Source organism: Cupressus sempervirens, chromosome 8 (genome assembly GCF_028749045.1).
Source record: "Cupressus sempervirens isolate cs-2001-9-10 chromosome 8, ASM2874904v1, whole genome shotgun sequence".
In the NCBI taxonomy this organism is placed as follows: Eukaryota; Viridiplantae; Streptophyta; class Pinopsida; order Cupressales; family Cupressaceae; genus Cupressus; species Cupressus sempervirens.
In genome coordinates, this window is record NC_143125.1 from 438,784,687 (window position 1) to 438,928,865 (window position 144,179).

Below are 144,179 nucleotides of genomic sequence, written 5' to 3' on the forward strand. Positions count from 1 at the left end.
ACTTAATAGTTTGAGTAAGATCCCTATGAATATGGAGTAGTTAAAGAAAAATCTTGAAGAAGCTCTTGAACAAATTGGCCTTCTTATAGAAGAAAGAGATAACTTAAAAGATAGGTATGAAGATGCAAAAGTTTACATTGGAAGACTAAAAGACAAGTTGATGATCTAAAATATAGAAAGGAATCAATTGTGTAGACTAGTGACAATGATGAAGTAGGAAATCTCAAGAAGGAAAATTAGATCTTGAAACATGAACTGAAAATTGTTAAACTTAAGTTGAGCCTTAAGAAAGATAGTAGAAAGAAAGAACCTAATTTGAAATCTGAGAATGTAGACCTTAGATCCTAGTTGAGTCAAGTAACATCTGAATTAGATTTTGTTAAGATGGATCATGTAGAATTAGAAAAGTACAATATCATTGTGAAAGGAGAGTTGACACAAGATAAGAAATAGTTAGAGAAACTTTATTCTAGTAGTGAGAAGATTGATGAACAAATATTTCACCAAAGACCTTCTTATGGTAAGATAGGACTTGGATATCTTATTGGTGAGAAATCAGCCAAGAAAGTTGAAACCAGAAGAGAACTAGATCTAGTTGTTGATTCCCCTAAAGAATGTGATCTGAGTCAAGTTGAATCAAGCACAACTACTGAAGTATCTAAAGAGATTGAATTGGTCAATTTTTTAGAAAAATATGAACAACCTAAGAAAATAGAGCAAGTTGATAAACCTAAGCAAGATGAACCACCTAAAGAAGTAAGACATGAGTTTAGAGGTAGATGTTTCATATGCAACAAAGTTGGTCATGTGAAAATAGATTGCACGGGTAAATCTTTTAACCCTATTACTAATTTCTATTGTTATAATTGTCATTGTTATGGACATAAAGAAGTAGATTGTAAGAAACCTAAGTTTTATCTTAATAATGCAATAGTATAATGTTTAGGAATACTAACCCTCTAGGTAATGAAAGAGGGAGATTACAGAGAAGATCTAATGATAGAGAAAGATCTGATGGATAAAAGAAATAGTTTGTATGTTACAAGTGTAACAATCCTAGACACATTGCAAGAAATTCTAGAGAACTTGAAAGTTGGAATGGAACCAATCAAAAAAGGAATACACCTATATGTCAGTTATTTAATAAATTTGGACACATAGTGAAACATTGAAAAATGGACAAAAGAAACTGTTGGTGTTTTATTTTGATGTTAACAGTGCTAAAACTACTAGACGACAAAAGGCTTAGTACCTAGATATCAGTACATACACAATCTAAAGAATAGCCAATTATCATTATCACTTGCATATGCAAAGTACTAGGGCCCAACTCCAACAAAACCTTAGACGGTTTTCTACTCTTTTGGCTCTGTGAAAACCAGGGCGGGTGCACCCGGGGATGGTTCAAAGATGGAACAATTGTATGAGAATTATTCTTAGTTTCATTTTGATTCTCATCTCTAAATCCTCAAACATATACATAAATCTTATCGAATTGATAAACACGTCCCTTGAACAGATATGGCCAAGAAATCTTCTATAGCTCTGCAGATGTTTCCAACAGCAATGGCTAAATGAAGCTAAAACAATCCATGCAGGCAAGTGCTGGCCAACTTTGAAAATCTTACAGGAAATATAAGTAAAAATTGATTTTATGATGTATTTTGAAAAAGCTAGTCATAATATACTTCTCTTTTGGCTGAAATACTTTCGATCAGTGCCTAATCCATTGGGAATTCAGAGTCAAGTAAATTCTTAGATCTAATTTGTTGCTTTGCAACAAATTTTCATCAGCAATTCTTACCGGAATTTATCATTCAAAATCCTTATTAACACCCAAGCAACCTCATCACATTCATCAGAGCCTTTATTTAATCCATTGAATTAACAGCAATAACAAATGGATGTACAGTCTTACTATATTGCAATTAATTGCACAAGCTTTTACTCACACAACATCAAGGTAGCTAAGTATTTAAAAGGAGACAAAATTCAGAGAAGAACAGATATGGGGATAGTTCATAATTTGTATTCATTTCCTTTGAAAATGGTATATCCTTTACAATAGGCCCAGAAAGACCTTTAGAGAAGAAGCACAATTCTTTCTACATTCATCTATCTCAGAAATTTTGACAGAAAAGTATACTATAAATTTCCTTCCCAAAATGTTTGGACCAAAAACAGAACTAAGAACAATACTTAGTAAAAACCAAATTCGGACCCATCTTTAGCCTTGGGATCTCACTTAAATAATGTGAGATGCAACAAGCTTCAGGCTACAGAAGGTGACAGGTGTCCTTCTTTTGAAAAAACAAAAACAAGAATAATAGAAAGGTTGATTACAACAGCAATTCTTGGCGGGTCCCTTTCTATTATGCTTCTTGGTTGTTTTGATCTGATCTCACAATCATTCCTCATCTTCAGAGTACATACCCATAAGGTTTGTAAGTGATGTATCATCTTCTGTTACATGCAAACTCACTTTAACCTAGGGATTTTCTATATCATCATTGCTGACTACAAAAGTAACTATTACTCTTACATCTTCTTCGTCATCGTCTCCTGACATCTGCTCACTAAACTGATTTTTCCATCTGTTAAAAGTATCATCATCTGGCCAATCAAAACTTAGGGTTTCTCTTTGTATCTTTATTAAAGAATTGGCACTTTCCTCTAAATCATCGAATTCTTTTCTCATATCAGCATAATATAATTGTATTTTTACCAGCTCTTCATTTGTCTTTGCCCAAAACCAATGGCCAGTCTCACTAATGATGTTTGTTATTCTGTTATCGAATAATTCATCCATTTCCTTTTTCCATTTGTCTTTTTCCTTTACTGTATCAACAGATTCTAAAGCACAAGGAAATAGGGTGAATTTTTTAGCAAGATATTTTGAAAAACAGAGTATCAATTTTCTCTGTAAAGAATCTCTTTTATTCTCAAAATTATCTAATTGATTTAATAAATCAAAAATCCTTTCAACCTGATGATAAGGCATTTGGACTGTAGATATACAAATAATTGTAACATCATTGTTTCTCTGTCTCCATTTCTGTGCAAGAGAATCTAGTCCATCCTTTTCTTTATTTAACTCATCCATGAGGGTTACAATCCTTGTCAACTGATCATAAAAATTTGACCATTGTATTTTATCCCTCAAATATGTCACACCCTGCCTCCATTTCTCTTCCTGCTGGTTTCTAAATTCTATCTGCCACTCATGTAATTTGGTTTTTTCTGCTTCAAATTCCTCTACAGTATAGAATTGGGGTCTTTCAGGGGTGTCAGGTATCTCAATAATAGGGGTTAATCCCACAGATGACTGTGGGGGATATGCAATTCTCAATGTACTGGATTCTCCCACTTTTCTCTTTCCAAGTACCTTTTCTAATTGAGATACCCTGTTTTCTAACTCAATTCTCCTTTTTACCTCTTGGTTATAGGCTTCCACCACTATTTCATATTTATTATGCATATCAATCATTTCCCTCTCTCTTCTTTCCGCAGTAGCCAAGGCAAATTTAGAATAATCCACATTCATGTGGGCTGCCTGTACATTTGAAGTGTCAGCAACTCTTCTTACAATGATACTCCCTGTTAATCCTGAATCATCAGGCTGTGATGAAGTAATTCTAGATCCTCTTCTCAGGGACCACATAACAAGGGCAGCTTGATCATTGCTGAACGTTGTACCCAAGAATTCCTCTTTATTTGGATCCTGGAGTCCTAAATTATTTGAAACAGAATTAAAAACTAATGCGTCAGCAATGTCCCTATTGGGCAATAATAAAACATTAGCATTTTTTACCATCTGTCTTCCCTCATCAGGGGTTATATTTTGGAACTCTTGCACCATTTGTTCCTTTATTAGATTTTGAATGGAGGTCTCATCCATTTCTGGATGTTCTGCTTTCATATTATTACACCTTTGCTCAAAAATGTGCATGTTTACTCTCCACGCAAACTAATGGAAAGCCCTAGATCTTACAAAATTGTTATCAGATAAAAAATGCTGACTGGCTTGTTCCAAAACAGGGTCCAATTCCCTTCCTCTGAAATCTGCTGTAGTTAATTCAAAACTTGGTACAGGGGGTTCTTGAGGGTTCCCTTCATCAATTTCTGCTTGTGTAACAAAAATTTCTCCTTGTGACCCCATTTGTTCGAATTGCTCACTGGTGAGCTATTCTTCCTCAATTCTTATTGGGGTTTGAGAAGGTGAGTAACTTTCATCAGGGGATTCTTCCTCCCTTATTATTCTTCTTCTTTTGGGAGAAGGTTCTAGGGGTCTTTCTTCTAGGACAGTGCTGGTGGATTCAACTATCTATTTTTCTTTATGTACAACGGGCACCTGCTGTTGAACAATAGTATATCCTATTTTCTTCCGTACCACCAGTGGACCTATTCCAATGTTGGGGGTGAAACCCAATTTTCTCATAATTTCTCTGGCTTTATCTGGAAAAGAATTAATAAAATGTTGTTTCTTCTCATTCATTACTTCCATTATCTCAGAGAAAGTACTCATGAGCTTATGTATTTTATCTGCATTGTTTGTAGCATTACTAAGAGGACTGAAATCTTTGTCAAAACAATTAATGAATTCCAAAACTTTTGAATAGACTCTCCATTTTTCTTTCTTTATTTCTTGCTCATGGAGAGAGTATTCATTTCTTATTATATCTTCAGGAAAATACAATTCATGTTGAACTGGACGAAGCTTGATTCTCAATCTAAGGGCAGAGTTAAAGAAACCTTCTATATCAAAAAAAATGAGAGTGAGACACTGCCATCTTATATTGATCCAAAATTTTCTGGACAAAGACCCACCCTTCTTTAGTTATCACAAACTGGTGGGCTATAGTACAAGTAGGAAAAATTGATCCTGTCCCCCTTTTGTGCAAAAAGGCCTCCTCCACTCCTCCCAACTGCCACAAAAATTCAGCTATCCCTACCTTTAAAGGTACCTGATAGGGTAGCACATGGGGTGTTCCTTTGAATCCATAAACCCTGATGACAGTTGAGAATGAATATGGTATAATATCTCCCCAATTATGTGAAACTTTTAGATTATGGGTTTTTTCCATAGGCCTAACAAGGTGCATTAATGCCTTAGGGATTCTGGGATTATCACTCAATATGAGGCACCTTAGTTTGGAGGCAAAGTGTCTATCAAATCTAACGAAGCTAGCATTTTCTACTTCCCAGGTCATGTTTGCACTCCATAATTGGACTGGCAGTGCTTCACCTTCTTGTTCTCTATTTAAAACCATTTCTTTACCAAAATAAGTGGCCCCTTTAAAAAGAAACATATGCATCAATAAGGAATACTGACCCCAAACCTTTTCCACCTTACCCTGTGCAATCCCCACCAATCCATGATGAATCTCATTTGCCAAGTAAGATGCAAAATCAAAAATTATTTCCACACCAAAAGAAGAGATTTGGGTGATCATATACATGAAGCTCACCGGAATAAAATCTTCTTCGCCCTCTCCGAAGACTCTGCACAGGGTCCTATATATCTCCACTGCCCTCGCATTAAAGCATGATTTCTTGAATGGTTCTTTAGAAGATGATGTTATGGTTGGGAGGCCTCCAATCCGGCCTATGTGGGCTTTCAATCCACCCTGTCTAACTACATCCCTCTTGGATATATATTCTTTTTCTAAATATATCAAATTAATGGGCACATGATACATGGTGAGGGGTCCCAAACTGAAAACCTTCCTAATCTCCTCGGGACTGATGATAACTAAAGCCTCACCATCCATTCTTCTCACTACCTTAGTGGCTTGGTCATAGTTTTTTTCTATAGCTTCAAGCAGGTCGAAATCCATAAACACGCTGGGGACAACAAGCTTCCCAAGATCAAAATTCCATATATTGGCATGAGGGGCATATAACTTCCTTTCCGCAAACCATTTTTTGAATAAACTCAAACCAGTTTGAGAAGTTTGAGCATACCGGACCCAATTACCCTTATCATACAATCCATCAGCTACCCTTAGCCTAGGGTTGAGTGAGGTTAACCTCTTAACTTGCACCGTTTCTACAGTAGATTCAGGAAGTAACTCAAGCAAATCATCATGCACATTTCTATCCAGGCAGTTTATTGCACCTGTAAATCCCTTCTTAGGAGGCATCTTGGGCTATCTTTTTAAAACTTAAAAGCTCACGAAGATGATGGTAGTTTTACTTACTTGAATTCTGTCTCAATTCTCCTCTGTATTCCTGCAAATTTTTCGCGAACAGACAACTTGACAATTTTTATTTTTTCAAACCTTGGCACGCTTTTCTTTCAGTAATGGCTTCTGCACAAGAATGGCTTCAAATCTTTTCTCGCGTGAAATGAAACTGATGAAATCTCTCTGTATTATACTCTATTTTTCCTCACGGACGAAGCTTTCTTGTCTAATTAATACAGAGAGTGGCACTACATTTTTCATTTAAAACTGCGCCGTTGATCTTCAAAGATCCTATGATCATGCGGTACAAAGAGAACAACTAAGAGTTATATTTGCCATGTAAGTTATTTTACCCAATGAGAACTTGCCACGTACAGAATTATTTCTTTTGATGGTGCTTATATTTAGACCCACTGACGAGGGAGAACACGTGTCAGCATGTCGCTACTTTGTTATGCATAAAGAACAAGCACCTTACCATGGCGAGGCAGCGACAACCGTTGATCGGATCAAGAAATGATCAAAAGATACGCTACAGGACTTCTTAAGAAAGAAGGCGGCAGGCCCAAGTCACTATGTCACTGTAATTATCTTCCTTGCAACTCTTCATAGCGAGGTAGCGAGCTCCATTGATCTACTTCAAGCTGACGTTCAAGATTTCTTGTACATTCAGTCAGATAGGTATTAATGAGAATCGGATCTCTGCATAGCTGGAACATGTCAAAATTTATCATAGTCATCTATCATTACACGTCATCAAAGATCTTGCTGATCTTTTGCCATTTTATGGGGCCTCGCTAACTCGCTAACGGTGAAGCACCTGAATTTTCCGATAGCGAGGTAGCGAGGTCCGGCACTTAAAAGGATTCCGTGCCAGAAAATGCAAGGGTTACCCAGTAATTACTTTTGTTAATTAAAACTGATTCTGACAACGGTATTTATGACTGGTCATCCCACATGGTGTAATTATGATACAAGCAAGATGCAATGTCATCATTTTTAGATTTTCACGTGGCCTCGCTACTTCACTAACGGTGAAGTGCCTGAATTTTCCGATAGCGAGGTGGCAGGACTTCCGGAAAAATCAACATTTCGGCTCTAATGTCAGATATTCTAGTGGGTCCCTCTCCTTTTTTTGGATGGAAAATTGCAAAGTGTACCTACACAATAAAACATTTAATAAGCAAATCTCTGATCGCCGCATCTTCACTTTATGGTCCCACCGCTTAAAAAACTCAATACTCGCTATCTTGCTATACTTAATGAGCATGCAACTCTCAATAGTGAGGTAACGCCAGCGGTAGATCTAATCAGATCCGACGGTTGGGACAAATAGGAAGAAAGGTAACCCGAGAGAAAGGAAAAGGAATATGACAGCATATTCACCTCTTTTGAAATTTTGAAATATCGCGCTCGACAATTTATGAATAGGGATGAATATAGGGTTTATATGGCAATTATTTCTAATAGATGGTTTATCCAAAACCCTATGTTTCACTTGGGCATAGAACATTTGACTTTTCTATGATTTAACTGAAAGTTTTTACTACAGAAAAGTCAGACCAACAATGGCTCTGTCTGGGGATGATAGACTACTTGAGTCTATGCAAGGATTCAGAATCTATGGGAGAGCAAACCACACAGCCGGTAAAGTGACAACTTCTTCAGAGAGCACAGAGCAACACACAAAAACAAAAACTCAAACTGTACAAGGATTTACAGAAAACAGGACGACAGGAAAACCTAAAACTATTGTTCATGGAAGAAAATAAGTATTTTTTCAAGAAAAATACCTCTTCAAGAACTGTCCATGAACTGGCAATTCAAGAATATTATCAAACATATCTTTGATTATGTAAGAATCTTTACCCCAAGCATTCTCAATGAGATATGGGCCTAACCAAATGGGATCAAATTTGCCATGTTTTCCTTTATCTTCAATTCTGGCGTTCCACATTAAGACTAGGTCTCCATTTTCAAATTTCTTGTTTACAGTTCTTTTATCATAGAGTGTTTTGACTTGTAACTGCAATTTTTGATTTCTCAGAGATGCTTCTCTTCTGGCTTCGGTCAATCCTACCAATTCATTCATTCTTTCTTTCATTTCATCAGTAGTACCTTCATCATATAACTAGATGTAATTGTATAATCCCATCAAATTGTTCTGGGGCATTCTAGCTTGATATCCATACACTAAATCAAATGGAGCCACCCCAATTGCCTTCTTTACAGTTACTCTGTCAGCCCATATTGCCAACTGTAACTTGGAATCCCATGCCCTTTTATTATCGTCCAAGGTTCTCTTAATGATTTTCAACAGGCTTTTATTTGTGGACTCAGCTTGCCCATTCCCTTGTGAATGATATGGAGCAGATGATGTTCTTGTCATTCCATATTTATCACAAAACTTGATGAATTCCTCAGACCTAAAACACATAGCATTATCTGTAACAACTTTCTGTGGACATCCAAATCTGGAAATGATATTATTCAATAGGAAATTATTTACAACTTTACTCGTTGCATTTCTGGTAGGGATAGCCTCTACCCATTTTGTAAAGTAGTCAGTAGCAACCAAAATCCAAGAATAGCCAGTACTGGACTTGGGAAAAATTTCTCCTATAAAGTCCAGACCCCATTGTTGAAAAGGTGCTTTAGTTTCAACTAGCTTCAGTGGAGTATTTCCTGAGAATTTCAGCTTTCCAGCAAATCTCTGACAAGGATCACATTTCTTAACCATAACTTGAGCATCTTTGAACAAAGTAGGCCACCAGAAACCAGCCCTTATTATCTTATGCGCAGTAGTTTTGGCCATGTAATGTCCTCCACATACTCCAGCATGCATTTCTTTCAAAATCTCTTTTGCCCTTTCTTTGTCAACACATTTCAACAGAACTCCTTCAAAGTTTCTCCACCATAAGTTATTTTGAACAATTACATACCTGATGGCTTGCAATTTAATATTCCTTTTTTCATTATCAGGCAGATGGGGAGGAACTTCCATATGTTGCAAGTAATGTATAACACTGATGTACCAATCACACTGGGCCATGTCGCAGAAATCAGTTCTGAAATCATCATTTACTAGGTTTATCTGATTAGCTTCAAGGTTAGTTTCGGCCATAAGTTTGGCCAAACCTTGACCTCTTACTAACTTAGTTATCTGCATATCAATGTTGAATTCTTGGATTCTATTGATCCATCTACATCTCCTTCCTGACACTTCCTGCTGAGAGAAAATATCTTTAACTGCAGCACTAGGTACAAAGGCAATAATAGTAGCACCTACCAAATAACTTCTGAATGGTTTTATAGCCTTTACCAAAGCATATGCTTGTTTTTCATTTATTTCATACTTTAGTTCAGCATGCTGCAGGGATTTGCTAAAAAAGGCAATAGGCTACTCATACCCTTCTTGGTTTTTCTGTAATAAGACTGCAGCTACAGTATGGAATGATGCAAAAGAAAAAATATGCATGGGTTTAGTATAATCTGGGGTCCTCAACACTGGAGCATTTTTTATCGCAGTTTTTATATCCTAGAATGCCTATGAAGTTTCACCATTCCAATCTATAACAGCTCCTTTCTTGAGCATTTTTGAAATGGGTCTACTAATTTCAGCGAAATTGGTAACAAACCTCCTCAGAAAATTAACCTGGCCAAAAAAGGACTGTATACCTTTCACGTTTTTAGGTTTAGGGACTTTATCAATAGCTATTACCCTTTCTGGGTCTATTTTTACCCCATCCTTGGACACTATGTGTCCTAATAACTTTCCTTCTGTGACCCCAAACAAGCATTTCTTTGGGTTTAGAGATACCCCATATTCCAAGGCTTTTATAAAAAAAATTTCCAAATGTTTGCAGTGATCTTCAGCCTTGTTAGAATACGCTGTAAGATCATCCTGGTACACAACCATAAATTTGTCAATATATTCATGAAATGCTACATCCATGGCTCTTTGGAAAGTAGCTCCTGCATTAATCAAGCCAAAAGGCATCCTCACATACACATATGTTCCCCAAGGGGTTGTGAAAGCTGTTTTGAACTATTCACTTTCTTTTACCAGAACTTGATTATATCCAGAAAAACCATCCATCATTGACATCAATTTAGAGCCGGTCACTTGTTGCAACATGGCTTCCATATTAGGTAAGCCATAATTATCTTTTAGAGATGCAATGTTTAGATTTCTAAAATCCACACAAAGCCTAATATCTCCATTCTTTTTTCTTACAGGAACAAAGTTTGAAACCCAAGTGGAATGCCTAATTGGTTTGATTATTCCACCATCTCTCAGTTTTGTCAGTTCTTCCTGCATTTTTGGGGCAAGGGTAGGATTGATTGGCCTCTTTTTTTGCCTAAAAGGTTTTACATTTTCTTTCAACGATATGACATGCTGGAAAAGGTCCCCCCTATAAGCTTTAAGGTCATCATATGACCAAGCAAAAACATGCCTGTACTTTCTAAGTAGGTCAATCAATTCTTTTCTGATTTGAACCGGCAGATCTTGGCTGATGTAAACCCTTTTAGGGAATTCATCCGTTCCCAAATTCATTTCTTCTAGCTCCTGCGGTTTGGGGTCCTTTATTCTCAATTTTACTCTGTCTTGGTTATCAAAAATATTCTCCAAGACTACCAACCCCTTAGGCATCTTATTTGTTTTTAATTGCATGATTTCTTGACCAAAAATGGTTTCTTTCCCATTTATGGTTTCAATCAGTCCATTGCAGTCCATCTCCTGACCATGGTATTTGTCTTCATTTAGCAAAAAATTTGTGATATCTTTTTCATCTTCAAACACCTGCTAATTTTCAATGTTGTCAGGAATAGAAGGTATGTTTTGGGCCTCAATCTGGGAGATTCCTACAAATGATATTTCTTTTGGTTTGATAGCTACATTGGCCAGAAGATCAGCCATTTTATTCTGGGTCCTATCTCTCCATGAGATCCCAAATGCATCAAAGAATTCTATTTGATCCCAGACTGCATTTCTATATTGTTTTAACCTCCTATTTTTTGAGGAGTAGGTTCCTTTAATCTGAGAGATGATCAATTCAGAATCCCCTATGACACACAATTTCTTAATTTTGTGGTGTGTGGCCACTTTGAGTCCTAGCAGCAATGCTTCATATTTAGTGATGTTATTAGTGCAAGCAAACTTCAAGGTGAATGAATACCTGAAGGTGTTATTTTCAGGGGACACAAAGACTACACCTGCCCCTGCACCCTCTTTAGAACTAGCCCCATCAAAGAACATTGTCCACAATTTTGGTGAATTCATGCAACATTCAACCTCATTTTCAATGATATCAGGCAAGTTTTCCACTTCCTGAATAATTAATTCAGCCCTGAAAGCATTAATCCCAGTGTCTAGGAAACAGGTGGTATCTTTGTCAATTTCTTCACCTAAGATGTGGTTAACCCTTGGTTCCCTATTTACCCTGACAGCTTTGTCCCCTATATGGAAGGTGGCATAAGTAAGGTCACATTGTAGGCTTCCCCCCATGGCGGCACTCCATTTTCTGGAAAGTAGCATCCCGTAGTGTGGGGGTATATCCACCACAAGGACAGACATGGTTAATTCTACCTCAGGAAATGTAGCCAGTTTGAATGGTAAGGCATTTATAGTACCTATTACTAGAACCTCTCTAGCATCCATCCCTCGGCATCTACCTTGCTTAGTATCCACCTTCAATCCTAGGGCTTCCATTACTTTAAAAGGCATTATAGTGTTGGAAGCTCCAGAATCTATCATACAATTTTTCAAGGTTTTCCCTTTTATGATTAGACTAAGGAAAAAAGGATCAATATCTTGTATGAACGCAACTGATGAATCATCTAAGAACATCTGAGGAATCTGGGATATAATACCATTGTCCTCTATTATTAATGGGGTCTGTTGGGCTACAGCTTGATCATCAATGCTATTGTTGTTTGCTATTCCACCCAACCATGACAAAGCCTTATTCTTATGCTCTTCAATTCTAAAAAGCTCAGACAAGGGTACTTTCATAGTAATTTGAGATAACATGGCAATCATATCAACAGGTTCAACCACAGTAGGTTTTACAATAGTACCTAGAATCGGAGTCTTTTGAGTAGTGGGTACCACTTTTTTCTTGACAACATCTGGTTCTGATTTCTCTGGTTGCACTACGGTCTTTGTTGCTTCACCTTTCTGAAATTGAACCTTCCTTTTTGGTTCCCATTTCTGAACCTTGTTCTCCTTGATCTTAGGCACATCTATACTGACTTTCTTGTGTTGATCATCTGTCTTATGAGTGGTGTCTTTGATGAACATACTAGATGGTCTTCCTGCCTCATTATTTATTGCTCTATTTCTCAAATTGTGATTACTATGGACTTGTGAAATCATCTCGGCTGTAATTCTATTAATTTCCTCCTTGGAGGGGATTCTTAGGTTTGTGAAACCTACTTCAGAAAATGTATTGCATACCTTATCTGTATCATTCTTTTCATCATCTGAAAATATTTGTTGATGATGTAACTAGTAAGCAATTCTCTGGCTGGTAACATCATTCTCAGGTTCTTCTGAATCAGAATCTATCAAATCATCAGATGTGTTCGCCATATTGCAGCTTATATCATCATGGTTTTTTTCTTCTGTTTCTTCTTCTGCTTGCACTCCTTGAGCTTGGGCGAATGACTGGGCAACATCACAATAATTAGCAGAATGAGGTGATTGGCATATAATGCACCAAGGTACATCATCATTCATATTTACAGTGTTCCTTTGCAAGGGGTCTGTGGTACCCTTATCTTTCATGTTTTGGGTCTGGTTGGGAACTGGTTTACCATCTTTCCACTGGGTGGTGTAAGGGTAATTTTGCATTCCTAGGCTGTCTATTGAAATTGTTGTTATTCACAGGGGTTCTCTCAGTAACATTTGTCTTATTGAAAATAGTGGGATTCATCTTCTTGAGCATTTCTAAAACATGGCCTATAGTAGGTTCTTCAGGCCTTTTTCCTATGGGAGTTTTTTCACCTTCCCTTTTATTATTATTCTTAGGGTTGAAAAGCTTAGGATCATCCCTCCTCCCTAATTTGCCAGAGGCCTTTCTATTATTTTCTATATTCACTGCAACTCTATAGGCATCTCTTAAAGTTTTAGGATCCTTATCTCTCAGTTGGTAGGCCATTTTGCTATCAAAGGCATTGAAATAGGTTGTAAGACAGACGTCTTCATTTAACCGCATAAACTAAAATAGTTTGTACATCCCTTTCTGAAATCTCACATTGAAATCAAATGTAGATTTATTTGGATTCTTCTTGATATTGTTGAACTCATTCAACATGAATCTTGCATTAGTATTGTCCCCATATTTTTCTTTGAACAATTTCTCCAAATCACTCCATGAAGTAATACTATCATCAGGCAACCTCCTGAACCAATCCCTTGCATCCTCTGTGAGTGAATGCACAAATAATTTCATCACCATGTCCTCATGTTCAACTTCATAATCATTGAGCATGTCAATGAAAATTCTCAAATGTTCTTCACCAGTAACAGCATTATTTCCAGAAAACTTAACCACTTTATCCCTTAAATCAAAAGATATGGGATGGGGGGCACCAGGAATACCGGCAAATGATATTTGTCTATATTTTTCGAGGTATATAGGTTTCTTCTGGAAACCAAGAGCGTTAGAGGTACTAGCTGCATTAGCTTGACTTAGGAGAGCAGGTTGGGACAGCTGTGGTGGGACAAATGGGACTTGAGTGCCAATATTGGAAGATGAGGTAGGAGCAGATTGGGGTGCTTTCTGAGTCAGGATTATGGGAGCATTAACTGGTGCAGGATTCATAGGTGGGATAGACAAACTAGGCCATGAATTCAATGCAGAATTAGACTTTATGAATTGGATTTTCCTTCTGGTTTCTGCGGCCTGAGCTTCATTTTCAACCTTCTCAAGTTCTTTTGCAAGGTCTTCCCTCTCCTTTCGAGCCTTCTCTAGTTCTAGATCTAATTTTGATATGGAGGGTTTTATAGGTTTGCTTGGTATGGCTTGAGGCTCATTTATTTGGATTCCTATAGCCTTGCCTTTCCCTTTATCTGGAATTGTTCCAGTGGGCTCTATTGGATCAACTTGAATGGGTTTATAAGCTTGAACTTGAGCAATAATTGGTTCTTGCCTTTGATTTAGGATTTTCTCCTGTTGTTGAACTTTAGCTCTTAGATTATCAACATCTCCAAAGATGTCCTAACGGAGAGTGGGGGTATTCTCTTCTAATTTTTTATTTTGCTCTTTCAAAGTAGCCATCCTTCTTAGCAGAGTATCTCTTTCTATTATTGCATCCAAAGTGGCTCGCTCCCTTTCCTTTTCAAGAGGGATGCGTTTACCTTCTTCCTCAACAATCCATTTCTTCAAAAATCCTATTTCAGATTGCACTTCTTTAGAATCAGCAGAGGTTGCCTCGAAATCAGCAGGGTCATCTAGATCTATAAGGTTTGGTTCCATATATGGGGCTACTCTGGGATTAAAAGGGGTATCAGATGAACTCCTAAATCCTAGCCTACAATTTATATCTGCTACAGGCCTTGGTCTTGGTGAAGCAATTCCCATAGTAGATACGTCTTTATCTTGAAAAACTCTCTGATCTGGTAATGGGGTACTGAAAATACCTCCTAAAAGTCTTGTATTTTCAGATACAAAACTAAGCGAAGATGACTCTCTTGCTATTATCAGTTGATAATGGGAATTTATGGAGGCATTACCTCTAGGCTTCCAAGTAGGATTTGGATCTATTCTTTTCTTATTTTGGTTCTTCCTACCACTTTGGGGTAAATCAGTATACATTGATACATCGGGATTGGCTCTCATGTAAGCCCTTGTGTTTTTTCTCTTGTCAGCCATATTCTTCTTTTGTTACAATAAGCACTAGCTTCAAAACCTTGACTGAGTCGCCACCCTTTTTTAGGAAAATATAATAGCACTCTTACTGACAGAAAGAAAACAATACACAAGTGGGAACAAAAAATACGACACAAAGAGACCAATCACTGATGTTGTAAGACTGCAACTCTTGCTTGTTAGATAAGAAACTCGGATAAGCTGGATGCGTCAGTGTGTAGCAATGGTACTTGGGTTATATCTTCTTTAAATCCTCAAGTTTTGACACTAAAGATTCCCCTATAGCTACGGGAAAAATAAAGATCACACGACACATACTTACTTAGTAAGACTAAAGACAACTGCAGTACTTTTTACAGATGTGTTAGACATTCCCTAGCAGAGTCGCCATTTTGTTGGTGTTTTATTTTGATGTTAACAGTGCTAAAACTACTAGGCGACAAAAGGCTTAGTACCTAGATATCAATACATACACAACCTAAAGAATAGCTAATTCTCATTATCACTTGCATATGCAAAGTACTAGGGCCCAACTCCAACAAAACCTTAGACGGTTTTCTACTCTTTTGGCTCTGTAAAAACTAGGGCGGGTGCACCCGGGGATGGTTCAAAGATGGAACAATTGTATGAGAATTATTCTTAGTTTTATTTTGATTCTCATCTCTAAATCCTCAAACATATACGTAAATCTTACCGAATTGATAAACACATCCCTTGAATAGATATGGCCAAGAAATCTTCTATAGCTCTGCAGATGTTTCCAACAGCAATGGCTAAATGAAGCTAAAACAATCCATGCAAGCAAGTGCTGGCCAACTTTGAAAATCTTACAGGAAATATAAGTAAAAATTGATTTTATGATGTATTTTGAAAAAGCTAGTCATAATATACTTCTCTTTTGGCTGAAATACTTTCGATCAGTGCCTAATCCATTGGGAATTCAAAGTCAAGTAAATTCTTAGATCTAATTTGTTGCTTTGCAACAAATTTTCATCAGCAATTCTTATCGGAATTTATCATTCAAAATCCTTATTAACATCCAAGCAACCTCATCACATTCATCAGAGCCTTTATTTAATCCATTGAATTAACAGCAATAACAAATGGATGTATAGTCTTACTGTTGGTGTTTTATTTTGATGTTAACAGTACTAAAACTACTAGGCGACAAAAGGCTTAGTACCTAGATATCAGTACATACACAACCTAAAGAATAGCCAATTCTCATTATCACTTGCATATGCAAAGTACTAGGGCCCAACTTCAACAAAACCTTAGACGGTTTTCTACTCTTTTGGCTCTGTAAAACCAGGGCGGGTGCACCCGGGGATGGTTCAAAGATGGAATAATTGTATGAGAATTATCCTTAGTTTCATTTTGATTCTCATCTCTAAATCCTCAAACATATAAGTAAATAATTGATAAACACATCCCTTGAACAGATATGGCCAAGAAATCTTCTATAGCTCTGCAGATGTTTCCAACAACAATGGCTAAATGAAGCTAAAACAATCCAGGCAGGCAAGTGCTGGCCAACTTTGAAAATCTTACAGGAAAGATAAATGAAAATTGATTTTATGATGTATTTTGAAAAAAGCTAGTTATAATATACTTCTCTTTTGGGCTGAAATACTTTCGATCGGTGCCTAATCCATTGGGAATTCAGAGTCAAGTAAATTCTTAGATCTAATTTGTTGCCTTGCAACGAATTTTCATCAGCAATTCTTACCAGAATTTATCATTCAAAAATCCTTATTAACACCCAAGCAACCTCATCACATTCATCAAAGCCTTTACTTAATCCATTGAATTAACAGCAATAACAAATGGATGTACAGTCTTACTAAATTGCAATCAATTGCATAAGCTTTTACTCACACAACATCAAGGTAGTTCAGTATTAAAAAGGAGAAAAAAATCAGAGAAGAACAGATATGGGGACAATTCATAACTTGTATTCATTTCCTTTGAAAATGATATATCCTTTACAAAAGACCCAGAAAACCTTCCTAGAAGAAGCACAGTTCTTTCTACATTCATCCATATATCAGAAATTTTGACAGGAAAAAGTATACTATAAATTTCTTTCCCAAAATGTTTGGACCAAAAAGAACTAAGCACAATACTTAGTGAAAACCAAATTCGGACCCATCTTTAGCCTTGGGATCTCACTTAAATAATGTGAGATGCAACAAGCTTCAGGCTACAGTAGGTGACAGGTGTCCTTCTTTTGAAAAACAAAAAACAAGAATAACAGAAAGGTTGATTACAACAGCACTTCTTGGCGGGTCCCTTTCTGTTATGCTTCTTGGTTGTTATGATCTGCTCACGCAATCATTCCTCATCTTCAGAGTACATACCCATAAGGTCTGCAAGTGATGTATCATCTTCTGTTACATGCAAAATCACTTTAACCTAGGGATTTTCTATGTCATCATTGCTGACTACAAGAGTAAATATTACTCTTACATCTTCCTCGTCATCTTCTCCTGACATCTGTTCACTAAACTGATCTTTCCATCTGTTGAAAGTATCATCATCTGGCCAATCAAAACTTAGGGTTTCTCTTTGTATCTTTATTAAAGAATTGGCATTTTCTTCTAAATCATCGAATTCTTTTCTTATATCAGCATAATACAATTGTATTTTTACCAGCTCTTCATTTGTCTTTGCCCAAAACCAATAGCCAGTCTCACTGATGATGTTTGTTATTCTGTTATCGAATAATTCATCCATTTCCTTTTTCCATTTGTCCTTTTCCTTTACTGTATCAATAGATTCTAAGGCACAAGGAAATAGGGTGAATTTTTTAGCAAGATATCTTGAAAAACAGAGTGTCAATTTCCTCTGTAAAGAATCTCTTTTATTTTCAAAATTATCTAATTGATTCAATAAATCAAAAATCCTCTCAACCTGATGGTAAGGCATTTGAACTGTAGATATACAAATAATTGTAACATCATTATTCCTCTGTCTCCACTTCTGTGCAAGAGAATCTAGTCCATTCTTTTCTTTATTTAACTCATCTATGAGGGTTACAATCCTTGTCAACTGGTCATAAAAATTTGACCATTGTATTTTATCCCTCAAGTATGTCACACCCTGCCTCCATTTCTCTTCCTGCTGATTTCTAAATTCTATCTGCCACTCATGTAATTTGGTTTTTTCTGCTTCAAATTCCTCTGCAGTATAGAATTGGGGTCTTTCAGGGGTGTCAGGTATCTCAATAATAGGGGTTAATCCCACAGATGACTGTGGGGGATATGCAATTCTTAATGTACTGGATTCTCCCACTTTTCTCTTTCCAAGTACCTTTTCTAATTGAGATACCCTATTTTCTAACTCAATTCTCCTTTTTACCTCTTGATTATAGGCTTCCACCACTACTTCATATTTATTATGCATATCCATCATTTCCCTCTCTTCTCTTTCCACAGTAGCCAGGGCAAATTTAGAATAATCCACATTCATGTGGGCTGCCTGTACATTTGAAGTGTCAGCAACTCTTCTTACAATGATACTCCCTGTCAATCCTGAATCATCAGGCTGTGATGAAGTAACTCTGGATCCTCTTCTCAGGGACCACATAACAAGGGCAGCTTGATCATTGCTGAATGTTGTACCCAAGAATTCCTCTTTATTTGGATCCTGGAGTCCTAAATTATTTGAAACAGAATTAAAAACTAATGCGTCAGCAATGTCCCAATTGGGCAATAATAAAACATTAGCACTTTTTACCATCTTTCTTCCCTCATCAGGGATTATATTCTGGAACTCTTGAACCATTTGTTCCTTTATTAGATTTTGAATGGAGGTCGCATCCATTTCTAGATGTTCTGCTCTCATATTATTGCACCTTTGCTCAAAAATGTGCATGTTTACTCTCCACGCAAACTGATGGAAAGCCCTAGATCTTACAAAATTGTTATCAGACAAAAAATGCTGACTGGCTTGTTCCAAAATAGGGTCCAATTCCCTTCCTCTGAAATCTGCTGTAGTTAATTTAAAACTTGGTACAGGGGGTTCCTAAGGGTTCCCTTCATCAATCTCTGCTTGTGTAACAAAAATTTCTCCTTGTGACCCCATTTGTTCAAATTGCTCATTGGTGAGCTGTTCTTCCTCAACTCTTATTGGGGTTTGAGAAGGTGAGCCACTTTCATCAGGGGATTCTTCCTCCCTTATTATTCTCCTTCTTTTGGGGGAAGGTTCAGGGGGTCTTTCTTCTAGGACAGTGCTGGAGGATCCAACAATCTATTTTTCTTTATGCACAACGGGCACCTGCTGTCGGACAATAGTATATCCTGTTTTCTTCCGTACCACCAGTGGACCTATTCCAATGTTGGGAGTGAAACCCAATTTTCTCATAATTTCTCTGGCTTTATCTGGAAAAGAATTAATAAAATGTTGTTTCTTCTCATTCATTACCTCCATTATCTCAGAGAAATTACTCATGAGCTTATGTATTTTATCTGCATTGTTTGCAGCATTACTAAGACGACTGAAATTTTTATCAAAACAATTAATGAATTCCAAAACTTTTGAATAGACTCTCCATTTTTCTTTCTTTATTTGTTGCTCATGGAGAGAATATTCATTTCTTATTACATCTTCTGGAAAATAGAATTCATGCTGAACTGGACGAAGCTTGATTCTCAATCTAAGAGCAGAGTTAAAGAAACCTTCTGTATCACAAAAATGAGAGTGAGAAACTGCCATTTTGTATTGATCCAAAAATTTATGGAGAAAGACCCACCCTTCTTTAGTTATCACAAACTGGTGGGCTATAGTACAAGTAGGAAAAATTGATCCTGTCCCCCTTTTGTGCAAAAAGGCCTCCTCCACTCCTCCCAACTGCCACAAAAATTCAGCTATCCCTACCTTCAAAGGTACCTGATAGGGTAACACATGGGGTGTTCTTTTGAAACCATAGACCCTGATGATCGTTGAGACTGAATATGGGATAATATCTCCCCAATTATGTGAAACTTTTAGATTGTGGGTTTTGTCCATAGGCCTGATAAGGTGCATTAATGCCTTAGGGATTCTAGGATTGTCACTCAATAAGAGGCACCTTAGTTTGGAGGCAAAGTGCCTATCAAATCTAACGAAGCTAGCATTTTCTGCTTCCCAGGTCATGTCTGCACTCCATAATTGGACTGGTAGTGCTTCCCCTTCTTGTTCTCTATTTAAAACCATTTCTTTACCAAAATAAGTGGCCCCTTTAAAAAGAAACATATGCATCAGTAAGGAATATTGACCCCAAACCTTTTCCACCTTGCCCTGTGCAATCCCCACCAATCCATGATGGATCTCATTTGCCAAGTAAGATGCAAAATCAAAAATTATTTCCACACCAAAAGAAGAGATTTGGGTGATCATATACATGAAGCTCACCGGAATAAAATCTTCTTCGCCCTCTCCGAAGACTCTGCACAGGGTCCTATATATCTCCACTGCCCTGGCATTAAAACATGATTTCTTGAAGGGCTCTTTAGAAGATGATGTTATGGTTGGGAGGCCTCCAATTCGGCCTATGTGGGCTTTCAATGCACCCTGTCTAACTACATCCCTCTTGGATATATATTCTTTTTCTAAATCTATCAGATTAATGGGCACATGATACATGGTGAGGGGTCCGAGACTGAAAACCTTCCTAATCTTCTTAGGACTGATGGTAACTAAAGCCTCACCATCTATTCTCCTCACTACCTTAGTGGCTTGGTCATAGTTTTTTGCTATGGCTTCAAGCAGGTCAAAATCCATAAACACACTGGGGACAACAAGCTTCCCAAGATCAAAATTCCAAATGTTGGCATGAGGGGCATATAACTTTCTCTCTACAAACCATTTCTTGAATAAACTCAAACTAGTTTGAGCAGTTTGAGCATCCCGGACCCAATTACCCTTATCATACAATCCATCAGCTACCCTAAGCCGAGGATTGAGTGAGGTTAACCTCTTAACTTGCACCATTTCTATAGTGGACTCAGGAAGTAACTCAAGCAAATCATCATGCACATTTCTATCCAGGTATTTTACTGCTCCTGTAAATCCCTTCTTAGGAGGCATCTTGGGCTATCCTTTTTAAAACTTAAAAGCTCACAAAGATGATGGCAATTTTACTTACTTGAATTCTGTCTCAATTCTCCTCTGTATTCCTGCAAAATTTCAGTGAACAGATAACTTGACAATTTTTTATCAACCTCGGCACGCTTTTCTTTTAGTAATAGCTTCTGCACAAGAATGGCTTCAAATCTTTTCTCGCGTGAAATGAAATTGATGCAATCTCTCTGTATTATACTCTATTTTTTCTCATGGACAAAGCTTTCTTGTCTAATTAATACAGAGAGTGGCGTTACGTTTTTTATTTAAAACTGCGCCGTTGATCTTCAAAGATCCTACGATCATGCGGTACAAAGAGAACAACTAGGAGTTATATTTGCCATGTCAGTTATTTTACCCAATGAGAGCTTGCCACGTACATAATTCTTTCTTTTGATGGCGCTTACCTTTAGACCCACTGACGAGGGAGAACACGTGTCAGCATGTCGCTACTTCGTTATGCATAAAGAACAAGCACCTTTCCATAACGAGGCGGCGACAACCGTTGATCGGATCAAGAAATGATCGAAAGATACGCTACAAGACTTCTTAAGAAAGAAGGCGGTGGGCCCATCTCACTATGTCGCTGTAATTATCTTCCTTGCAACTCTTCATAGCGAGGTAGCGAGCTCCGTTGATTCACTTCAAGCTGACGTTCCAGATTTCTTGTACATTTAGTTAGGTAGGTATTAATGAGAATCGGATCTCTGCATAGCTGGCACATGTCAAAATTTATCACAGTCATCTATCATTACACATCATCATAGATCTTGCCGATCTTTTACCATTTTATGGGGCCTCGCTAACTCGCTAACGGTGAAGCACCTCAATTTTTCGATAGCGAGGTAGCGAGCTTCGGCACTTTAAAGGATTTCGTGCCGAAAAAAGCAAGGGGGTACCCAGTAATTACTTCTGTTAATTAAAACTGATTCTGACAACGGTATTTATGACTGGTCATGCCACCTGGTGTAATTATGATATAAGCAAGATGCAATGTCATCATTTTAAGATTTTCACATGGCCTCGCTACTTCGCTAACGGTGAAGTGCCTGAATTTTCCGATAGCGAGGTGGCGGAGCTTCCAAAAAAATCAACATTCTGGCTGATGTCAGATATTCTAGTGGGTCCTTCTCCCCCTTTTTATGGTGAATTGCAAAGTGTACCTGCACAATAAAGCAATTAATAAGCAAATCTTCGATCACCGCACCTTCACTTCATGGTCCCACCGCTTACAAACTCAATACTCGCTATCTCGCTATACTTAATGAGCATGCAACTTTCAATAGCGAGGTAACGCCAGCGGTAGATCTAATCGGATCTGACGGTTGGGACAAATAGGAAGAAAGGTAACCCGAGAGAAAGGAAAAGGAATACGAAAGCATATTCGCTTCTTTTGAAATTTGAAAATTTCGCGCCCGACCATTTACGAATAGGGATGAAAATAGGGCTTATATGGCGAATATTTCTTATAGATGGTTTATCCAAAACCCTATGCTTCACTTAGACATAGAACATCTGACTTTTCTATGGTGTAACTGAAAAAAAAATTTACTGCAGAAAAAGTCAGACCAACACTTACTATATTGCAATCAATTGCACAAGCTTTTACTCACACAATATCAAGGTAGCTAAGTATTTAAAAGGAGACAAAATTCAGAGAAGAACAGATATGGGGACAGTTCATAATTTGTATTCATTTCCTTTGAAAATGGTATATCCTTTACAATAGGCCCAGAAAGACCTTCAGAGAAGAAGCACAATTCTTTCTACATTCATCTATCTCAGAAATTTTGACAGAAAAGTATACTATAAATTTCCTTCCCAAAATGTTTGGACCAAAAACAGAACTAAGCACAATACTTAGTAAAAACCAAATTCGGACCCATCTTTAGCCTTGGGATCTCACTTAAATAATGTGAGATGCAACAAGCTTCAGGCTACAGAAGGTGACAGGTGTCCTTCTTTTGAAAAAACAAAAACAAGAATAACAGAAAGGTTGATTACAACAGCAATTCTTGGCGGGTCCCTTTCTGTTATGCTTCTTGGTTGTTATGATCTAATCTCACAATCATTCCTCATCTTCAGAGTACATACCCATAAGGTCTGTAAGTGATGCATCATCTTCTGTTACATGCAAACTCACTTTAACCTGGGGATTTTCTATATCATCATTGCTGACTACAAAAGTAACTATTACTCTTACATCTTCTTCGTCATCGTCTCCTGACATCTGCTCACTAAACTGATTTTTCCATCTGTTAAAAGTATCATCATCTGGCCAATCAAAACTTAGGGTTTCTCTTTGTATCTTTATTAAAGAATTGGCACTTTCCTCTAAATCATCAAATTCTTTTCTCATATTAGAATAATATAATTGTATTTTTACCAGCTCTTCATTTGTCTTTGCCCAAAACCAATGGCCAATCTCACTGATGATGTTTGTTATTCTGTTATCGAATAATTCATCCATTTCCTTTTTCCATTTGTCTTTTTCCTTTACTGTATCAACAGATTCTAAAGCACAAGGAAATAGGGTGAATTTTTTAGCAAGATATTTTGAAAAACAGAGTATCAATTTTCTCTGTAAAGAATCTCTTTTATTCTCAAAATTACCTAATTGATTTAATAAATCAAAAATCCTTTCAACCTGATGATAAGGCATTTGGACTGTAGATATACAAATAATTGTAACATCATTGTTTCTCTGTCTCCATTTCTGTGCAAGAGAATCTAGTCCATCCTTTTCTTTATTTAACTCATCCATGAGGGTTACAATCCTTGTCAACTGATCATAAAAATTTGACCATTGTATTTTATCCCTCAAATATGTCACACCCTGCCTCCATTTCTCTTCCTGTTGATTTCTAAATTCTATCTGCCACTCATGTAATTTGGTTTTTTCTGCTTCAAATTCCTCTACAGTATAGAATTGGGGTCTTTCAGGGGTGTCAGGTATCTCAATAATAGGGGTTAATCCCACAGATGACTGTGGGTGATATGCAATTCTCAGTGTACTGGATTCTCCCACTTTTCTCTTTCCAAGTACCTTTTCTAATTGAGATACCCTTTTTTCTAACTCAATTCTCCTTTTTACCTCTTGGTTATAGGCTTCCACCACTATTTCATATTTATTATGCATATCAATCATTTCCCTCTCTCCTCTTTCCGCAGTAGCCAAGGCAAATTTAGAATAATCCACATTCATGTGGGCTGCCTGTACATTTGAAGTGTCAGCAACTCTTCTTACAATGATACTCCCTGTTAATCCTGAATCATCAGGCTGTGATGAAGTAATTCTAGATCCTCTTCTCAGGGACCACATAACAAGGGCAGCTTGATCATTGTTGAACGTTGTACCCAAGAATTCCTCTTTATCTGGATCTTGGAGTCCTAAATTATTTGAAATAGAATTAAAAACTAATGCGTCAGCAATGTCCCAATTGGGCAATAATAAAACATTAGCAATTTTTACCATCTGTCTTCCCTCATCAGGGGTTATATTTTGGAACTCTTGCACCATTTGTTCCTTTATTAGATTTTGAATGGAGGTCTCATCCATTTTTGGATGTTCTGCTTTCATATTATTACACCTTTGCTCAAAAATGTGCATGTTTACTCTCCACGCAAACTGATGGAAAGCCCTAGATCTTACAAAATTGTTATCAGATAAAAAATGCTGACTGGCTTGTTCCAAAATAGGGTCCAATTCCCTTCCTCTGAAATCTTCTATAGTTAATTCAAAACTTGGTACAGGGGGTTCCTGAGGGTTCCCTTCATCAATTTCTACTTGTGTAACAAAAATTTCTCCTTGTGACCCCATTTGTTCGAATTGCTCACTGGTGAGCTGTTCTTCCTCAATTCTTATTAGGGTTTGAGAAGGTGAGTAACTTTCATCAGGGGATTCTTCCTCCCTTATTATTCTTCTTCTTTTGGGAGAAGGTTCTGGGGGTCTTTCTTCTAGGACAGTGCTGGTGGATTCAACTATCTATTTTTCTTTATGTACAACGGGCACCTGCTGTCGAACAATAGTATATCCTGTTTTCTTCTGTACCACCAGTGGACCTATTCCAATGTTGGGGGTGAAACCCAATTTTCACATAATTTCTCTGGCTTTATCTAGATAAGAATTAAATAAATGTTGTTTCTTCTCATTCATTACTTCCATTATCTTAGAGAAAGAACTCATGAGCTTATGTATTTTATCTGCATTGTTTGCAGCATTACTAAGAGGACTGAAATATTTGTCAAAACAATTAATGAATTCCAAAACTTTTGTATAGACTCTCCATTTTTCTTTCTTTATTTCTTGCTCATGGAGAGAGTATTCATTTCTTATTATATCTTTAGGAAAATACAATTCATGCTGAACTAGATGAAGCTTTATTCTCAATCTAAGGGCAAAGTTAAAGAAACCTTCTGTATCACAAACATGAGAGTGAGACACTGCCATCTTATATTGATCCAAAATTTTATGGAGAAAGACCCACCCTTCTTTAGTTATCACAAACTGGTGGGCTATAGTACAAGTAGGAAAAATTGATCATGTCTCCTTTTTGTGCAAAAAGGCCTCCTCCACTCCTCCCAACTGCCACAAAAATTCAGCTATCCCTACCTTTAAAGGTACCTGATAGGGTAGCACATGGGGTATTCCTTTGAATCCATAAACCCTGATGACAGTTGAGACTGAATATGGGATAATATCTCTCCAATTATGTGAAACTTTTAGATTATGGGTTTTGTCCATAGGCCTAACAAGGTGCATTAATGCCTTAGGGATTCTAGGATTATCACTCATATGAGGCACCTTAGTTTGGAGGCAAAGTGTCTATCAAATCTAACGAAGCTAGCATTTTCTACTTCCCAGGTCATGTCTGCACTCCATAATTGGACTGGCGGTGCTTCACCTTCTTGTTCTCTATTTAAAACCATTTCTTTACCAAAATAAGTGGCCCCTTTAAAAAGAAACATATGCATCAATAAGGAATACTGACCCCAAACCTTTTCCACCTTGCCCTGTGCAATCCCCACCAATCCATGATGAATCTCATTTGCCAAGTAAGATGCAAAATCAAAAATTATTTCCACACCAAAAGAAGAGATTTGGGTGATCATATACATGAAGCTCACCGGAATAAAATCTTCTTCGCCCTCTCCGAAGACTCTGCACAGGGTCCTATATATCTCCACTGCCCTGGCATTAAAGCATGATTTCTTGAATGGTTCTTTAGAAGATGATGTTATGGTTGGGAGGCCTCCAATCCGGCCTATGTGGGCTTTCAGTGCATCCTATCTAACTACATCCCTCTTGGATATATATTCTTTTTCTAAATCTATCAAATTAATGGGCACATGATACATGGTGAGGGGTCCCAAACTGAAAACCTTCCTAATCTCCTCAGGACTGATGGTAACTAAAGCCTCACCATCCATTCTTCTCACTACCTTAGTGGCTTGGTCATAGTTTTTTGCTATAGCTTCAAGCAGGTCGAAATCCATAAACACGCTGGGGACAACAAGCTTCCCAAGATCAAAATTCCATATATTGGCATGAGGGGCATATAACTTCCTTTCCACAAACCATTTTTTGAATAAACTCAAACCAGTTTGAGAAGTTTGAGCATCCCGGACCCAATTACCCTTATCATACAATCCATCAGCTACCCTTAGCCTAGGGTTGAGTGAGGTTAACCTCTTAACTTGCACCATTTCTACAGTAGATTCAGGAAGTAACTCAAGCAAATCATCATGCACATTTCTATCCAGGTAGTTTATTGCACCTGTAAATCCCTTCTTAGGAGGCATCTTGGGCTATCTTTTTAAAACTTAAAAGCTCACGAAGATGATGGTAGTTTTACTTACTTGAATTCTGTCTCAATTCTCCTCTGTATTCCTGCAAATTTTTCGCGAACAGACAACTTGACAAAAAAAATTTTTTCAAACCTTGGCACGCTTTTCTTTCAGTAATGGCTTCTGCACAAGAATGGCTTCAAATCTTTTCTCGCGTGAAATGAAACTGATGAAATCTCTCTGTATTATACTCTATTTTTCCTCATGGATGAAGCTTTCTTGTCTAATTAATACAAAGAGTGGCACTACATTTTTCATTTAAAACTGCGCCGTTGATCTTCAAAGATCCTACGATCATGTGGTACAAAGAGAACAACTAGGAGTTATATTTGCCATGTCAGTTATTTTACCCAATGAGAACTTGCCACGTATAGAATTCTTTCTTTTGATGGCACTTATATTTAGACCCACTGACGAGGGAGAACACGTGTCAGCATGTCGCTACTTCGTTATGCATAAAGAACAAGCACCTTGCCATGGCGAGGCAGCGACAACCGTTGATCGGATCAAGAAATGATCGAAAGATACGCTACAGGACTTCTTAAGAAAGAAGGCGGCGGGCCCAACTCACTATGTTGCTGTAATTATCTTCCTTGCAACTCTTCATAGCGAGGTAGCGAGCTTCGTTTATCTACTTCAAGCTGACGTTCAAGATTTCTTGTACATTCAGTCAGATAGGTATTAATGAGAATCGGATCTCTGCATAGCTGGCACATGTCAAAATTTATCACAGTCATCTGTCATTACACGTCATCAAAGATCTTGCCGATCTTTTGCCATTTTACAGGGCCTCGCTAACTCGCTAATGGTGAAGCACCTGAATTTTCCAATAGCGAGGTAGCGAGGTCCGGCACTTAAAAGGATTTCGTGCCGAAAAATGCAAGGGTTACCTAGTAATTACTTTTGTTAATTAAAACTAATTCTGACAATGGTATTTATGACTGGTCATGCCACCTGGTGTAATTATGATACAAGCAAGATGCAATGTCATCATTTTTAGATTTTCACGTGGCCTCGCTACTTCGCTAACGGTGAAGTGCCTGAATTTTCTGATAGCGAGGTGGCGGAACTTCCAGAAAAATCAACATTCTAGCTCTAATGTTAGATATTCTAGTGGGTCCCTCTCCTTTTTTTGGATGGCGAATTGCAAAGTGTACCTGCACAATAAAACATTTAATAAGCAAATCTCTGATCGCCGCATCTTCACTTTATGGTCCCACCGCTTAAAAAACTCAATACTCGCTATCTCGCTATACTTAATGAGCATGCAACTCTCAATAGTGAGGTAACGCCAGCGGTAGATCTAATCGGATCCGATGGTTGGGACAAATAGGAAGAAAGGTAACCCGGGAGAAAGGAAAAGGAATATGACAGCATATTCGCCTCTTTTGAAATTTCAAAATTTTGCGCCCGACAATTTATGAATAAGGATGAATATAGGGTTTATATGGCGATTATTTCTAATAGATGGTTTATCCAAAACCCTATGTTTCACTTGGGCATAGAACATTTGACTTTTCTATGATTTAACTGAAATTTTTTACTACAGAAAAGTCAGACCAACAGAAACTTCAATAGAAATCCTAACTATAGAAGGAACAACAATAGAAATGATAGAAGAAATGGAAATGGTAGTGAGAACAATCAAAAGGAAGCAATCAAAGAACATGTTGATGAATTCAAAAAAGAATTTTTGAAAGATAAGGATCCAATAAGATCTTATACAATATTGGAGGAACAATATTTTGATGCACCTAATGAGACTTGGTTGGCAATTTTTGTGACTCATCCTACCTGAATTAAGCAATTTCAGGAGAGAAAGAGCATTAGATGGTTAGAACTAATGGTAGAGAGCAAGTTGGAAGTTGCAAATTTAATAGGAGGTAAACAACATAGAAAGGAAGCTATGGTTGAGTGCACAAGAAAAGATATATTGTCAAGAAGATTTGAGTTACTAGTAAACAAACATAGTTTGTAAATATGTGGTAGATACACATTTAATGCATAGTGCAATTTGAAATGATTTAAGGATCATGAAAAAGATTATGAGTACAATTTGTTCATGTGAAGTGTCTTGAGTGAATTGAAGAGTGATTTGATAGAAATTTGAAGTGTGAAAAGAACTTCTTGAAGTGCAAATTTGCAAAACCCCTAAAATGCAATTTTTAAGGTATTTTATGGAGTTTGAATTCATTTTTTATTACGTAAAATTATAGTTAAAATGGCTAGTTAGACTATTTATGATGTGACTGAAAGGCCGAGATATGTATTCAAGAAATATTCTTTTTTTTTTCTTATGGATGACTTATTAGGTGCATTTTTGCAAGTTCTAGAGAATGTGCTTCATGTTAAAGATATCAAAAGCTACATTCATTGCAAGATAGAGAATATAGGTGATGAAGATATACACAAGGACTTAGGAGTCATGTGTAATAATGACCTAACTTTGAATTTTGAGTATGTACACCTAGATGGTTTGAATCTTTTGAAGTATATGTTGTATACTAAATTTGACAACCATGAATAGGGCCAAATCATTCTGAGTCCATGATGATATGCTCTGGTTAGGTGATATGTAGGTAGAAATTGGCAATGACCTAATTCATAAGGTCGCAAGTTTAAATAATGAGGGACATAATCATATTAATGTCAAGAATGTGAGGGAAATTGTTGAGACCAACCTGTTCACAAAATTTGATGGAACGGACATGAAAGTAGACATAATTTAGGACAAAGGAGTAAAAATTTTGAGCAAGATATTAGGGTACAAGTTTAACCATGGCTCAAGGTTTAACTCAGTACGAGTTGGTTTCTTGCATGTTGCATATGTAATGGTTGGTCAAGGAAGAAAAGTGAATCTATGTGAAATTATCAAGTTACAATTGTTAGACAATATTTCCAAATTGAAGAAAACCAAGAGCACAATCTTTAGATTTGACTCCCTACTAGCTCATTTATTTTTCTATGCAACAAGGAAGTTCCTAGCTATGACTTATTGGGAGAGCAATGAGTGTGAAATGAAGTTGGTAACTCAATGCTACAAGTCAAGACTGGAGAGTGTCAAAGACAATGACATTAATAGAATGATGAAGGACTTCTAGACTGAGTTAAAATAGAGGTACAAAATACCTCCCTCCATGGTAGAGAAATATAAGGATGATATATGCTTCATGGTGGAAACTAATAACACTTGCATGGAAGTTTTGGAACCAAGGGTAAAGTTCATAGAAACTCTAGAATATAAGATGAGTGTAGAACTTATTGAAGGATATGCACAGATCATACTTCATTCTAAGAAGGACACTGAGTGCCATAGACAAGAAACCTATAAGGAGAAAATGAGAATAGTTCATTCTCAACTACATAGAAAGGAGAGAAGGAATAAAGTAGAAAAGGTAATTGATTCCATCCTTAAGGAATAAGGTATGACCTACGAAGAAGTCAATGAGTTAAAAGAAATTGCACTAGAGTTGAAGGCAAGTGGGCAATCTAAAGTGATAACAATAACCCCAATTGTTGTTGTAAGACCTTCAAAAGATGTAACCAATGCACAACCATGTTTAGAAACCCCTATTGTTCCATTTGTAGTAGTTGTACAAGTGTAACCTACAAGGACATGAAGTGATCAGCCTAGGAGGTAGCCAGAGGTCGAAAAACCTACTGTGCAAAGGAAGTCAGAGAGACTATTGAAGATTAAGCAAGAACTAGCACCATCCACCATAAAAAGGATCAAGCAAACCAATAGTGGACCTAGAAAGAGAAGGAAATCAATGTAAGTTAATGATTCTGAAGAATCTAAGGATGAAACTAAAGATAGACTAGTGGAGCAATTCATTCAATAAGTGGGGACACTCATAGGAAAGAAAGCATGGAAGCCTAAGGTAGAAAACCTTAATATGAAAATCATTAATGATGACAATTTTGTACTATTGAATAAGGGTTATAGTTTATACAATAACATGGATGGAGAGCAGTTAGAGAACTCCATAGTAAGGAACACAATACTATGGAATAAAAGATGTGATAGTATACAAAATAAGATTCCAAAAGACCTATTTAATAGGTTGTTGAACAGAAATAAAAGAGTGTTAGAAGAAGACACCAATTTGAGAATAAAAATGATCAACAAGATGTGTGTTACTAACTCCAAGGAGGACTCAGGTAGAATTTTGAAGGGTATTGAGCCCTTGTTAAGGAACAAAAGAAGAGAAATTCTTCTCATGGGTGGAAATTATGAAAATTTAAGGAAGGAAATAGAATGGGCCATTGTGAAATACATGACCTCAATGCCTATAGTAGAGGTAAGGTGTGTAGTTCAATTTTGAGAGCCCAATCTATGTACAAGCCAGTACACCTTCTAGTGGTGAGGAAGAAGTAGAAGAGACACAAAAAACACTCACACCACCGCATATTGTTATAAGTATTGAATCCATGCAAGTAAAAAGTACACATATAACTGTGGATGTAAAGGAGAATCCCTTTACATCTTTTGGCCAATCCATTGTTGGCAATATCACAACTTATTCAAGCTTTAAAGATGATGAAGGAAAAGAAATGAAAAAAGAAACATAGAAGCCAAAGGAAGAAAACAAGATAAAAGAGGAAAAGAAAATGAAAGAAGAAGAATAAAGAAATAAGAAAAAGGAAGATGAAAGAAAGGAGGAAGAAGAAAGAAGATGAAGAGTAAAGGAAGAAAGTAGTAGAAGTAGCTAACAAAATGGAAGAAGAAAAGAAGAAGATTTTAGTTACACCATTCCAATTGTAACTTTAATAGTAGCAACAACAGTAGCAGTAGCATCATATGATGATGATGATCAAAAGGGTCTAATGAGTTCTTTGAGCAAGTTTCTCCAAAAGAACAAATCTATAAATTCTTTGGAGAAGACTCTAACTGAAGTCTTGGATAGAATGTAGAAGACACTTAATTCAACTATAGCTAATCCAAACTTGCAATCAAAAGCAAAATAATTGGTGAAGACCTTTGATGAGGAATTCACAACCTTAGCCGAGGTAGCTTTAGCACAAGCACAAGTCAAGCATGATGCATCATTATTTGATATAGTATGCACAAATGTTAGAAATGATCTTAAAGCTTTAGATGTGTGCATCAAAGAATTGAGGAATAACACAAATTAAGGTAAGAATTTTTATGGATGGTGTATAATGTCATATAGTTACCTGTTAGATTTTGATAATAAGATCAAAGGCCAAATGAGTGAGCTTCATATACTCACTACATAATTGTAGCAACTAAGGGCTAGAATTGAAGATTTTGAAACTAAGATGTAGAAGATCCACAATGCTATAAGAAGCATTAAGTTTGACAAGGAAAAGGTGTTAGGGAGATTCTCTATTCTTAGATAATACTTATCACCCAAAGTTGTCATTTTGTAGAGGCAATAAGAGGAGTATCTTGTAGCTAAGACATCGTATGAAAAATTTTCCTATACTGACTTGAGTATGGTAGAAGTGGCATCTTACGCACTTTGCACACTATTCTATATATCTAATTCAGTAAAGGAGAATTGGAAGAAGGAAGTGGAATGACTGAAACTTGTATATGTAGATTGTTTCTCCAAGATATCAAGTTGATCAACAGTAGGCCACAAGTTTTTTTATATAGTTTTTTTTTTTTGACACCTTTGCCATTGATGTTAAAGGGGAAGTAATATGTAAAGGGAAATTGTATGATTGTAAGTATTGAGGAGGAGAAGTAATATAAGTAAGGAAATTATATATGTATATTTAAGGGGGGCTACACTTATGTATCAATGTAAGGAGTGATAAGGAATGTAATGATCCATCAAAGCATGAATAAAATAGTTATGTTTTGAAGGCAATTTTGTGTAGAAACTTTTATTTGTTTTTGTTATGCATGACATGATTTTGGGACTTAGCCAATTTTCCCAAATGTTGCCATCAATGCTAAAGGGGGAGATTTTTGGAAATATGGTCAAATAGATCTCTTGAGAATTGTCATTTATGGCAACATATATTCAGCATTTCTTTCATTTATGCATTTAGAGTTAGAAAATTGTCTAAGTGTTAGACAATTTGGAATAGCATATAGATAGATGAGATGTGCACAGATGACACACTTTGAGTTAGCTTATGCATGGTTGAGGAAAGATTTATGAAAATTTCATGATGATGTGGTGAAGTTTCTAGATGTGTACAAACAATACAATGCAAGTTATAATTCAAATACTAGTATGGGTATTTGATAGAGCATAATAAAGCATAGTAGAGAATTGAGTTGTATGACTAAGGAATTATTTGATAACAAAATAATTACTAAGTCTTGACGAGCCAAAGTTTTGGACATTATTCCATAAGTTAATTTATATTATATCAAGCATATGAACACATGAAGGCCAACTAAGTAGAGATTTACTATTTTGCAAAGTATAAGTAAAGATCTTATCTTGTACATATAAGTGTGTGACATATGTGCTAGATGTGGAAATTGTACGATATGAAAACTATTGTATGGATAGATTGAAATATTATATGAGCCTTATGTGATGCAAGATCTGATGTATGATTAGAGAAAGTGTGAATTACAATAGTAAAAATGTATTGTATGTATATCTATTCTTGTGAAGAACTTTATTGTATAAATGCATGTTAGGGTAGTGGGCTCTTCTTGCATACATTGTATTTGTTTTATCAACTCCTAATAGGGTTGAGGCTTCTAGCAAGGATGTGAGATATTATATGTACTTCATAGACTCCTAATAGGGTCAGTATCCTTAATATGATCCTTTTGTTTAATGAATCATCTCATGCATATCATCCCCACCAGGGTTTTCCCTTCGCCAGGGTTTCCTAGTTAACACATAATGGTGTTATGAGTTCTCTGCGTATGGTTATATTTACTATTCAGAATTGTTAGTTTACATTCATATGCAAGTTATAATGTAATTAACAATATTCAGTTGTGGGAAAAACTTTGTAGAATACTGATTCACCACCCGCCACCCCCTCCCCCACCAACCACAGTATTATCTATTTCTAATAGGTTAATCCCTAACATCTAACAAGGTCTAGAATCTTTTAGCAGACAAGGATAAAAACTTTAATTGACTTCCAAGATGTTGTAGATTAAAAATGAATAAAAATGAATAATCAAAATCAAGATTGTGGTATTATAAATTGGTGTAACTCTTGGACCTATGGGGTACTACCTAATGGCAATTGGATAGGAAGATTCAAACCTTTACTCTGTCTTCTAATTAAATTATTTACTAACTAAAAACTATATCATTTTGTATTAATGGAAGTAAGGTTAATCCCTAACAAGTAACAAGGTCTAAACTCTTGTAGCAGATGACGATGAAAAGTTTAATTGAGTTCCAAGAAGTTTGAGACTAAAAGTGAATAAAAATAAATAATAAAAATCAAGATTGTGGTATTAGAAATTGTTGTGACTCTTGAACTTGTGGGGTATAAGTGTTAGTGTAATTTAATCCAAATTATACCATCTCATGTCAAGTAATCAAGAACATTGATTTCATATGGCTAACACCTAAGAGATAATCATTTTTTGTAAAGGAAAGAGCATCCTCATATGCTAAAGGTATGTTCCTAATAGCCATATATCCATTTCAAGGGATAAATTATTACTTTTTCTTAGAGTTTCTTTTGTTGCAAAGATTCCTATAGAACTTTCATCATGAGGATGCTTATTCGTAATGTCTTCTAAAAAGATGTAAGTTTTCATAAAATGGATGCACTTCTGTTATTATTATTTTCTTTTAAAGAGATCATTTCCCTTGATTGGTTATCTAGTTCAAATATTGATATAGATAATGATGCATCTCCATTAAGCCAATACTCACATCCATTTCAACTATATTCCAAGATAGCTCTTGTTTCTCAAGTTATTTTCCCTAGCTATACACTTCAAAATAATAGGATTACATTCATAATTATTGTGTTATCATCACAATCCAATAATTCTTGATGCTCCAATATTTTAGTTTTAATGTTCCTAAAAACATTCATACATTATCTACCCTGACATGAAGAACATCATGAATTTATAGACATCTAAAAAAAAAAATTAAGCAATATATTTGTTGGATACAATTGTTCAAATTGTGTGTTGTCTTTGATGTCACACAAATGACCTATCAGTCATCAAATAGTGTCTACTGAGCTCAAAAGCTCAGCAAGGCAAAGGACAGTGTCTACCAAGCTCAGAAGGTCAACAAGGCAAAGGAAAGTGTCTACCAAGCTCAGAAGGTTAGCAAGGCAAAGGACAATGTCTACCGAGCTTAGAAGGTTAGCAAGGCAAAGGATAGTGTCTATTGAGCTTAGAAGGTCAGCAAGGCAAAGGATAGTATTTACCGAGCTCAGATGGTCAGCAAGGCAAAAGGATAGAACCTACAGAGCTCACTCTGTCATCAAAGGAAATGTGGTAGAAACAGTTCTTACCAAGCTCGCTCAGTTATCAAAGGGAATGTGGCAGAAGTAGTTCTTACCGAGCTCTCATGAAGGAATCCAGTTCTTACCAAGTAAACTCGGTAGCCAAAGGATTTTATAGATATTGCAATATTAACTGAGTCAAGAAGGTTAACTCAAGAAATTTTTGGAAGCAGTATTTACCGAGCAAGGTTGGCCAGTAAAGGATTTCATTATTTTATGAAATAACATTTATTTGTTTAGAGTAATATCTGTAGCCGACTCATGTATGGTTTATTGGTAAATGTAACATGTACATGGGCCAACTTGACAATCTGAATGGTATAAGTAAGAGGTCAAGTTGCGAATTCTAAGTGTGTGGAAGTGTGTGGAATTAATGTGATCTTAAGACTAATTATTGTGGAAGTGAATTTGAAGGATGATCAAAGATCATTAAGGAGCAAAAGAGCCATATTTGATCAAGGAGGATCTAATGATGTTGAATAGAGACTTGTAGCCAAAAAATTTAGTTGCATCTTGTTTAGGTCAATTCATTGTTTCTTTCTAACCATTGTAGCAATGATTTCAAATCTCTTAACAGAGTTGGTTTAACAGCCATTTTATAAATCCTCTAACAAGGTAACGGTTCAGTTGAATTCTTCTAAAGACCTCTAGCAAGGCCACTCCTAACGAGGTGATTAAATCCTCTAATAGGGCTACACCTAACAGTGTGTATTGTAAACTTTAATAGGGTTGGCTCCTAATAGGGCTCACTTCAGAAGAGTGAAAAATCGGTGACTAGTTACTTGGTGGTTTTTCCCATATTGGGTTTCCACATTAAAACTAGTGTCTCTTGTGTTCATTCTATTTTCAATTGCATGCATGAATGCTTGAAGATAAGTAATAGTTTAATTTACTGAGTTACAGCATTTTTTTACTGAGTATTAGTAGTAACTAGATATTTAAGACATCTAAGGGATCTATGGATTAATTTTTGTGAGTAACTGATTCACCCCCCCTCTCAGTTACTCTACCTTTAATTACCACAATGTTTCCTATACAACATTAGATGCTCAAGTCTAAATTACTTGTTAGAATATTCATAACAATGAAAATTCATGTATCATATTGCAAATAATTGCAAAACATTGGTAGAGGATAAAGAAAGGTCATAGAAATCAATTTTAGATCACACCATCACCTTCCACAATTGGACCTATCATATAAGCTTTTGTCTCTCCCTCTAAAAGAATAGTCAGTGTAGTTTCTTGGATTACCACAAGGACCCTAACAATACCCATACTTCAAACTTGCAACATTTTAAAATCCTCAATACCTCTCATCTTTCAAATCCATTAGAAATTTGTAGGCACTTCCCAAGTGTTTGTTGTCAAAATCACTCCAAGTCCTTTTGGAAAGATACAAGGAATGCTCTTAATCATGCCACCTCCAATTATATGGGTGATACCTTCTACTCCTCCTCTATCCACCAATTATAGAACCTCCTTTGCATTTATTATAGTTGGATCCATCAATGCTTTTCCCAATGTAACTTGTAGATTTCCACTTACAAGGATTGGATCATTCAAAGATATAACCTTTTTCATAAAACCTTTTGGACAAGTTCAAATCCATTTAGAATGGATTACACTTGATAGAATCCCAATAAGAACATCACCAACTTCTATTTTCTTACAATCTATTATAACATCCTTCTTAAAGCACCAAAAACCTTAAACAAATAAGATCATATTCATCTTCTACATAAAATCATAGCATCTCTACAATCTAACCATCTAAAAGAGCATAAGCTAATTGTTGGAAACCATCCATAATTCTTTTACTAACCTTTTTAGCCAGGTCAACATAAAGATGACTAGTTGTAAAAGGGATTAAAAGAAGAATAAAATGGCCTTGTTCCAGATGTTACAATATCATTTGCACTCATAGATACCAGATCAACCTCATTTGTATCATGTATGCCAGTTTCAAATGCTAGCTTCAATTTGGTGCCAACTCCATTAATACAATGCTTGACACAAAAAAATCACCTTATCATATGTGGATAATGATATCTTATTGGTTCCTTCTTCACAACAAACCATTATCATTGACCCAAGACATACTCTAACTCTCTAAGGTGAAACATCAATGGTCTATCCATAGTATATGCTTACACCATCTAACCAAATGAAGTCTTAATAAATACATAAAATAATGAAATTTTTATCTTGATAAACATATATAATATATAATAGGTTATAGAATAGAAACTTTATAAAAGACAATTCATGGATTCCAAAAAAATTTGAAATAAGGGCCCCATCCGGTCACATGTACTTTAACAAGTAACTTACCATACTATATACATAAAATGCAAATCTGGGACTTTAGTCACTAAAATTTTAGCTTATTTTTCATCATGAGCATTTTATGGATAACTAATGTAAATACAACACTCACTAGGTAGACAACCATGAGGATATGAGTATGAAATTTGTCTCCTTTTTTGGTTTTGTTTAATTTGATTAATATTGGAAGTAGACATAAGAATCAAGAAATAAGTGGCTAGGATGACCAAAATATATTTTCCTTTTGATTTAGAAAGTGAACATAAACATTAAGTTATAAAGACCAGGATCACCAAAAAAAATCTTTCATACAAGAACATCAAACATGCTAGAGATTATTCTCATGATATGTAGTTTTGATTTTTGTGTCCATAATGATCCTTTATCATTCATGACCTAAGATGGGATATAGTTTTATCTACCCACTGTCACTTATACATTCACATCCTAGGTTATTTATTTGGATTAAAATAGAAATGAGAAATCACTAAAATAAACAAGGTACACATGTTCATCCAACACATGATGGAGGATCTCATAGTGGACACCCAATTTATTTGGACCCTTGGATCATTGGAACAAAATCAACAAGAAGAAACAAAGAAAAGATCATGCCCCATATCATCACTCCTCTAGTCAAGATAGACATTTTTAAATTTCTTGAAGGGGAATAGCAAGTGAAAAACAATACAAAAAAAATTCTAGTATAACTCAAGCATTGTCCAATTTTTGTTTTATGTTCATAAGTTTGATTCCTTGTTGTGTTTGATGTCCAATGTGTCAGTGTTCAAAACCCTTTAGTGGTTGGGAGATAGGTAATTGACTCAAATGGGATGACTAGTAACTAACATAAAGGATGACTTGACTTAGATGGTACAAGTTGATTGCCCCATGACTATAACATTGATCAGTTTCAATCCATGATGATTCTAGCATTATCATGAAAGTGATTCAAATCTATGTACAAGCTAAATTAGTAGATGAAGGCTATAAATGCATGAAAGCAAAGCACTTGAAAGTGGGAAAAATCATAAGCAAAGGAAAGTAGTAAATAGCCAAGAGACGCATTGATAGATGGAGCTTTGAAATGAGAGGCACTTGTTTACTAGGTTTTCACCTTCTTGGTAGAGATTCTAATTTTTCTACTAGTTTTTATGTTTGTTTGGTTTTCATAAAGGTACTTTTCTTCCTTTTTTCATTTTTTTTTTTTTGTTTTATTTTTTTAAAAAAAAATTTTGTATTCTTGATCTTTTGACATTTTTGATATTACCAAGGTGCCTATTGCTAGGTTCTCACTAGGATGATGATTTCTTTAGTACCTTTTTCCAAATTTTTATCATTCTTTTAAAACCTTTTCTTAATATACAAAAAGTTTCTCAAAATTCCAATTGTAGAATTTCTTTGGATGAAGGATACTAATAAGTTCCCAAAGTTGTTATCCTTCAATTGTTGATAACTAATATGAGCCAAACCTAAAGACTATAGTAACGATAAAATGACCAAGTGTTATGATACTGGTGGGTGGCCTTCGCTAGCACCTCAGAGTTTTAGTGCAATGGTTTATGCTATGTGGTATCAAAGACTCCACCTAGATTCAATTCTCAGAGTAGGTGGTAACACTAGCATTGTAGAGTTTGTTCAGGGCTCATATGGCCAAGCGAGGGTCCACTGTATGGGCACACATCTATCCTTGAGTCTTGATTGTAGAGTGTGGTGGGATGTTATGATCCTGGTGTGTGGCCTTTACTATCACCCCAAGGTTTTGGTGTAATGGTTTGTACCACCAAGCCAATTTTTTCTAAACCTACCCTTTTTTCATCTATCCTTTTAATTCTATGGATTTTCTATTGGAATGAGATCACCTACTTGAAATTCTCTAGGTTATACCTTCTTTTGTATCTTATAAACATTCTTTTTTGATATGATCTTAGGTGATAAAAATCCATTTGAAATGTTTAGTCTAGTAGTTCAAGCTCTTGTAACCTAGATATTCTATGATCATCATTAGTAATAAGACATCTTAAAGAAACCTACAGAGTGATAATATTGACCTTAATAGGTAGTACAACTTCTTCTCCATACACAAAAGCAAAGGGAATTACCCTAGTAGGTGTTCTAATAATTTTTTGATAAGCCCATAGAGTTAGATTCAGTTTAAGGTGTTAGTCCCTTCTAGATTTGTTAACTGTGTGATGTAGGATCTTCAATAGGGTCTTGTTTGATACCTTTTCTTGTCCATCTCCCTAAGGATAGTAAGTAGAAGACCAATGTTGTGCTATCTTGAACTTAGCATAGAGTTTCTTGAGATTATTATATTTAAACTATCCTCTATTATCCATGATAATTGAAGAGGGAATACCATACCTAAAAATGATATAGTTCAAGATAAACATTGCTACTTTTCTATGGCTTTAGTGAGAGGTACTTCCTTTACCCACTTTTTCAAGTAATTAGTTGATGTGATGGTGAACTTGTGTCCATTTAATGAAACACAAAAGTCTATCCTATAAGATCAAAGGCCCATTATTTAAATGGCCAAAGCATGATAAAATGTCTAAGCTCTATAGATGGAGCCCGGATCAGATTATCATGAAGTTAGCATTGCTTGTAAGATTTAGCCAATTTGATAGATTATTTTACTATTGTGGGCCAATAGTAACCCACTCTAAGTAATTTATGAGCTATTGTCAAGTAATTTAATTGGGATCCATAAATGTTATCAAGTACATTAACTACTATGTGTTTAGACTCATTGTGTTCTAGACACCTAAGTAGGGTTCCATCCATCCCTTGTCTATATAAGTCATTCTCTATGACTACATATAGTAAAGCATTTTAGATAAGGTTCTATTTCTCATTTTTAATAAGATTTTCAAAGATTATTTGTTCATGGAGATAGGAATAGATATGATAATAGTGAGATGAGTCATGTCCCATAATAGAATAGACCATCTAGGATTCAGGGGAATCATAGGTAGGATAGAATTATGTTTCCACAAAGAACTCATAACATAAATCATTCTTCAATATTTTTAACATTTATGCAGGAGTCTACATAGCATCAATTTCTTTGTGTTCAACTCTTGGAATCTATTGAAAATTAACATAGGGAATGTATTTATTTAGATCATCGACTATTCTCTTGTAAAGTAACAATTTTTCATCTTTTGTCTAGTAGATGTCATTCACTTGATTTATCACTAGTTGTGAATCCCCATAGATATACTATTAATTTAGTTTATATTCAATTTATATTATCATATGATTGATTAAGGCTTCATATTTTTCAATGTTATTAGTATCTTTTACACTTTGGGTAGAGAATACTATTCAGGCATGATAAACAGTGCTCCAACACTAGATCCTTGTTTCATAAAAGATAACTCAGAGAACATCTTCCATGTCTATTATGTAAGAAGCATGATAGACTCATTTGGGACTCAATACTCATGGTTCAATCATTGTGCAATGGTTCTTTTTTAGATGATTAGTAATTACTTTCCCTTTAATAAATTTTTGGTCAATGTATTCAATGTAAAACTTGCTAAGGATCATAACCTATTTAGCCAACATTCTTGTTAGCATTACTTTATTCAACAAATACTATAATGAATCAATCTTTATGGTTAGCCTGATAGAATGAGATAACATGTCGTTTCTTAATTTTTGATCTAAGTAAAGACTAAAACCAAGAAAAAATAATTTGGTGATAGTATACTTCATCTAATATGAGACCAGAGTTCTACTAATATAATTAATTTATCTCTCTTTCTTATTTTCATCTTCATATGCTAGAAGTGCCACCAGTGATGTAGAAGTTATATATATGTACAAGATTAGTTGGTTCTCCTGAATGATAGGTAATGTCAAAATTGGTGGATTTGAACTATATTATTTCTCCTAATTTAAGGTCTTTTTATAGTCCTCATTCCATTTACAGGTGACTCCATGCAATGTTTTGGTGAATGGTTGTGCCTTGTCTTCCAGCTATGATATGAAGTTTTTCATAAATTTTATCCTTCCTTGTAGCCCTCTCATTGACTAAAGTTTCAAGGTGGTTGTATGTCCATTATTACTTTTACTTTTTAAGGATCTACTTAAATTCCTTTAGATGATACAATGTAGCCCAATCATTTTATGGATGTGACTTCAAATGCACAATTCATTGGATTGAGTCTTAGACCAAATTATTCTATTTAGTCTAAGCTTGGACATAATCTTCTAGATGTGTCTTTCTTTCTATAGACTTAGCTAGAGTGTCATCTACGTAGTTATTGAGCAATCATTTTGCATGATGACAGTGGAAAAAATTCTTACATATTTCTCTCTTAAAAAATTGATCAATTAATTAACTCCAAGGTTCTGAATGGCTATTTTGAACAACTGGCTGGGTAGCTTAATTGAGGATAAATGTTTATGTTCACAAGGAGGCCTTTATTGGTATTTGTGAAGTTTGTAGTACTTGGAAAAAATGTGACCACAAACAAATGTATTTTGTATTTTCACATTTTATGATGAATGCAAATTTTCTAACCATACATCTATATGCATTCCTATTCTAACCAATTATTTGAAAGGAAAATTACTGAGATAGGGTAACAAGTAATTAAAGTAAATTTCTACAAATTAAATTCCTAAAAGGACATAAGTCATTGTAATAATGCATCTATGAATTAAATTTTCAAGAGGATTGAGTAGAAAATGAATGAAATTACGACAAGCACATCATAAACTCCACTGATACAATCTTCGAAGGAACTAATGAAAATTGGATGACATTTCATGATTCATAAAATTGTGCAACCAAAAAAAGTGCATGCACATGAGACATATCACTATGCAAAACTAGAAAGTGATCCTTTCTCTGATTCATTACAACATAGGAATCATGCTACCAAATATGACAAACACCAGAAACTAAATAATCACATGAGCATTAAAACCCAATAAGTCCATTGGCTCTATTTCTATTCATGAACATAAAATTCATAAAGGAAACACAAATTCCAACAAGAAATCATACACACAAAATGAGAGCACCAATAGCATAATGAATTTCAAAATATCGGCCTTTAATACATATTACAATATTGAACTTATAAGAAACCCTCTCCTTCATGTAATTTTTGGAGATAGGGATTTTCCTTGCAAAATGCATGCTAAAAACACTAATTTTAAGGAAACTATGTACAAACATACTCCTAACATGGTGTTAAGTAGGATGCACTATTATTTCTATTAATTAAAAGGTGCATGAGCCTTTATAATGACTTAAAACTGAACTACAAGAAGAAGATAAGAAGGAAAAGAACTTTAGATGGAACGCAAGCTTCTAGAAATTCTAAAAATAAGACCTAAGCCTTCTCCATATTTTTTTATCAATTAAACTACTATCAAACTCGCAAAAACATATTTTTGGTGCATCAAAATGCCCAAAAACTTAAACTGGCAATTAACTATTGGCACAACTACATGTCATCAAAAATCATCACACCTGCAAAGTTACACACCTGCACACCTTTGGGAAAAAAATTATTCCTCAACCAAATCTTCAAAATACAAATTTTTGGAGTTACACACCTATGCACCTCTAGGGTTCTCATGATCAAAATTAGCAAAAAAATTCTAAGCCCAAAATTCCAATTACCAACATTTGGATCTTATTGATTTTCAACCAAAATGATGTCTAGATGAGATGCCTTGAAATTTTGTATGGAAAAAGTGATTTATTGTGGATCTAGAAAATATAAATCTTGATATTTTTCCCTCAATTCCTCATGAAAATCATAACCTATTGTTGCATTGCAAAAAAGTCATCCATTTTGGAATCCAACTCCTTTATTGTCTCCTCGACCTTGAATATGCATCAAAATTCATCCTCGAAGGACACTACTTCAAAAGATGCTTGAATACTATACAACTATTTCCATCAATCATAAGTGTTTTCTAGATTCATCATCAAAAATCTCCATGCTAGCTATAGTATAGTATCTATCCACTTCTAACAACCAAGTGTGTGTTCTTCCCTGCATATCCTAGATATCTTCATACAAAGATAACATGACCTTGTTCCCAACCTATATCTTCTCAATCCAATCATTGATATTATATAATTCTTCTCTTGTATAAACAAATAATGCAATGTTATGTATCTTTGTCCCTTTATTTTCTTTAATACATCTAGATCATTAGTCTAGCTGGACACTTCATCCACTAACCCACAATCATAGTTGATCATAGTTGCTAACTTATTTGCATTATTTTGTATGCTATGTAACAAGTACATATTATCCTCTATAATTTTTAGTCCCTTTTATTTAGAACTAAGATACAATCTATTACAAGCATCAAAAAATGAGTCATTTGGTATAGAGGTCAAAGCTCATTTCTTAAGGGAACTCACTAGAGCAATCTCAAAGTGAGCTAGCTCAATGGGAATCACTACCTCTTTCACAAACTTCCATAGAATCTCATTATATTTCCTCAAAGCCTAGATCTTCTAATCACCTTGATCTAGCCGTGGAATACTTCTTGGAGATCTGCAGTCATTAAAAATTTGGTAGTGTCCTTAGTGAGATTCCCTAATACAATTTCTTGCATTAGGTAATCTCGTATGGTTACAACTTTTGGATCTCCATCAGGCACAAGAATGGATGTGTTCATAACTAAGTCCTTATGTTTGTTCTTCATTATGGAATCCATTTTATGTAAACCCTTCAAAGGGGTCACTATTCATTGCATAGCTTGTGTCAAAATCAATAGTCCTTCCTCAGGAGTCTTCATATACCTCCTCTTACAGGTTTCTACTACCTATTCTAGCTATGTCAAATTGGTTCCCATCATATACATGTATTGAATAGATTGTGTAGTCATCATTGATGCTGGTCCTTTTCCCTTATCTCTCCTCTCTGGGGTCATTTCCACTCTTTCTTATTCCACCGCAAGTGATGCAAAGAGCAAGAGAAAACTTAAGGAATAAGCCTACTAACAACCCTTCTTAGAGTTACACATGGAAGAAAAATATAAACAATGTTCACAAGGCATGATTCCAGACTTTTACATCTATGTAGTTAAGAAGCAACACATTTGAACATAAAGCTTGACAATTTGGCAATCACACTGATGTAATAATTAAAAGAAGTCCTTCAACATGCATGGTTGTAAGGTCTTCCAAGTTTCATTCATATACAATAAAATTACAATGTTAAGAATCTACATTCACATTTATCCTACTTCTCAACATCTCATATCATCTTATGCCCTTCTATCTTCTACCTCTTTTTCCCCTAACTATCTCTAACTAAGCTTATTATATAGCCAACTAAGCCACGAGTTGATTAATCAAGAATTTAATTACATTATGGGTCCAACCTAGGAAGAGTAAACCAAAATCAATGCCAAATGAAACATAAGATGATGTGAACTCAAAGGTAGATCCACACATGTCCTAGGAGTCATCTCCTAACTTCACAACATGTCACATTAACATAAGAAACCATGCCAAGAAAAATGACACACCTTGCTAGAAGGAAACATGCCAAAACAAAGACCACAAAGAATGGTTCACAAGTTGAGACATACAAATGATCAAGGTTTGTGCTCTTAAGAGGAAGATCAAGGATAGGTCCTCATCAACAAGTTAATTGCACATAACACGATACAAATAGTAGAAATAGCTACTTCATGATCAATAGACTAGTACACAAAACATGATATATTTTTTTTGATGCATGAATTCTCAAAGACCCACATCAAACACTTAGGGTTGATAAAGAACAGATGTCCACATCAAGCATTGCTTGTACTCTAACATAAAACATAAAGACCCAACTCAGCATGTGTAATCCATGAACTATCTTCAACTGGTTTATCTTTCCACTAAACTAGGTATTTCATGTAATCCTTTCCTCTGGTACTCTTGCTTACTCTGTTATTCAAAATATTTTCAATGTCTGCTTTCTACTTTCTAGGATAATCCAAGCTATTTTCATTCTCCTCTTCTAATTCATGGTACTTAAAGATATATATAATGTTTAATATAGGTGATATATCCATGCCCTCTAGTAAGTCTACTTCATAAGCATTTTCATTGTCAAACTTCTTCAAAAATTTACAAGGTCCAAACTTCTTCATTTTTAACTTAGTGTAGGTACCAACTAGAAACATATTCTTCTTCAAATAAATCATAATATCATCACCAACTTCAAAATATTTGTGTTTCTTCCTTTTATTAACTCTTTGTTTATACTTCTGATTATTGTCTTCCAAATTTCTTTTAACTTCCTCATGAAAAGTCTTCATGAAAACTATAAAGTCCTCAACTTCAGTAGTCCTTCTTGTCTTAGTAGGAAATTCTTTCAACTTTATGTTTCCTTTAGGATGAAATCTAGTAACAATTTCAAATGGTTTCCTCTTCGTACTTCTATTCATAGAATTATTGTATGAAAACTCTTCTTGTGCAAAAACTAAATCTCAATTAGCAGGCTTATCTCTGACCAAACATCTTAGTAAATTACCCAAACTTATGTTCACCGGTTCAGTTTATCCATATGTCTGAGGATGAAATGTAGAATTAAAGGTCAACTCTATAGTCATCTTCTTCCAAAGTGTTCTCCAAATACAACCAGTAAATTTAGTGTCTCTATCTCAAACAATAATCTTAGGCAAACCATGCAATCTTACTACTTCCTTGAAAAATAACTCAACTAAATCCAATGCATCAAAGGTCTTCTTGCAAGGTATAAAATGTTCCATCTTTTAAAATCTATCAACCACTACAAAAATCAAATCATTACCTCTCTGAGTTCTAGGCAATCCAAGAACAAAGTCCATGCTCACATCTTCCTAATGTCTATTAAGTATAAGTAAAGGTGAATACAATCCCACATTTTGACTAGTTCCTTTTGCTACTTGAAAAATTCTACAACTTCTAACCATTTTTTGTACATCCATGTATATCTATGGCCAAAAGTATCTTTCAAAAACTAGTTTAATACTCTTATCAATCCCAAAATGTCCAGCAAGTCCACCACTATGTTTTTCTTTTATTATGTTCTCTCTCATAGATCCTCTAGGTATGCATAACTAAATTCCTTTGAATAACATATCTTCTTGAATGAAATAATCAATCCATGTATCACTCACTATCTATTCCTTACAAACTTTCCAAGGTTCTCCAAAATCCAAATCCATCTCATACAAACACTTCAAGCCATCAAAGCCAAGTACTTTCAACTCTCATCTTTGTCAACAAATTCCTTTTTTTGCTCAATGGATCAGCAACTTTTTTTAATTATCCACTCTTGTGTTTCAATGAAAAGGATAGATTATGCAAGAACTAAACCCACTTCATATGTCTTTGATTCAACTTATTCTAACTTTCCAAATATTGTAAAGCTTTATGGTTAGTGTACAATACAAAATCTTTGGGCATCAGATAATGTCTCCATTTCTTCAAAGCTTTAAAAATAGCATAGAATTATTGATCATAAACTAAATATTTTCTCTTGGCATCATTCAATTTCTCACTAAAGAAAGAAAAAAGTCTTCCCTCTTGAAAAACTTGAAAAACTTTGACAAGTAGGAGATAATTTCCATAGCAAGCCAAATTCTAATATTGCTATCAAGATTTAATTGTGTTGATTTTGAGTCAAACTCATTGACCCATGTTTCATGAGTAGTGATTTAACATGAATCCATCTCTCATGAGAATAAATGGAACACATATCACTCATTAGATCTAGGTGATGTCATAGAGGTGAAGCACTAGGACTTCCTCGAAGGTCACCCATCCTAGTACTACTCCAGCTTGAGCATACTTAACTATGAAGTTCCCTCCATGGTTAAACCCATTCTACTTGTGACATAATTTGAAAAAACTTCACCAAGTGTTGTGCCTTATGAACCATTCATTAGAAAGCCCCTTAAGCTCATCAATTGACAAGTAGGAGATAATTTCCACAGTAAGTCAAATTGTGATATTGCTATCAGGATTTAACTATGTTAATTTTGAGTCAAACTCATTGACCCATGTTTCAGGAGTAGTGATTCAACATGAATCCATATCTCATGAGAATAAATTGAGCACTTAGGACTCATTGGATCTAGGTGATGCTAACAGATGTGAAGCATCAAGACTTCTCGAGAGGTCACCCATACTAGTGTTACTCTAGGTTGAGCATGCTTAACTATGGAGTTCCCTCCATGGTTAAACCCACTCTATTTTCAACATCACTTGAAAAACCTTCACCAAGTGTTGTGCCTTGTGAACCATTCATTAGAAATCCCCTTAAGCTCATCAATTGATAAGTAGGATATGATTTCCATAACAAGTCAAATTGTGATATTCTTATCAGGATCAACTTTGTTGATTTTGAGTCAAACTTATTGAACCATGTTTCATGACTAGTGATTCAACATAAATGCATCTCTCATGAGAATAAATGGATCACTTAGCACTCATTGGATCTAGGCGATGCTCATAGAGGTGAAGCACCGGGACTTCCTAGGAGGTCACCCATCCCAGCACTACTCTAGCTTGAGTGTGCTTAACTACGAAGTTCCCTCCATGGTTAAACCAACTTGGCTTTCAACCTCATTCTCTTAAGCTCATAAATTGATAAGTAGGAGATAATTTCCACAATAAGTCAAATTGTGATATTTCTATCAAGATTTAACTATGTTGATTTTGAGTCAAACTCATTGACAAATGTTTTATGAGTAGTGATTCAACATGAATCTATCTCTCATGAGAATAAATAGAGCACTTAGAACTCATTAGATCTAGGTTATGCTCACAAAGGTGAAGCATAGGGACTTCCCAAGATGTCACCCATTCTAGTACTACTCTATCTTGAGTGCACTTAACTACAGAGTTCACTCCATGGTTGAATCCACTATGCTTGCCTAGAAAGTTCTAGTGCTTCACCACTATGAGCATCACCTAGATCCAATGAGTGCTAAGTGCTCCATTTATTCTCATGACAGATGGATTTGTGTTGAATCACTACTCATAAAACATGGGTCAATGAGTTTGACTCAAAATCAACACAGTTAAATCCTAATAGCAATATCACAATTTGAAAAACTTTACTAAAATTAGGCAAATCAAGGGTAGTTAATTATGCAATCTTTTGTCTCAATGTTTCAAAACTCTTTTGTGCACCATGTGTCCATTTTAAATCCCTTTTGTCTCCTCTCATAGTCTCATTCATAGCATTACAAATAGAGCTAAAATTCAAGATAAACTTCTTATTAAAATTTTCCAATCCATGAAATGACCTTACCTCTCCAACATTCTCTGGTGTAGGCCAATCCATAATTACTCTCACCTTTTCAGGGTCCATCTTCAATCCATCAATTGAAATTGCAAAACTGCAAAACTGAGATATACAATCTCTTCTTTTATAAATGAACATTTGTTCAGATTAATTAACAACTTTTCCTCTTTCAATCTCTACAATATGTGTTTGATATGTTCAAGGTGATCTTTCTTACTTTTACTAAATATTAAAATTTCATCAAGGTATACAATCACAAACTCACCCACGAAACTTTTCAAAACTTCATTTTTCAGCCTCATGAAAGGACTAGGTGCATTAGTTATACCAAAAGGCATAACCAATCATTCATACAAACCTTCAGTAGCCTTAAAAGTAGTTGTCCATTCATCTCCTTCTCTGATTCTAATCTGATGATATCCACTTTTCAAATCAATCTTTGTAAAATATTTTGCTCCCCTCAAACTATCCATTATGTCATCCATCCTAGGAAAAGGAAATATGTATTTTACTATTGTCTTGTTTATAGCTCTAGAATTAGTGCATATTCTCAATTCCCCATTCTCCTTGGGTGCTTATATTGCACTTACATAACATGGACTCAAACTTTCTCTAATTAATCCTTTCTCCAGTAATTCTTGCACTTGTTTATTCATCTCAATCTTTTGAACAAGTGTTAACCTATGTGGTGCTTTATTAGGTAAACTAGCTCCAAATATCAAATCCATACAATGACTTATACTTCTCATAGGAGGCAAACCATTAGGTACATTATTAGAAATGATGTCATAAAATTTTATCAAAAAATGTTTAATCTCAAGTGCATGTTCTAATTCATCTTGTTTCTTCATTTTTCTTGGAATCAAAGCATGGAAAATATTATGTTCTTTCATTTCTCTTACAAACTTATTATCCTTAACTAAACATACTCTGACTATATTACAATGATTTTCACCCAAATTTTCTACCGTAGGCAACAATATTTGTTTCTTTTCATCCACCCAAATAGTATATCAATTCAATCTACCATCATGCAAATCTTTTCTATCATACTACCAAGGTCTACCCAAAAGAATATGACAATAATCCATAGGCATAATATCACAAAAGACTTCATCAAGATAATTCCTAATTTTAAATTTGACAAGGCATTGTTCACTTACAAGTAATTTATGGTCCTTCTGGATCCAATAAACATGGTAAGGCTTAGGATGTCTCAATCTCTGAAATTGAAATTTGATAACCAGCTCTTTTTATGAAAAATATTCATAAATTTCACTATTAATGATTACCTTGCAGCATTTTCCATCTATCTTACATTTGATCTTAAATAAACTTCATCTTAAAATAAGTTTGTCATCAATTTCCCCATTCCACAAGACTCTTATTATCATCAAGTTCTCTCCTTTCTTAGGTTCATTAGATGTTTTGTCAACTTCTTCACAAGACAAAGTGTTTCGACTATTACCTCCATCTTTATTTTTAGAATTAGTACATTCAAAAGCTCTATGCCCTTCCTCTCCATATTTGTAACAAGTACCCTTAAACCAAAATCTTTCTTCCCTTTTTCCATTTTTTTTACTCCTAGAGTAACCAGTATAATTTCCTCTAAAGTAATTACCTCTTTTTCTAGCAAGTTCATCCTTCCATCCTTTATCTTGTATTGTATTGTCAAAACTACTACTCTCTCCATAAGTTTTGCCTCTAGTTCTCTAAAATCTACCACATCTTCCTCTATGTCTTTGATCATGTTTCTTTTTCAGTATTTCTTCAACCTTCAAAGTAAATTAATATGTTTCCTCCACACTATCCATTTTAACATAGTTGATCTCATCTTGAATTGATATTCTCAAGCCATTTAGGTATCTAACTACCTTTTCCACTTCATCATCCACATGTCCAAATTTAATAACTAGTTTATAAAATTCCTCAGTATATTCCTTCACACTCATGTCTGTTTGTCTTAAATTTTTCATCTTTCTCAACAAAATAACCTAGTAATTTGTTGGGAGAAACTTCTTCTTCATTTTTCCAAGCATTTCAATCCATGTCTTGATCTTTTCATTTCATATTTTCTATCTATTAGTTTTCAAACTAATGAAGGGTGCTCCCCTTAATACCATAAACACATAACAAAAATAAAGAAACAATAGCAAATGCAAGAGAAAAATATAGACTTCATATTATCACCACAAATGTGGAATTATAGAAGTCACAAGTACAATATACTAACCCACAAGGGCATCTTCATTACATTAATCTACAAGACTGAGCTACAAACTACACCCAGATTTGTTCTAGACAATGTATGGGCCTTTCTTAAATATGCAATTTTATGTTGCCCAAGAAGGTTCTAGACATTGAAACTTAATACTTAGGGCTGACAAACACTACAATACATATAGAGTTGGCCAAATACATCTTTGACAATTATTTTAGAAATTTTAGGTAGCCCAACTTTGGAAGGCCATAACTCTCAAACCATTACTCTAATTGGCTATTATAACCACTTTTCAAAAATGCCAACTCCTAGTCTATAGTAACCACAATGTCTAAGCTAGTCCTTATTAAAATAGAAAAGATTGAAAATAAAATTTTTTTGGGTGATGCAAGATTGCTCTTACACCCAGGATGCTCCTACATCAGACACTCGAAGTAATTTAAGAAGTGACTACGTCACATCTTAGGTGTTCAGAGGAAAACCAACACTATTAACCTCCTCTCTTGATATCCATGATGAATCATCTACTATCCTCCCTTTCCATTTGACTAGGTATTCCTCATAAGTTTTTTTCCTTATACTTTTTCCAACAGGATTGTCCAATATCTCCTCAATCTTCTTTGTAGCCAAACTAGCTGTTGGAATACTCCATTGGGGTTCTACAACTTCATCTCTATCACCTCCTTCATAATACTCTATTAAATTTGAATATTAAATATTGGTGAAATATTAAATTTAGTGGGAAACTCTACTTCATAAGCATTTCCAAAATCATGCCTTTTCACTATGATGCACAATCCAAACTCCTTCACCTTCAACTTATTATATGTACCCACTAAAAAATGCTCCTTTCTGAAATGAACCATGACTTCATCTCCAATCTAAAATTCCATATGACTCCTTTTCATGTCTTCCTTGGCCTTATACTATGTATTCATCTTTATAATGTGCTTCCTCACCTCCTTGTGGATTTTCCTCAAATATTCAACAAATTCTTTTGCTTTAGCACTACTTATCTCTCCCTTATCCAACTGTTGCAATTCAGAAGCATTTCTGGGACTACTCCCATATACAATATGGAATGATGATTTACAAGTATTCTTGTTGACATAATTATTATGTACAAATTATGTCTGTGGTAAAATCAAATCCCATCCTTTCATCTTGTCTCCAACTAAACATTTAAGCAAATTTCCCAAACTCCTATTCATCACTTTTGTTCATCCATTAGTCTGTGGATCATGTGATGAACTAAAAATAAAATCTTTCTTCAACTTCTTCCATAATGTATGCCATAAATATACCAAAAAAATGGTATCTATATTTGAAACTATACTCTTTGACGGACCATGTAGTCTCACCACTTCTCTGAAAAACAACTCTACTACATGAACAGCATCACTAGTTTTCTTGCAAGGAATAAAATGTGCCATCTTTGAAAACCTGTCAACCACTACAAAAATAGAATCATGCCCTCATTGATTACATGGTAATCCAAGAAAAAAATCCATAGTGACATCCTCCCATGGCTTCTTTGGTATAGGTAATGGTTGATACAACCTTGTATTCTGTTTCCCTCCTTTAATCATCTAACATACTTTGCAACTTTGTATAAACTTCTTGACATCTTGCTGCAACTGTGGCTAGTAATAATTCTCAGCAACCAAAGCTATGGTTTTATCTCTACCAAATGTCTATCCAATCCTCCACTATGCTTCTCCTTGATGTGATTCTCTCTCATTGAACTTTTGGGAATGCACAACTAGCTTCCTTTGAATAGCATACTATCCTAGATCTTCAAATCCAACCACTTTTTCATGTTAAGTGTAACAGGTTCCGTACAAGGCTTCCACACTTCACCAAAATTAGGATCATTTGGATACAAATTAATGAGTTCCTTGAACCCAACCGTCTCAGTTTACTTTTTTGTCAACAAAAGTTATCTTTTTCTAAGAGCATCTACAACTCTATTAGATATCCTAGCCTTATGTTTCAAAAAAAAATGTATAACTCTACAAAAACTCAACCCACTTCAAATTCCTTTGGTTCATTTTTTCTTGAATATTTAAATATTGCAAAGCTTGATGATCAGTATACAAAACAAACTCCTTAGGAAGAAGATAGTATCTCCACTTCTTCAATGCTTGAACTATAGTGTAAAATTCTTAATCATAAATAGAATTTTTTCTTTTTGCATCATTCAACTTCTCACTAAAATATGCAATAGGTCTATCTTCTTGTCTCCAAACAGCTCCTATTGTAGTACCACTAGCATCACAATCTACTTGAAACACCTTGTTAAAATTTGGAAGTGCTAAAATAGGTTGCTCGGTAACTTTCTATTTTAACATATTAAAACTCTTATCTACTCCTACAGTCCACTTAAATTCTTTCCTAACCCCTCTCATTGTTTTAGTCAAGGGTCTACAAATACTGCTAAAACCTCTTATGAACTTTCTATAAAAACTAGATAGTTTATGAAAATATCTTACCTCTGTCGCACTCTTTGGAGTAGGTCATTCAAGGATAGCCTTCACTTTCTCTGGGTCCATTTTGAGACTCCAAATCTTAGGTACACCAACTCCTAGTTACAAGACTACACTTATTTAGGTTTATCAGCAACTTTTCTTCCCTCAGCTTAACAAACACCTTGCAAATATAAATCAAATGCTCCTTTAATGTCTTACTAAATATCAAAATATCATCTAGGTAAACAACAACAAACTTACCTAGAAACTCCTCTAGTACCTCATTCATAAGTTGCATGAAAGTGCTCAGTGTATTGGTTAGCCCAAAAGGCATGACTAACCACTTGTATAGTTATTCTTTTTTCTTGAAAGAATTCTTCCACTCATCACCTTCTAATATAAGGGTACCCACTCTTCAAATATATCTTTGTGAAATACTCAACTCTACTCAAATAGTCCATAACATTATCCATCCTTGGCAATAAAAATCTATACTTGATTGTGATCTTGTTGATAGCACAAGAATCTGTGCACATCCTCCATTCCCCATTCTTTTTTGGTGCTAATATGGATGGTATGTCAGATGGACTCAAACTTTCTTTAATTAACCCCTTTTGCAACAACTGATGAACTTGTCTATTCAATTCTTCAATTTTTGATGGTGTCATTTTGTGTGCTACCTTGTTTGGAAAAATGGCTCCTAAAACCAAATCCATCTAGTGACTAATCTTCCACATTAGGGGTAATCCATCAAGTACATTATCTACTACAACATCAAAAAACTCTCCCAACATATCTACAACTTTTGTAAGTACCTCCTCTACTTCTTCTTTACTATGTTTTGTAATTATAGAAAAACACATATTCCCATGCTTCATACCTTTGAGAAACTCTTTTCCATCAAAAAAATATATTTTGGTAGCACTACATAACTTTTCTTCTTTATCCTTCAATGGCTTCAACTTATGCTTCACTCCATCCTTCGTCAAAGTGTAGGTATTTTCTCACCCATCATGTACAACATGCATATCAAACTACCATGACCTACCTAGAATAATATGACATATGTCCATAGGTATGATATCACAAAGTACCTCATCCTAGTAGCCTTCAATATTGAACTTCATTGAGCACTGCTCATTGACCATGACCTTGTGGTCATCTTGCACTCAAGAAATATAGTATGGATGTAGGTGTTTCTATCTCTTTAACTTCAACTTTGTGACCATCATTTCTAACACCAAATTTTTAGTACTTCCACCATTAATGATCACATCACAATACTGATCTTCACATTTGAACCTTGCGCAAAACAAGCTCCTTCTTTGATTAGGTTCATTGTCACCACTCAACAAGACTCTTATGTTAACTAGTGTGGAGCCATCCTTTTGCATTATGCTTAATGGTAGGAATCCTTTCGAACTCCTCTCTTGAAAAGCTAATTTGGGATCAACTCCAAGGTTTCGAGTGATCTTGCAACCTATTGGAATCCACTCAGTAGAAGATAAATGTGAGTATTCATGAGGAGGCCTTTGTTGGTTTGACCAATTTTGGATGAGATGTTGAACCTGCTTGCTATCTCAAAAGAGTAAAAATACAAAAAGAAATATATTTTTGTATTTTTTTTGTTTACAATGAATGCAATTTTAACTATGCAACTATATGAATTCCTAAATTAACCAAGTGTTTGTAAAGAGAATAACAAAGATAGAGTAATAAGAAGTTTAAGCAAATTACTTAAAAAGTAAATCCCTAATAGATATAATCCATGGAAACAACACGTTTTCAAGTTTAGCCTTTGAAATGATTGGTAAGTAACCAATGAAAATAGGAATAGTGCTTCCTTAATTCTAAAGATGCAATCGTCGATGGGAATTTAGTAACTGTAAGATGTTTAACTTTTCATCAGATCACAAGGCCATAGAAAGTGCACTCATGTGAGACAAAAAGCTATGTAGGAACAATAGGTGATCTCTTCTCCAACTAAGTATGTTAGTAGAATTTGTAAACACGTGGTAAATAATAGAATTAAAAGATTGCACAATCAAATCAGTACAAAAAAAACCATTAACTCCATTACACTCCATGAATATACATCCACAAAATATACCACACTCTAGAAAGAATCACTACACTCAAAATGAAAGCACCAACAACATATATTATTGCATCAAAATAATGGCCTAGAATACATATTTAATTCCTTAATTTATAGGAAATCTTCTCCTCAATCTGTGTTGAGAGTGAGAGATCTCTTCATGCAAATATATGCTTCTAAACTAATAAAGCAAATCTATTTATGTTCAAATTGACTCTCTAAATGGTGCTAAGTAGGACTCTACCCTTGTTTATATCATTTAATGGGTGCATGAGCCTTTACATTTCTTAGAATAAAGAAAGCATGAGAAAATAAGAAGAAGAAAGCCATTAGATGATGTAGGAGTCTCTAGAGATGCCAAAAATAGAAGCTTAACCTTCTCTAGATGTTTTTAGGAGTTGAACTACTACCAGAATGCATTTTTGGTGCATGGAAAGCTCTAAATTTAGAACTAAATTTGGAACTAATAGTTAACTATTAGTGCACCTTGGGCTTCTTCAAAAAAAAATGGTGCACCTTTGGAGAAGCACACCTTGCACACCTTTGGAGGGGTTCACCTTAGTGATAGGACTCAAGAAATGCAAAATTTTCCCAAGTGTCAAAACTAAAATTCTAGCTTTTAGGTTTTGTTCCCCTTTATACCAAAGCTATGTTTAGATGTTTTCTCTTGAATTTCTCTATTATCTCCATTGCTTGGGTTACATTTGGAAAGTATAAAGCGTTATACTTATCTTTTGCTACTTTTTGATAGTTGCCCACTTCTATGCAAGTCTCCACAAATTCTTCAAGCTTTACATACAATTCTAGTAATGCCTCATATGTCTTAAATTCTTTTCTAATGTCTTCATCAGTCAAAGATTCTTCAAAGATATTTTCAAACTATTTGATGACTATTTGTACTAGCAGGAGTTTATTTCTTGACTCGTCTTTAAAAATATCAAGGCACACATCACTATAATACTTCTTTACTTCCAAAATTTACTCTTGGGTTTCATCCTTGAGCTTATGAATATTTTCATGTAATGTCTCCATTTATTTATTACCATCTACAATCTTTTCAATCCAATCATCTATTTTATCAAACTTATCCCCCATATATACATCCATCAACATATGATAGCTCTAACCTTTTATTGACTACAACACTTGAAGGTCATTTCCCTAGGTATATACCTTGTCCATCAATCCAAAATCTTGGTTCAAAATAGCAACCAATTTCTCTACATTATTTTACATTTGGTTTGATAACTTAAGGTTCCCCTATATTATCTGCACACCCTTTTCCTGAAAAAATTCTTTCCATAACTGACAAGCCTTCAAAAATGGATCCACCTGTATCACTCCCCTCTCTTTATATCTCTTCTCTAAAGCTTCTCCAAGGGTGAACTCTAGATTATCTAGGGTAGTAGGACCAATCACTTCATGCAAATAGCCTCTTAGAAGCACATTCTATTTTTGGAGCCTCAACTATTCAGACTCATCTTTTTCCAAGTGGTTAAAAACTTCTTTTATTCCTGTTGTGACCATCAATTTAGCTTTGTCCACAGTTGGCTTTCCTAGCAAGACCTCTTTAATCTAATAATATTTTCTAGTTAGATCTTTAGTATTTTCATGTAGAGGAGGGATGGAAATGTGAGCAAACAAGTCCTAATTTTGATTCCTCATAATAAAGGCCAATGTTTGTGCATCACTCATAGGTAACTTAGGTTTCTTCAAGGCTTCAACTAATTCTTTTGTTCCCTCCTCATCACTACAATATGGTTGCCTTTTATTTGTAATCATCACCTCTTTATTCAACCATCTTGGAGTAGTTTCTATTGGGGACTTATACTTAGATGAAGAGGGGGTATGTTCTACAAGACCCTTTCCCTTATCACTCCTCTCCAAAGTCCTTTCTTTCTATGAAGGATCTACATCAAGAATATTTGCATCTATTGAGTCCACATTCCTTGTCTCTATATCTTGGGACATTTACTTAGATTCTTCAGATATATATATATATATATATATATATATATCTATATATATATATATATATATATGTATATATATATATATATATGTATATATATGTATATATATATATATATGTATATGTATATATATATATATATGTATATATATATACATATATATACATATATATATATATATACATATATATATATATATATATATATCCCTATTTTGATACTTCATCAGCAGGTCTTTGTTGCGGCTCTTCTTCCTACACTAGTTGCACTTGTTCTTCATTGACTAGAGGGGGAGGAGCGGTTGAACCTTTATCCAAGAAAAATTAATCTTGACTTGGTGAATGTAGGGAACCTTGAAGTCCTTGTGTTTGAGGTGGTGATTGACTCCAATCCCCTTCTAAAGGTTTATTTGTTGGTGTGTCACTTATCTTATCACCAACAAGTTTAGTGCCCATAGGCATGAAGTCAAAATGTGACATACTAAATTCATTATTTCCTTGATTCTCTTGCTCTTCAATACATTATTGTAGCTCATCCTTCAAGTAGTAACTTGAACAAGTTGTGTAGGAATGGATGGTGGTGTTACAGTGGAGCTCGTTCTCAACTCTTCCTCTATGGCCCTAGCAAGATGAGTCCTTTGACTCAAGGGAAGGCCATCCTCTTCATCTTCTTCATCCTCTTCGGGGATGGTTTCTAGAACTAAGGGAATAGGAATAACCCTTCTTATCACCTTTTGTCTCTTAGTTCTTCTTACTAGAGTCTTTTTATTCTTAGCTTTCTTAGCTACTGATGGGGAAGCCTCTTGACTAGGCAAAGACACTTCTTGTGCTCTTTCTTCTTATCCTTGCACTTGTTCTGACAGTGGTCCTTGTGGATTATCCTCAACTTGAGTAGCTTCTACATTTCCTAGCTCTTTATTCTCAAGGGCTTGAGTTGCCTCCTAGGCTTGAGTTCCTTTAGCTTTGGGCTTAGCTTGTTGAGGAGAATCCCTCTTCCTCTTATTCTTTTCTTTATGTGCCTTAAAGTATCCAACTTCCCTATCATATTGATACAACATTTTTGGCCTAATTGGAGATTGGATTGTGAATCTTGGTACTATAACTTTTACCCCTCTTCCCTTTACTGGGTAGGTTGTGACCTATAAGATAATTGTTTATGGAACTAGGTTCAACTTGACAAGCTTCTTGATTCAATATTTGGTTAATTAGATAATATGTCTTGCCCTATAGTTGATATCTACATTCTCCTCCCTAACAATCTTTGCATTCACGATCGGTAAATCAAATATCTTATCTTAATTGTACAAAGGATCTAAGACCTCTTCTGTGTCTTGTTGAACCAATTTCAATGGGACCTTAACCTTAAAGACCTTCTCCACTAGATAAAGAGTCATCATACAATAATCCTAGATTTAGATATTATAGCCATCTACTATATTCATCTAGTGATCCTCTATGGAATCCTCATGCTCAAATTTTTTTTCCACCAAATTTGGACTCTATCAATATTGTCAAAACACGGACAAGGGGAGTTATAATCCTCCAAGGGATATTGATCCCATTCTGAATCAAAAGTCATTATATCCTACTTTTTCTTAACCCTGAAAGGACCTATGGTGATGGGCCATACCTTGGTCTTCTTATTTTGTTTCCTCACTCTTCCATATGTAGATGTGAGTTGCTTTGCTATCTTGAGAAAAATGAGTCTATTAGATGGATACCAAGGGAGCTTCTTAGGATTTACCATTGTGCTTGCTACCCTTAGGTAAGTGAATGTCTTGAATTTGATGTAGTAGGTTCCTATTTCTACAATTCTTGTTGCTACCTCTACTAACATCCTTTTTTCATAATTACCTTCAATAAATTTGATTATCGTAAAAATGACAGCATCAGTCACAATCTGATACTCTTTACTTTGATCTGACAATTTCTTCTTCATCAGCTGGGGGTATACAACATATGGCCAAGCATTAGCATCTTTCATGCTTCCCCTCTTAAAAAACCCTGGGTAATTAGTAGCCCTTTCTACTAACAGATGTACCAAGTATGAGGTCATGTAGATTCTTGGATCGGTTTTGACGGTCACTAGTTGTTCATTCAAATTCTCTCTAAGCATTGTAGCCTAGTTAATTAGCATCTTCATCATTCTGATGGTTTTAATGAAGTGTATCATCTATATGTTTTAGTTTCTTGCTACTAGTAATCCCATGATCCTACTCAGGAGAACTATAGAATGTCTCATATCATCCTTCATGTAACCTCTTGTCATGTCTACTTTTCCAACTTCTCTTCATAGGTGTCCTATCAATCAAATATGATGAGTGAATAATTTCTATATCTTCTTGTTCATGATCCCTATACCACCATTTTGCATGATGATAAATTAATCTAATGTACTAATCTACCCTTGGAAGATGGAATACTTTCTTGATGTTCTTAGGTCTTAGATCAAGAATGATCTCTCCTATTATGCTTTTGACCACCCTCTCTTCTAAAACATAATTCTCAACCAAAGCCATGATCAACTTAGAAGATTGTACGAAAATAGGGTGTGAAGTTTTGTTTACTAATCTTGATCTTATGAATACAAAAATTATTGGGGACCTCTCATTTGGTTTGTTGTAGAGAACTAGGAATGATTCTAGTCAATATGACCCATTTATGTATCTCAAATCTTTGAATGTGCATCCTGGAAATGGGATTTGGATTGGACACCTTGAAACTTAAAGACCACCAGTTTAAGAACAACCTTTGTTGTGAGGGAGGATGAAGAAGAAGCCATTTTATCTACACAAAATAGAAATACATTAGTTTGAAAGGTGGGAAAATTAATTTTAAACAAACAATAATTGCTAAAAAAAATTAGCCTAGAACCCTAAAACATCAAAAAACACCTTAAAAACCCTATTTTAGCTCTAAAAGATAGTTTTCGTGCACATTGTGCACTATTGGCTAGATTTTCCTTCCTATCAAAATCACCATATTTAAATTCAAATGATAAATGGTCACTTCCTTTTTTAAATATTTGAATGCCATGGAAATATGAAATAAATTAAGTAAGGAACCTTATCATATTTCCATATTCTCTTAAGTTTTCTTTTGGCCTCCCACAACTTTTCAGACCGTTAGATCTTGCATAGATCTACGGCGAGTGCTTTCCCGCTCTCTCAAAATGGACTTTTAAATAAAGTGAGCACCTAGCTACCATTTGGCATATGAGTCCTATTTCTTATGGGACATAGATGATGTAAGGTATCATGTTGACATGTTGATGTGAGTTGGAATATGGCTAAGATTCTATTGGTAGTCACTACCCCGCATTTTGTCTTTTGTCAGACTTTCCAACAATGCAGGGAAGCAATGTTGTGACATGTGGACATGTAGTTCCATCTTCTTTGTGAGCTTTAATGTGGCAAGGTGATGAATGGGATTGAGCTAGAATATAGGAGACACTTCATTGGCTAGATTCTAACAATGTGTGCAGAGGGTGGTCCATGTTTCATCCATCGTTAGATCAATTATAGTCTACGGTGTGTACTTTCATGCAATATGCAGGTGAACAAATTTTAATAGATGTAGGAAAGTGTCTTGAGGACACATGTCCTTGCAGGCCTAATTTAAAGGGAAACATAGGCACAATTGGGAATTGACATCACAATTAAAGATAAAACTCTTGTAAGCCATCGTGGTTAAGTTAATAAGGTGGTGTGGTGAGTTAGTTGATGGGGTAATCAACTAATTAAGACCTTGCATGATGTAGAGTGCAATAATGGAAGGTTTGATCCAAGTGCAAATATTTTCTAATCACCAAGAATGTATTACTTACTCTAAAGTTCTTCAATCACCCTTTTCTAATTGCAACACACCTTTATCTTCCTCAAAGGATAACAATCTAGTCCTCAAACACACTTTTCCAACTTCAATGCAAGGTTTACCAACATATTCCCATATAGGGCTACAAGGGCTAAAATTGAGAAGTTGTTACATCTGACATAGACACACATCCAATACCTAATCTAAGGATGGAAATGAGAAGTGTTTTAAAAACCTAACAACATCCCACAACACTAAATTCAATCTATTCCAAAACCCCACTAATCTGCCTATGTACACAGGCCTAAATGGACCCCTTTAGGCTTGGTTTTCAAAGGAAGACCAATGAAATGGGTACATAGAAAATAAATAAGTCTTCAAGACACTAAGGGTTAATTAGAAAACTATTAATCCACTTTTTATTTGACTACCTTCCTTCACCTATCACTCCAACAATCAAATTTCTTTAAATTTAGACCAAATACATACAAATAATTGGCCTAGGGCTTACACGTAAAAATAATTCCCTTTGGCTTTTCAACTCCTACTTCTAGAATATAAAATTACATTCCTAGGGCTTCCATTTTCATTTGGTTTTGTTCCATTTGAACCATACAGTCATGATCTATAGGCCCATTTGCACAAAACGCTACTAAACCTAGGGTTTTTGGGCAGTTTAGAAAGAAAATGCTATAACTTTTGATAGAGGTCACCAAATAAGATCAAACCAAGTTCATTGGATAAGGAACTCCAACATGTTACTCCTTAGACTAATAAACTAGCCTTCCCAATCCATATAGCACGTGGGAAAATGAAAATGTTGCAGATTTGAGCCAAAAAACTAGTAAACTTTATTGATATCAACAAATTTTCGTACATCAACCAACCTATTTTGATGGGAAGGTTGGATCACACATTTATAGACATGTTTGACTAATGAACTACCTATGGAATAGTTTTAGTTGGTTTAAACTCCCTTAAGTTGCATAGAAACTTTTGAAAGTTGGATAGCAACTTTTTGTTGCATTTGCAATTTTTATTGAAAATAACTACCTAGAGCCTCTAGACTATTCTAGGACCCCTATTAACTTCATCTAAGGTGTTTCCACCTATTTCCTAACTACTAAATGCCTTATAGGCCTTGAGGACTAATGGTTTATAGAATTACCAAATGAGCCTCAAGCCTTTACAAATGGGCTTATAACATCATAAAACTATTCCTATCTTCCTAAAACCTTATTATCTTGCTCATGAATCCTTTAGGAAGGTGTTCTAGTGCAGGATCCTTGAAGTGCCTTGTGGAATGCCTTGTGATGACCTTGAGTGCCCTACACCATGTTACCCTCCTCAAAAGAACTCAAGTCCCTTGAGTTGGGATTAGATCAAGTTGATAACCTGCTCTTTCAATTTCTACTTAACTCATCCAAGTTGCATCTTCAATTGGTGCATTTTTCCATTTGACCAAATATGAGTAATAGGTACCCCTCTTGGTTTTTTTTTAAATCCTCTTGTCCAATATGCATTCTATTTTTGGTTTGGTGGCCTTTGGTAGCTAAGATACATCTGCATTGTTAGATGGACCTATTCCTACATCAAAATCATTAGTAGAAGGCTTATATGCATAAAGATCAAAAACATTAAAGATGGGAGAAAGTACTATATTAGGTAGAAGGTCTATTTTATAGGCATTATTGCCACATTTCTTTAGAATCTTAAAAGGGGTTGCTTTCTTCATCATGAATTTTGTATGTTGACCCTTTGGTAGCCTCTCCTTTTTAAGATGTACCATAACCATTTCTCCCACCTTAAATTTCAAATCTCTTCTTTTCCTATCTACATATTCTTTATATTTTTCTGTTGCATACTGTAATTTGTCCCCTACTTGGTCTTGAATGTCTTTCATGACTTCAGCAAAGTCTTCTACCTATGCACTCCTTCTTTCCATGTCACTGATGTTTCTAAGTTCCAAAACTCCTCTTGAGTGGCTTCCATAAATAATTTGGAAGGGATTCATACCAGTACTTCTATTTAAAGAATCATTATAGGAATATTTTGCCCATGGAAGGACTATATCCCATGATCCTCCATGCTGCTAAGTCAAACACCTTAACAAGTTGCCTAGGGATCTATTGATAACCTCAGTTTACCCATTAGACTGGGGATAATAATCAGACGAAAAGTTCAAATTGGTTCCTAGCTTTTTTCTATAGTGTTCTCCAAAAATGTCCTAGGAACTTAGGATCCCTATCAAACATAATAGACATAGGTAGGCTATGCAATCTAACCACTTCTTTAAAGAACAACCCTACTATATGAGATGCATCATGTGTTGTCCTACAAGGAATAAAGTGGGCCATCTTTGAGAACCAATCAACTACTACAAAAATGCTATCATGTCTTGCCTTGGTTCTTGGAAGGCCTAGCACAAAGTCCATGCTGATGGAATCCCAAGGTTTTCAAAGTATTGGAAAAGGATTGTATAGTCCTACATTAGAAGTATGCCCTTTTGCTTTTTGAAAAATTAGGCAACTATCTACAAACTTCATAACATCTAATTGCATTTTAGGCCAATGATAAAATCTTTTTACCTATTCAATGGTCTTATCTATTCCAAAGTGCCCTAACATGCTTCCACAATGCTTTTCTTTGATTATGTTCTCTCTACAAGATCCTTTTGGCACACAAATCTGCCTCCTTTAAACAAAAGACCCTCTTGAATTAGGTTCTCTACAAATTTAGTATGATATTTGTCCCCCATTTCTTGGCATGTTTGATATATCTCCTTGAAATCTTCATCTTCAACATACATATCCTTCATAACTGAAATACCCACACTTTCAAGTTCAATATTTTGAACTATAAGATGCCTCCTGCTAAGAGCATCTACCACCTTGTTTACTGTCCCCTTTTTGTGCTTAATTGAGAAGGTATATGCCTGCATGAATTTCATCCATTTAATATGCCTTTGACTGAGTTTATCCTGCCTATTTAGGAAACTTAAAGCCTAGTTGTTAGTAAACACAATGAATTCCTTTGGTAGTAAATAATGTCTCCACCTTTTAAGTTATTGTACCATTGCATTCAATTCAAGGTCATAAATTAAATATTTTTGTTTTGCATCATTTAGTTTCTCACTGAAAAAGGCCACTAGCCTGCCTTCCTGACTCAAGACTCCCCCTATGGCTTTAGTACTAGCATCACATTCCACTGTGAATATCTTATTGAAATCAAGGAACCTTGGGATGGGTGCTTGTGCTATCTTTTGTTTAAGTGTTTCAAATGCTTCTGTTGCTTCCTTGGTCCAAGAAAATTGGCATTTTATCCCTCCTTTTATAGTGTCTATTATAGGTGCACAAACCCCACTAAAATTTTTAACAAATTTCCTATAAAATTTTAAAAGCCCATGGAAGCTTGTGACCTCTGATGGGTTCTTTGGAGGTGGCCAATTAAGAATGGCTTCTATTTTGGATGGATCCATTTTAAGGCAACCCCTAGAAATGACAAAACCCCAAAATATGAGTTCTTCTTTCATGAAAGTGCACTTTTCAAGATTTATCTTGAGTCCTTCCTCATGTAACCTCTTTAAGACTTGGTCCATGTGCCTTAAGTATTATTCTTTGTCTTTACTAAATAGTAGGATGTTATCAAGATAGACAACCACAAATTTGTTCAAGAAGGGCTTGAGGACCTCATTCATGAGCCTCATAAATGTACTAGGTGCATTTGATAGCCCAAATGGCATTATAAGCCATTCATAAAGCCCCTCTATCATTTTAAAGGCTATTTTCCATTCATCCCCCTCTCTTATCCTGATTTGATGATACCTACTTTTCAAGTCCACCTTAGAGTAATATTTTGCTCCACCTAGGCAATCCAAAAGGTCTTCCATTCTTGGCATTGGGAATCTATATCTAATAGTAATCTTGTTGATTTCCCTAGAGTCTATACAAAGTCTCCAAGTGCCTTCCTTTTTGGGTGCTAGGACTACAAGAACAGCACAAGGACTTACACTCTTTCTAATTAGCCCTTTAGACAACAAGTCTTCAATCTACCTTGTAATCTTTGCATTTTTTTCTGAGGTCAGTTTGTATGCAACCTTGTTAGGCAATGTTGCACCAGAGATAAGGTCAATACAATGGCTAACTTCTCTTTTAGGTGGCAAGGAGGTTGGAATACTATTTGCAACTATCCTATGATACTTTTTCTAGAAGAGCCCTAACTTCCTTAGGACCAAAATCTTTCCACCATTGTCCCTTCTTGGGTTTATCTTTGGGCTTCACTACAATCTCCTTTTTAGGCCTGGTTATAATGGAAAAACATGGGGTATCCTTCTCCCTTAAGGTCTGCATAACTCCTTCTCCTGTACCAAGGCAACATTACTAACTACATTTTCTAATTTCCCATCATCAAGTAAGGGGTTCATGGTATTATTTATGCCTCCTTTATTTATGGTATACACATTGGTTTCCCCATCATGTTTATCTTTAACATCATATTGCCATGGTCTCCCTAGTAGGAGGTAGAAAGTATCCATATCTGTGACATCATAAAGGATTTTGTCTACATATTCTCCTAAGCTGAATTCTACCCATACTTGTTCATTGACAAGGGTTTGCTTCTCCTTAGTAAGCCAAGATGTCTTATAGGGATAAGGATGTCGTATCTTTTGTAATTTTAAATTTATCAACCATCTCGCTAGATGTTATATTGTTTGTTGATCTAGAATCCACAATTATTTTACATACCTTGCCTTTAACTTTGCAAGTTTTCTGAAATAGGGCCTTCCTTTGTGGTGGTTCCCTAGGGTTGGGCACCTTCAAGAGTGTTCTTTGCCACATTCGGAATTCACCAGTCTTAGGATCTGTAGGTCTGGAAGAAGTGGAATGGTAGGAAGATATGCTATAGCCATCTTCTTCTTCTTGTAGCAATTGGACTCTCCTATCTCCCTACCTAGGATTATCTCCAAGATTTTGAGGGCATCTAAAGGACTAATGTCCTATTTGATTGCATGTAAAACACTTTCTAGTGAACATAGTACCTCCCCTTCCTCTACCAATTCCACCTCCTCTACTGTTGTTAGGCCTCCTACCTCTAAAAGTACCCCTATTGCTGAACTCATTTTTAGTGTTTTGGTTCTTTCCTTCTTCCTTGGAATGATTAATCTTCCCTTGAAACCTTCCTCCTCTTCCTCTAAAATCATTTTCTCTCCCTCTATTTAAACTAGATTCTCCCTTCCTCTTTTTCTTTTTCTCAATCTTCAAGGCTAGATTAAAACATTGATGAACTGAATTAATAGCAATTAGAGTTAATTCATCTTGAATGTTATATTTCAAACCATTTATATATCTTGCCAAAAAAAAATTGTTGGTCTCATACACCTTTTCCCTAAGAGTCAAATTGTGAAACTCTTGGGTATATGTGCTAACATCCATATCCTTTTGTTTGAGATTATGCAACTTTTGATGTATTAGGACCTCATAATCCTCAGGGATGAATTACTTCTTGATCTATGCCTTCAACCTCTTCCATATGTTGTTCTACTCCTTTCCCTCATCCTCTCTTTCACTTTGTAAAAAGTTCCACCAAGGGTAGGGCCCTTAATTTTTTCCTTTGCTAACTTGAACCTCTGACTTGCAGGGACCTAATCACACTCAAAATGGTTGTCTAATGCTTCCAACCATTCCATACAGTCATTTGGATTTGATTTGCCATGAAAAGTAGGCAAGTCTCCTCCTTTCACCCCTAATCTTTCCAAGGCTTGTAAGAGTGGTCTCTGATCCGATGGGATCTCCTCCTCATAGGGCTCCCTTTTAACTTCCTCTTCCTTAGACTCATCATTATCTCCTTCTGTCATCTTACCCTTGAGTTTCTCCAATTCTCTTTTCATGTTTCTATTATCTTCCCTTACTACTCTACTCTCTACCATCTTCTCTTTTACAAGTTTGTCCAATTCAACATTAGTGATCCTCAAGGGGATCTCCCTTTATCCTTCTTCTCCTTTAGACATATTGCCTATATCTACACTCCTCAAGATCTAAAACACTCTGATACCACCTGATGTAGAGTGCAACAGTGGAAGGTTTGATCCAAGTGCAAATATCTTCTAATCACCAAGTATGCAATAATGACTCCAAAGTGATTAAATCACCCTTTTCTGACTACAAAACACCTTTATCAACCATAAAGGACAAAACTCTAGCCCTCAAACACACTTTTCCAACTTCAATGCAAGTTTCACCAACCTATTCCCAAATAGGGCTACAAGGGCTAAAATTGAGAAGTTGATGCATCTGACATAGCCACACATCCAATACCTAATCTAGGGGTGTAAATGAGAATTTTTTGACAACCCTAACAACATCCCACAACACCAAATTTCAATCTACTCCAGCACCCCCACTAATTTGCCTAAGTACACAGACCTAAATGGGCTCCTTTAGGCTTGGTTTTCAAAGGAAGACCAATGAAATGGATACATAGGAAAGAACTAAGTCTTCAAAAATTTTATGGTTACTTAAGACACTACCAATCCACTTTTTATTTGACTACTTTGCTTCACCTATCACTCCAACAATCAAATTTCTTCAAATTTAGACCAAATACATACAAATATTTAGCCTAGGGCTTGCAAGTAAAAATAATTCTCTTTGTGTTTTCAACTCATACTTCTAGAATATAAAATTAAATTCCCAAGGCTTCCATTTTCATTGGGTTTTGTGCCATTTGAATAGTACAATCATGATCTTTACTCCCATTTGCACAAAACCCTATTGAACCTAGGGTTTCTAGGTAGTTTAGAAAGAAAATGCTATAACTTTTGATAGAGGTCACGAAATAAGATCAAACCAAGTGCATTGGATAAGGAACTCCAACAAGTTACTGCTTATACCAATAAACCACCCTTCCCAATCTAAACATCACATGGGAAATTGAAAATGCAGCAAATTTGAGCCAAAAAATCAGTAAACTTTACTGATATCAGCAAATTTTTGTACATCAACCAACCTATTTTGTTGGGAAGGTTGGATCAAACATTTATAAACATGTTTGACCAATCAACTACCTAGGGAATAGTTTCAATCAATTCAACCTCCTTCATTAGCATTTTACAACTTTTAACCAAAGTTGCTTAGCAACTTTTGAAAGTTGCATAGCAACTTTTGAAAGTTGCATAGCAACTTTTTGTTGCATTTGCAATTTTTATTGAAAATAACTACCTAGAGCCTCTAGACTATCTCAGGACCCCTATTAACTTCATCTAATGTGTTTCCACCTATTTCCTAACTACTAAATGCCTATAGGCCTTGAGGACTCATGGTTTATAGAATTACCAAATGAGCCTCAAGCCTTTACAAATGGGCTTATAACATCATGAAACTATTCCTATCTTCCTAAAACCTTATTATCTTGCTCATGAATCCTTTAGGAAGGTGGTGTAGTGCAAGATCCTTGAAGTTCCTTGTGGAATTCCTTGTGATGACCTTGAGTGCCATACACCATTGCAAGGTGGTGAAAAAATAAAAGGCAATCCGCCCACGTGGTTCATCTTGGTTGTAGGGTTTTGTTTGACCACCAACCTTACTAATTTGTAAGCTAGAAATGAGGGAAAATTATATTTTTTCATGTAATCTGATATTCTAATCTATCTCAACCACTCCAAGTTAATGTTGGGTTTTAAATGATGCAATGGGCACTCTTCCCACCATCTGATCATCCATTTTAAGGAATTTTAGCATTCATTGGCATATTTTCATCACTTCAAGGTTCGTTTCAGTCAGGTTTTGCATGATTTTCATACTTCTACAAGTGTACCAAATCAAATCTACTATTTGGATCATCTTGACAATTCTTTGAGCATTTATGGTAGTAGTTGTGGAGTAATTTTAGTTAGAAATATCTCAGTTATGCCTAGGCTATAAATGAAGATTTGGTAATCTTTATGAGGGTTGACTCTTCTCTATTTTCTTTGATATTGCTCTGCAAGTTCACTGTAAATTCCCTTTGCCTCTAAATCTATATGAAATTCTACTTTATCTCCTCCAGCTATTGATGTATTGTGCAAGACCTATTTGCCTCTCATTAGTGTATTGTGGACATCTACAATCTTCCATGATTATATCTCCTTTTTTCCTATGAATGATATATAAGTGAATTATCCTCTTCCTTGCATCATTTATTTTGGTTTTCTAATCTGCATGTGATTGTTAGATTAAAACAAGTCTAGATGTGTATATCTTTGGTGTCATAATGGTTCAAAAGTTCATGTATGGGTAGAGATCGGTTTGAACACTCTATTTTTGTGCATCACCCCCTTAGGTTAGAGTAGGTAAATTATTTTTCATGTATTCCTTCTCCCTTTTCCTCTCTAAGAGTAGTTAGGTGCACCCTGATAGTAAAGGAAGTCTGCCTTCTCTAGAGACTCAACCTCACAATTCAAGTCCAATAGCTTGGTGGTTTTTTCCATGTTTCACAAGTTTTTCCTTCATAATTAATATTTATAAGGGTTGACTCTTCTCTATTTTCTTTGGTATTGCTCTACATGTTCACTATAAATTCTCTTTGCCTCTAAATCTATATGACATTCTACTCTATCTCCTCTAGCCATTGATGTATTGTGCAAGACCTACTTGACTCTCATTTGTGTATTGTGAACATCTACTTTCTTGCATGATTGTATCTCCTTTTGGCCTATGAATGATATATAAGTGAATTCTCTTCTTCCTTGCATCATTTATTTGGGTTTTCTAATTTGCATGTGATTTTTAGAATAAAGCAAGTTTGGATGTGTATATCTTTGGTGTCATGATGGTTCAAAAGTTCATGTATGGGCAAAGATTGGTTTGAACACTCTATTTTGGTGCATCACCCCCTTAGGTTAGATTAGGTAAATTTATTTTCATGCATTCCTTCTCCCTTTTCCTCTCTAAGAATAGTTAGGTGCACCCTGATAGTAAAGGAAGTCTGCCTTCTCTGGAGACTCAACCTCACAATTCAATTCCCATAGCTTGGAGGTTGTTTCCATATTTCACAAGTTTGTCCTTAGGTAAAAACTTTTGACAAGGGTGCAAACTTTTGTGACAACAATTTTTGGCATGCCTGATGGGACTTATAAAAAGAATATTTTAAGCCTACTGGTGTCAAAAGAAGAAAAAATCATGACCATGCCGAAGAGATAGTATTGTCTTCAATATTCAAGCCTTCAAGATGTTCATTCTTCAAGTACTTGGTGACTCTAAGCTTTAAAATACATCTTGTTTCAGACCTAGTTCCTGAGATTCATGCCCAAAGATGAAACAAGGGCATCGTCTAGAGGTGAGTTTCAATATCAAGAGCTTTCATTTTCTAATCCTAGAGGAAGAAAGACTAGATTGTCTCTATCACTAGTTAGGAGTGTGAAAGAAATTCATACCTCTACAAGATCAATCTCCACTCTTCTTATTGTTAGATCTCAACCTAGGTTGCCATCAGCTCATATCAATAGACCACTTGTTTATATGACTAGAGCTCATGCTTTTGCCACCTCTAATGGTGGAAGTACCCTTCTATTAGCCCAGAGACATGACATACTAGTAGTTGCACTTAAAAGTATACCTGAATTGACTAGTTAAACTTCTATCTCTCCCTTGCAACACATTTAAGAGGTTGCAAATGTCTGCAATTCCCATGGTATTACAAAAGATGATGTGGTTGTTGGGCTCTTAGATTCATCCTTAAAAGGGAAATATTTACAATGGTACAGAGGCTTATTGCATGGTTCTATAATGGATTAGAATGGGTTAGGAATAGGACTATGTAAACATTTTGAAGACAAAAGTTACTGCTTGTCACTTTTAGAATAGCTAACCACTATAAAAAGAGCTCCCCATGAATGTATGGCTAATTTCACTACATATTTCAGAAGACATGGAATAGATTACCTACTTTAGTGAAGCATATTCATGGTAATGCCTTCTTACATTACCTTAGAGCTTTCAACAGTGATATTTCCACTACAATCCAAACCATGGGAGGAGATACCTTACTTGATGCTTATGAAATAGCAATAAGGGTAGCAAACATATTGATACAAGGAGGAAAGTTAGCTCCAAAGCCTCCTATGCCTTTCTTCCCTAATGTCCCAAATCACCAACCAACAATGGCCCCTCTTCCCATCACTTTGACACCACAACTCTTTACTCTAGTCCCTCAAGCTTCCACATCTTCTAATGGAATGGATGAAACCAAGGAGATGATGTAGTCTATGATGTTGAACATTGATAAAAGATTGCAGGGTCAAGAAAAGAAGTTGGAAGATATCTTCTCTGTGACGCAAAAAGTGATCAACAAAGTAGTGATTTTGGAAAGGCAGCAAGCTCAAGGTAATAAGGCTCATCAATTGTAATATCAAAATATTAACAAGGGTAGGCCTCCAAATCATAATTATGGTAATAATTATTTTGATCAAAGGAAAAATAGTCATGCTTCTACCTCAAATGCAAATCAAAGTAAGGCCATTTTCCCTCAAAACAATATGGCTAAAGATCAAGATTTTTATGCCTCCTACAATTACTCCTATGCCTATTGCATGTGTCAAAAGGGTGAATCTTATTTGGCTTTGATCACTCAAGAACCTTCAATGGAATAGTCATATAATGATAGCCAACCCAAGGATGCCTCACATATGCAAAGACGGGGTGATTGTTCCTTCATGAATCATCAAGTGGAGGAATACTATAATGTAAACCATGATTCCATTACTCACAACACTAGGAGAAAAATAAGGGTTATCAAGGATTCTACCCCTCCTCCTCCTAATCAAGCTTCAACATCAAATGTAGTACCTCATGTACAAGAAGAAAATAAAGCACCTAATGCTCCTCAACAATGAAGATAGAGTAATTATAGAGAAGATGTGAATGGCCCCCAAGTTATTCCAACTCAAACTCCTACACCTGCAGTTCCCAAGGCTTCTACCAAAGCACCTAATGCTTCATTCAGTGTGGTAGAGTAGATGAAAAAGAGAAATATGAATATTTCCATGTGGGATGTTGTTGCTACTATACTCTTGCAAAAGAGGCTGATGTAGCAAGAATTGGAAAATATTGAACCAAAAGATCAACCACCTAACATGGAAAGTGCCACAAGCCTAGTGCAACCATCAAGGGAGGTAGAAATAAGAAAAAGAGATATACCTCCTCCATTTTATGTTTCTCTAATTTTGGGGGATAAACTAGTCCACAATTGCATGATTGATTCAGGGGCTAGTAGTTCAATAATGCCTAAGTGTGTTGTTGATGCTTTAGAAATGAAATACAAACCCATTGTTAGGGATGTATTACAGTTGGATGGTAGTACTATCAAGACTGTAGGGATCCTTAAGAATGTCAAAATGGCCTTACATGCATGCCTTGGTTGTCCTATAACTAAAGATATATCAGTTTTTGAGGTCAAGCGACACTTTCTCATTTTTTTGTCAAGAGACTTCACTACCCAAATAGGTTGTTACAGATCTTTTGATTGGTCATATATGTTTTTTAGAACAAGATATGGAACTAAGGCTTTAATTAGGGTAGAGCCTCTATCTCTCCATCATATTGAACCCTACACCCCTAATCTCATAAACATGAATTTCACTATCCTAGAAATGGATGAGAATGGCATAGCGAATGAGCCTACCACTTGTCTAGTAGAGATACCTGATTTTCTCTTAGATGAATGGTCGAATGTATATCAATTTGATCCCATATCAAAAACCCTTGAGATAGGTCTTGGTACATATTGTGTGTCAGAAAAGGATTCTCTTGTCCCTAACCTTGTGAAAACCAAAGAAGATATGAATGAGATATGGAGAATGTATTTTGATGGATCAAGGAATAAGAATGGATTAGGGGTGGGTGTGATGTTGATTTCTCCTACACAAGTAAGGTACTACTTATCATTTAGGCTCCAATTTAGTTGTACCAATAATGTGTCTAAGTATGAATCTTTGATCCAAGGTCTCCTACTTGCTCAAAAAAGAGGAATTCAAGCATTAAGTGTACATGGAGATAGTGAATTGGTGGTCAATCAAGTGAGAAATTAGAATATCACTAAGAATGGCTTGCTCAAGTCTTATAAACATAGAGTATGGGATTTTCTTGAAAGTTTCAATGCATTTAATATTTATAACATCCCTAGAAAAGAAAATAGACATGTTGATAGGCTTGCAATAGTAGGTGCATCTTATGATGTACCAAGAAATCTTGAGGAAGAAAAGAAGCAACACATTAAAGTGGTAGTAAGGCTTGTTATTCTTGACAACAACACCAATTGGAAATTTTTTGAATCTAATGTACAAATTGTAAGTTCCTTGTAGAATGAGGCAGAATTCTCATAGAGAAACCAATCTAGGTTGCATGACCAATATGGAGATCAGGTCATCAATCTTAGTTCTAATAAGTTGCCTAATGGTCTCATTACCTTAGACACTATCTTCAACCCTAATTACCAAGCAAGAAATAGAAGCATGAACCTAGGTATTGGCAAGGATGATTATACACTAGTTGTGGTTACTGATGGAATGTCCTTGAACGTGGGAAAGGTATGTTATGAAATTGAACAAGAAATTTGTGTTCATCTGTGTCAATAATTTAATGATATATTTTCTTGGACATATGATGATTTAAAGGGTTTTGACCCAAGGTTGTTTCAGCATACCATAGACCAGGTAGATAATGTCAAACTAGTAAGGTAGAAATAGAGGCCAATGAATCCTAGGATTGAATCATTAATGAAAAAAGAGTTATCCAAGCTAATTGAGTCTAATATAATTTTTCCTATAAAGCACTCATCATGGGTAGCAAACCTTGTCCCTGTTAGGAAGAATAATGGAGATATTAGATCATGTGTGGATTTTAGGGATCTTAACCAAGTTCTCCTTAAGGATCATCATCCTCTTCCCTCCATGGAGTAGATATTGTCCAAGGTCAGTGGTTTAGAGAGGTTCTCATTTCTTGATGGATTTTTTGGTTACAATCAAGTGCTAGTCAAAGAGTCTGATAGGTACAAGACTACATTCACCACCAAATGGGGCACCTATGCTTATAGTAAAATTCCTTTTGAGCTAACAAATATAGGTGCCACATTTCAAAAGGCAATGGAGATTTCCTTCAAAAACATGATTCAAAGGTTTGTATTGGTTTACCTTGATGATATCATAGTGTATTGAAAGAATGTGGTAGATCATGTTTGTCATCTTAGGTAAGTGTTCAAAAGGTGTAGAGAGTTTGGGGTATCCCTTAACCCAAGAAAGTGTGTCTTTGCCACTAATCAATAAAAATTATTAGGACACATTGTATCAAAGGATGGTTTAATAATTGACCTAGAGAGAACAAAGGCAATACTTGCCCTTCCCCTTCCTAGTCATAAGAAAAGTCTACAAAGTTTTTTGGGTAGAATAAATTTTGTGAGGAGGTTTATCCCTAATTTAGCTACCATGGTGAACCCCCTTATATCCATGCTTAAAAATAATATAGTATTTACATGGACCAAGGAAGGGAAGGTAAGTTTTGAAGAGATCAAAGCAACCATAGCCTTAGCTCCTACTCTCATCAATCCAAATTTTGAGAAGGATTTCATTCTTTATACCTCAGGTGGTGAGTCAAGCATTTATGTTGTCTTCAATCAAGAAAATTATAAGAATGAGGAACAACCTAATGCCTTCTTTAGTGAAGGGCCTAAGGAATATGAAGACAAATACAGTTATGTAGAAAAGCAAGCTCTCGCAATCATAAGAGATTTGAGGAAATTTAGACACCTTCTAACCCATAACAAGATCCATTTGTTAGTACCCCATGCTAGTGTAAAGGACTTTCTTTTAAGAAAAGAAATTAGTGAGAAGAGAGTTAGGTGGATTACTAAGGTAATGGAGTATGATGCTGACATCCAGGTTACCAAGTTGATAAGAGGAAAGGGATTGTGCAAATAGGTGATTTTGTCTCAAGAGTCAAATGAGGATGTTGTATTGGTACCGACAGAATAGCAAGAAGCAAGAAACAATAATCCAAAAAGTTGGATAGATGAAATGACGACCTTCCTGTCAGGCAATGGATATCCTCAAGGGTTGGATAGAGCTAAAAGAAGATAGTACAAGTTGCAGTCAATTCCTTATGCCATAATTGATGGTATCTTTTTTAGGAAGGACTTCAATGGAAACCTATTGAGATGCATTGATATAGACCAAGCTAAAAAAATGATCAAAGAGCTTCATGATGGTCCTAATGGTGGTGAACTTTTAGCAAGGACAACTACAATGAAGATCATGAGAGTTGGTTACTATTGGGCACCCTTGTTCCATGATTGTCATAAGTATATAAGGAAGTGTGAAAAATGTGCCTTCTTCTCTAGTAAGAAAGGACTTGTAGCTTTTCCTCTTCATCCCATTTAGGTGGACCAACCCTTTGCTCAATGGAGATTGGATTTCATAGGCCCTACCAATCCTCCTTCCAGCTATGGTCACAAATAGATCCTAGCTACGATAGATTATTTCACCAAATGGACAAAGGTAGTTTCATTAAAGGATGCCACAAAATATTTAGTTGTTGAATTCCTTGATGGAATTATTACTAGGTTCAGTGCCCCTTCAACAATTAATTTAGATAATGCAAAATCGTGTGTAGGAGCTCAGATGTGTGCATGGCTAGTTGATCATAATATCTACTTCAGTACATCCTCAAACTATTATCCTCAAGGAAATGGATTGGCTGAGTCATCTAACAAGAACCTAATCAATATTATGAAGAGGACTATAGAGGACAATCAAAGATATTAGCATCAAAAGTTGAAAACAACACTATGGGTTGATAGAATAACACCTAAGAGAGCCATAGGAAATTCACCCTTTATGTTGGCATATAGTAAGGAGGAAAGGCTTCTAATTTCATTAGAATTCACATCTCTAGAACTAGCTCATCAGTTGGAGTTGATGGAAAGTGATGTCATGATAGTAAGAATGGAAAAGCTAATGGAGCTGGAAGAAAAAAGGAAATGAGACATACTAACCCTAGAAACACATTAGAAATAAATTTAAAAGAGCTTTGATAGGAAAGCCAGGGTAAAAATATTTAGAGAAGGAGATCTTATTTTAAAATGGAATGAAAATAGGGAAAAACTAGAGAGGCACTCAAAATTTGATGCACTATGGAGTGGTCCCTATGTGGTTGTTAGTTGCAAATAGGTCAATGCCTTCCAATTAAGTAGGCCTAATGGTGAAATTATGCCTATTCCAGTCAAGGGAATATATCTTAAGTCTTGCTTCTAATAAAGATAAGTTTTGTATGTATATAATTAAGTTAGTTTCCATCCTATGGTTCCCTATTTTCCAAGAAGTGCAAGAGCATGTGTGTTTTGCACAAGTTGCAAAGGATTTTGGTTCTTGGTTACAGTTGCAGAGAGGCAATTTTGAGGTTTCCTAGGTATGTTTTCTACAATTTTAGGGTTTTTCTAGGTAGATTCTCATATTTTCTATGGCTCTTTTTCCCAATGGATGTGCAAGCTATTGGTCTTATGCATATCTAGCTTGCATTCCCCTTGAGTCGCCAAAATTGTTGGCCAAATTTGCCTTCCTGCCTAAATCACCACATTTAAATTCAAATGATAAATGGCCACTTCCCTTTTTAAATATTTGAATTCCATGGAAATACAAAATAAATTAAATAAGGAACCTTATAATATTTCCATATTCTCTTAAGTTTTCTTTTGGGCTCACACAACTTTCCAGACCATCAGATCTTGCTTAGATCTATGGTAGGTGTTTTCCTGCTCTCTCAAAATGAACAACTTTTAAATAAAGTGAGCAAGCACCTAGCTACCATGTGGAATATGGATCCTATTTCTTATGGGACATAGATGAAGTAATGTATCATGTTGACATGTCAATGTGAGTTAGAATATGGCTAAGATTTTATTGGTAGTCACTTCCCCACATTCTATCTTTTGTCAGACTTTTTGATAATGTGAGGAAGCAACATTGTGATAAGTGGACATGCGAGTTCATCTTTCATGTGAGTTGTAATGTGACAAGGTGAAAAATGGGACTAAGCTAGCATATAGGAGGCACTTCATTGACTAGATTCTAACAATGTGTGTAGAGGATGGTTCGTGTTTCATCCACAGTTAGATCGAATATGATCTACAATGGGTGCTTTCCTACAATATGGAGATGAATGAATTTTAATGGATGTAGGAAAGTGCCTTCAGGAAACATGTCCTTGTGGGCCCAATTCAAAGGGAGAGGTGGGTGAGGTTGGGAGTTGACATCATGGTTAAAAGCTAACACTCTTGTAAGCCATCATGGTTAAGTTAAGAAGGTGGCATGGTCAATTGGGTGATGGGGTAGTCAACTGATGAAGACCTTGCGAGGTGGTGAAAAAATAAAAGGCGATTGGCCCATGTGGTTCATCTTGGTTGAAGGGTTTTGTTTGACTACCAACCTTGCTGATTTGTAAGCCAAAAATGAAGGAAAATTGGGTTTTCCCATGTAATCTGATCTTCTAATTGATCCCAACCACTCCAAGTTAATGTTGGGTTTTAAACAATGCAATAGGCACTCTTCCCACCATCTAATCATCCATTTTGAGGAGTTTTAGCATTGATTGGCATCAGTTCCATCACTTCTGGGTTTGTTCTGGTCAAGGTTTGCATAATTTCCATACTTCTACAAGTGTACCAAATCAAATCTATTGTTTGGATCATCCTGATTGTTCTCTGAGAATTTATGGCAGTAGTTGTGGAGTAATTTAAGTTAGAAATATCTTAGTTATGCCTAGGCTATAAAGGAATATTTAGTAATCTTTGTAAGGGTCAACTCTTCTCTATTTTCTTTGATATTTCTCTACAAGTTCACTGTAAATTCCCTTTGCCTCTGAACCTATCTGACATTCTACTTTATCTCCCACGGCCATTGATGTATTGCACAAGACCCATTTTCCTTTCATTAGTGTATTGTTGATATCTACAATCTTGCATGACTATATCTCCTTTTAGCCTATGGATGATATATAAGTGATTTCTCTTCTTCCTTGTGTCATTTATTTGGATTTTCTAATCTGCATGTGATTGTTAGATTAAAACAAGTTTGGATGTGTATATCTTTGGTGTCATGATGGTTCAAAAGTGCATGTATGGATAGAGATTGGTTTGAACACTCTATTTTTGTGCATCACCCTCTTAGGTTAGAGTAGGTAAATTGATTTTCATGCATTCCTTCTCCCTTATCCTCTCTAAGAGTAGTTAGGTGCACCCTAATAGTAAAAGAAGTTAGCCTTCTCCGAAGACTCAACCTCATAGTTCAAGTCCCACAACTTGGATGTTGTTTCCATGTTTCATAAGGTTATCCTTAGGTAAAAACTTTGGACAAGGGTGAAAACTTTTGTGACAACATGCACCTTGAAGGTGTGCTAGGTAGATGAATAATAGGGTGTGCACCTTGTAGGGTGCAAAATGTGTGCACCCTAATCTCTTAAAGGTTTAGTCTTAGAAACAAAAAATGGTGCACAAGTGTGCACTTGGAAAGGTGCACACCTATACACCATTCTATATGCTTATCTTAGGTTTTGGTAAGGTGCACATATGCACACCTTACTTAAGATTTTTTTTTTTTTGTTTTTCTTTTGCATAATAAAATAAAGGTGTGCATTCGGTACACCTTGGATAGGTGTGCACGGTGCACACCTTTATTCTTAACTTAGTGTTTATTCATTTGAGTGTGGGTATTTGAAGATAGTGCACCTTTATAGGTGTGGAGGTACACCATTGGAGGTCTTGTCAATGTGAAGTGTGAGGAAGAAGGGGTAGTCCTTGGCTTTTATAGGCCTAGGATGGAGTGCACCTCTTGGAGGTGTGTGCCTATGCATGTGTACAAGTGCACACATCCAAGATAATATTCTCCTACACTAAGTCACTAAGTTCACTAGCACACCATGGAAGGTGTGCATGTGTGCTAGGTGCACTAGTGTACACCTTTTCCATATAAAATCACATTTATGCTCAAAATCTCTAGTTTCTAACAACTAGATTTCTCAAGGAGAGGGTCAAGGTTGACTCAGACACTAGATAAAGCCCTAAAAAGGACTTAGACCTTTGAATAGGGGTTTGGAAAAGAAAAACTTAAACTAGGGGGTCCACATTTCTAATAGAAATGGGGTGTGTGTTGTGAACACCAAAAAAACTAGGACTTCTCCTCTTTTAGCATCTTCAGAATGTGAGGATTTGGCATCTTCATCAGTATGTGCAACTTTGGTCTGGCCTTCTATCTTTGATTTTTCATTCCTTGGCATCAGGAACATTCAAATGCTCTATCCCCTTCTTCTTTATAGTGAAAACATTTCCCACGGAAACCTTCTCTTCTAGATACTTGTCCTCTACCTCTTCCTCTTTGATCTCTATTGTTCTAATCATGGAAATGATTGGAATTGTTTCCCCTCTGGTTCTAACTATTACTTCTAGCCTTATCCTTTTTCTTATGATCATCATTATGACCTCCATAAGATCATCTATCAGATCTTCCACTATGACCTCTTCTATTATTCTTGTAATCAAATTTCTTGCTCAATTTCTCCTCAACTCTTAGGGAAAACTAGTATTCCTCCTCAATACTATTCATTTAAACCAAACTCATCAAGTCCTAAATACTTGGCCTTAACCCATTAAGATAGGCCACTTTCTCCTTATCAACATTTTCATAGTTAGTTCTAATGAGAACTCAATAGAACTCTTTGGTATACTCTTGAATAGATTTTCTTTCTCATTTCAACCCTTTCATTTTCTTTGATAGATCAAGCTTATAATCCACAAGAATGAATTGTCACTTTAGTTTAGCTATCATCCAATCCCATCTGGTGATTTTTTTCCTTTCCCTTTCTACTGACCCTATCAGGATCCTCAATATCTTCATACTCAAAGTACTCCTCCAATTCATTGGTCCAATCAATCAGCTCCTCTATGTTAAGATTTTCCAAAAATGTGGGATTTCAAACTTAGGTCTTTTTCTAATCTTGGAGATGGCCTTAAAAAGCCTCTCTTCCTCTAGGTTTAGTACTGCCTCTACTTCGGCATTTTCTTCTACTTCATCCTCATCCTCACTTTTATCTCTTACAGGAATATTTATTCCTCTATGCATTTTTTCTTCCAATGCTTGCATTTTTCTTTAGAGGACTCTAAAACCCTCAAGAGTAACACCTATAGCTCTTTTGCTACGCTCTCTTCATGGAGGCATTTTTGTGCTCTTATCGAAACCCTAGTACAAACTGTCTTACAATCAGCAATCTATCTATATGCTAAGCCCAAACCATGGTCTTAGTGTGAACTTCCTCATAGTCAGTGATTTTTCCACACACTCAACAACTCTAGCTCTGATACCACTTGATGAAGGGTGCTCCTCTTAATACTATAAACACATAACAAAAATAAAGAAACAACAACAAATGTGAGAACAAAATATGGACTTCTTATTATCAATGCAAATGAAAAATTATAGAATTCACAAGTACAATATGCTAACCCACATGGGTGCCTTCATTACATTAATCTACAAGACTAAGTTGTGAACTACACCCAAAGTTGTTCAAGACAATGTTCAGGTCTTTCTTAAATAGGCAATTTTATGCCACCTAAAAGGTTCTAGACATTGAAACTTAATACCTAGGGCTGACAGACCCTAACAATACATATAGAGTCGACCAAATACATCTTTGACAATTATTTTAGAAATTTTGGGTAGCACAACTTTGGAAGGCCATAACTCTCAAACCATTGCTCTGGTTGGCTATTATAACCACTTTTTAGAAATGCCAGCTCCTGATCTATAGTAACCACCATGTCTATTAGTCCTTATTAAAATAGAAAAGACTAAAAAGAAAATATTTTTGGATGATGCAAGATATCTTTTACACCCAAGATGCTCCTGCATCACAAATGATCCCACCAAAGAGATGCATAACCTTTCAACTTTTTAACTATCTTGACCTTGTTGTTATCAAGAGTACCTTCATGCTCAAAATACTTTTCCATCTTAGAGATCCAATCCAATAGCACACTAGTCTCAAGTTTTCCATCATAGCAAGTAGCTTCAACTGTAGGTCTAGCATTTTCTCTTGAAAAAACTCTCAAAACCCTTTCTTCATCTTATTCAACTTTAGGTTTAGGGTTAAAATTTTGTACTACCTCTTCCTAATCACCAACATCTTCAAGATGTACTCCTCTTCTCTAGGTTGTCTTCACAACTTCAAGTCTGGTTGCAATCTACCTCACCATATCCATTATAGAATTATCAACATTTCCTCTAGCGCAAACCATCTTGACAATAGTTCCAACAAGATTGTAACCTTCTACAATTTATAGGTTAGATCTTATATTTTTCACCATATAACCACTCCAATAAGGTTCCCCATGATCCAATCCATAACAAAGATCTTTCTTTGATACAATTTGATGTAGGGAGAGAGAAAATTAGGAATAAGCATACTAACAACCCTACTCAGAGTCACACACAAAAGCAAAATATAAATAATGTTCATGAGGCATGATTCCATACTTTTATATGAGTTTAATTAATAAGAAAAAACTTTGGACACAAAGCTTGGAAATTCGGAAGCCACATTAATGTAATAATTAAAAGAAGTTCTTCAACATGCCTGGCTATGAGGCCTTCTAGATGTTGGCTATATATAATGAACTTATAATTTTAATAATCCAAATTTGCATCTATCATGCTTCTCAACATCTCATAGCATCTTCTAGTCTTCTATCTTCTACCTCTATTGCCCCTAAGTATCTTTAACCAAGCTTCTTATATAGCCATTTGAGCCACAAGTTGGCTAGTCAAGCATTTAATTACATTATAGGTCCAACCTAGGAAGAATAAACCAAAATTGACACTAAATAAAAAATAAGATGATGCGCACTCAAAGGAGGATCCATGCATATCCTAGGAGTCAGCTCCTTATTTTGCAACATGTCATTTTAACATAAGAAATCACACCAAGAGAAACAACATGCCTCGCTAGAAGCAAACACACCAAAATAGAGACTGTAAAGAACGGCTCACAACTTGAGACATACAAATGATCAAAGATTGTGCTCTTAAGGAAAAGGATCAAGGATAGGTCCTCGTCAATAGGTTAACTACACATGACATGACATGAATAGTAGCAATGGCTACTTCACGATCAATAGAATGGTACAAAAAACATGATAGATTTTTGGTTGATGCAAGATTTTCCAAAGACCCAAGATGCTCCCACATCAACAAGGATGGTCATTATGGTCCTAGGACTAGATGAAAGTGGTTACACTATAGAAGGAGTTTGCTCTTAGATTATGGAAACTTGTTCTTGTTTAGAAGCTTCCTCCGTATGGACTACATATGCCTCTTCCTCAGTAATAGCTTGACTATTCTCTTCTTGAATTTGAGGAGGAAGGGACATGGTTTCCTATTTTGGCAGAGGTATAGGAGGTGTTTCTATCCTTCCTAGAGGTGGAGGAGGTATTCCTATTGAGCCTTGTGGAAGTGGAGGTATCATGCTCAAATCACTTCCTTTTGGATCTTGGTGTAGTTTTTCTCTTATTTCACCTTCCTCCAAATGTGTTCCTATGGGCATCCAATCAAAGTATGAGAGATCAAACATATATTACCCATCCCCTAATGTGGACTCAGTCCATCCTTCCTACTCTTGTTCAGCTGACTCCTTGATTTGGATAGGTTGGTCTTGTGAAACTTGGGATATTTTCATTAAATGTCTTATCCTTTCCTCTTTAACACTCTTGGCTAAATGTATCATTTTATTTAAAGGGAGGTAGTCTATTTCATCCCCTTGTTCTCCTTCCTTTGCAGCCTCTAGAATAGTATTAGGGATCTAGGGTGAAGGAGTGCTCTTTTTCTTTGTACTTTTCCTCTTCTTTCTAATTACCAAAGTCTTTATTTTTCTCAAGGACTGGTTAGGAGGCTACTATCTAAACTAGAGGTTCTCTAGGTTATGTTTCTTCTTGCTCTACCCTCTTCCACATCTTTCCCTTAGACTTATCTTCCCTATGGATATATACCACATATCTTTCATGGCTATGTACTATCTGGAGGCTTATTGGGGACTTGTCTTGATATATAGGGACAATGACTTTGGTCCCTTTCTCTTTCTTCAGTCTAGTTGGTGCCTTCAATGTGGGTATATTTGGTAAGGCACCCAAGTGGAAGGGACTTTCTACCTAGTCCCTTATCCAATTGACAACATATTAGGCTCAATGTTGTATATCATCATTCTCCTCCCGATTAGCCACTACATTCATGATAAGACACATCTTGTCCCTATTATAGGTAGGATCTAGGATATTGGGGCTATCCTTATTCCACAGCTTGAGTAGTATCTGTAGGTTCAACAACTTTTATGTCAGTGTCAACTCCATCCTATAGAAGTCCCTTATCTAGACTTCATAGTCATTAACACAATTTAGCCAATGATCTTTGATAGCTAAATCTAGAATAAAGTCTTTACTAGTAACATGTTTAAACATCTCTATATTATCAAAATATGGGTGGTTCGTCAGGTAATCCTCAAAAGGGTATTTATCACATTCCACTTCATAGGTACAAATATCTTGCTTCTATTTTAAGTCATAAGTTTTTATGGTGATAGGCCATACCCATATCATTTTATGCTTCTTTTGAACCCTACCATATGTAGAGGCTATTTGTTAGACAATCTCTAGTAGTACGAGCCTAATTGAAGAAGAGTACGGAAGTTGCTTTGGGAAAAAGAGGGTTTTGGATACTTGGATGTAAGTAAAAGTGTGGCACTAGATGCAATACCCATCCACTTGTCTAACCTTTTTCGAAGCCTCGATTGATAGCCTTTTGTGTAATCCCCTTCTATGAGCTAGATTATTGTGAAGATGAAGGCAAATTCATTGTTTTATACTTTCATCTCTCATACGGGAGCTTCTTCTACACCAAATGAGGGTACATAATGTATGGCCAACCATTAGGGTCTTCTTACTTTCCCTCCTTACAAGCCCAAGATATGATGTGGCTCCAACTGCTAGTAGGTACACTATATAGGAGGTCATGTAGAACCGTGGGTCACTTTGGACTAAAGTTAGTTGTTTATCCAAAGAGTTTCTGATGATGGTGTTCCAATCAATTTTGCACACTCATCTTGATTTTCTCTATAGAGTAGACCATCCATGTCTCCATATGGGTTTCTATAGGAAGTCTCATTACTCTACTTAGGATAGCTATAGAGTAGCTAATGTTTGTAAGCATGTATTCCTGAGTCATATTGACTTTGCTCAATCTATTATGGGAGGTCTTGGTGATCAAGTGATTTTCTTGCACTATGTCCTTAGTTATTTTGTCATTCTTTCTGTACCACTTGTGTGAACTTTCATAAGTGATATCTTGGTATTCATCAGCAATGAGTTGGTAGAGAACCTTCTCTATATTGTCCAGCCAGATGTCTAGGACAATTTCTCCAGTGATGCTCTTCACAACCTTCTCATCAAGGACATGGTGTTTTTCCAATGTCATGATAAGCTTTGAAGATTGTTGTTAACTATTTTCACTACATGTGCAAACTTTTTCTAAAGTTTGCCTAATTTTATTGCCTATGTGAAAATAAGTTCATATTGAATTCATACATCATTGGTGGTTAAGCGTAATAGATGATGGAATGACATTAATTCATACTAATTTGAATTATTGAATAGATTTGAACATGTTTTCAAAGTATTTCAAAAGGCTCAGAGTTTAAAGAAAAAATAGAAGGAATACATGTACAAAAGACATTTTATTTCATCAAAGGAAAGTACACAGTGATTATTCGACAAGTTGTTGTAACTATTTGAAAATAAACAGGTTTTGTTTAAAACTTTACAATACATTCTCAATAAAGTTAAAATCTATATATGAGAAATGAACACTAATCATTTAGCAAGAACAGAAAGCATTGAAAGGGATCAATGGTTCCATCATTGCTTGGTATGGAGGCAACCATGTTGAACTTGATGGAGATCTTGGGTTCCCACATCCTTGTTTCCACAACTATGGAGAAGAAGAAAAATGATGTTAGTTACATAAAATGACTAAGCTTAGGAAACAAAGAACATAACAATCAATGTTATCTATTCTCCTTGAAAAAAATAGAGTACATCATCATATGCAAAAAAGAAAGGAGGAGAAAGAACAGCATATTTTAAACTAATAATTTTGTTTCATGTGTAGATATAGGTATAAATACTTGAGGATATAGAAGGATCATGTGTAAATTACATGCATGAAGCCTTCTAGCTGAGATTTGCAGAGGCCAAGACTGAAGAGGTGAGGATGCTATTGAAGGGACACACATTAACTACAAGAGTGAAATCTTCTAGTCAAATCACGAAGGGGTGAAGACTAAAGATTAAGAGGACATTGTTAAAGGAATGTACACAAATTACATGTATGAAACCTTTCAGTTAAATCTTGGAGAGATTGAAGACATAGAAGTTGGACACGAGGCTATTGAAGGGATATAGCATTACAACTACAAAATCTTTCAGGATGCTACATTTTAAATTTTAGACAAGATTGAAACCTTTCAACCATAGAGTTACAGATTTTAAACAAAGGGATATTCAAGGAAAATCAAAAGAGGCTACAAGTGCATAATTGTCATTATTGTTTCATTTTAGTAAGAAAGTAGAGTTCATGACTTCGGAAATTCTTGATAATTATAAAGAGAAGATCTTAAATCAGAAATGTACCATGAAAAGATAAAGCATCACAAAGAAATGCTTTCTCTATCAGCAAGCAAGTAATGATTCAGTATTTTATTCACACCAAACAAAGGTTGGGCTACCCCTATATTCAGTGAGAATAAAAATGAGGTCTAGATCAACAATAGGTTGCATAAATAAGGAACTATTTATCATATAAATTTATAGTATATCCTTCAAATGAGCAGCATTCATCTACATGTAAAACCAGTATAAAGTGATTCTTTAGATAAAGGAAAGATTGTGCATATTCAATATATAAAAGGTAAAAATCACCATATTAATATGCAACTTTCAAAGGTTTACATCAACTCTCAAAGATATATATATCAAGAAAAGTCCTTCAACATTTACAAGCCATTCATATAACAATGAAAAGAAAAAGGGATTACTCATTAAACAAACACATTAAGAAAGTGCATTAATATTTCAATTTTTTGTGCAAATAAAGTCACATAAGCAGATGGAAATATCTATATGTTCCCCATGCATAGAAAAAGTTGCAAGTTACATAAAAATGCACAGGAATCCAAATAGAGTATTAATTTTTTGAGAAAATTTCTATTAATGCAAAAAACACAGTTATAGCCAAAAGACTTTAAACAAAATTCTTAGTAGCATATTATGAATAGACTCACAGTGAATGGACTCAACTAATATGGGTAATATGCCAATAAAGAAAAGCATCAAGATATTGGTAATGTGTATCGAGAGAGCAACCAATGTATAGGGTAGATTTGATTTGAAACAGAGATTCAACACAAAAGAAATAATATAATGTCACTTTCAGCAATGTACACGACAGAAAGTCATGTTTTTGCAATACTCCTAATCTGTAAACTGTGTTGGTCTGAGATTTTAAATGGAGTTTGAAGAAATAAAATAATAATCCTTTCAATTTCGTCCCAATCAGAGTTGTATAGTAGAAGTTATTGTATTCTGTGTACAGCCATATTTGTTACCAAATCAATTGCATAGCAGTAACAAAGCTCTTCTTGATGTGTTGACTGATCAAACAATACCACAGACATCAAAGAAAACCACAGACATCAAAGAAAATATATTCATGATTGAAATGAGTGTGGCCAACATGGGATATCACGGATAGAGGACATGCCAAATTTGTGTGAAAGAGAAACCTCATAAGAATAGGCATGGCATCATTTTGTTTAAACACCCATAACTTACAGTGAAGAGAAACTGCGCCAAGTAGTTAGATAGTTCTTTATTATTGTAGTAAACTGTGAGTGGTATTCATGTTAAAACATTACTATTGGGAAAAGGTAGGTCATAATGTGAATGAAGAGGAAAAGTAAATACATTAACCTACAAGTTGTTGTTCACAAAGGAAAAAATGCATAAATTATTACAGTAAAGTAGAAACAATGAATAGAAGATCAACTATAAGTGCTCACAATAGTTCACAATGTCAGAAAAGATATCTCCACTTTGTACCAATTCTTATTAAAAGATTTAAAAGAAACTTAGTGGGGTCACGGGCATTCAAGAAAGGTTGTGCAAGTTATAGAACAAGCATATTAATTTCAGTGAGGCAAACTAAGAAATGTAATGCAGAGGTAGCTAAAAAATATAGTGACATAATTCTTTGTTAGTAAGCATCATGCGGCTTTCAAGTCATTATCATTTAGACGAAAATGGTTTGAAAAGGTAGTAGGATTCGACATGTAGAGGGAAAAGATGATATGTAATATACTAAACAAGGCAACGATATTAATTCCATGGTTTTCTATGAATTTCCAGTCACAAAGTTTGAAAGCATTAAAATAAAAGGTGAATTGTGCAGAGTACAGTGATAGTAACTTTCATATCTAGGAATTTAAATGTAACAGATATTTAAATAAAGGTTTCATATATTTTGAGTATACAATAGAAAATATACATCATCAATTAACATTATCAGATTTTCGCAACCTATTTGTTAATAACTTGTCTTCTGGATTTGATTGTGTGTGTTTTTTTTACTATCAACGTTTCGGATCATGCTACATGATTCATCATCAAGATGAGAATGTGTAGGAGTAGAGATATTGCAGACTGGGCCTTCCTCAAGAGATATAAGAACAGCAAGGGAGAGCACGTAAATTCATGCAAAGAACAAAAAGAGTACAAACTAATGAAATAAATGAGACAAGAAGAATAAAGGGTAAAAAAGAATTTAAAACTATAAAAATGAATAAAAGGCGATAAAAAGAAAATAGAACAAAAGAAAGTCCAAACCTAAGAAAACCTTAACCACAAGTGCTAAGAGCAAGAAAAAACAAATAAACAAAAGTAAGCAAGCATATATATATATATATATATATACTATTATAAGCATATATTATTATATAGTATATCTAATTACACATATTAATATGTGACCTGAAAGAGCAAATATATATACATATACAAGAATGGATCCAGATATGTGTACACATGTTTATATATATTCATGGGTGTGTGTATATATATACACACACACAAATATATATGCACTAATACATATTCCTATATATAGTATATAAATATATATAGATATATATTAATATATATTTATTAATTTAATATATATATTTATATATTTATATATATGTATATATATGTATATATATTAATATATTAATATATATGCATATATATATATATACTCACAAATATGTATTAATATATATTTATATATATCTATATATAGTATATAAATATATAAAGATATATACTAATATATATTTATTAATATATATAGAAACAAAAATACCCAAGGATGCATATATCAAAAAATTAACAAAAGAATGAAAAAATCAAAAAATCAAAAAATCAAAATAAAAAACCTAAGAATGAAAATATACAAATAAATAAATAATACATAAGAGTGTTATATATATATATATATATATATATATATATATATATATATATATATATATATATATATATATATATATATAAGGAACAAAATACAAGAGGAAATAACAATAGTAAGAAATGGCACAGTCAAAAGAGGAAAGAAAAGGAACCAAGAAGACCATCCTAACGAAGAACAGACCCACAAAACTCAAGCACTACAAAGACAAAAATAAACTAGAACACGCATGGACAAACTAGTCCGCTATGAGCAAGTGGAGGGGGTGATAATGGGTTCACCCCTTTCACCCATCATAGCTAACCTCTATATGGAGTATTTTGAAGAGATGGCTCTCCATTCCTTCCCTCTGAAACCCAATGGTGGAAGCGTTATGTTGATGAGACCAATGTTTGTTGGCCACATGGCCTGGAAAAACTTGAGAAATTTCACAATCACATCAACAATTTAGTCCCCACCATCTCCTTCACCAAGGAGCTTGAGTCAAACAACCAGTTACCCTTCCTTGATGTTCTTATCATGAAGAAATCGGATGGTACCTTTGGTCATCGTGTGTTTCGTAAAGCCACCCACACAGACTTATACCTTCATTCTTCATCTCACCACCACCCTTCCCAAAAATTTGGTATCCTTAAGACTCTTTTCCTCAAAGCCTATAGAATTTGCAATGTAAAAAACTTACCCCATGAACTTGACCACGTGTGCCAAGTCTTCAAGTTCAACGAGTACTCACATAAGCAAATCTCTAAAGCTCTCACCCAAGCCAAGTCCTCTTATCTCTCTTGCAGTAGTCGTCAGACCCCCTCAAACCCTCCTCCTCATTATGTCTCTCTTCCTTTTGTGGAAGGCATTTCCCAAAAAAATAGCAAAATCTTATCCAAAAAGGGCCTTCGGGTGGCCTTCAAGCCCCTCTTGAAATTAACAAATTATATCCCCCTGATCAAGGACTCACATAACTCTCTTTAGGACTTTGGAGTCTACAAGATTGAGTGCTCATGTGGCATGCCTTATATTGGATAAAATGGTCACCCTATTATCACTAGGATCCAGGAGCACGGTGCCAATATCAAACATGAGAGGGTGCAAAAGTTTGCTCTAGCAGAACATTCATATTCTACCAAACATCATATTTGTCTGGAGAATGCAAAAATAGTGTCTAGGGAGGACAATTATTTCAAGAGAAAATTGAAAGAGGCCATTGCCATTAACCACCATCACATTAACCTTAACTGTGATGGCGGGTGGTCCATCAACCATGTGTGGCGCCCCCTGCTTGATACTCTCAACAACCCCCCTTGTGGCATGCTTGATAGACCCCATAATCCTTAATGCTTTCTTGGTTATCTTTTGTTCTCTTTCTTTTAATTTTTTGTATAATGGTGTTTCCCCCCCGCCTTTTTCTCTTTTGGTCTTACCTTCTCTCTCTCCATCCTTTTTGTTCGTTTGTTTAGCTTGATTTCTTGTCTTCCTCCCTCCTTCTTGGTTTGTGTTGATCTCTCTCTCTCCCCCTCTCTTTCTCTCGTCATCCCTTCCTCCTCCTCTCTCTTCCCCCCCCCCCCCCCCCCCCTCTCTCTCTTGCACATAGGCATACACAAATCATGAGTGGACTAGTTTGTCCATGTGTGTTCTAGTTTATTTTTGTCCCTGTAGTGCTTGAGTTTTGTGGGTCTGGTCTTCGTTAGGATGGTCTTCTTGGTTCCTTTTCTTTCCTCTTTTGACTGTGTGGTTTCTTGCTATTGTTGTTCCCTCTTGTATTTTGTTCCTTATATATATATATATATATATATATATATATATATATATATATATATATAAGAATGCACATATATATAGGCAAGTATATATATATATATATATATATATATACACTCTTATGTACTATTTATTTATTTGTATATTTTCATTCTTAGGATTTTTTTTATTTTTTTCATTGTTTTTTTTTTTTTTTTAATATAAATTTTCATTCTTTTGTTAATTTTTTGATATATGCATCCTTGGGTATTTTTGTTTCTATATATATTAATAAATATATATTAGTATATATCTTTATATATTTATATACTATATATAGGTATATATAAATATATATTAATACATATTTGTGAGTATATATATGCATATATATTTATATATTAATATATATATATATATATACATATATATTAATATATATAAATATATATATATATATATATATATATATATATATATATATATCTATATCTATATATATTTATATAGTATATATAGGAATATGTATTAGTGCATATATATTTGTGTGTGTGTGTGTGTGTATACACCCATGAATATATATAAACATATGTGTACACATATATGGATCCATTCTTGTATAGTTATATATATTTGCTATTTCAGGTCGCATATTAATATGTGTAAGTAGATATACTATATAATAATATATGCTTATAATAGTGTTTATATTAGCATATAACAATATATATATTTGCTTGCTTACTTTTGTTTATTTGTTTTTTCTTACTCTTAGCACTTGTGGTTAAGGTTTTCTTAGGTTTGGACTTTCTTTTGTTCTATTTTCTTTTTATTGCCTTTTATTTATTTTTATAGTTTTAAATTATTTTTTTCCCTTGTCTCATTTATTTCATTAGTTTGTACTCTTTTTATTCTTTGCATGAATTTACGTGCTCTCCCTCGCTGTTCTTATATCTCTTGAGGAAGGCCCAGTCTGTAATACCTCTACTCCTACACTTTCTCATCCTAATGATGGATCATGTAGTATGATCCGAAATATTGATGGTAAAAAAGCACACACAATCAAATCCAGAAGAAAAGTTATATACATCATCAATTCAAGAAAAAAACTCACAGTAAAAAGAATAACAAATTATCATGAGAATTGGGATTTAACATCATGATATACCAAAGGTCGGGGTTTAATAAAGTAGTTACACAGAAAATCATAGTGTAACTCTTGATAGCTAGAAGGAAGATTTACATAATTTGGTAAGTGATTTCCAAGCACAAATAACATTTAAAGTGCACAACACAAAGAAGCTACAATTTCTTGGTAATTGGAGTAAATGATGAGATTGAAGTTTCTACGGGAATCTTCAATAGTCACCAAAGATGATAGAGATATCACATATAGCCAAAAAATATGAGCTCATATATCAGTTAACAAAGAAAATATTCATTGAGAAAAACCCATGGTATTTCAAAACAATATTAGTTTTGTTGAAACAATAGAAGCTTACCTTAAGATAAAGAAACAATAATGCAAGTCGAAGAGGAAAGTGTATTTTTCTGTATACCAAAAATAAAATGTATCATGTTCCAAGGAAAATATCAAAAACAAATGTGCATAAAACCTCATGTAGAATCATAGAATCAGGGTTTACCAGTACAAGTGGACTTTGGAAAACCTAAAAATGGATTTTCATTGTTTGGAGAAGGAAAAAAAAACTCCCTATATTAATTTTTGAAACCTTCAAACCCTAGTGTTGACGACAAGGAATCTTCCAAAGAAGACAAAATGAAAAGTGAATAAAGTTTTAGGACTTTTTCTCTAAAGTCATCATCGGATCCCTAAAGATATTAAATCCAATGTAGAAATGAACTCGACTCTAATATAAAGGACAATGTTTTTGTCTTTTGGATTTTAAACTTTGTTATTATTTTTATATATTAGATGTTTTTGTGATCTTTTATCATTTAATATATATAAATGATAGCAAAGCATTTATAATATTTTGTTCATTAATTAATTTTTATTTTTTGTATTTACTATTTATGAAATAATTATTCTAATTTTTAATATTTATAAAATATGATCATGATAATAAATAAAATATTATTTTAAAAAATGTACATGGTTATTGTGAAATTAACATATTTAAGTGTTATCATTATAAAGCACTTCATATTTTTAATTAGTTTAATTGAAAAAGATTAAATGAATCAAGAGAGAGTATCTTTTCGGAGAGATTAAGATAACTAAATGGATCTTTGAGATATACTTTTAGAGACTGAGAATGACTTCCAGTTCACCTAGAGTCTTATTTTCAATAATGGAAGATCTTTTTGGTCAGCTAGATATTACATGGAGTTCATTCTTGGTTGAGGGGGTGTTTGATTTTCTCATGCACTTATTGAGCACTTAGAACTATTTTTGGTGAGCTATTGAGCAATTGAGACCAGTTTTACATGCAGTTCACTTTGTTATGCAATTTTATGCAGTTTTCACATGTTTATGAGTAGATTGATATATGATATTTTTGGATTATTTTTCACATCCAACCTAGGTACTTGAGGGAAGATTTCATGGGTTTCTTCATAGATCAGAGTATTTTGGACCTTATTTTCATACATTTTTCTAATATCTGAGTTAGGGTTTTGAGCCCTATTTATTGTATTTTCACCTCATTATGACATCTCTTCTTTCTTGCTCAAAATTTTTGCACATTGCAAATTTTTGAGTGGATTGTGTGAGCACTTTGTAGCAGAGATTTTTCAGCATTGATTATACCAATTCAACGGTTCCTTCTCATTGATTCTTGTGAAATATTTTGGTTTTTCCACTATTATGTTGTGTTTATCCTTCATTTAAGCTATATTCCTTATTGTATGTTTGAATCTCGATACTTTTAATTGCAATTCTTTGTTTCTGTCCTTGTTCTTTTTGTAGAAAATTGGTAAAGTCTAGGTTTTCCTTTCGAAGCAAGAGATCAGAGGTCCTTGCATAGAAACACTTTTATAATTCCATGATTGTCTGAGTATTGGGAATCATTCATATTGTAGGCAATTTGTGTTGAGTTAATTGAAGTTGCATATAAAATACTAGTGTATCACCTCATTTAGTTGTAGCTTTTCATTTTATCATTTATCTTCTTGTCCCTTCTCCCACATATATTTAATTTTTTAGGTGATCATTGTTTAGGAACCGGCTGGATCAAGAGATTCATCTCTTGATTTAGGAAAACCCACCACCCAAGAGAGTTTCCATGTTTCAATAGGATAGCTAGAAATTTTATCTTGCTAAAGGCGCAATCCTGGTTGACAATAGTTATATTATAATTGGGTGTGATGCCGCATTTACCAATCCACTCTGATTAAGTGTAGAGATCATCTTTGATCTCTCATGGGACTTGTTGAAAAGTACTAGGAATTTGTTCCAATCAATGTACCTAAGCTCTATATTTCTCACTTCTGAGTGCAAATCTATAAAACATGACTTCTTAGATACTCTTTTGAACTTAAAAGTCATAGTTTCAGGTACGCTCTTAGTTTTTGTAGAGGACAATGAAGCCATGGTAACCTACATGAAAGGATGATCATTTGTAAACTTCATTTCTTGGAAGGAAAGAAGACACTCAATGACTTGAAAAAAATAGGTGAGAAACTGACTAACATGCTAAAAATGAAAAAGACAAGAAAAATGTGCACTTGTGCACCTTTGCAAGTGCGCAGAGTGTGAAACATACACAAAGAGGAGCAAGAGGGATACGAGGTTAGGTATATGCACACCATGCATAATTGCATGTCTATGTAGGTGTGCAATGTGTGTAACTACATACTATGGAGTTGAGCACAAAAGTGTTGTTGTACATGCTTCAAATAATAGGGGAGATATCAAGGTTGCACACTTAGGTAGATACACATGGTGCACAGATGTGCACTAGGAATATACCTTGGTGTTTTCACTATAAGGAAATGCAGATGTTCAAAGATGCAAAAGTTATGCACTCTAGGATCTCAAGGATTATAATGAGTGGACCTAGGAAGTTTGCTTCTATTTATGGGCCTAGGGTGCACATAGTGAGGGGGTTGTGCACCTATGTAAGGTGTACATGTGTGCATATGTACAACTCTACATTGAAGGGGATATGGGGAAGCTTCTCACCTTGCACAAGTGCCCAAGGTGCACACTTTTCCTTGTTTTCATAATAATAAAAAATCTTCTATTCTCCTTCATCCAACTCCTAGACCTAAGTTGTGGCACTCTCACTTCCCAAGGTACCCTAGGGAATACTCTATTCGAAGGAGCAATTTCACATGATATGGAAAAGAAAAAGGGGCTCACCAATTTTGAAGGTGAAAATGAGGTGTGTGTTGTGAGACTACAATAAATAGCCTCGACAAAAGGAAGAAATGACAAAGGCATTTCTTTACTAGCAATCAATCTAAAAACTTGTGTCCAATTAGAACTTAATTCCTAATATCACAAGAAGATTTTCAAAGACCTCAACCCAGAGATCAGACTTTTAGCTTTCATGCTCAGTGTGTTCTTAGTGTCTTAATTTTGTTAATGCTCGTAGCTGCCAACCACCATGAGTATACGACAACTTAGGAATAATCTTTTCCTAATCGACAATTTCTTTGAACTCTCAATCAACTTTCAATCACTGTGTGACCAAATGTAAGAATCCATTTGGAGGGCTCTTTATCAGACATTAGTTACATGTCTTTGTAGCTTGGTGATCTTGCTTGTTAACTTTGTGGAGCTCACGTGTTTCCATTTTATTCTTCCTTGAATTTTATTTGTTTAGTGAGCCAAAAATTATGTTATGTAGCATCATTTGATCGATTTCTTTTCCAAACATTTGAATTCCATTATGTCACACCACTCTTCATTTTCTTTTTTGTTCCTTGACAGCAATTAGAGTATGTAGTCAAAGTGTTGCTATTCTTTCTTTCTCTAGACTTTTACCAGTTTAAAACCTCTTATTTTCCTCCTTTAGTGAACTTTGGAAAACTCACATACTAATAGGTGATCTTCGTAAGCTTATGGAGAAAACCTCTTCTTGAACTAGATAGTTTCAAATCACCCTTAGCTTTTATCCACTTGGGTTGAGAGCAACCTAAAGAATAATTTCTTTAAATGAGTAAAGTGTTGAGAATAATCAATTCGTAATCTAATTGGGAGGTTGAGAAATTTTTTTTGCCAACATGTGACACCTATTGTTGGTGTTTTAAAAAGTACTAAAACTACTAAGCGACAAAATGCTTAATACTAGAATGACAGTACATACACAATCTAAAGACTAGCCTATTCTTATTAACAATTGCATATGCAAGGTATTTGGGCCCAACTTCAACAAAACCACAGATGGTTTTCTACTCTTTTGGCTTTGCAAAACCAGGGTGGGTGTACCCAGGGATGGTTTAAAACTGGAACAACTGTATGAGGATTATTCTTTGTTTCATTCTGATTCTCATTTCATGATCCTCAAACATATATATAATTCTTACTAACTTGGTAAACACATCCCATAAACAGATATGGCCAAGAATTCTTCTATAGATCTGCAGATGTTCTCAACAACAATGGCTAACTGAAGCTAAAACATTGCATGCAGACAAGTGCTGGCCAACTTTGAAGATCTACAGGAAATAAAAGTAAAATTTGATTTGATGATACATTTGAAATAACCATTTATAATATACTTCTCCTTCAGCTGAAATAACTTGATTAGTGCCTAATCCATTAGGGTTCAGAGTCTATAGCAAATTCTTAGATATAATTTGTTGCTTTACAACAAATTCTATCAGCAATTCTTATCAGAATTTATCATTCAAAATCCTTTTCAATACTTAAGGAATCTTATCACATTCATCAAAGCCTTTATTTAATCCATTGAATTAATAGCAATGATAAATGGATATACAACCTAATTAGATTGCATTCAATTGTACAAGCTTTTACTCATACAACATCAAGGTAGCTAAGTATTTAGGAGACAAAATTCAGAAAGAACTGATATGGGGACAGTTCATAATTTGTATTCATTTCCTTTGAAAATCGTATATCCTTTACAGTAGACTCAGAATGGCCTTCAAAAAGAAATACAGCTCATTCTATATTCATGTATTCTCAGAGAATTTGATAGAAAAATACATTACAAACTTGCTTTTCAAATTTGGACCAAAAACCAGACTAAGTACAATACTTAGAAGAAATAGAATTCGGACCATTCTTTAGCCTTGGAATCTCACTTAAATAGTGTGAGATGCAACAAGCTTCAAGCTAAAGAAGGTGACAAGTGTCTTCTAAAGGATACTGATAAATGTCTGTCACAAAAGACAAAAACAAATAACAAAAAAGCTAATACATCGAACAACCATTGGTGCGTCCCTTTCTGTTATGCTTCTCAGTTGTTGAAACAAGAAAATAAGATCTCATTCTTCAATTATTCTTCATCCTCAAAGTAAATAGCCATGAGGTTTGAAAGTGATGTATCATCTTTAGTTACCTGTAAATTTATTTCAACCTAGGGATTTTCCATGTCCTCATTATTAACTACGAGGGTGACTTTTACTTTTACATTTTCCTCCTCATCATCTTCTGACATTTGTTCTAGAAACTGATTTTTCCATTTATTAAAAGCATCATCATCTAGCCAATCAAAACTTAGAGCTTCTCTTTGTATCATTATTAAAGAATTGCACTTTCTTCTAAATCATCAAATTCTTTTCTCATAGCAATATAAAATAACTGTATTTTTACTAGCTCTTCATTTGTCTTTTCCTAGAACCAGTGGCCAGTCTCACTCATGATGTTTACTATTCTTTCGTTAAATACTTCATCCAACTCCCTTTTCCACTTTTCCTTTTCCTTTATTGTATCAACAGATTCTAAAGCACAAGGAAATAAAGTGAATTATTCAGCCATATATTTGGAAAAACAGAGTGTTAATCTTCTCTGTAAAGAATCTCTTTCATCATCAAAATTCTCTAGCTTATTTAATATATCAAAAATCTTCTCAACTTGATGATAAGGCATTTGGACTGTAGATATACATATGATTGTAACATCATTATTTCTCTCCCTCCATTTCTGTGTAAGAAGAGTCGGTTTATTCTTATCTCTGTTCAACTCATCCATGAGGGTTACAATTCTTGTCAATTGATCAAAAAAGGTTCACCATTGTATTTTATCCCTCAAATATATCAAACCCTGCTTTAATTTCTCTTCATATTGATTTATCAATTCTATCTGCAACTCATGAAATTTTGTTTTTTCCTCTTCAAAATCCTCTGCAGTATAGAATTGGGGCCTTTTAGGGGTGTTAGGTATTTCAATAATATGGGTTGATCCAGATCCAACCAATGGTTGTGAAGGGTATGCAATTGTAGGTGCACTGGATTCTCCCATTTATCTTTTCCCAAGTATCCTCTCCATCTAAGACATTTTGTTTTCCATTGATTGTATCTGTATACCCCTTTCCTCATATGCTTTCAGAACTTCTTCAAACCTAGAATTGAGTTGGGCAAACTTATCTTCTTCTTGTCCAGATACAACACCACTCAATTTTAGCATTTCTGAAGCCATTCCTATTACTTGTTTACTACTTACCTCACCAGCCCTGTATACTGTCAATGTACCAGTATGTTCTGCAGTGGGAAACTCATGCATCTTGGTACTTTCTCTCTTATCTATGGACCACAAAACAAGGGCTTGGTGGTCATCACTAAATTTGACCCCTCTATGAGCCTGTAGTACTTCTTCAGTGGTTGTTAGTTGAACATCCTTCTACTTTCTTACTGAATCAAAAACAATAGCATTTACTATATCCCATTCTGGCAGAAGGAGGACTCTTGATTGTCTAACTATTTGCCTTCCAGCTTCAGGAGTGAACCGGGCAAAATCAGTCAAAAACTTTGATTTTACCTTTTGCTTGATAGACGGGTCAGATTTATTTGGTTGCTCAGCCTTGATCTTCTCACAAGCTTTCTCAAAATTCTTTATATTTAATCTCCATAAAAACTGAGCAAAAGCCCTAGATCTTACAAACGTTTCATCATTAATAAATCTTTTAGAAGCCTGGGCAACAATTGGGTCAATTTCCTTACCTTGGTAATCAGCAATGGTCAGGTCCAATGAAGGTGTAGGAGGTTCTTGTGGCTCTCCCATATCCAGGTCTGTAGAGGTGACAATCACATCCCCTTCTCTTCCCATTTGTCTAAGCTTTTCCTTTAGAGATGCTTCATCATCTATCTGGATTGGAGACTAGCTTGGGGAGTATTGTTCTTTTTGAGTAGAAGAAGACCCCTGCTCTAATTTTCGTCTTTTTGGAGAGCTGGCTGCAGATGGACTTCTTGACCTTGGCTCCTTATGAGGGGGTACTTGTTGCACACTTTGAACCATGACATAACTTGCCCTTTTCTACAATGTATATTGGCTAGGAGTTACCACATTCCTACCACTCATTCTTCTTTGTATTTCTACTACCTTGTCTGGGTGTGTCTTAATAAATATATCTTTCTTTTCATTCATAGTCTGAATTATTATAGAAAAATTATTCATTAATGCCTTTATTTTATCTCCCTAGTATTTCTTATCTTTCAATGGGTCATACTGGGGGTCAAAAGCATTTATGAATTCCAAGTTTTTACTAAAAACTATCCATTTCTCTTTCCTTAATTCTTGCTCCTACAATGTGAAAATATTTCTGATTATATCTTCCGGATAGTAAACTTGATATACCATATGGGAAGCTCTTGCCCTTTCTCTTAATAGATCATAGAATCCTTCAGGGTCAATGAATCTGGCGTGAGATTCTGCCATGTTATATTTATTCAAAAACAAATTTAAATGCTTCCACCCCTTTTTAACAAAAACAAAATCATGCACTTCAGTAACCATTGGAAAGAAAGTGCCCTTCTTTACCAATTCCCTCTCATCTATAGTACCTATATGCCATAAGAGCTCGGCTATCCCTATCTTCAAAGGTACATGAAAAGGTAACACATGAGGTTTTCCTAAGAAACCATAAACTCTTATTACTGTTGAAACATTGTAGGGAATTATATCCCCCCAGTTGTGACTGACAAGTAGCCCTTTAGCATGGTCCTTAGGTCTGACCAATTCTAATAATGCTTGTGGGATTCTAGGGCTATCTCCTCTTAAAAGCAGTCTAAGCTTTGATGCAAAATACCTGTCAAATCTTACATAACTAGCATCAGTGGCCTCTGAAGTCATATCTACACTCCATAACTGCACTGGATTCCTTTCTCCATCCTTTGTGATTTCTAACTCCATACCCTTGGAGAAGAAAGTATATCATTTGTACAAACATACATGCATCATCAATGAATACCAACAGAATGGTTTGTTTACTTTCCCCTTTGCTATTCCAACTAGACCGTTGTGAATCTCTTTTGCTAGGAAAGTGGCAAAATCCAGAATAGTACTCATTCCAAATTGAAGGGTTTGAGCAATTATAAGGACCACAAAACCTCGAATTCGATCACCCTCATCTATCCCCAAGATCTTGCAAAGAGAAAAATATAGTGCTTGAGCTCTCAGATTGAAATGTCTTCTTAACAATGGCTCTGGAGTACTAGCTGTGATCACAGGCAAATTACCAACCCTAGCAGCATGCTCCTATAGTGGCCCTGTTCTCAAGTACACTCGTTGTGCATCATATCTAGCTTGCAGATCATCCAGATCAATGATTTCATGCATAGCGTGGTTAGGGTTTAGGTTGAAAACCTCACTGAACAGCTCAGGGAAAACCCTAAAAAGGTTGACCCTGAATGATTTTTTACCCACCCTGTGATAGGATCATACCTCTTTGCCAGGTCCATCAATAAATCACTATCAAAGAAGAAACTGAGGACTACTAATTTTCCAATGTCAAATTCCCATACATTACTCATAGGAGTGTCCAGTTTTTGCTCTGAAAACCATTTCTTAAACAACTCCAAACCTCCCATGGAAACCTGGGCATCCCTTATCCAATTAGCTTTTTCATAAAATCCTTCTGCCACAACCAATCTAGGGTTTTTTGGAATGAGTCCCCTTCCCTTAGTTATTTCATGCACTGATAAGGGGAATTGTTCGAGAAAATCATCATGCACTAAACGTTTTAGATAATCTTTTTGTCCAGTAAACTCTTTTTGGGGCGGCATTTTTTAATGAAACTTTGGAAAATTCACAACAACAGATGCTTCAAATTTTACTCAGAAAGTCACAGAGCACTTACCCACCAAAAATCACACTTTTTCACTATATGATGTCTTTTGCAATTTTATTGGAGTATTAACCAAAAAATTCCGTGCCTTAGCTCTGAAATCTTGAATGCATTTTTCTTCTTGTGCTTTGGTGATTCATTAATGGTGAAATCGTGGGTTCTTTTTATGAATTAAAATCACACGTACCAGGTCTGGATCACATTTACTCTTAGTAACCGTTGCCCGCAACTCACACTCCAATTTGAATCCCATTCATAGATTTTATCAGATCGTACGGTCCTAATTTAAAAATAACAAGCTTTACAGTCCTTTTTAGAAAAATGCTATGTGTCACCATTGTGCTTACTCGCATTACTTAAAAACCTACATCTTCATAATGCGGGGATGCGCCAACCGTCAATCAGGACAAGATCGACGATCAGAATAATCCATTGTGTATTCATGACCAGCAAGCTATACTGACTAATAGGAAATTGCCATATTAGCTCATACTGTCTGACAACACTTCATGCCAGCAGATACCGTATCTTCTTCTGAGCAAGCAAGTGTTTGACGTCATCACGGACACGCGTCACAAATGCGCTTCCCCGCATTACGTAAAAACCTGCATCTTTATTATGTGAGGATGTGCCAACCGTTGATCAAGATAGGATCAATGGTGATAAGACTTTCACCTTCATTAAGCAACCAAAAAATCTTCTGTGCATACCTGGCATTACACGTCATCATTCGTTTGCAATGTAGCATATTGAAATACAAATATCTGACCCCACTTTGCCATGTGTCACCACTGTGCTTCCCCGCATTACTTAAAAACTTGCATCTTTATTATGCGAGGATGCACCAACCTTCGATCAAGACAAGATCAACGGTGGTACTGCTTGGTAAGTAATCTTCATAGCTATGCCAACGAATCAACCAATGATATCGCAGAAAAATGAAACGTGTGCAAAAGTACTGACAAAGCTGACATACAAGAGCTTTTGCGGTGTACTGGACCTCATAAAACATCAAGGGCTACACATCACAAATGTTCTTCCTCACATTGCTTAAAGACCTACAACTCTATAATGCGGGGATACGCTAACCCTTGATCTCTGATAGATCAAAGGTGACTGAACAACACTTCAACTTGGCGTCCTTTCAAACGAAAAATCGTAATTAGAGGTACATGAAAGGTTTACCCAGAGAATTTTGATGTAAATAAAACATTAGGATAAAAAGCCCCACCAAAATTTGAAGAAAATACCTTTTTTCAAAAAAATTTGAAAACGAGGGCGTCACAAAACAAAGACATAACTGATTTTTCACCCAAATACCAGAAATTTTCTACACTATGAAAAATCACACCAACACCTATATTTAGTCTTCACAAGAAACAATGTTACTCAATTTCTTTGACAAAGAAATACCTCTTCCATAAATTGGGGTTGGTTGGGATGGTCCACTTACTATAATGAACCCTGAATACACACTAACTCCTCGACTCTAGAATAATAATAAAAAGAAATGCACTACACAACTTTAAACAAATGACTCAAAATAATTTATTTTTTTTGAAAATTCAGGTTCTAAAATAATATTTGAGAAATTAGCCATTAATTGGAAAAGGAACCCATTCCCCTTCAAGTGTGCATAGCCTGAAAGTATTATCCCCTAAAACTTCAATGATCTAGTAGGGGTCAACACATAGGTGTTAGAACTTAGTGTGGCATCTTGGTTTCTCCTTAGGCTTATCCCACATGGGGATGAGTCCAGATATCATGAATGTTTTCATTGTAGCCCTTTTATTGAACAAAATCTTGACAAAAACCTAGTGTCTTGACATGTCTTCTTGTTCTTTTCTCATCAAATTCCAAAAGGTTAATCAATCTAACTTGGACCCTATCAGCATTTTCGACATATACTCTCTTGAATTTCAACATGGGAATCTTGAGATTCAGAGGGGAAATGGGTTCTTGACCATATACCAAAAAATAAGGAGATGTGCCTAAAGTACTTTTGAATCTAACTCTATTAATCCAAAAGGAATATTTCGATTGTGTGTGTTAATCCCTTAGGTTCTCCCTGGGTAGGAATTTTATGACAAATATCGGGATTTTGTTAGTGGACTCAACAACTCTGTTACCTTACAAATAGTAGTATAATTTTATTATTACTTGGTTATCTTGTGCCCATTGCATAATAAAAAATGATGTAAACAAGGATCTGTTATCACATACCAAAAAAAGGATATACCAAACCTAATGATGATGTGTTTGTTTAAAAAGTTTGTAAGCACCTAGGCAATGCAATTATGAAATATCTCTACCTCTATCCACCTTGTATGATAATCAGTGGTTGTCAAGATGAACATATGACTAGGATAATATAGTGCATTTCCACACCCGATAAAGTTATACAGATTGCAAACGCACAACTAGTTTTCTCTCTATTGGCACTAGTTTGACAAACATGAAAGGAACAAACATGTCTGTGGGTATTTTTAAAAATAGTATACCAATAGCAACCCAATCTCAAGATCTAATGAGCTATAGACTGTTGATCCATGCATAGTGTCAGTTTTATCATGGTATTGCTCCAACACATTTTTGGCTTTTTTATAGTTCAAACACTTCAAATACATTCCTTCATAATTTTGTTTATAGAGCTTCCCATATTTAACATATAGGACTTGCATCTCATCTTCAAAGCTCTATGCTATTAGTTGGTTGTCCCTTGGGGTCATCAATTTTACAAGAGGTAATATATGATATCTTGCTAGCAAATGCTTGATGTGATTCCCTTGCTCATGTATACAAGGGAAATTACACCCTCTTCTTTTTTTCCAGCCATCATCTTGGTTACGCCTTGTCATCTTATGAGTTTCATGGGTTGAATTTCCAAGTTGAATTATTTCAAGATATCCATCCAATTTCCTCTTCTTTTTCCCAACTCATTATGCATTAACAATAATTTGACCTCAAGATCGAGAACAATGATGTACACCTTTCTTTGTAGTATATAGTGACAAAATGTCTTTATTAATTTCAAAAGAGAAAAGTGAATTTTTATCTAGATTAGGGTATTTCAATTCAATGTTCTTTAGAGAACAACTCATTAAAGTAATTGGCCTCTCATCTTCACCATCCTTATTTTGTGTGACAGTACATGCGCACGAGTACTCTAATGCAAAGGAGTAGACCTTGAATGATGACTAGTAATCAAGGCTTCCAAGCACCAAAGTAATGGAACCTTGAAGGTCCATTCAATCTTCATTCCCTTTTTCAACATGTCACAAAGAGAACACGCTATCTCAACAATTTCTATACAAATTTAATCTTCCCAAAGAAATGTTTTAATTATTTGTGGCTATTAGACGATAGAAATTTGAGTATTTCTTCCACTCACTCTAAATTGATTAATAATACTAGCTTTAGAGATGATGTGTCCCAAAAGTTTCCCTTTCGTAACCCAAAATGAACACTTCATGGGATTGGGGGATATACCAAAGTTCCTACACTAGTTGAGTACATGTTTCAAATTTTCTATATGATTCCTATTTTTTTAGAAGATTGCAATGTTGTCCATGTAGATTAAAATACACTTGTTCACGAATCCTTTGAAAGCTTCATCTATGGCTCATTGAAATGTGGCTCCTACATTGATCAACCCAAAATGAATTCACCTATATGTGAATGTTCCCCACTTTGTAGTGAATATTGTTTTGATTCATCCACCATTACCTAATTATATCCCAACTACCCATCTAAAATGGCATCATGTTACATCCATTCAAGATTTGTAGAACTTTGTCGAGTGAAGATAGCAAGTAGTTGTCCTTTTGAGATGCTCAATTTAGGTTCTAAAAGTCAATGCAAAGTTGAATATCCCCACTATTCTTCCTTAGCAGCACCAAATTGGTAACCCAAGTAGAGTGTCAAATAGGGAAAATGATCTTGACATCTATCAATTTTTGAACTTCTTTCATTATTAATTGTTTAGTAATTGGATTTACAAGCCTCTACCTCTGGTGAAAAGCTTTGTCATTAGGCTTTAGAGTGATGCTGTGTGTAATGATATTTGGGTCATATTTTTTAACTTCTTCATAAATCCAAGCGATAACATCCTTGTACTTCATGAGGAGATGTAACATTTCATCCCTTTCTTGGACATTGCATGTTTTCCCAATGTTGACCATTTTAGGATTGTCTTCAATCCCCAAGTTGTAAGAGTCACACTCGTCACTTCCTTCTTATTTGAGAGTCCTCTTATGGAACATTGATTCATTTTAGTCAAAAATGCACTCCAATTCTACCATCCCTTTAGGAATAATGTTGGATTTCAGGTTTATCATTCTCTTTCTCTAGGTCATCATCACATTTTTCATTGATTATCTACCCTTTCAAAACCATTACACATAATGAATTACATAATTTGTTGGTCATATTAGAAGACATGAAAATTAGTGATATTATCTGAGATAGGCGAGGCAGCCACCAATTAAATGGAGAAAATCTTCATCTTCATCTTCATCTTCTTGATAGGATGCAAGGCACTAAATGAAATAATGAGTGCATATGCGACCACGTTTCTCCTCTTGGGGATGGATTTGACATTTAGTGCCTCAAAATTGTTGATTAAATCCAAAACTCTCTTACGATGAAACATTAATCTTTTGTCATTGCAAGAGTAAATTTCTTTAACTTGTCAAATTACTAGCTACGAATCTCCTTATACCACAAGTGCTTTGACATTCTTTTCAAGTCCATAGAGAATACCTCACATAAGGGCCTCATATTCTACCACATTGTTAGTGCATATAAACTACAGATGGTAGGTTCCATAATAGGGTTTAACTCTAGAGTTGATCAACTCAATTATGACCCTAACCCCTTATTTTCATTTGGAGCCATCAAACCATAGAGTCCAAATTCTTGGGGACCAATTCCATTTTTCTTTGGGTTGGCCTAGGTGTGCTACTAGTAGTGGCCTCAGATAAAGGAATAGTTTGTTCATGTTGTTTATCGTAGATTTCTTTGAACAATTTGGTGATCTTGGAAATCTATAGTTTAGGGTATACCACCACTAAGACCCAACCTCATCCTTTTACAAATTCTTTCCTTCTATGAATAGTGATTAATCCATCAAAGGAGAAGAAATGGCTCCACTATTCAAAGACATGTCACTATAGGATGCATTAAGATCATCTTCAATTTCTCTCATTATAGAGATGTCATTCAAAGCATTGGACCCTAAAATGTTGTTAGTATTATGGTCCCTCATGGTATCTCTAGAAGTGTCATATGTTTTCTCATTGTTCACCACAAGGAGGCTGTTAGGCTATACACTCATTGATTGTGTCAATTTGATTAACAATCTAGTAACACATCTTGATAGCTCAAACATTTAAACTTTGAATGGCTAGTGTGATGTAGTTGGAAAATTTGAGGAATAGTAGGATTTTTGGGTTTGCATCATCCTCTAGATATTGCAAGTTAGCAACCATATTATCCATTAATTGGGTGAAAAGTTCATCTTGTGGGGAGAATTACTACAATCCTATAGTAGGGTTGTAGTTAGACGTGTCTAACTGAAGCACATCAACTGCCAAAACTTTGTAGGAGCATAGATCATATTGAAGAAACAATACTTCATTAGGATCATTATATTTCTTCAACTTAGGCTTAGGATTGATCTTGATTTTCTTATTGATTCACTTCCATGGGAACCATAATTGGGTGTAGTAGAGAATCATCCTATTAAACACTAAGTCCACTCTCTGCTAAGGAAAATGCCATAAGTTTTGGGGATGTCTACCACATGAATATCAATAACATCTTGAATCCTGGGGTCTATAGTCAACTAGATGCACAAATCTCTTAGTACACTAATGACTTTCACCTTTTTTTTGTCAAGTTGTATCACCATCTAATTAGTAGGTTGTGGAGTGACTCCTATCCTTTGAGATATCTAAAGTGGCATGACATTACATGAAGCATCAAAATCAATGAGGTAATTATGAAGATTCTTCCCAAAGTTTCTAATGCTTAGTAGGAAGGATGACACTTCTATCATATCTTTGAACATGGTGGGCATAGCTTGAGTGGCATTGACCTGAGGGGTTGGAACCTTTTGGATGCTTGTGCTAATAGTTGCCTTAGTCTAATCCAATGTATTTAAAAAGGCTTCCCTTTGGCTGGAAAAAATCTGTAACATTTTACAAATCAAGATATTTTCCTTGGTCCTTCTCAACTCTTCTATTGCATTGTACTTCTCAATTGACCATGTTGGATTCTTCATCATAATGGGGGTATTGCCAAGCACTTGACAGTGTTTTGTTGAGATGGGTGTACATGGTGTTGTGGGATTATTATTAGCCCATGGATCCAGAGGAGTAGGTTGTAACCCTGGAGGAATTTTGTATGTCAAAGGTTCTCTCTAGCTATGCAAATTGTAGGCGTTTTGATTGGTATTGAATTTACAAACATTTTGGCTATCTTAGGCTCCATTTTTTTGTTAAACATGAATATGAACTCATCATTCACTAAGTATTCTCCCTATTAATTTATTGAGGTGTTATAAGAATCTAGTAACATCGTGTTAAATTATAGGGAAGGCATATCATCAACAACTTGAGAACTCTAGCTTGGGTCTTGATTTCCCCCAAAGAATACATTGTTGTTGTGATTAGAGACATTTTAGTTTATATCCATCTAATTAATTTTAGAAAAGTGAATATTATTGCTACTATGAGTAGGATACTCTCATTGTTAAAGCAAGTTCTACTATCATTTTTTCTAGAAAGGTCACATGTTCTGATTTGGTGTGCTAAAATTATTTCCTACTCTAAGAATTAAAGTTGATTTATGGGATTTTGTCCATAACTTCTATTATTTTGAGTTGCATTAGATCACTAAAATTTGTTATTATGTCCCTATGATAACTAAAGATAGGTGAGCTCATTTTTTATTTGAGACATAGTCTTTTTCATCTATTCAAACTTAGTCGTCATGGTGTTTTTTGTTTCAGTGGGTGGTGTGGTTTTCTGCTCCAAAAATGTTGCCTTTGGAGGCTTGTATCCTAGATACATTATAGCATAGGTAGGGACAATGGCCACCTACTACAATCATATGGGATTCTATAGGGTAAATTGGTTTGACATTACTTGTGCGGCAATAGGATAAGGTGGGCTTGTAAACACTCAAAAATCGTTTGTGTCTACTAGTTAATCACTTTTTCATACTAACTCATCTCATTTTCTCATTCCATTAATTCTAATATTTTGGCCAGCTTGATTATCATTTGATTATATTTCAAAAATATCCTTGATCATTTGTATCCCCTTTCAAATCAATTGTAGATTACTTCGAAATCAATTCCCATTTTATCCAAACTTTCCAGAATCAACCCAAAACCATTTCAACATCATCAAAATCACAATTAATCAACCCAGAATCATCCCAATCAACCTGGAATCATCCCATATCAAGAAAAATCATCCTAAATCAACCCAAAATCATCCCAAATCAACCCTCATCAACCTAAAACATGTTAAATATCTCAAATCAATCATCATTTTTCAAACCCTAGGCATTTTCATGTCCCTTTGTTCCTTGGGAACCTATCAAATCTTATCAAACCCACCAAATCTAACCTTAGCACTATCATGCCCCTTAATGCTAGGTTGAATCCTGTTAGAAATATGGTCTGATAGATTTATTTATGGTTTTCATTTATGGAAACATGTATTCAACATTTCATTTATGCATTTACATATAGAAAATTATCTAAGTGTTAGGGAGTTTGTAGCAGTACAAAGAACTAATGTGATGTGCAGGGATAACTCATTTAGAGTTAGCTCATGCATAGTTAAGAAAAACTCTATTACATTGTCATGGTGATGTGTACCAGTGCACAATTGTGTATGGATAGTATATCATGAGTTATGATTGAAATACCAGTGCGAGTATTTAACAGAACAGAACAAAGCATAAACAGACAATTGGATTGTATGACTTGAGGAATTATTTTGGTTATTAAATAATTACTATGTCATGATGAGCCAACTATGTGGATATTATTCCATAAGTTATTTTATAATATGTCAAGTATGTGAAGACATGAAGGCTGATTGAGAAAATAATTATGAAGATGTGAGGTATAAGTAAAGATCTTATCTTACGAAGATAAGTGTGTTGTGCAAGTAAAAGAAGTGCACAACACTATATGATATATGTAAGATTTGTGATCAATATGTGAACTACATCTGATGTTTGATCAAACCAAGTGTAAAGTATAGTAGACATAAAGTATTGTATGTATATCTATTCTTGTGAATAACTTAATTATAGAATTGCATGTTAGGGTAGTGGGTTCTTCTTGCCTACATTATATTTGATCTACCAACTCCTAATAGGGTTGTAGAAATCCTAATAGATTTGAGGCTTCTAAAAAGGCCTAGTCCTCTAACAAGGACTCAAGACACTATATGTACTTCATACACTCCTAACAGGGTCAATATCCTTAACAAGATCCTATTGTTTAGTGAATCATCTAGTGGGTATCATCCCCACTAGGGTTTTCCCTTGGTTAGGGTTTCCCTAGTTTAAAAAATTGGTGTTATGATTTATCTATGTGCATTTTTATATTTACTATTTGGCATTATTAGTTTACTTTCATATGAAAGTTATAAAGTAATTAACAATATTCAGTTGTGGGCAAAATTTCGTAGAATAGTGATTCACCCCCCCCCCCCCCCCAACCACCACCTTAGTATTATCTATTTCTAACAATTGGTATCAAAGAAAAGTTACTCAAATAAGTTTAATAGCTTGAGTAAGATACTTGAAGATATGGAATAGTTGAGGAGAAATATTGAAGAATCTCTTGAGTAGATTGACCTTCTTACTGAAGAAAGAGATAACCTAAAAGATAGATATGAAGAAGAAAAAAATTTCATTGCTAAACTCAAAAACAAGATTGATGATCTAAAATCTAGCAAGGAATCAATTGTGTAAACTAGTGACAATGATGAAGTAGGAAATCTTTAGAAAGAAAATGAGATTTTGAAACATGAACTAAAAATTGTTGAACTTAAGTTGAGTCTTAAGAAAAATGGTGTTAAGAATGAACCTACACTAAAAATTGAGAATGTGGATCTTAGATCCCAGATAAGTCAGGTTACATCTAAACTATATACTATCGAGATTGAGCATGTAGAATTAGAAAATTATAATGTCATTTTGAAAGGAGAATTAACACAAGCTAAGCAATAGTTAGAGAAACTTTATTCCAGTAGTGAGAAGATAGATCAATAGATATTTCACTAGAGACCTTCTTATGACAAGATAGGACTTGGATATCTTATTGGAGAGAAATCAGCCAAGAAATTTGAAATTAGAAGAGAACTAGATCTAGTTATTGAATCCCCTAAGGAATCTGATATGAGTAATGTAAAATCAAGCACATCTAATAAAGTATCAAAGGAAGTAGAATTAATTGATTTGTCAAAAAAACATGATGAACCTAAGAAGATAGAGCAAGTTGATAAAACTAAGCAGGATGAATCACCCAAGGAAGTAATATGTGAGTTTAGAGGTAGTTGCTTCATATGTAATAAGGTTGGACACATGAAAAGAGATTGCATAGGTAAATCTTTTAAACCCATTACTAATTTGTATTGCTATATTTTTCATGGTTATGGACATAAGGCAGTAGAATGTAAGAAACCTAAGTTTGAAGGTAATAATGCAAATAGTAGAATGTTTAGGAATACTAACCCTATAGGTAATGAAAGAGGAAGATCACAGAACAAATCCAATGATGGAGAGAAATATAATGGAGAGAAGAACTAGTTTGTATGTTACAAATGTAATAATCCTAGACACATTGCAAGGAATTACAGAGCACCTAAGAATCAGAATGGAACTAATCAGAGAGGAAATGCACCTGTATGTTAGTTATATAATAAGTTTGGACACATAGTGAGATATTGCAAAATAGACAGAAGGAACTTTAATAGGAATCCATATAATAGAAGGAATAACAATAGAAATGTTAGAAGGAATGATAATGGTGGTGACAATAGTCAAAAGGAAGCAATTAAGGAAATGTGTTGACATTAAGGTCAATTTGTCCATTAGTGACAAAAACACTTATCATCCCAAAAACTAAATGCTCAAAATTACAAGTCAAAACATTCTTTTATCACCATTCTACACCTACGACTTGGTAACATACTCTATTTTTTAGATTTTTCAAAAAAAAAATTGTAAAAGATGTTTTTTGCTTATTTGTTTGTGTATCTGTATAATACTATACTACTCTCCCATACATAAACCTTATATATCTGGAGTAGTGATCCCCCATATATATATTCTTTACATGTCTTTACATATACTTCTCCCTCTTTTTACATATATACACTCATCTATTCTTCTCCCCCTTTTTGACATAAATGCCAAAGGTGCATACTATATGTTAATACAAAAATGTGACAAGAATTTAGAGTGTACCTTCAAGATTAATTCCATTGTATTGTCCCAATTTTCCTGTAACACCTTACCTGCATGCAATGTAATATGAACTTCTGCCAATAAATTCTCCATAGCTGATCACATGATGGAGTTATCAATAGAAGTTTAGATTGCATTGCATGCAAGTAAGGTGTTACAGGAAATTTGGGACAAGACAATGGCATTAATCTTGAAGGTACACTCTGAATTCTTGTCACATTTTGGTATTAACATATAGTATACACCTTTGGAATTTATTTGAAAAGAGGGGAGAAGTATAGATGAATGTACGTATGTATAAAGAGGGAGAAGCATAAGTAAAGACATGTAAAGAATATATGTATGGGGGAGCAATACTCCAGATATATAAGGTTTATGTATGGGGGAGCAGTATAGTATTATACAGATACACAAATAGATAAGCAAAAAAAATATTTTACAAAAGCAATTTTGAAAATTTTGAAAAATAGAGTATGTTACCGAGTTGTAGACATAAAATGGTGATAAAAGAATGTTTTGACTTGTAATTTTGAAATATATAAGAAAAAAAAATCTTTTACAAAAGCAATTTTGAAAACCTGAAAAACAAAGTATGTTACCGAGTTGTAGACATAGAATGGTGATAAAAGAATGTTTTGACTTGTAATTTTGAGTATTCAATTTTTGGGATGATAAGTATTTTTTCACTAATGTCAAAGGGGGATATTTTTGAAATTAAGGTCAATTTATCAATTAGTGACTCACACTTACTCAATTGGTTGCATTGCTCCTGAGCCAAGTAGTCAATATACAGTTGCTAATGAGTTTAAGCTACTTGGGAGTGATCAGTATGAACTGAGCCTCTTCATCAACTGAGTTCTAGATGTTTTTGAGTTTTGATAGTGTTCATTGAGTATTATAACATCACCGAGTTTGTCTTCATAATCGGAGTTACAACAATTGGGCTAACTTTGTCGATTTTGGTGAAACTTGTATTGTAGTCGACTTCAGTAAGTTATGATTTGGATTGGTATATATGTATAGCATTATATCATATCCAAATAAGTATCACATGAGCATGGAATAAGAAAAAGTGTAAATTACGAAGGTTACAAGTAGTATAAGGGACAACAAAGATCTATCTATCATAGTAAGGTGATCATTACAATTCAAGGAATCTCAACCAAAAAATCAGAGTTGTAGATCATAGATCAACCACTCATTCATCCTAATAGGTGTATCAGTCAAATCCTTTAACAAGGTAGACTTAACAGTCTAATGTAAGATCTCTTTACCGAGTGCATACTTCATTGTATATTTTGTAAATCCTTTCACAAGGTAGACCTCACAGTCTGTATTGCTCCTAACAGGGTAGATCATCAAAAGTGATCAATTGTAAGCCTTAAAAAGTTAACTTTATACTACAGTACTAAAGCTTGCGAGTATCATCCCCACCCTAGTTTTACTTTATATTTGGAAGTTTAATGGTTTACCACATCTTGTGTTAAGTGTTATGAATGTTTTACTACTTTCATTCTTTCATGGATGCAATTAGATTAGAATATTATATGGATGATTGATTGGTAGAAGAAGAACAAGATTAAGTTTTATTGGTTCCTGATTCACCCCTCCTCTCTCAATAACCTTGCCTACCTCATATTTCCAACAATTGGTATCAAAGCATTTTGGCTCTTATAGAAGAATTTTAACAGCTTAAGTAAAGATTAGAGGCAGTGGAGGTATACAGGCTAGATGAGGCTATTGACAATGAAAAGTTGGATCTTGAATTGGTCATTGGGAAACTAAAGAAAGCAAAGGAGAAACTCTCTTAATCATTGAAAAGAAGGAAAGATCTTGCAATACAAATTAGTGACAATCTCTACACTGAAGAAATAATTAAAGATATATATCCTAAAAGAAATTTAGATGAAGTTGATGAAGCAATCAAAGGCCTATTAGAAATGAATTCCAATCTTCAAGAAGAAGTTAGAAAGCTAAAAATAGAACAAGAAATCTAGTTAGTGAGATTATGTGAAGTTGTGGAAGAAAAAGACAAATCCAAAGAATAGATATAAGAAAAGAACAATGAAATCAATCAACTATCCCTTCAGCAAGTAGATTTTATTGATCAACTCACTAGTGCAAATGAAGAACACATGGATCTAAGATCATAAAATGAAAGATTGTAGAATGATCTTAACACTAAAAAGAAAACCAATGAAAGGATAATGAAATATCAAGAAAGCATGAATCAATTGAATGAACAAAGTTAGTACCGACACAAAGGCAAAGTTGGAATAGGATACATAGAAGAAGGTGAATCATCTAAGCAAGGAGCTCAAAAGAATCAAAGGCCTACTTGAAATAATTATGGTAAGATAAGTCATACATCAAATGAATGTTGGAGTAATGGTAAAGAAAAATTCAATGGAAAATGTTACAACTACAATAAGCATGGACATAGAATAAGTGAATGTAAGGAGAAATCTAAGTTTGAAGGAAAATGTTATAGTTGCAATAAATAAGTACACAAATCTCCTAAATGCAAAACCAAGAAATTGAATCTAACAGAACATATTGTGAAAGCAATATTTGGATGGGGCTACAACACATGGTGTAGATGCCACTATTGTGGTGAATTGGGGCACAACAGAGCAAATTGTGTGAAACATCACATGAGGAAATGAGATACCACTAAAAGATATTTCATTTGTACAAAAGTTGGACATCTTGCCAAGAATTGTATGAACATAGGAAGAATTGAAGATGAAAAGAAAGCCAAGGCTAACAATATCAGAAAGTATATGAAGCAGAAATTGATACCAAAATATCCTGAGAATGCAAGCCCAAGTCATGAAGTAGATGTTACTCAAGATTTGGGTAACTCAAGTATTTCCAATTGAATTCCTATGGGAATAACTAGAATTGAGATTCTGAAGTAGAAATCCCTCATTAGTTCTTGCCAGCAAGAAGAAGAGATCCATATCGACATTAAAGATGCATAAGGATCATTGAGTGGTTGTAGAAATTCAAGACCTTACAGAGCTAGGTTGGGTCGCAAGACCCTGCCGAGTAAGGTCGGGATACACTAAAGTATTGTATGTGGACACAAATTTGTTAAAGATTTTACTGAGTGATAATGATTATGTCGAGCTATGAATGTATACCTAGCATTAAAGGCTAAACCAAGTGGAAGACAGTTTGTCAACGAGTGAGTAAATGTACCAAGCATTAATGGTGATTGTAAAGAGGAAATCTGTTAAAAAGGAAGAAATTGAATGCATTGTTTCACCACAAATTTCAAGAGCTATTTCACAAAGAATGATTTCAAAGCTTAAGAATTATTTTAGTGTTTCTTGTTGAAAAAATTTTGATTTTTCAAAAATGTTACTGACCATGGCATCTTCCAACAACAAAATCAAGAAAGGGTCTAAAATATTGGTTTGAGGAGTCAATTGCAAGGCACTAAACTTCAAGTTGAGTTTGGAAATTATAGATATTCCACCTAAGGTATTGCTCATGCATGATATTATTTTATATTAATCATTGTTTTATTCAAGAGCTAGACACTCGTGAGATGAACAAAGCATTGAATGAGTTATGTGTGAATGGCATTCTAAAACTTGAGCATCAACATTTGGAAGCCAAGGGCTTAACACATATATCACATATGCCAAGAGACTTCTAGATCAAATGGATAAGATATATTCTAATTTGTGTTCATAATGGATAATTATGGTTGGAGCAACCTATTTAGATATCAAAGAAAATGATTTACAGAATCACTAGTCTTCCAATGTTGAACAAAGCCAAAGCAACCAAAACCCTAGGTCAGGTTGAATTGGTGAAGTGAACTCTTTCTGAGTGGGATGGCATAGGAATGAAGATAAGTAGAATCATAGACATTGAACTAAAGTTTGGAATTTACATGATCACTCATAAGGTCTATAGCTCTAGTCATCTCAACAAAGTGTCATGTGAGGCAGTTGATCTGGCTCTCAATGTAGTGAAGAATAACATGGAATTTGACCTTTTCAAGTTGTTATTGAATTAGTTCAATAAGAATATGGAGAGATCAGAGGTTCCAATAACAATCCATGTAAGTTTGGTTCACTCTTAACTTGTTTATTCTTCTTTGTGCAAAAATTATTACCTTCTAAAGGTATAGTAGTTTGGAGAAAAGATGTCCCTATTTTATATCAAATAAATGAGTATATAGCATAAATGGGTGAAAGCTTTGATAGCATCATGGACAACTACTTTCAATCACTCAAAGAGAAGATAAAAAATAGATATAGGATACCTGAGAAGCTTGTAGAGACTACAAGGATGATGTTTGTTTCATGGTGGACTATGACAAAGTGTATATTCAAGTAGTCAAACCTAGAGTGGCATGGTTTAAGCCTCTGGAGTATAAGGTTGACATTGATGACACCAAAGATATTGTTGAGGCACTATTGAATGAGCTTTTGGATCCTAAAGCACCTTATTTTGGGACCTATGAAGAAGCCAAGGTAAGAATAGATAAGCTTCCTCAAGAAGTTGACAAATGAAGAAAGAAGATAGCAAAACTAAGACAAGAAAGTCCTACTCTCCTACTAATAGAAGGAAAAGTTGATGATGTGGAAAAAGTTGATGGAGAGGACAAAGATGAGGAAACCAAATTTGAGGAAGAAAGGTAAGCTTATCATAACCATACCTACTAAGTCATCCATTGTTGTATTCACAAGAAGGGCACCAAAGTCCAAGAAGAAATTGAAGTTAGGTGGAGAGGATGTTGAGTAGATTATCTTAAAAAAGCCTACACCTACACTTCAAGAAAAGTCAAAGAAATTGGAAGAAGCAGCTAGCATGGCATGTTTCAAATTCCTCAAATATGAATCAAGGAATGTAGATGAGAAAAGAAAAATTGAAGATGTTATTATAACCAAATTGGGAAAATGGAAGTATTCTCCTGATGAGTTTACTCAACAAATTCCTAATGAGCTTATGCATGCAATTAGATCAAAATACTATATGGATGATTAATTGGTAGAAGAAGAAGATAAAGTTTTATTGGTTCTTGATTCACCCCTCCCCTCTTAGTAACCTTGCCTACCTCATATTTCCAACAACATGTTGATGAATTCAAAGAAGTATTTTTGATAGTTAAAGTTCCAAAAAGATTTTATACAGTTTTGGAGGAATAGTATTTCGATGCACCTGATAAGACATTGAAGTCACAAATTGTCTATGACTCATCCTACCTAAACTAAGAAATTTTAGAAGAGGCAGTGCATTAGTTGGTCAGAACTTATGTTAGAAAGAGAGTTAGAAGTTATGTACTTAGGAGGTTAATGACATAGAGAGAAGGTTATGGTCAAGTGCACAAGTCTTGATATGATCACAGTGAGAAGCAATTGAGAAATCAAGCTTACCAGTAAATAGAGATAGTATTTAAATCTATGGTAGATACACATTTAATGTGCAGTGTAATTTGAAATGATTTAAGGATCGCAAGCAAGATTGTATGTACCATTTGTTCATGTGAAGTGTCCTGAGAAAATTGAAAAGTGTTTTGACAGCGAATTGAGGTGTGAAGTGAAGGTTGTAAAGAGGAAAGTTACAAAAGCCCTAAATCATGTTTTAAGGTATTTTTTGGAGTTTGAATTCATTTATTCAATATTTGCAGTTTCAGTTCAATAGCTAGTCAGAATTTGTATGATGTGAATGTTGGAAATAACAATAGGGAAAGTAAACTTTGAGAGGAGGGGGGTAAATTAGTGCTTCAAGACTCTAACCATTAAAATATTCATCTCACAATTTGCATGTAAATTGAAATACCAAACTAAACATATGCAACCATAGAATGAAAACAATTAACACATATAACACAAGATATTTGGTTATCTATAAAACCTCCAATGAGAAGGTAAAACTGGAGTGGGGATGAGACCCACAAATCTTCACTACTGTAGTTGTGAAGTGTATCCAATGAAGGTTACAATTGTCTGATCATAAACTATAATCTACCCTATGAAAGGTCTATCATGTTAAAGACTTACAAAGACTATTAAATCTTACCCAATTAAATAATTTCAACACCCTTCTAAAAGTGTGCCTGGTTAAAGGACTTCCACTTACAATAAAGTAAGCACCATATTAAAGGATTTACAAAAGATTTCTAGGACTACTCTGTTAGGATATTTTGACTTATTCACTTGTTAGAATGTTTCAGCAATGATCCTTTGGTTAGCACCTCTTTGCTAGATATCAGATCACCTCTTTCCTAATGTATACTTGATCCTCCTGATCAGATGTAGCACTTTTGTCCTCTCCCTAATTTCCTCTATTCCTCTCTAACTAATTTTGCAATTCATATCTCTCTCTTACAACTCCTTTGTCACCATGAATGCATTGTCTATGCATGTAAACTTCTCTCTTCGCACATAAACTCTTTAGGGTTTTCCCTTCTTAAAAAGACTTAGGTGGCCTAAGGTTGCATGTACTACATAGGGATTCTCAATGTAGATTTGTTCTTATCTTCTAGAATCATAAAACAATCCTTAAGTTGGCCCAAAAATTGTTTACATAGGAGTTTGTGCCATTACAAACAACTATGTCCAAAGTTGTTTACTCAACCCTTGAAGCCTCAAATTCTTGGCATCCACTATATCTTCAATGTTGTAACACGACCTCTGAATGACTCGCCATTCACTATTCACTCAACATCTAAATGACTCAGCATGTATTAACTTGCTTGTCACTAGACTGACTTGGCACTAATTTTTCTATTCGACACATACTATAGATTTACTCAACATGCATTATATAATAGCTCATGCTTACCATACACTATAGATTTACTCAGCATGCACTAAGTATTGTTAAGTAAAGACTTAAGTGTACTACCACTCATATGTCAAAACCAAAATGAGATCAACAATCTTCCCCTTTGACATGAGTGGAAAAAACACTTTGTCATGCATATATGACCTTAACTTATGAATATAACTTTGTTAATCTATATACTTTACTTGTCTCACATACAAAATTTCAAAATTTTAAAATTTTGCAAAAAAAAACTAATGACTTATCAATCATACCTCATAACTTCATAACTTCCCCAGAGTTGATTTATTTGGTGATGTCTCTAAATATGATACTCTTGTTGAGTAAATTTTTCTTGAACTACTGTCTTACTTTATTTCTGCAATTACTCCCACTTTGTGTATTCTCTCCTTTTCTTCAATATCCCCCTTTTTTGACACTTATGTCATGGGTGGTACACTAATAGTGTGTTTGTCCAAAAAAATATTTGTGGACTTCCATTATAATCTTGAGTGTTGCATCTCAATTGTTCCACACTACCTCTAGAGATTGAAATTGAACATCTAGCTTGGCAACAAGTTCTACTAAGCCCTCATGAGTAGAAAGATGAGAATCTCTCTTCATCAATGTTTCAGCAAAGGCTAGTTCCTTGTGCAATACCTCCATGTGTAGGATCAACATGGATTGAATACTTATCAAGGTAGCCTGAATATTTGCATCTTGTGCATTTAATGTAGCTAGCTGACCTTGAGTAGATAATAACCTTTGAAAATGAGATTGGCTCTAACCAGGAGACAACTTAAGAATGCTACCTTTTGTTTTTAGGTCTCCTTACATCTAGTCAGTAGCCCTCTGAACTTCTTGTGTGAATAAATTCACATCACAAATTTTTGTGTATAGAGAAAATATATTCTCTAACACCTTCTTTACATTCTCCATCTTGGTTGCTAAGTCAACCTATCATGGTGCAATGGTAATAGAAATATTTTTATCAACCTTTGTTTGAAATCTTTTCTTAGACCATTCTAGAAGTTTAGCATTTGTGTCCAGGTCTGCATCAATGATCTTATCAAGTATATTCACTAGTTGCTCAATAATAATTTTTTCTTCATTAGGTATTGGGAGGTTGAATGCATCAAGAAATATCTCTCTAATGTCATGTAGAACTTGTCTTTGCTTATGCTCCCTTCTAAGTAACTCTTGGTGCTTCTTTCTTGCTAGAGCTTCTTGCAATATGTTCATTTCTTCTATGGTGATTATTGCAAGATCAATCTTTGGAAGTTTAATCACCTTATCTAAGTTGACATCCCCATAAGATGTGCCTTCTCCAACCTTAGATGTATTAGGAATAGGCCTTGATGATTACAATGGTGTAGCATCTACACTCGGCCTATGAAGATTTTGACTAGGAATAGGGAATGCAGAGATTGGTAGGGTAACCAATGTATGAATTGGTATCTATTCCTTTGGCTTCATAGTCAAAACTGACTCTTATGTCTTGTTCTTCTCCTTCTCTTCTATCAAAACTTCACCTTGTGCTTGTGAGATAGGTGCAAAACTAACTTCTTAACCTATATGGACTTGTGTCCCATCCTGCTTAGCTGTCAAAACTACTTGCATTGAAGCATTCAGCACAAATGTGTTGAGACCTGATATCACTATGTCCTTCACTTGATACACCTGTTGGAAGCATGATTGTTGATGATATTCCTATGGGGGAGTATTGTAGGAACATGATTAGATCATTATCATGATGATATATTACATTCATGACTATGTTTGTCATTGATGTCAACATAGCAATTTTATGTGGTATTAGACAGAAGAACAATAATAAAGATCAAGTTGGTATGGATAGATCATTGAGTACTTTCAATAGAGAGGTCAAAAGGAGATTATACTATGTGTCTAGTATATGTAGCTAACCTTAGAAGCATAAGATATTAAGTCTAAAAGAAGCTATGCAAGTTGTATTGAAGAATGTTTTGAGATAGAGTTTACAGAGGCATGTTTTGGTAAACTTGTTATATCTCTTAGAAGAGTTGTTATTCTAAGAAGCTGAAGTTAAATATGTGAAAAAGACATGTTGGCGATGACATGGATAAGATCACTTGTCATAATGTTACATGTATAAAAAGTTATTCAACTTGCAATGCAAAAGATTAATGTTATCGCTAAGTGTAATGTGTTCTTAATGTGGTCCTATTATATTTAATTGAGAAGGTGTAACATCAAACTTAGGGAACTATTTTATGGATTTGATCTAAAGGAAGGACATTTTCCTTTATCATGTATGATGGATGTATGGAGGAATGTGAATGATTGTAAGAAGCACAAAGAGCGGAATGAAAAGATAAGAAGAGAAAAATAAATGTGAAGAAAACTTTATTACTGATGTTTTATTGTGTGTTCTAAAGTTGGGTACGTGGATCTAAGCTTCATGACCTGGTCTACAAGGTTTGATAGTAATTGGTTCAGTTGATAGGATAGAGGAAAGAAGTGAAAGTACACTACATATAATTATTTTGCAAGGAATAGTTGAGAGATCAGTTGGAGAGTGAGTTCAGTGATCTTGCCCCAGAATCTATTTGGATAGTGGGTCCTTCTATCTTATACAACTCCTAACAGGGTTGGCACAACTCCTAATAGGGTTGGAATCTTCTAACAAGGACTTGAAGTCTCCTAACAGGGACTCATATGTACTAAATATTGTAATAGACTCCTAATAGGGTCCATCCCCTAATAAAGAATATTTATATTAGTATATCATCTTATGGACATCATTCCCACTGGGGTTTTCCATCTGAATAAGAGTTTCCCTAGTTAACATATTTGGTGTAATTGTCTATGTGCATCTTGTTATGTTTATTGTTTACTTTGGGTTAAGGAATAAGATTGTTTAAGGTTGATAAATGTTTTAATTATTGGATAATTGATTCATCCCCCCCACCAGAAACCTCTTGGTTATCTTGGTGGACTATTGTTTCTAATAATTGGTATTAGAGCATTAAATCCTTGAAGATAAAGTTTAACAACTTTGGGAGATCCATGGCAAACATCTTCAGCAAAGATAGTCTGAAGTTTGATGGAACAAATTATGATAGCCGGAAGGAAAAGATGAAGACACATCAGCTATGTATGGGTCTAGGATATTGAATTTTGACAAAATCAGAAAAGATAGTGATTGTTGAAAGTGATTTGGAAACATATATGAAGGAAGAGAGAGATATTTTTATGTGTGACATGAGATCTAGAGAAGCACTATTGTTTGCACTTCATGAAATTAAATACAACTAGGTAAAGTCACTTGTTACTTCTCATTTGATTTGGAAATCTTCAAAAAATAGTTTTGAAGGTGGTGAACATTCTAAGAAATTGAGGTTACAAAGTTGAATTTTTGCATTTCAAGATGCTAAAATGATGCAAGATGAATCTATAAGAACACATGTAGGCAGAATATCAAAAATTACTACAGGTATTAGATCTCAAGGAGGAACCAAAGAAGATAATGAAGTGATATGGAAGATATTGAAGAGCTTAACATCACTGTTTAAGTCAGCAGTTCGAATGATACAGTTGTTGACATCTTGTACCAAAGATTTCATAAAAGAAACATTGCTTGGGAGACTTGAAGTAGTTGAAAATGAGCTTAGATAGTCTAGAAAATTGACCAGAATAGAAATAGCTTTCAATGCCTTGAATATTCAACCTAGTTTATCAAGGAGCAAGAGTTCTAGTGGAGACATTGCTACTAGTAGAATATTTGATGAGGATAGAAAGATTGAAAGAGGAGTAGCCCTTCTGATAATAAAAGAAAAGCATGGTAAGAAAATCTTTAAATGTTGGACTTGCAATGAATTTGGTCATTATGCATCTAAGTGTCCTAAAAGAGAGAAATAGTATAGAGGGAATTTAAAACCTAGAAGAGATAGAGAGTGTTTGTATGCAAATGAAGAAGATGATTCTGATGAATAAGCAGTAAGTGCTAGTGATGATGAAATGGGATTTGTGGCAATTAAAGAAAGTCCAAAGAAAACGGCTTTGGTAACACAGGTTGAAAAGAAATTTAATTGGATAATTGATAGTGGTTGTTCACATCATATGACTAGTGATATGAGCAAGTTTTTTGACTTCAAAAGTCATGATGGAGGCATTTTTAGAGTTGGAAATAATGCAACATGTCATGTTAAAGGTATTGGATCTATAACTCTTGCTAGTAAAACTAACACTGAGGATGTATATTTTGTTGATGGTTTGAAGCACATGTTGGAAGCATGAATGCTGATGATATTCCTATGGGAGAGTATTGTAGATATTTTACTATGATGATATGTTACATTCATGACTAGGTTTATCATTGATGTTTTCTGTGGTATCTAACAAAAGAATAGGAGAAAGATCAAGTTGGTATGGATGGCTGGTTGAGTATTCTAACTATCAAAGGTTATGGGAGATATGTATTAGTATCTAGTATATGATATTAACATCAAAAGAAGAAATTATAATTCTACAAGAAGTTATGTAAGTTTTGGTGAGGTCTATTTTAAGATAGAGTTTACATAGGCATATTCTAGTAAAATTGTTATATCACCTAGCAGAATTGTTATTCTAAGAATTGAGGTTGAGGACATGAAGAAGACATATTGGTGATGACATGGCTAAGTTCACTCATCATAATATTATGTGTAGGGAAAGTTATTCAATTTTCAAGGCAGAAGATTGATGTTATCACTAAGTGTAATGTGTTCTTCATGTGGTCCTATAATAATTAATTGAGAAGGTCTAACAATTGACTTAGGGAACTTTTTTGTGGACTCAGTATAAAGGAAGGAAATTTTCCTTTATCATGGTATGGTTTTTATGATTAATGATAAGCAGCAACAAGAGCAGAAAGTGAACTTGAGCAAAGCAGTGCGAAAGTTAAGTAAACTACATTGCCAAGGTTTTGCTGAGTGATCTAAGGTTTGATATTTGGATCCAAGGTGTGTGACCTAGTCTAAAAGTTTTGACAGTGATTTGTTCAGATGACAGAACAAAGGAAAGAAGAAAATAATAGTAAACTACATGTTTGAGTAGTGAGCTCTTCTTATAGTTGAAATTACATGTTTGTACTAAGGGCTTTTCTTGTATACTTTGTACTACAACTCCTAATAGGGTTGGAATCTCCTAATAGCGATTCAAAGTCTCCTAATAGGGACTCTATGTACTAAACATTGTAATAGACTACTAATAGGTTTCATCCTCTAACAAGGAATATTTATATTAGTACATCATCTTGTGGGCATCATTTCCATTAGGGTTTTCCCTCTGATCAAGGGTTTCTCTAGTTAACATATCTCGTGTAATTGTCTATGTGCATCTTATTATAGTTTTTGTTTTCTTTGGTTGAGTGGTTAAGTTTTTTTTAAGAAGATAAATGTTTTAATTGTTGGATAACTGATTCCCCTCCCTCCTCTTAGTTTTCTTAGTGGACTATTATTTCTAACAATTGGTATCAAAGCCTCAAGTCCTTAAATATAAAGTTTAACAACTTTGGGAGATCCATGGTGACAATGTTTAGGAAAGATAGTCTAAAGTTTGATGGAACAAATTATGATAGCTAGAAGGAAAATATGAAGACACATGTGTTTTGTATGGGTTCGAGATATTGGATCTTGACAAAATTTGCGAAGACAATCATTGTTGAAAAGGATTTGGAAAATTCTATCAAGGATGAAAGAGATCTTTTTATGTGCAACATGAGAGCTAGAGAAGTAATATTGACTGCACTTCTTGAAATTGAATACAATCAGGTAAAATTAGTTACCACTTCACATTTGATTTGCAAAGCTTTGGAAACTAGTTTTGAGGGTGATGCACATTCTAAGAAGTTGAGGCTACAAAGTTGGATTTGTGCATTTCAAGATGCTAAAATGATGGATGATGAATCTGTAAGAACATATATAGGCAAGATATCAAAAATTACTTCAAGTATTAGATCTCAAGGAGGAACCAAAGAAGATGATAAGGTTATATGGAAGATATTGAAGACTCTAACACCACCATTTAAGTCAGTAATTCAAATGATATAGTTGTTGATATCTTGTACCAAAGATTTCACAAAGGAGACATTGCTTAGAAGATTTGAAGCAGTTGAGAATGAACTTAGGCAGTTCAAGAATTGACTAGAATATAAACAACTTTCAATGCCTTGAACATTTGACCTAATTTATCAAGGAGCACAAGTGCTAGAGGAGATTTTACTAGCAAAAAAAAATTTGAGGAGGATAGGAAGATTGAAGGAGTAGCCCTTATGGTAAGAAGAGAAAAGGGAGGTAAGAAAATATTTAAATGTTGTACTTGTGATGAATATGGTCATTATGCATCCAAGTATCCTGAAAAAGAGAAAATGTATAAAGTAAATTACAAACCTAAAAAAGATAGAGAATGTTTGTATGCAAATGAAGAAAATGATTCTGATGAACAAGCATTAAGTACTAGTGCTGATGAAATTGGATTTGTGGCTATCAAAGAAGAAAGTCCAGAGAAAGTAGCTTTGGTGTTACAGGTTGAAAAGAAATCTAATTGGATAATTGCTAATGGTTGCTCACATCATATGACTAGTGATATGAACAAGTTTGTTGACTTCAAAATTTAGGAGGGAGGAATTGTCAGAGTGGGAAAGAATACAACATGCCAAGTTAAAGGTATTGGATCTATAACTCTTGATGGTAAAACTAATGCTAAGGATGTATACTCTATTGATGGTTTAAGGCATAATATTTTGAGTGTTGGACAACTAGTGGACAAAGGTTATCAGTTGCAATTCACAGAGAAGACATGCATAATCAAAGATAAAGATGGAAAGGTAATTAGAATGGGAACCAGATCTAGAGATAATTTATTTCAATTGAATCCTACTGAAATGACATGTTTGGTTGCAAAGGTAGATGACAGTTGGTTATAGCATAAGATAATTTGTCATATAAACTTTCACAGTATTTGGAAGACTAGAAATATGATTGCAGTTAGAGATTTGCCAAAGATCGTAAAGCCTACTAACACAATTTGCAAGGAGTGTGTTTTGGCAAAACATAACAGAACTTATTTTCCCTACAAGAAGTTTACTTCTACAACAAAATTGGAGATTATACACATAAATATTAGTGGTCCTACAAAGGCTAAAGGATTCTATGGTGAAAGGTATTTTATGATTATAGTTGATGACTTTTCTAGAATGATGTGGGTTGCATTTCTTAAAGAGAAATTTGAGGCATTTGATAAGTTTAAGATGTTCAAGAATAGATTTGAGAATGAATCTAGTATGAAGATTAAATTTTTTAGATCAAATAGAGGAAGAGAATATACCTCAATTGAGTTTAACATGTTTTGTTAAGAAAATGGAATCAAAAGACAGTTATCAACTCCAAGAACTCATGAACAAAATGGCATTGCAGAAAGAAGGAATGGGTCAGTTACAAAAGCTACAAGAGCTATGTTAGTTGAGAATGATGTATCCAAGATATTTTGGAGAGAAGATATGAATACAACAGTCTACACTATGAACAAAGTGCAAGTCAAAAAATACACAAACAAGATCCCTTATGAACTATGGTCACCTACAGTTAAGTATTTCAAAATTTTTGGGAATAAGTGTTATATCAAAAGAGATGATGATATTGGTAAGTTTGATGCTATAAGTGGTGAAGGTATGTTTCTTGGTTATTCATTGAAAATTAAGTCTTATAGATGTTATAATCAGAGAACTAAGACTATTATGGAAAGTGCAAATGTAAGAATTGATGAGAAATTCAGGATACAAGAGAGAATAATTGATTACAATTTGGATGATGATGTTGTTACTAATATTTTTTAATGATGAAGTGTTTCTTGAGACTAACAATTATTTGTAGAATAAAGGAGAGACAAGATAGGAACAAAGCTTGGAACCTTCAGTAGAGACAACAGCTGAGATAGCAACTCCTACTTCAGGAAAGAAGATGATAAAGAATCACCCATCAGAGCAAATCATCAGAAAAAAAGACAAAGTTGTGATGACAAGAATCAAAGTCAATGAAGAACTATGTTTGATATCTCAAGTTGGACCTAAGAATGCAGATGAAGCATGTAAAGATGATTATTGGAAACAAGCTATGAAAGAGGAATTAGATCAAATAGTAAAGAATGAGACATGGGAATTGATCCCTAGACAAGAATGTGCTAGGAACTAAATGGGTATTCAGGAACAAGATGAATGAACAAGGTCAAGTTGTAAGGAACAAAGAAAGATTGGTATGTAAAGGTTATTCATAGCAAGAAGGGATAGAGTATGATGAGACTTATACTCCAGTGGCTAGGATAGAAGTACTAAGATTATTCTTAGCCTATGCAGCACAAATAAATTCAAAGTATATCAAATGGATGTCAAGTTAGTATTTCTAAATGGAGAACTTAAAGAAGTGTACATTGAGAAACCTAAAGGTTGTCCTTTGATAGATGAAAAAGGACATAGTATGCAGATTGAGGAAAGCATTGTATGGCTTGAAGCAAGCACCCAAAACCTAGTATGCAAGGTTGGATGAACATTTGACAAAGCTTGGATATAGAAAAGGTATGGTAGATAGTAATCTGTGAGAAAGTAATGATGATTTGATGATTTTGATAATATTTGTTGATGATATCATATTTGGAGGAAATGATGAAGAAAGTGAGAAGTTTGTTGAGGAGATGAAGAAAGAATTTGAAATGAGTATGATAGGAGAAATGAAATATTTTATGGGATTACAGATTGTATAGAATAAAGAAGGAATCTTTATTTCTTGGACTAAGTACTTCAAGGATTTATTGAAAATTTTTGGTTTGGAAACATGCAAACCGCTTGGAACACCTATGATAACTGGGCACAAGTTATCTACAAAGGACAAGACACCTACTATTCAGTAGAAGAAGTATAGATCTATGATCAGAGGATTACAATATCTAACTCATACAAGGCTGGATATAGCAAATGCAGATAGAATTGTTGCAAGATTACAAGTTGGTCCCAGGGAAGCACATTATGTAGTAGTCAAAAGGATATTTAGATATCTGAAAGGAACATCTATGTTTAGATTGTGGTATGACAGATCCAATGATTTTACTTTAAGTGTTTATACTGATGTTGATTGGGGAGATAGTATGCATGACAAAAAGAGAACTAGTAGTGGAGCTTTCTTTCTTAGAGGATGATTGGTTTCTTAGTTAAGCAAGAAACAAGATTGTACATCACAAAGTATAGCAGGAGTAGAATATGTTGTAATAGCAAAAAATTGCAGTCAAGTTGTTCGGATGAAGTAGATGTTGAAGGATATAAGGATAGAAATCAGTAAACCTATTGTTATACATTGTGACAACACAAGCATGATAAATATGTCTAAGAATCCAATATTGCATTTGAGGACTAAGCATATTTCTATTAAGTATCACATGTTGAGAGAGAAAGTTGCAAAAAAGGAAATTAGATTGGAGTATGTGAGCACTAAAGTGAAAATCATAGATATATTCACTAAGCCTCTTCCCAAAGAAACTTTTGAGTATTTTCGAGGTATGCTTGAGGTTATGCTCCTTCCTACATCAGAGTAGAAGATGCAAGAATGCATCAGTCCAATGTAACAAAGCACCATTGTTGTCTAGATTGAATGTTGATGCTTCCTGTATGAGGGAGTATATGTGATGGACAGAGTCATCTAGGACTCTTGTTGGATGTTGTTTTGAATAGTGTCTTTGGACACTTGAGCTAGTAAGAATTAGTTGTTGTAGAGTTTGATGCAGTAAAGTTGGTTGCTGAAACCTTTGACATTGATGTCAATGGGGGAGAAATATTGCATGAAAAACACTATGTTGGGGAGAAGTTTTCCATGAAAAATAATAAGCATAATAGTTGAAAAGTTTAACATAAGTTCAGTATGGAATGATAGTTTGATAGAAAGTACATTGAGGTGTATCAATGGGGGAGAATCATTGATGAAGAGGATTTGAAAAGTAAAATGAATAGTATTTTGTTCGTATTCTTGGAACTAGATGTTTTTCATCTATATTGCCATCAATTCCAAAGGGGGAGATTGTTGGAAGCATGAATGTTGATGATATTCATATGGCGGAGTAGATATGTTACTATGATGATATGTTACATTCATGACTGGGTTTGTCATTGATATCAACATAGCAGTTTTATTTGGTATCTGACAGAAGAATAGCAGAAAGATCAAGTTTGTATAGATGACTAGTTGAGTATTCTAACTATCTAAGGTTATGGGATATATGTATGAGTATTTGGTATATGTTGTTAATATTTAAAGAAAAAATTATAAGTCCAAAAGAAGTTATGTAATTTTTGGTAATGTCTATTCTAAGATAAAGTTTACAAAGGCATGTTCTAGTAAACTTTTTCTATCTCCTAGAGGAATTTTTATTCTAAGAATCAAGGCTAAGGACATGAATAAGACATGTTGGTGATGAAATGTCTAAGTTTTTTCATCATAATATTTTGTGTATTGAAAGTTATTCAAGTTACAAGGTGGAAGATTGATGTTATCACTAAGTGTAACATGTTCTTAGTGTGGTCCTATAATGGTATGGTTTTTATGATTGATGATAAGCAATAGAAAGAGTGGAAAGTGAAGTTGAGCAAAGCAATGCAAAAGTGAAGGAAACTTCATTACTAAGGTTTTGCTAAGTGATCCAAGGCTTGATACTTGGATCATAGGTTTGTGACCTAGTCTACAAGGTTTGATAGTGATTGATTTGGTTGACAAAACAAAGGAAAGAAGAAAATAATAGTAAATTGCATGTTTGACCAGTGAGCTCTTCGTGTGGTTGAAATTGCATGTTTGGGCTGTTGGCTCTTCTTGCATACTTTGTACTACAACTCCTAACAAGGTTGGCACAACTCCTAATAGGGTTGGAATCTCCTAACAGGGATTCAAAGTCTCCTATCTAGGACTCTATATACTAAATGTCGAATAGACTCCTCATAGGGTCCATCCTCTAACAAGGAATATTTATATTAGTACATCATCTTGTGGGCATCATTCCCACTGGGGTTTTCTCTCTAATCAAGGGTTTCCCTAGTTAACATATTTGGTGTAATTGTCCATGTGCATCTTATTATTGTTGTTGTTCATTTTGGCTAAATGGTTAAGTTTTTTTAAAGAAGATTAATGTTTTAATTGTTGGATAACTGATTCACCCACCCCCCCAATTATCTTGGTAGACTATTGTTTCTAATAGCACAATCTTCTAAGTGTTGGATAACTGGTGGATAAAGGTTATCAATTGTAGTTCATAGAAAAGACATGCATGATTAGAGACAAAGATGGAAAGGTAATTGGAATAGGAACCAAATCTAGAGGTAATGTATTTCAGTTGAACCCTATTGAAATGACATATTTGGTTGCAAAGGTAGATGATAGTTGGTTATGGCATAAGAGATTTTTTCATATAAACTTTGATAGTATTGTGAACACTAGTAGTATGTTTGCAATTAGATATTTTCCTAAGATTATAAAACCTTCTAACACAATTTGCAAGGAATGTGTTTTGGAAAAGCATAAAAAAACGTATTTTCCTAGCAAAAAGTTTACTACTATAGAAAAATTGGAGATCATACATATAGATCTCAATGATCCTATGAAGACTAAAGGATTATATGGTGAAATGTATTTCATGATTTTAGTTGATGACTTTTATAGAATGATTTGGGTTGCATTTCTTAAAGAAAAATCTAAGGCATTTGATAAGTTAAAGATATTCAAGAATGGAGTTGAGAATGAATTAGGCATGAAGATTAAATGTTTAAGATCAAATAGAGGAGGAGAGTTTACTTCAAATGAGTTTAACATCTTTTGTGAAGCTGATGGAATCAAAAGATAGTTATCAGCCCTGAGAACCCCTGAACAGAATGGTATAGAAGAAAGAAGAAATAGGTTAGTAATAGAAGTAGCAAGAGGTATGTTAGCTAATAATGATGTATCCAAGATGTTTTGGAGAGAAGCTATGAATACAATAGTCTACACTCTAAACAGAGTGTAGGTCAGGAAAGACACAAACAAGACCCATTATGTACTATGGTTTGGTTACTCACCTACAGTTAAGTATTTTTAAAAAATTTGGTAGTAAGTGTTATATCAAAAGAGATGATGATATTGGTAAGTTTGATACTAGAAGTGATGAAAGTATATTTCTTGGCTATTCATTGAAAATCAAGGCTTATAGATGTTATAATCTAAGAACTAATACTATTATAGAAAGTGCAAATGTAAGAGTTGATGAAAAATTTAGGATACAAGAAAGAGTAGTTGATTACAATTCAGATGATGATGTTGTTACTAAACCAAGGAATGATGAAGTATTATTTGAGGCTAACAATGATTTATAGAATGAAGGAGAGTTAAGACAAGAAAAAATCTCAAAACCTTCAGCAAATTCGGGAGTTCAGATAACAACTCCCACTTTGGGTAAGAATATGACAAAGAATCATCCACTTGAGTAGATCATTAGAAGAAGAGATAAAGGTGTCATGATAAGAAGCAGAATCAATGAAGAACTATGTTTCATATATCTAGTTGAACCTAAGAATGTAGATGAAGCATGTAAAGATGACTATTGAAAACAAGCTATGAAAGAGGAATTGGATCAAATAGTAAAGAATGAGACATGGGAATTAATTTCTAGACCAGAAGACAAGAATGTGATAGGAACTAAATGGGTATTGAGAAAAAAGATGAATGAGCAAGGCAAAGTTGTAAGGAGAAAGGAAAGACTGGTACGTAAATGTTACTCACAGCAAGAAGGAATAGACTATGATGAAACCTATGCTCCTATGGAAAGAATAGAAGCAGTAAGGTTATTCTTAGCATATGCAACATATAAGAAATTCAAAGTATATTAGATAAATGTCAAGTCAAGATTTTTGAATGGAAAACTTGAAGAAGAGGTATACATAGAATAGCCTGAAGGTTGTCCTTTAACCAATGACAAGGACATAGTATGTAGATTGAAGAATGCATTGTATGGCTTGAAGCAAGCACCTAGAACTTAGTATGTAAGGTTGGACAAGCATTTGAAAAAGCTTGGATGTATGGTAAATAGTAATTAGTACTGGAAGGAAATTGATTATGGATTAATGATTTTGGTAATATTTGTTGATGATATCACATTTGGAAGAAAATGTTGATGGAAGTGACAAGTTTGCAGAAGAAATGAAGAGATAATTTGAAATGAGCATGATAGGAGAAATGAAATATTTTCTAGAATTATAGATTGTATAGGACAAAGAAGGAATCTTTATTTCTCAGACTAAGTATTTGAAAGATTTAATTAAAAGGTTTGGTTTGAAAATATGTAAACCTATTGGAATACCTATGGTAACTAGACACAAGTTATCTACAAAGGATGAGACACCTATTGTTGAGTAGAAGAAGTACAGATCTCTGATTGGAGGATTACAATATCTAACTCACACAAGGCCAAATATAGAAAATCCAGTTGGAATTGTTGCATTATGTAGCAGTCAAAAGAATATTTAGATACCTGAAAGCAACACTAGAGTTCATATTGTGGTATGAAAGATCTAATGATTTATCTCTATATTCTTATACTAATGTTGATTGGGTAGGTAGTATGAATGACAGAAAGAGAACCTATATTGGACTCTTCTTTCTTGGAAACACTAGTTTTTTGGCTAAGCAAGAAGCAAGATTGTACCTCACAAAGTATAGCAGAAGCAGAATATGTTGCAACAGCAAACAATAATAATCAAGTTATTTAGATGAAGAAAATGTTGAAGGATATAAGGATAGAATTTGGTGAACCTATTGTCATACATTGTGACAACACAAGCACATTAAATATGTTTAAAAATCTAGTGTTGCATTCTAAGATGAAGCACATTTCTATCAAGTATCACATGTTGAGAGAGAAACTTGCAAAAAAGGAAATTAGATTGGAGTATGTAAACACCAAAGAGAAAATTGCAGATATTTTCACTAAGCCTCTTCCCAAAGAGACTTTTGAGGATTTGTGAGGTATGCTAGGGGTTATACCCCTTTCTACATCAAAGTAGATGATACAAGAGTGCATCAGTCTAGTGTAACAGAGCACTATTATTTGTCTGGACTAAATGTTGATGCTTCCTATATGGGGGAATATCTGTGATGGATAGAGTCATCTAGGACTCTTGTTGGATGTTGTTTTTGAATAGTGTCTTTGGACAATTAAGCTAATCAGAATTAGTTGTTGTAGAGTTTGATGGTTGTTGAAACCTTTGACATTGATGTCAATGGGGGAGAAGTAGAGCATGAAAAATTAAAAAAATAGGTATAGCATGGAATAATAGTTTGGAAAGCATGGAAAACCTTGAGAAGTGACAGGAAGGAAGTTATTGAGAAAAATACAGGTGCAAAATGGAATAATAGGGGAATGACTATTGACACTATGATTGAACCCCTACTTGACTTTGCTATGAGGATAATTTCACATAAATTTTATCAATCTAGTAGATTGAACAATATACCCTACATAGTTGTTGATGTAGCATATAAGTTGGTGAAGAAAGATCATACTTATGATCTGGCAGAGCTTATGCTTCAGCAAATCAATGAGAACCTAGGAGCTATAAGGAGATCAAAAGGTGCTCAATGCAAATTTGACTCAATTCTCATGTGCATATTCTTTTATGTGATGGAATAATTCCCTTCAATTGGGGAGGTGAATTGGAATTCTAACAAGTTAGCAGTCACCCAAATTAATGAATTCATTGATCAAATGGGAGACAATTTTGAGGCACAGATGACAAGCTATTTTGAAGACTTTAAGAAGTCTATGAAACAAAGAATGACAATACCAATCTCATTAGTTGAGAAACATGTCAATGACATGTTTCTTGGTTGATATTGATTTCACCTACATTCAAGCAACAATACCAAGGGTAAGATGGCTAAGGCCATTAGGATATGAGCTCGATGTAGATGAAGCCTCTACAGCAATCACAGCATTACTAGTAGAAGAAATAGATAAGGTAGCGCCTCATTTTGGGACCTATGATGTTGTTAAGTCCAAAGTTGAGACTGAGTTGAAAACTACTTCAGTCATCAAGAAGAAGGATAAAATGGTAAGAAAGATAAAGAAGACATTTGGGACAAACATAGAAGGAGAAGCAAGTGGAGAGGAAGAAATAGAAGAAGTAGAGGGTGACAGTGAAGAAGAAGGTGAGCAAGAGCAAGGGCTAGTTGAGCTAACATAAGGCCAAGGAGAAGACAAAGAAGAAGGTACTAAGGAAGAAGAAGCTGAGGAAGCACCCACTAAAGCCAAAGCCACCAAAAGGAAAGCCAAAACTCAGCCTGCATCCCATCCCAAGGCAAAGAAGGGGACAAAGCCCATTGTAGTCAAAGCAAAGAAGCCTACTACAAGGGCTACCACCAGGGTTACAACTCAAAAGGAAAAAGATGAGCCAAAGAGAAGAAGAAAGCCACAAAGAAGACTGGTGAAGAACCAAGGAAAAGAAGGAAATATGTTGCTCAGCCAAATACAAATAAAGAAAGAATAGAGTCAGATGACAATAGCCAATTTAGAGTGGTAAGTCATCCCTCCAAGTCTGCCATTGACAAGTTATGTGTAAATATTAGAAAATAAAACTTGAATGATTTAAATACTATAGACTTTAATAAGTTCAATAAAGAAGAGCAAAATAAAATAGAGGAATCATTGTATGCAATGATGGCCAAATACAAACACACATCTCTAGAGTTAGATAGTATAATGCCCAAGGAGCTATACAAGATAGTTGAAGATAAGTGGAATTTTTGTTTACAAATGAAAAAGGAGATAAGAGAATCAACCCTAGCTAGAGTGTTGCCAGACCTTAGTAAAGGTCAAATAGCTAAGGCAAATAAAAGGCATAATAGAAAATTTTCTCCTAAATATAGAACATTTTACATCCTCTAAAATAAGATATAGGATGTTGTAAATAAATCCACAAAAATGTGGAAGTCAATATACAATAATATTGATGATTTATTTGATGAGGAATATAAGGTAGAGGCCAGTGCCAAGAGAAAAGAAGCAAAAGAAACAGGGAAGACAAGTGAGGAGGAGAAGAAAAGTGAAGAGGAGAAGAAAGGTGAGGAAGCCAAGAGTAGAAGAAGAAGTAAATAAGGAGGAAGAAGAAGAGAATACAGCTAAAGAAGAGTAAAAGGCATTAGATGAATAGGAAGAACAGAGTGTGCAAGACACACAAATGCCACCTCCTAGCCCTCCTCATGCCACTATCACACCTGCAGAGATCATAAAAATAAAGGATGTTATTGACACTTCATGTCAAAACATCAATCCTTTAACTACAGAGGATCTCTCAAAGATCCTTGATCAATCTACACAAAAAGCTTGCCTATGTACAAACCTAGTGTTGATCAATTTTGATGAGTTAAACAAGGAAAAAGTCAAGGTGCAAACACAAGAACCACCTTCAACCTTTGGTGCTACTAAACTCCTACTTCAACCACCATCTCCACCAAAAGCAGTAAGTGATGCACTTCAGATGCTGAGTAAAGCAATAAGGGAAGATATAGGAAAATAAGAACAACAAACAAGTTCACCCCTAGAAATTGTTAGTGATAAAGGGAAATTAGAAGAAAAGAATGAAGAAACAAGAGATGAGGAGCAAGCTACAATACAAACATTGGTTGAATTACCAAAAATTGGTACTCCCACTTAGACTCTTTAGAAGCTGAGCACTGATATGACATCAATATAAGTTCAAACACTAGGCTTGAGCTCTAGAAAGGTAGCCAGGATACTTCACTATGGAGATCCTGAACTTGATGAAGAGATCATCATTCCCTCCTATGAATCCAACACCCTCGCCATAGAAAAGATAAATGAAATACAAGGTGCACTAGATAGGAGAAAGAGATGACAAGTATTGACAAGAGAATACAATTATAGGCAAGCATTAAATGAGATAAAGGACATCTTCATGGATGCCTTCAGCTTGTAGTCACCAGATGAAACAAGGCCTATAATAGAACAACTATCAGATATAGTTGACCAGGTGACTAATGCAGACCATGATAAAAATAAAAAATTAATGGAATGGTCAAAAAGAAAATTCTAGGGCAAAGTAAATGAGAAAATATCAAATGATATAGCATTAACACAAGTTGAATTGGCTAAGAAACTAGAAAGAGTGAAAATTGTACTTGGCAACACTTTCTCATTGTACAACAAATTGTGTGATTTTTCCAACTTCACACAAGAGACTAGCCAAAGAATAATGAGCTTGGAAAGAAATCTCAATATTTCTAGCATGCAACTTCCAACAAATCTAGCTCTGAGTGAGAAGCATTTTGCACAGATGCTTCACACATAAAGGGAATTAGATGTATTAACAGCACAGGAGGTAAACATAAAGGAAAAATTGATGCAAATCTAGTACTCCATAACCCCACACTTAGAGGTCCTCCACATGGAGCAAGCATATGCAGAAATAGTCCTAAAGAAATATCCAAATCTTTCTACCCTAGATGGACTTGTACACCTTGCTGCAGAGACTGCCATCTAGCACAAGTCACTAGACATTGCATTGGAAAATTGGAATGCATCTCTGAAGATACTTCTGGAGGTAAATAGTACATTTTTGGCTAATTATGGTATTACTCCTTAGAACCTTTTGATAATTTTGATTACATTCTTTCATTATTTTGAGAATAAAGTGGAAAGTCTGTAGATAGCAAAAAATGGGGAGACAAGAAATAAGAAAAAGTGAAGGGGAGATCCAAAATTTTGACAAGCATGTGGAAAATAGATCAGATAGAGTATACAAGCATAGGGAATAGGAACAAGACAAAGGACAGAGAGAATTAGGCATATCAGCACAGAATTTCAAGTTTCAAGAATGGACTAGTCATAATCAACTCAGGGGGAGTCATAAAGTATATTGTTGCTCACAAAATTTTGAACAATTTTTAAACAAGTTTTGAAATTTTTCATTATGCTGACCAAGAATAAAGAATGTACTCAATCAGATCAGTTCATTAATGCATAGTCAAGTATTTTTAACACTCATGTCAAAGGGGGAGATAGTTGGTCTTAGAATGGTCTTGACATTTGAGTGTCAACACACTTAACCAATTCCACCATATATGTCGAGTACACTATATATGTCGAGTGAGTTATAGTAGTTGCTGAGTCAGAATCTTAACAGGTGTCGAGTGACTTTAGGTGTTGAGCAAGTAATAGATGTCAAGTAGTATACAGGTGCCAATTCACTGTCCATGTCAAGCAAAATAGAGTGTAGTATGTGCCAAGTGATTTAGGAATATTCATGTGTCGAGCAACATAGAGTGTAATAAGTGATGAGCAATCTAGAATAGTATGTGTCGAGCACCAGTAGTCCATTATGTGTCAAGTAACACAGAATCAGCATATGAGTTTGTGCCCTCACAAACTCAAATGTAAAACATTTTTAAAGCTGACATAGAGAGATTTCAAAAAGGAAAAAGGATAAGAACAAATCTTTTATGTTCCACTATGTGATCTGCATGCAGCCAATCAGAAAAATGGAGAAGGCATGCAACCAATAAGAAAAATGCAAGGAATGAGTAGGAATTTGAGATTTAATATGGATCATAGATCCATACCTAACCCTAAGTCTTCACAATCTTTAAAAGAAGGTCAAAAACCCATTACATATGTGGATGAGAATATTGTATAGGGAGACTATAGTGAAATTTAGTGTGAAGAAGGAAAGACTTAGAAGAACAGAGCAGCAATTACATATCTAGTTGATCCAAACAGAACAGGGGACACATACAAATATTAGATCAAGCAAGGATCAAAATAGGAAGAGAAGATCTAGTACCTAAACCCAGCAATTAAAGATTGCATTCTATCAAGTCAAATGTTCTAATACTTTCTTACAATTGTATTAGATGATGAAAATCCTATGTTGATAGGTTAGCTTAATAGCTAGGTGGGAAAACTTTTGGAGAAGGTGATGAAAATTCTATTTAATTAGGTGGGTTTAACAACCTATTGTAAATCCTTTAACAAGGTGACACTTCTTGTCAAGTGTTTTTAAATCCTCTAACTAGGTCACTATTGACATAGTGTAAAGAATTTAACAGGGCAAACCATTAGAAGTGGTTGAACATATTGTTGTAGTAATTTTTGTGGATGTCATCCCCACCCTAGTTTTACCTTCTTATTCATTGAGGGTTTTTGGGTTACCAAATCTCTTATGTCATGTGTTGATGCATGCTTTCATTTCATGTTTGCTTATATGTTTACATGCATGTACTTTACTTTCAGTTATGTGTTAATGAGGGTTTAAAAGGATAAAAACTAGTTACTTCTAATTCACCCCCACCCCCCCCCCCCCCCCCCCCCCCCACTCAGAAGTACTCTTCCCATTTGAACATTTGAACAAAATGTACCTTAATACTAAAAAATAATGTGTGGGAGGTAGTTCCTAGACCAACAAATAGGATAGAATTTGAATCGCAATGGATCTATAAGATAAAGAAACGTGCAAATAGTAGCATCAAGAAATATAATGCAAGGTTCATAACAAAGGGGCTCTCTCAGAAGGAGGGAACAAACTATGAGGAGATATTTTCTCCAATGGCCAAGTATACTTCTATATGAGTAGTGATCTCATTTTTAGTATAGATTAGATCATAAATGCATCAAATGGATTTTAAGACACCATTCTTTAATGGTGAATTAAAGGAGGAGATATACATAGAATAGCTAGAATGCTATGTAGCATACAAAAAAGAGACCCACATGTGTATATTAAAGAGAGCTTTGTATGGACTCAAGAAATCCCTCAAGGCATGGTATGAGTGCATTGATAAATACTTGTAGGAAATGGGCTTTTTGAAGAGTGAGGTAGATGTTGACCTCTACTACCTAGTGGTTAGGGGTTAGATTCTCATTCTCATTCTATATGTGGATGACTTGTTTCTTACAGGTTCAGTACGGCTCATAGAGGATTGCAAGAGGCACTTTGCAAAAGAGTGAGATGAAGGATTTTGGATTTATGCACTACTTTCTAGGCATAGAAGTGTGATAGACAAATGGAGAGATTTTCCTTGGTTAAGAGAAATATTGCATTGAGATTCGAAAGATATTCAAGATGGAGGATTGCAAAGCCATGTCTACACCTATGATCACAAATTGGATGAAGATAGATACATCCAGGGAGAAGCATGTAGGTCCCATCTTATACATGTATTTGATTGGTTCGCTCATGTATTTGGTCAAAACTAGGCTAGATATAGTATTTGCAATAAATTCTCTTAGTCAGTTCATGGTTGAGCCAAAGAGAGTGCATTAGACAATGACTAAGCATGTGTTGTGTTACTTGCATGGTATAGTTGAGTATGGGATAAAATATGTTCAAGGTGAAGGAATTAAGTTGATAGGATATATTGATGCAGATTGGTGAGGAAGTACAAAAAGCAAGAGGAGCACTTTAGGGTGTTGTTTCAATTTAGGATCAAGAGTTATCTCTTGGTTCGGTAGGAAGCAAAAGTTTATGGCATTAAGTTCAAAAAAAGAAAAATACATAGAAATTGGCATGGAAACATGTGAAGCAATATGGATTCAAAATTTTCTAGTAGCCTTGTTCAATCAAAAGGTTAAGACTATTGTAACACACTACAACAATCAAAGTTGCATCAAGTTGTCTGAGAAACTAGTATTTCATGATAGGTATAAACTTATAGACAATAGATATCACTTCATCATAGATTTTGTATATTGGGGGATTGTTCAACTACAATAAATACATATAAAAGAGCAGGTAGAAGATATTTTGACTAAAGCATTGGGGAAGGTAGAATCCATCTTCTTCAAAGATAAGTTGGGTGTCATGCAAAACAACTTCCTAGTGTTAGTTGGGGTAGCTTGAAAGTTATTCATCCATTTGCAGTAATTAGGAAATTTTAATTTTTTCATAGAAACTTTGGTCAGTGTAAAAACATATATATTGGTAATTATTTGGCTTCTTTAGGGACACCTTGCAACCAATTTTATTATTGGTTCTTAAGTTGTTATTTATCTCAGTAGTTGATTGAGAATCAATTTTGGTCATTGGTTTTCCAATGAGAGTAGCATAAAAGGGGGTCAATGGGGCATTTGGAGAACATAAGCTTGAGAAGCATTTTGAGTGATAGAAAATAGTCTTACAGTGTTAGCAAGGGCATGGTAATAGCATTGGGAATAGGAATTGGGAGATTGTCAAAGTTTTTCCAATAATAGGCAATGAATTTTGTAACCCTTAATTTGCTGAAGTTTAATATATTTCTCACATGCAAAAATGGTTTTCCCTTAGGGTTTTTTCCAAGGACAATTTGTCCAAAAATATTGTAGCATTGTGTTATAAATTTCTTTATGTAATTTTTATTGGTGAATTTGCAATTGTCTTATTTTTTCAATATTAGTTGTGAATTTATTTTTGGCAATTAAATAATCTTTATAAGGTAGGAGATTAATTATCAGTGACTGCAATAGTAATTTTCACAGATGGGTTCAATTCAATTAATGTGATAGGGAATTTAATTAATAAATAGATTTAGGATGATTTAATCGCCAATTATTGTAGATATTCTAGAATTAATAGATTTTTTTATGATTATTGCAAGTTAATAATTTTATTCAATTTGATACGCAGATCTGATAAATTTAGTACCTTTTCATTTAGACATTGATAATTTTCTGATTGACAATTAAGATTATAGACATTTGGTTTAGAAGACCATTTTTAGATGATTATATATATACACACACATACATATGCATACATATATTATGCGCACGTGCGCGCACGCGCGTGCACACACACACACACACACACACACATATATGTGTGTATATATATAAATATATATATCTATATATCTATATATATATATATATATATCTATATATATATATATATATATCTATATATATATATATATATCTATATATATATATCTACATATATATCTACATATATATACATATATATACATATAAATATATAGATATGCATATTTATATATACATATAAATATATACATATACATATACATATACATATACATATACAGATATAGATACAGATACAGATACAGATACAAATACAGATACAAATACAGATACATATACAGATATATATAGAGATACAAATATAGATACATATACAAATATAGATACAGATACAATTATAGATACAGATACAAATACAAATATAGATATGGACATAGATATACATATACATATACATATACATATGCATATGCATAAGCTTATATGTGTATGTGTATGTATGTGTGTGTGTGTGTGTGTGTGTGTGTGTGTGTGTGTGTGTGTGTGTGTGTGTGTGTGTGTGTGTGTATGTGTATGTGTATCTCTATCTCTATCTCTATCTCTATCTCTATCTCTATCTCTATCTCTATCTCTATCTATATCTATATATGTATTTGTATTTGTATTTGTATCTATGTATGTATGTATGTTAGTATGTATGTATCTATGTATGTATCTATGTATCTATGTCTATGTCTATGTCTATGTCTATGTCTACGTATATGTATATTTATGTGTGTGTGTATATAACCTAAAAGTATTAGAATTTATCAAAAAAGAAAAGAAGATAACATTTGGGTTGTGTCAAAAAAATGAAAGAAAAATTGTATTGAAAAATAGAAACAATAATTGTATCAAAAATTACAAGAAAATATGTGCCACATAGAGTTGAAAGAATACTTTTTCCATGTAAAGCTAAACATTAAATATCAAAAGGAGTGATTTGCATTTGAACAATATACAAAAGGGCAAGCAGTTTGTTGTTCTAATGTTGATGCTTGCCGATTCAACAATACAAAAAGACATTCACCATTTGTTGCTCAGTTTGCAGCAAAAATGCTTTTCAGACCCTAATAGATCAAGGTCTTCTAAAAGAAGCATGACTTATGCTAAGTGTCATTGGTCTAGGAAGAGAAACAACATTTTGAGCCATTCCTCAAAGTGGTATAAAAATAATTAATATATATGATGTGTTTCTATGCCACATAATGAATGTAGACCTCTATAAATAAGATGTGTATAAGAATTGAATAAATTGAAAGAGAGAGAAATGATTAAATCATTTATTAAAATAATATTTTGAATTAAAATGAAATATAAATCTCAATAAATATACCTAAATTAAATTGTACCGAATCAAGAATAGAGAGTGAGTGTTTTAATCATGGTTGTTTCACTCTATCTCTACTTTGAAAAGATCCAAATAATACAAAAGGCAATGCAATATGAAGAGTTTTACTCATAGAAGTAGAAGGAATATGTATCACACCTACTAAATTTCATAATATATCAAACAAATATTCCCTAATAATAGGTATTGAAGAATCAATACATTAAACTTTAGTGAATCTAAAATAAATTTCACATCAAAGTGTTGTGTACAAAATTTGATAAGGATCTATCCATGTTGTCAGACCCAAAAAAGGAATTGTTGAAGATATCACACTACCACCTTTTGTAAGAATAATTGATACTATGAAACATATAACTAACATAAATCAATCAATTACCTTAGAAATATTGCTATAATTTGAAAAGGTTGTGGATATATTATCCAAAATTCAAATAATTCCAATTAAATGGATGTAGATGTTGCCTTTCTCTTTCCTATAGATGTTTTATTTCTCCCTATTCAAAATGTAAATTATAGTATTCACTCCTTTTGGAGTGAAAATGATACACAAGGTATTGTATTTCTTCAAATATAGATGAATGGAGGTGTAGGAGAGGAAAAATCAAAAATATGCATGCAAGAGGAACCATCAAACTCTAAAAGAAAGCACAAAAAATCCTAATCCTAACATAAAATAAATTGAGACAAAGGAATAAAACTAGCAAACTCCCTCAATTTGACAATTGTACCCTTTCTTGCTTCTCCAAAAGAGTGGATGTAGCTCCCATACTGACACAATGAAAGCAAGATGACAAATGATAATATGACGATGAAAAGAATTTAAAGAAGATAGTTAACCAAAAATGATGATCATAATTTATAGAATTTGCAAGAGAATTTGCAAATTAGCAATTTAGTGCACAATAAGGTAAATGTCATAAAATATGGAAGTTTACAATTGAAAGAGGAAATTTGTCATAAAGTATGACAAAATGATGCAAAATTAGAAATTGAAGAGTTAAAAAATAATAATAATAACAATAATAAATTTATCATAAACTATGACAAATATGACAAAAGGAAATGGAGGTGTAGGAGAGATAAAATAAAAAATATGCATGCAAGAGGAACCATTGAACTCTAAAAGCAAGCACAAAAAATCCTAATCCTAACATAAAATAAATTAAGACAAAGGAAGAAAACTAGCAAACTCCCTCAATTTGACAATTTTGCCCTTTCTTGCTTCTCCAAAAGAGTGGATGTAGCTCCCATATTGACACAATGAAAGCAAGATGAAAAATGATAATATGATGATGAAAAGAATTTAAAGAAGATAGTTAACCAAAAATGATGATCATAATTTATAGAATTTGCAAGAGAATTTGCAAATTAGCAATTTAGTGCACAATAAGGTAAATGTCATAAGATATGGAAGTTTAAAAATTGAAAGAGGAAATTTGTCATAAAGTATGACAAAATGATGCAAAATTAGAAATTGAAGAGTTAAAAAATAATAATAATAATAAATTTATCATAAACTATGACAAACATGACAAAAGGAAAAAGAGTAAAAATGTCATGAACTATGACAATTAAGAAAAAAGGAAAAAGGAAAATGTCATGAACTATGACAAATTATGACAAAAGATAAAAAAGACATTTGTTATAGACTATGATAATTTATGACAAAAAAAGGGAAAGTGGAGGCTAGAAAAGAGGAAGTGGTGGCTAGAAAATAGGAAGTGAAGCATAAATTAAGGAATTAAATCCCTTTTAGAAAAAGGAGGGAATTTTGAAATTGAAAATTCTTTATTCTCACAATATAGAAAATTAGAATTTAGGAATTATAAATAATCCATAAATCAATAATTAACCAATTAATTAATTGAAAAAGTGTGGCAAAAGGGATAAATAAATAATATTTATTTATCAAAACTAAGGACTTAGGAATAGGGGATGAATTAAATGATTAAGGCATAGGAGTAAACTATGGGTTATTCACTCCTATAAGGAAAATTAATAAAAATGATTGGCCAGATGATAAAATAAGTGGATGACACCCTATAAAATAATTGTGATGAAAATTCAAATCAAATAGAATGATATGGGATAGATCAAATTCATGATCAAATTGATGAAATAAATGATGTCAAATTTGATTGGCACAAAATGATAACTTGCCAAGGACCCATGGAAAGGGTTGATGATGTTGATAAGGCACTAAAGGATGTGACAATTCCAAGGATCAAATTGATAAAATGATGACATTCCAAGGATAGATGACATGTGTTAATAAATGTTGATAAGGCACTAAGGACGTAACAATGCCTAAAGGATTGCAGATGATAAGATGACATTGAAATGATTTTGAATTTCTTATGAGATGATATGTATTTTGATTGAATAATGATCAAGTTGGCCAAAAGATCAAAGTTAGTAAAATAAGAAAATGGAACAAGTTAGGATGTGAAAGTGATGAAATAGTAGGCGAGAACCATTTTC

At 34.5% G+C, this 144,179-nt stretch overlaps 1 pseudogene; it reads right to left on the reverse strand.

The window, feature by feature from the left end:
• Window positions 1-36,600: 36,600 nt before the first annotated feature.
• On the reverse strand, window positions 36,601-101,782 carry LOC149543101 (phosphoribosylformylglycinamidine cyclo-ligase, chloroplastic pseudogene; annotated as a pseudogene).
• Window positions 101,783-144,179: the final 42,397 nt, after the last annotated feature.